Raw genomic sequence first — 144,179 nt, forward strand, 5'->3', positions numbered from 1 at the left:
CTGTCCTGTTAAAGCTTATAGACTTATCTCCTCGTTTTTCAAAAATATTTTTGGATTTTTAATTTTTAATTTTGTTTTTATATTTTTAAACAAAAAAATTTACTTTTTTTATAAAACAAATTTGGGAGATCCAAAATTGGGTTATGATATCAAGCATCAACCGAGTGTCAGATCTTTTCCTCGACACCGCAAGAACCCTATATAAATCCAAGTTAAACAGACCATCAAGTCTGATCCTAAAACAACCCAATTTAAGAGGAATAAAATGAAAGTAAAACTTGAGCAAAAATAATTTTATTACAATCCACAATATTATTGTGTCTCTAGCTCAACCCATTTATGAGAAAATGAAAAGAAAACTTCATATTTAAATACATAAACATCTATATCAAATCCAACTAGTGGTCGACCTATAAGGTTTTCTTATGAGAAAATGAAAATAAAACTTCATATTTAAATACATAAACATTCATATCAAATCCAACAAGTGCTTGACCCATTAGGTTGTCTTATGAGAAAATGAAATATAGGAAAAAAAGAAGTAACAAAATGGTTATCCAAAGACTTCATTGTTACCGTGCATCATAAAGACAACTTTTATTGCATACAACTTATACTAGTACAATTCAAGGTAGAATAGGAAGGGTTGAAGCAGCAGGTGCCGAGGCTACAATAGCAGCACAATGGTTCCAAATTTGGTCACCCTTTGCTGCAACAAAAGTTACCTTTTCCTTTGGAACTTTTGAAATGAATAGTTTTATGAAATCATCATGGCATGCTTTCCCGGTTGTTATATGCTTTTGGCAACAATATTCTGATGGAGTATTGTTGGTGTATATACTATTAGAGATTTCTATTGCACAACGTTTTGTGACCTTGGTGTGGCACTCTTCCAAATGTTGAGAAAGCTCAGGATTTTCTTCATTAGTACGAATCGCAAACCCTGGTGTAATGATCATAAGTATACCGATAAAAAGAAATAGTGTTGAGGAGATGTTTTTCCCAAAACTTCCCATGTTTTTTACACCAATATATTCTTGTACTTGGATAAAAATTTGATGGATGCAAATAAAATAATATCATGCATGTCAAATTTATAGGTAAGAAAACACTTCAAAACATTTTATTGATTTGATAGCATTGATTAATATTTATATGTTAAGAGTTGATGAAATCCGTTTCAGGAAGTTAGTTCTTGTTAAAAAGAAGTGTTCAAGTGGTTTTGATAGAAACATATTAAAGCATAATTAAGTAATTATGACTTACGTTTACATAAAGACTAATTCTAAGAAAAACAATTAATAAATTTAGAAAATTGCTCAATAAGTTCATTGTTTTAGTATAATAGCATAATCCAATTAAATGGTTTACAAATATAGATAACATACAAATTAACTCTACTTACGTTAATAGTATTATGTAACTCTTGTTCTTTAATGTGAACTTAACGAACATGTTTTTATTAGCTAATATTAATGCTAATGTTATTATTTGTATTCCACTATTAAACCTTCAAGTTACAAATGTCTCTCATCTAAGCTAACTTATTGATCATGTCATTTGATTCTTTTGCGTGTAACAATACATTTCCTTTTAAGATTATCCGCAAGAATCAATAGTGAAATTTAGAAATTGGATCGCTGACTCTTTCTTCTGACTTTTTTTCTTTTGAAATTTTTTATTTTTTTTATTTTGCTTTTTATATATCAAGATAAAAGAAAAATACAACAAAAAAAAAGAATAAATAATTAAATAAAAAGGTTTTAAACTCTCCCAATTAATTCCATTCTTTTTTACCCCTCATAGCGTTGAGGCTGATAGGAGGGATGATGTGAGGGAATTCAATATGTTTAACACAAAAAAAAAAACACTTTAAGAAAGATAGGAAAAAGAATAAGAAGAAGAAGAAGAAGAAGAAGAGATTGAGATTGAGATTGAGATTGAGATTGAGATTGAGACTGAGACTGAGACTGGAAAGAATAAAAGCGAACAAGAGAAGATGTAATTCTGCATCAAATGTAATTTCATCCTCCTACTACTTTTCCAACACAATTGTAATATATAGTAGTTGAACTATCCATGTAAGTAACAAACGAACAATTCCAACTAACTATACAGCTCCTTCATTAAATTTTGTAACTACCTTAATCCTACGCAGACATTATTATTTAGCACATGTTTTTATTACCTAATATTATTGCTAATGTTGTTCCTTGTATTCAACTGATAAACCTTCAAACTATAAATGTCTCTCCTCTACGCGTGTAAAAATACCTTTCCTTTTAAGATTATCCTTAAGAATCAATAGTGAAATTTAGAAATTAGATGGCCAACTCTTCTAAATTTTCCCCTGTGGAATCCTCCTTGTAAAGATCACATCATCGGATCAACCCCATTGTAACTGCTATGTTACCCTTTTTCATAACCATCTTGTCAAAAATAGCCATTGGACTAAACTGAACTCTTTCATACTCATCACATTGCCTTCTTTCACATTCAGGAATTCTTTCCTCACCTCTTTCACTTCTTCTATCATATATGTTGCTACCCAATTTTTGACCCATGTTTTGATAAATTTTCAGAAAATGTCCAAAAATAGCGAAAAACATTGAAAATCTAAAAAAAATACATTTTTAATACATTTGCATCGTTTTTAGTATTTTTAGCATCGTCTCAAAAGAATTTAAATTTTCAAAGACATTTGGAACGCGTTCAACCTTTAACGCGTTAATTTTAAAATCATTGATTTTCCTCATTGAGTCGACGTTGATATTGCTCGTTTTCAAAAATACAAAAAAATTAAGAAAAATCAAATTTACAAAAAAAAAAAGTTGAGGAATCAATTTTGAGGCCCAAACAATATTTTGCCTATGTATAGGGAATTTTGAATGTTGGAGGGAGAGACAACACAAAAAAAGAGGAAACCTAAAAAACTTTTTTCCTTCACCCGAAACCAGCCGCTCCCCCTGCCCAAGACCATCTGATTCCTCTCTTTCGGCTGAAAATCAGGAACTCAGCCCCCCCACTTTTTTTTCTTTTCTTTTCTTTCTTCTCCAGCCGACAATGGAGGCTCGGGGGAACCCCTATTTCTTCTCATCCCCAGCTACACCAGGAAGAGGGTTTTTTTTCATTTTGGCTTCTTCCCCACAGCAGTGGGCAGAGACCCACGAGCTCCTGTCTCTCATCCTTCCCCTGGCACACAAGCTTCACTTTTCCCCCTGCAGCCACCCAAAAGGTAAGAAACCCAAGCTTTCATCTTCTCTGCAGGGCCACCCTTTGAAACCAAGAGGCCGCCCCCTTTCTCCCCTTGGTCTTGGGAAAGAAAACGGGAGAAACCCTCCCTTTGAAAAAAACGAGAGCAGCTGGCCACCCTTCCTCTCTCGGGGAACCAAAACTAGAGAGACCCCTGGCTGAAGGGGGTTTTGATTTTCGGTTTCTTCTCCCTTCAGCCGGGCAAGTCTTGCTCTCCCTCACAAAAAAAAAAAGCCATAACCCCTCCCTTCCCTTGGCCAAAAGAGAACCAGAGAACAAAAGTCCCCCTCTTCCTCTGTTTTTTTCTCCCCTGAGGCCGGCCATTTCAGAGCCTCTCCCCGTCATCCCCCTCTCGGCCATTTCCACCTCCACCAAACAGACTCAGCCAGAGAACCCCCTGGCCATCGGCCATTTTCCTCTCTCCAGGTCACTCCTCTTCCTCAGCCGCTCACCACAGACCCACGGTCTTCACCGTCAGCCGCAACAGCGCCATCCCTCTCTCGGCTGCAGCCCCTTCGCCAGACCTACCCTCACTCCAGTCGCCCACCATTTGGGGAAACCAGCGGTGTCTCTACATCAGCGCCGCCCGAAGAAACAGATCCACCAGCCACCTGAAACAGGTCCAGCAGCGACGTCTCCTTCCCATCACAGCAACGCCGCCCGCTCACTCTCCTCTCGCCGGCCAGCATTCTACCGCAGCTGGGACACGGCAGCACCGCCCTATCTGCCAACCGAAGCAGAGGAGAAGCAGACGCCCTGACCTCAGAGCCGACCGCCACCTGAAGAAGGGAGAAAACAGAAGTGAAGCAGATTTGAAAAAGGAGAAGACCAAAACAGATCCGAAAAAGAAAGAAAAATTAAAATCAACTGCCTGTGGTGTGTTCGGTTGCTTTGCAGGTCACCGCCGGCGTAGGGAGACTGAGAAGAAGGAGACGATCCCGATCTACCAGCTTGCTGGTCTTCACCGGCGGTGGCGCGTGAGGCCCACGCGCCGCCACTGTTCCGGCACCCAGAAGCCTCCGACACTGTTCACCCGTGGCTACACTGTTCCTGATTCTGTTTTAGGGGTTGTTTTGTAATTTTAAATTGTTTGATGTAATTTTAATTTTTAGTATTGAATTTTTATAATTTGTAATGTTGATGTAACAAAAAAAAGAAAGAAAAAGAAAGAGAAAAGAAAAAATACAGTAAAGAAAAAGAAAAGAAAAAAATACAGTGAAGGTGTATGTGTTGTTTGTATTTTTTTTGTTATGGATGTTTTGTTATATTTTATTTAGGATAAAATTGCAAAGATTAAAGAAGAATTTAATATTTTGATTTGCTCAAGGATAAAGAATTATGAACTTACATGTAAGTCGTATTTCTAAATTCGATGAAAGAACAAAATTTTTAAAACTTCTTTAGCACATCAAGTCCACGAAGCAGCTTACCTCAGGTAGGGTGTGTTAGGGGTGCTAATATTTTCCCTAACCACAACCAGTCCCTTACCCGTGAATCTCTGATAAGACCAGTACCCGGGTTTCCTAGTAGCCTTCAATTAAATACTAGGTGGCGACTCCAACGAATCAAATCAAAGCAAAACGACAGAAAAAATCGCCAGCCGACGCCGCGCGGATTTTTCCGACGTGCGACAATATATATATATATTTTTTTCATGGTATATTGATGCTTAGGTGCACACTTCTCCAATATTGCTCCAGCCTCCTTCTCTCTACTCATGTAATGTTTTAGAGTTTTGTCTTGGGCTAGGAGGCAATTCTTTTTTAGAATGGTTAAATGTCTTTAGTGGTGGTTGACCTCGTTGTCGACCCATGCTATGTGAGTGAGCAGTTATTATATTGAATAAGCTTTTCTTTACAATTGCATTATTTTATTCCTCCTGCCACTTGACTTGTTCAAATGTTTGCATCAATGTTGTTGGCCTACGGATTTTGAGCATTGGATTGATATTTTAACTAAATCCACTGATAAAACTAGAAACATATTAGGATTCAGGTAGTGAAGGGTTTAAGGCATTCATTAAGGACTTAGTCTCCGCAAACCTCTCAACTTATTCTTCCTCGCCCCTATCTTATCTAGCACATGTGTTTATTAGCTAATACCAATGATGTTGTTTGTACATGTATTCCATTATTAAGCCCTAATATTTTGGATTCCTTGCAATCTCACCGTTCGCCTTCTTCAATTAGACCCTCGAATTTCAGGGCTTTTTACAAAGTTATGCCTGGTTTCGGATTTCTTCAATGTGATCCTTAATTGAATTTCATACTTTAATTTTATTTCAATTAAGCCCCTGATGGCACCAAATTAGCCTTTCAAAACTTCAATTGTGTCCCTAATCTTCCAATCTTAGCGAATTGATATGAATTAGGCATCCAAACTTTATTTTTTTTCAATTGAGTCCTTGATTGGATGCACGAAACCCATTAGAAGTATAATCAAGTCCGTACAATTAATTAATTCTTCCAATTTTTGCCCAATTGACTTACAAACTTTATTTTTACTTCAATTAAGTCCTTAATTGAGTCAATTAAACCTATTAGAAATTTAATTAAGTCCTTAAACTTAATTAGTTCTTTCAATTTTGGTCACGTTTGGATTTCAACCTCAACTTTCTTTTCGTTAAGTCTTTCTTTAGTTTGTCTTGTCAAAATATCACAATCTGACTATTCTTCTGCCTTTCTGTCCTGTTAAAGCTTATAGACTTATCTCCTCGTTTTTCAAAAATATTTTTGGATTTTTAATTTGTAATTTTGTTTTTATATTTTTAAACAAAAAAATGTACTTTTTTTGTAAAACAAATTTGGGAGATCCAAAATTGGGTTATGATATCAAGCATCAACTGAGTGTCAGATCTTTTCCTCGACACCGCAAGAACCCTATATAAACTTAAGTGAAACAGACCATCAAGTCTGATCCTAAAACAACCCAATTTAAGAGGAATAAAATGAAAGTAAAACTTGAGCAAAAATAATTTTATTACAATCCACAATATTATTGTGTCTCGAGCTCAACCCATTTATGAGAAAATGAAAAGAAAACTTCATATTTAAATACATAAACATCTATATCAAATCCAACAAGTGGTCGACCTATTAAGTTGTCTTATGAGAAAATGAAAACAAAACTTCATATTTAAATACATAAACATTTATATCAAATCCAACAAGTGCTCGACCCATTAGGTTGTCTTATGAGAAAATGAAAATAAATCTTCATATTTAAATACATAAACATTCATATCAAATCCAACAAGTACTCGACCCATTAGGTTGTCTTATGAGAAAATGAAATATAGTAAAAAAAGAAGTAACAAAATGGTTATCCAAAGACTTCATTGTTACCGTGTATCATAAAGACACCTATTATTGCATACAACTTATACTAGTACAATTCAAGGTAGAATAGGAAGGGTTGAAGCAGCAGGTGCCAAGGCTACAATAACAGCACAATGGTTCCAAATTTGGTCACCCTTTGCTGCAACAAAAGTTACCTTTTCCTTTGGAACTTTTGAAATGAATAGTTTTATGAAATCATCATGGCATGCTTTCCCGGTTGTTATATGCTTTTGGCAACAATATTCTGATGGAGTATTGTTGGTGTATATACTATTAGAGATTTCTATTGCACAACGTTTTGTCACCTTTGTGTGGCACTCTTCCAAATGTTGAGAAAGCTCATGATTTTCTTCATTAGTACGAATCGCAAACCCTGGTGTAATGATCATAAGTATACCGATAAAAAGAAATAGTGTTGAGGAGATGTTTTTCCCAAAACTTCCCATGTTTTACACCAATATATTCTTGTACTTGGATAAAAATTTGATGGATGCAAATAAAATAATATCATGCATGTCAAATTTATAGGTAAGAAAACACTTCAAAACATTTTATTGATTTGATAGCATTGATTAATATTTGTATGTTAAGAGTTGATGAAATCCGTTTCAGAAAGTTAGTTCTTGTTAAAAAGAAGTGTTCAAGTGGTTTTGATAGAAACGTATTAAACATAATTAAATAATTATGACTTGCATTTACATAAAGACTAATTCTAAGAAAAACAATTAATAAATTTAGAAAATTGCTCAATAAGTTCATTGTTTTAATATAATAACATAATCCAATTAAATGGTTTACAAATATAGATAACATACAAATTAACTCTACTTACGTTAATAGTATTATGTAGCTAACAAGTTTTGGAGTTCTCACGTCTAGCTTCTATATATTTCATGGCTCCCCAAGGTTATGTGAAAATACTGGATCTTTGCCAAGTTGCCCTAGCCTGCAACTCACCCGATTCAGTCAACGACTTCTCTCTCCCTCTCACCTTCCTAGACATTGCTTGGTTCAAATTTCCTCCAGCTCAGCAAATTATATTTTAGACAAGGGACAACCTTCTTCAATTTAGTAATCCTCCCCGGGCTCAAAAAATCACTCTCCTCAATTTGGAGATGGGACTTTTTGGAGCAAAGGTGAGACTACGTGGATTGGCTTCTATAGAACTAAGTGCAGAAATCATTGGGGTTACTGGATCCACCCGATGTAACTTGTTTGTGTAAAGTTACTACAACCTTAAAGCATGTAGTAGAATGATGCTATAAAGTTTTGCACTCTTAATCATAATCAGGCTCTGGTTTCCTTACCAACAGACCCATGCCTTGATGGTTAGATTACAAGAATCTAGTGGCCATATCTGGCCGTGTTCCAGCATCTGTGGCAAGTTAGGTTCATCATCCAATAGCAGGTGCTACTCTATAGGTCTTTATAATGCTTTCTTAGAACCTTAGAGTAACTCTTGTAGAAAATATTTGCAACTAAGTTTGTTTCTAGAATTTGAGATTTATAAGAACCCTAGTTTGTAAGTAATCTTAAATTGTTCTTGGAGGCTTCCATGAGGGAGAAAGTTTAGATTGCAACCCTAAAAGTGAGGTAACTGGCCTTGGTAAGTAATTATCTAGAGGTTAAGCTAAAATTCTAAATATGCAGAACAGTGGTTATGCCAGCCCATTGCTCCAAACAGAATGTCCAAAATTCCTAATTCATTTCAGATGCTGTTCACTAACCATCACTCTCAGCACCATCATATTGCTTATGCCATCATCAGCCTAAGCATTCTAACTTGCATTGCCATCTTCCCAAAAGCATCTTTTATAGTTCTCAATTAAAGAATAGTACCTTGCATATAGACCGACAATTTCCAGATCAACAATCTACTTACAGATTTTAATTTAAATGTCCAACAAACAGATAGAACAATGCCAAGTGACCTCCAAAGTCCACAAACCCATGTCTATTGCACAATTCTTATCTTTGGAGCAGTTAAGTTAAAACAAACAAGAAGAAAATTATTGGAGTAATAAAAAGTTGCACAAAAGATGTTTACGAGGGTCATAAGGATAGAGGAATCAAGATGTAACAAAACTAAATGAGAAAACTGCACATGATGGCATGATATATGAATTACTAAGGTTGGCCTTTATGCTATTTAGTTAAGCATGATATAGTGAGACTCGCCAAGTTTAGTCAAAAGGTTCTTGCATGAATCATAATTAAATCTTTGTCTACAAACACCTCCCTTCCTGCAACTAAATTGGGGGTATTACGCTAGAAAATTTGATTGCCTTGTTTTCAACAAAGGTTGTTATCAAATGTCAAAGTTTAACATATTTCAATAAGTTCAGATGTAAACACAGACGTTTTTAGACAAAGAACTAAGATAAGAGGAATTACAGTTAATATAGAAGTTATGTAACATGTCAAAATACTCATAGCACAATATGTGAATCGCTGGAGTTCGTCAAAAATATTTCATTCAAAAGAATCATTTATGCGTGTACAAAACCATTTTGGTTGAATACAGCACTTTGAAAGTGACACCTAATGATCGGATCCAAAATTTTGGTAAATGGAAGTAATCCAGTATGAACACTTACAGCTCATTGCTGTCTATGTTAAGCCACGACGTTCTGCACGAAGTCCTAAGCCAAATTCCAAATATTTGGGTTAAGCAGTGAACGTGGGAACATGCACATGTGCTGCAGAACGTGGAAGAGAAACTTGCATGGTGGGATCATGGTGCAGGACTACGTTATTTTAGTATTATGTTTTACTTATTATGTTGTTTTACTTTGTTAATTATGTAGTACGTGGGCAGAATATATTTGCTTACGGTTAGCTTGTCTTTGTAATTCAGTTTGTTTGTAATTTGCTTATTTAAGCAGCTAAAGCTTTCAAAGAAAAAGGAAAAGAAAAATTGCATTTAACTTGTGGTTCTTTCTCACCCGAAGAGAAAACAAATATCATTAACCCATTACATTTTGTAAGTGGGATCTATCATTGGTATCAGAGCCAGGTTTTCAATGGGAACCAACAAAGAACGAATTGAGCATTTGGAGTCTGAACTTGGTTTAGTTCAGGAAGGACTGCTGCGAATGGAGGAGACACTCAATCGACTGTCGACTGTGCTGATTCCCAATCACAATAATAACAACCACAACAATCATCCAAACAACGATGGAGGTCGCCAGATCATTTCCGCTAAAACAACAAAGTTAGAATTTCCACGATTCGCGGGGGATGACCCAACCGAATGGTTCAACCGTGTGCATCAGTTTTTTGAGTATCAAGGCACAACAGACGCCCAGAAGGTTTCCATGGCAGCATACCATTTAGAAGGGGAGGCTAATCAATGGTGGCAATGGATTCGAAGGACATTTAGGGACGAGGGACACGTGCTTTCTTGGGATAGATTTGAGGAAGAGCTCTGGGCTCGTTTTGGACCCTCGGAGTGTGAAGATTTTGACGAGGCTCTTTCGCGTATCAAACAACAAGGTAATTTGCGTGATTACCAGTGCGAGTTTGAAAAGCTGGGTAACAGGGTTCAAGGATGGACTCAGAAAGCGTTGGTGGGCACATTCATGGGCGGTTTGAAGACAGAAATAGCAGATGGTATCAGAATGTTCAAACCACAGTCACTCAAGGAGGCCATTAACTTAGCACGAATGAGAGACAACCAACTCACACGGCAAAAGAAGTTCATACGACCACCTCTACCTCCTCCGCAAATAACTCGTGCAGTTCCTGCTACACCTAAGGATCCTTTCAAACGTTTATCTTGGGAAGAAATGCAGAGGAAAAGATCACAAGGCCTCTGTTTCAACTGCAATGAGAGATTTACAGCAGGCCATAGGTGTCAAAAACCACAGCTGTTATTATTGGAGGGCTACACAGATAACTTGTTGTGTGAGAATATTATGGAACAACATATGTTGGAAGGTGGTCACAGGGGAGATACAGTTGTGGTGCAGGAACCTGAACTTGAACCAGAAATAACATTGCATGCGTTAACAGGATGGACAGCCCCTAAAACTATGCGTGTATCGGCAACAATGGGGTCACATGAAGTAACGGTTTTAATTGACAGCGGATCGACACATAATTTCATCAGCAATCATTTAGCAAGCATGCTCAGGTTACCAGTCATACCAACAGAATCTTTCCATGTCCGGGTGGCAAATGGGGAAAGGTTAACATGCCAAGGGCGTTATGACAAGGTGCAGGTGGAGTTACAAGGAACAACATTTTACCTCACTTTTTTTTCATTGCCCTTAACAGGTCTTGATCTTGTACTGGGAGTTCAATGGCTGGAAATGCTGGGATCTGTGGTCTGTAACTGGAAACAACTGACCATGGATTTCGTTTGGGAAAATCAAAACTGTAGACTGCAAGGGGTGGATGTGCAAACCATTCAGGCGGCGTCACCAACAGAAATGGCAAAGGAATTTCGCCGTGGACATGCACTCTTTGCTGTGTGTTTCCAGCCAACAGAGGAAACCGCACTGACTGCAATCTCAATGAACGATGATAGTCAGGATATGCACTGTTTGTTACAGGAATATGCAGATGTATTTCAACAGCCTTCAAGATTACCACCTGCACGTGAAGTGGATCACTGTATTACGTTGAAAGAAGGTACTGAGCCTATTAATGTGCGTCCGTACAGGTATGCTCACTTTCAAAAAACTGAAATTGAGAAACAGGTTCAGGAAATGCTAGATTCAGGACTTATCCATCCTAGCACTAGTCCATTCTCATCACCGGTGTTATTGGTAAAGAAAAAAGATGGCAGTTGGAGGTTTTGTACAGATTACCGTTCACTCAATGTTGTTACTGTCAAGGATCGTTTTCCTATACCGACAGTGGATGACATGTTGGAAGAATTATATGGTGCAGCTTACTTCACCAAATTAGATCTCAGAGCCGGCTATCATCAAGTAAGAGTCAATCCTTCTGATGTTAACAAAACTGCTTTTCGCACTCATAACGGTCATTACGAATATCTCGTAATGCCTTTTGGCCTCTGTAACGCACCTTCAACATTTCAAGCCATCATGAACTCAATATTTCGGACTTACCTCCGCAAGTTTATTTTGGTCTTTTTTGATGATATTTTAGTCTATAGTCCCACTTGGAATGAACATCTGTTGCATGTTAAACAAACATTGGACATCTTGCGACAACATCAATTCTTTGCCAAAGATAGCAAATGCGTGTTTGGTCAGCAGGAACTAGAATATTTGGGGCATATTGTCACAAATCGAGGAGTGAAGGTTGATAACAGTAAGATTGCAGCAATGGTTGCATGGCCACCGCCCACAACTATTTCTGAGCTACGTGGGTTTTTAGGTCTAACCGGATATTACAGAAAATTTGTGCAGAACTACGGTATCATTGCAAGACCCTTGACCAATCTCCTTAAGAAGGGAAAATTTGGCTGGAATGAAGATGCCGACACAGCTTTTCTAGCACTCAAGCAGGCGATGACAACTACACCTATATTGGCTATGCCTAATTTTAATGACTCCTTTACCATTGAAACCGATGCATCTGGGGACGGTATTGGAGCCATTTTATCTCAACAGGGCAGGCCAATAGCTTTCATGAGTCGAGGCTTGGGGGTTACTAAACAATCCTGGTCGACTTACGCCAAGGAAATGCTTGCCATTGTGGAGGCCATACGTTTATGGCGCCCTTATCTCCTGGGGAGGAAATTCTTCATTCTCACTGACCACTGCAGCTTAAAATATTTCCTCCAGCAACGGGTTGCTACACCTGAACAACAGAAGTGGGTGATCAAGCTTTTGGGTTATGATTATGAGATTGTTTACCGACCAGGTAGAGAGAATTCTGCGGCGGATGCCCTTTCACGCAGAGCTGATAGTCCAATTCTCCACCATTTACATATGCCAACAGTGAACATATGGGCTGACATTCGGAAGGCGTATGCAGGTGACTCTTACATTCAATATCTCCCTGACATGACAACTATGCCACAAGATGGTCCATATGCATGGCGCAATGAGTTGCTCTACTTTAAAGGCCGAGTGGTCATTCCTTCTCAGGCAGACCTGCGATCCCAGTTACTTCATGAAATGCACGATACAAAGATTGGAGGACATTCTGGGGTCTTACGCACGTTCAAGAAATTATCCCAACAGTTTTACTGGCCTAAGATGTATCAGGCGGTGCAAGATTATGTAAAGAAATGTGATACTTGTCAGCGGGTGAAATCTGAAACATTATCTCCAGCAGGCCTCCTACAGCCGTTACCTATTCCATTTCAAGTTTGGGATGACATCACCCTTGATTTCATTGAGGGCCTTCCAACATCTCACGTCAAAGACACCATTTTCGTGGTGGTTGATCGTTTGAGTAAGTCTGCTCATTTTATCTCATTGACCCATCCTTTTACTGCTAAAATTGTGGCCGAACGGTTTGTTGAAGGTGTCGTTAAACTGCATGGTTTACCTAAGACCATCATCAGCGATCGGGATCCTATATTTATAAGCAAATTCTGGCAGGAGTTCTTTCACATGTCTGGCACAAAGCTACAACTCAGTTCAGCTTACCATCCTCAAACGGATGGACAAACAGAAGTGGTTAATCGTTGTGTTGAACAGTACCTCAGGGGAATGGTTCATCAATGGCCACGACGATGGAGCACCTATCTTCCTTGGGCTGAGCTCTGGTACAATACGACATATCATGCATCCACTGGGATGACCCCTTTTCAAGCCTTGTATGGCCGTCTACCTCCTACAATTCCCCTCTACCATCAGGGCGGTTCTTTAGTTCAGGAGGTTGACATCAGTTTAACAGCTCGTGATGATTTGTTACGTCAACTCAAAAGTAATCTGGCGGGTTCCATTAATCGCATGAAAAAATTTGCGGATCAAAAACGTCGGGATGTTTCTTTCGCGGTGGGGGATTTAGTGTTTCTTCGGCTGCATCCTTACAGGCAACAGACCGTTTTCAAACGTGCCCACCAAAAGCTCGCCAGCCGCTTCTATGGTCCATATCCAGTGCTGCAAAAAATGGGGGCAGTAGCATACAAACTTCAGTTGCCAGACGATGCTCGAATTCATCCGGTGTTCCATGTATCGCTCTTAAAAAAATATGTGGGTGACTCTGCCATGCCTGCAACAGAGTTACCACCCGTTACCAATGAGGGGGTGGTTATCCTCGAGCCTCATCACATTTTAGATACTCGTTGGGTCAACCGCGGCAATAAATTTGAAGTAGACTGTCTAGTACAGTGGAAGCATCTTTCGGTTGATAATGCCACCTGGGAGCCATATCACTCTTTGCAGGAACGATTTCCTTCCATGGACCTTGCAGACAAGCGTCCACTTAATGTGGAGGGTATTGTTAAGCCACGACGTTCTGCACGAAGTCCTAAGCCAAATTCCAAATATTTGGGTTAAGCAGTGAACGTGGGAACATGCACATGTGCTGCAGAACGTGGAAGAGGAACTTGCATGGTGGGATCATGGTGCAGGACTACGTTATTTTAGTATTATGTTTTACTTATTATGTTGTTTTACTTTGTTAATTATGTAGTACGTGGGCAGAATATATTTGCTTACGGTTAGCTTGTCTTTGTAATTCAGTTTGTTTGTAATTTGCTTATTTAAGCAGCTAAAGCTTTCAAAGAAAAAGGAAAAGAAAAATTGCATTTAACTTGTGGTTCTTTCTCACCCGAAGAGAAAACAAATATCATTAACCCATTACATTTTGTAAGTGGGATCTATCAGTCTACCTGGCCGATGATGGAGCAGGACCGGTATTCGTCTAAAGGCCAAAATTGCATGTCTGAACAAATTCCATATCATTGTCTACATATTACTCTAGAGATTCTTGTATTGGTTCATTGCAATGTCAACCCAAGGTTTCATGTTTCCATTATAATGAATGACAGCTGCATTGCTGATCTCGTCCACAGCGTGTGCAATAAAAGTCAAAGGAAACTTGACAAGGAGCAAAGTCGCTGCCTCCTTTGCCTTTGGATGCTCAGGCATGTTTGGAAAGAGGGGTCCTTCCAACAGCTCCTCCTCGGCTGACTTCAGGATCCAGGGCAGCTCAGCTTCAACTCCATCCTTCTCCCTTTGATATATTATGTTCTTGCGGAATATTGGTCAAGGAATATCTCCTTGTGTCTATTTTGGGTTATTATAGTATTGTATTCTGGTGTTGCCTTTGTCGGCTTATTTTTTTAGTGCAGTCATATATTTCTGCCTGTTGCGGTGAAGTTTTATGTTTTGTTCTTGCCTGTTTTAATGGTGCAGGTGCAATTCTGGCACTGTATGTAGCCTTTTCATTTGGCTTCTTGTTTAATCCTGCTGGATTGATGTTAGTTCTCATTTGCTGATCCTGCATGCCGGCTCTTTATTGCTGGCTTGTTGCCCTTGGTTTTTGATGCTACATTTGTCTTGCATTGGCTTTGCGGGAGTCTGATCCTCTCGATTTTGTTTGGGGGTTGCCCCACTGTTGGTTGCAATTTCTTGCCCTGTTCTCCTGGGAGATACATTGTGTTCCCTATTTTGCTTGCTGTTTGGCTTGTTGCTGGATGTAGCTTGCTGGTTGCTGGCTGTTGCTTGCTCCTCTCTGCCTTGCTTGTCAGGCCTGTTGCTTGCTGTTTGGCTTGTAGCTGGATGTGGCTTGCTGGTTGCTGGCTTGCTGCTTGTTGCTTTTGCTGTAGAAGCCTGTTCCCCTTTTTTGGGATGTTTGGCTGGTCTGCTGGATCAGACCTTCTGTTTGTATAAGGGCGCATGTTCCCTAGTGATTTTCGGTGTGCTTGTCCTGGGGAGGCTGTTCCCCTGCACACGCCTTTGTGTTGTACTTGTTTTGCAAGCTAAGCTTGCTTTGGTTTCTTTGCTTTATGGTCTGGTTGCTTGTTCAGGGGAGGCTGTTCCCCAACATAAGCCTTTTGTTTTCTTATGTTCAGCAAGATCTTTTTGCTTTAGTTTTCCAAGGGCATATGTTCTCCTTGGCTGCTGCTGCTGTCTGTAATGTTCTGCTGGTTTTCAGCTTGTATTGCAAGCTTATCTTGCTATTTTTGATCTATATATTTTTTGCATTTGATAAAAAAAAAAGTCAAAGGAAACTTAACCATTATAATGAATGACAGCGCAACATTGCATCATTGCTGTCTTGCACACGTTGTCTCCAACATCTTATGTCTATCTCTTTCATTCCAACGTGGCTTTTATTGCACACGTTGTCTCCAAGATCATTTTGAGACAAAAAAAAAACCTACCAATGTCTAGAACCTGTCTATAGGTAAATGCTCCTCTATATTCTTGTTGCATTGAAGGCCAGCCTAACCATAAATATCATGTATTGCAGAATTTTGAGTTGAAACCATGGTTCCATAAAATACATATTTTTTAAAGAATTTAGGTAAGTATCTGAGTTGGCTCGACGAAGGGAAACTATTCAATAATTAATGCTAATGAATTACCACACATTACCATGATGAATCATATTGTGAATGACATGGAGAAATTATTATCCATCATGGGATATTTAGATGAGATCCTGTTTGAAAGACAATATAAAAGGATAACTCAATTAATAAGACTCTCAATACAAGCAACAACCATAAAAACACTACTGTGTTTTTTAAAGAATAATCTTGATTTGTTACGAGTGGTTGAAATTAAACTGGTGGTTATTGATGATGGTGTTATTAATTCCATTTGGGGTGTATTTCTAAATTATGGTTTGTTATTCATCATGAGGGCTTATCCAATAGTTTATCCAACAGTTTACTCTCTGTCTGGAATTCATCTACTTTTGATGTCCATAATGCTTTTCTGGCTATGAATGGTAGGATAATTCATATTAAATGTAATTTTGTTCGAACTATGCTTTCAATGACAATTTTATGAAAGAAGATTTATGGAATCCTTTTGAGGAATTGAAAGCCAGCATCTCAAAACCATGATGTCTTATGAAACTATTTTTCCTAATGATTGCAAACGTGGGACAACTACCATATGTCATATGAAAGCATTTTGTGACTGCAAAAATGCTTTTGAATTGCCAGAATTACTTTTACTAGGTAAAAAGTTCACCTGATCTAAGGGAAATTGGGCTAGTTGTATTGATATGACTTTTTTTTTTATCTACTAATTGGTTGAACAAACTTCTGTTTACCTCCTTGGGCCTCCTAAATTCACTTCTAATCATAGACCTGTTCATTGATGATAGATATAACTAACAGGGGTCCTAAGCCTTTTAGGATTTTAAATTGCTTGTGGTTGAGATATGATTTTAGGAAAGTTTTCCAAGTTTTTCAGGGATCTAGTTATGAAGGCTTTTGAAGTTTAGGGGTTTAAATTGAGGAGGAAATGGAGGAAATGGCTGAATTTGCAAATGCATCCTTAGTTTTGTACGGTTGTTTGATTTGAGTGAACAATTGTGATGAACTATTGACAAATTTTTTTTATTCTTGTCAAACACTAAAATCCTAATCTAGGAAGGACGATCATTGTGATGCAGCATAAATGCATCATTATATATAAAACTTAGATTTTTTATTTTTTTTATTTTTTTCCTTCGGTATCATAATAAACTTAATTATATATGGAAGAAGTAAAAGATACACAGTGGCCGAACAACACATCGCCTAGGCTAAATCCTACAAATTAGGGTTTTTTATTTCAAATTTGGCAAATTTCAATTTAATACCTACTCTTGCAATTTCTTTTAATTTCACTCATAATTGCCTCGTGAACTCTTTATTTTATGCGATTTCACCTTTGCTAAACTCAATTGTCATCCCTAAAGTTAAGTGCCTTTTACAATATGGTTCTTGGTTTTTGATTTGTTCAATTAGACCTCCAATTGATCATCAAACTTTAATTTGTTTTCAATTTGGCCTCTAATTTCACTGATTTTAAAATGTTTTGGATTCAATCAAAATAATTAAAGATACCCTCGAAAAGTTATAGTTGAAGGGGATCGTTGAGATTCAGGATTTTAGATCAACTAAGCTAAAAAAAAAAATAGTTGTGCAGGAGAATAGGTGTGAGAATATGATTCTCTTAGGAGCTAAAGATAAAGACCAAGGTTCTAGTTAAATGGGGTCTCTAGATTGGAATTTCAGGTTAACTCCACCAAAGGCACATTCATAGTTCTGGTTAAAAAGGATTGTCAAATTGGGATCTAAAGTTAGCCAAAATGTTTTTCAAATTTTGGATTTGGTTAAAGTGAATAATCGAATTGGAATTTCAGGTCAACCGAGTTGTAGATAGAGATTTTGGTTCTAGTTAAAGGGAATCGTTAAACACTACACAATTAAACAGTTTTACCGACAATAATTCTGTCGGTGTAAGGCATGAACTCCGTTTGTGAAATTATTACCGACGGTCTCACCGACGGCCTTCGTCCATCGGTATACTAATCGTCGGTAATTCTCCTTTCCGTCGCTAATTCTGTCGCAAATAAAAAAAACCACCCACCAACGGTCTTACAAACGAATACGATACGTGCGACAAAAAAAAAATTTCCCTCGAGAACATTACCGACGAACTACATCCGTCTGAATTTTCAACGGTAAGTACCGACGGATAGTTCGTCGGTAATGGTTATGGTAAACACTGACGGAAATATTCGGTTGGTAATTATGGCATGGTGGTAATTGTTTGGCAACTCTCTGTGAAATTCCGACGGAAATTATCCGTTGGTAAAGCTGTCGGTATATATTTAAAATATATATAAAAAATAATTTATTAATAGTAAAAAATCTTAATAAAAGAATAAAATTGGATTAAACATTAAAAATATAAAAATAATGTTAAATAATATTCATCCAAATATTCATTACAAATTGAATGTGTTTAAAAAACAAAATTAAACTAGAATAGCGGCGGAGCTGGAGGAGGAGGAGGAGGAGGAGGAGGAGGGGGCTGGTTGTTCCCGGGACCGTACGGCCAAAAAGGAGCTGCACATGTATCATCACCCATCTTTGATATCATCTCTATGACCATTTGACGGAGCTGATCATAATTCGTCGAGAGTTGTTGATATTGTTGTTTCAAGGCAATGAACCCCTCAGACTGGGTGCTCGATACTGATGGAGAGCTCCCAACGGTTGAGACACTACGGGCCGACCGCAAGTTTTTGGCCGTAGTGTTGAAGAGCCCGTAGACCCGATTTTTTTCCGGTCCACCAGACGATCCCACCTCCATCCACAAATCTGGATCGAAATCTGGATGGGTCGAAGGATTGTCCCCATATCTCTCCCTCAACCGGCTATTATAGGTCTCATGAATTTTTTTTTTAAAATCATCATATTCAATTCAAGAAAATAATAACTTACAAAATAAAATGAATGAACGAACATACCACGAAGTGCTGAGCACAATTGTCCACGAACTGTTGCACCCCCTTTTGGCGGTCTTGACTCCGCACATGCGTCTCTACAAACAGCTCCATTGGACTCCGCTCACGTCCAAGAGACGCAGCGTGTAAGGAAAAAATAAGTTGCAAGCTAAATATATTATAAGGAACGACAAATTAATTAATGATATATTTCATTAAAATTAATCTTACCATCCGCTTTGCATGTACGCTGAATGGGACGGATCCGCCAGTGTGCGTGGTCATCGAACCATGAATTTGCCGGTTCAGGTTGTTGGCGTCGGACTGTGAGCGCCGTGAGAACCGCTCTGAGGTCACGTGCTCAATATATGCCATCCATATTTCCCCCGAGATGAATGGCAGTTTGAATTCCCACCAAACCGCCACCTCATTCCATCCTTCAAGACCGTTATCCCTCGCATGTCTTTTTTATTTTTTTTGGGTGTGATACCAAAAATCATGCAACCTACTTTCATAGTAAAATATTAGAATTTAGAACATAAATTATAAAACAAAAATAAATATTATTTTCGATATTAACTAGTTGCCGCGTGATTCTCCCATACCCTCTTTACAACATTGTTGTTCGCTTTATCCCACTCAAATTTGTTCTGTGTATATAAATAATTCATATAAAATAAAAATGGTACAAGATATAGAATTATAAAAATAATTTATTAAAAATAAGCTGGAAATTAAAAGTTAACACCGACCTGAAATCGCTTAAACCATGCATCGATATTAGGTTTCCACTCAGGATGTCTGGAAACCTGGCTCCATTGAAACAACAGAATCTCCATCGACGATTTAAACGCCAATGTTATAGTTGTAGCCTCAATGTTTGTGAACCTGAAATTAAATAAAATTAATAATATTAATTAGTTGTTCATAAATTATGTTATAAGTATATATAAAAAAACTAAAACCTAAACAAACTTACATTGAGAGGTCATCATTCCATTGTGCCTGGTACTTGCGGGTGAATTGACCCCGGTGTGAAGGCACACTGCTTCTGCGCTGTGAAACCGCGCTAGAAGAGGCAGCATCACAAGTTGGCGCAGATTCCTCGCCCTGATCAGCACCTAAGGATACGTCCTCCTTGCTGCTAGAAGAACTAGCTGCAACCGTCTGCTGACGACGTGTTGTAGATTTCATTCTACGCATCTATACAAATTTATACGAATAATTACATAATTAACTTTGATTATTTAAAAAAAATTCGGCAGCACCTCTCCTATACTGAAGACTACCTACAGTTTTCAAACTTGCAAATCTTTACAATAACCACAAACCAATTGACTCCTGCAACATCATATATACAACCTAACATCTATAGAAATTCAATCATTTAAAAAAATTCGACAGCACCTCCCTTATATTAGAGACTACTCATAGTTTTCATACCTACAAATATTGCAAAATCAACTCTATACAACCTAACATCTATAGAAATTCAACATCTATATATTTTCAACTAAAATCAATACAAATTCATAAATAACAATTAAAATTAATAAAAATAATAAACAACATAACAAACAATAATATCCTAAAATTAAGATAAACTAATTAAATTTAATTCTATATTTCAATTAACATTTAAAACATAAATTCAACAATAACAATTATAGCAATACAAAAAATAATATCCTAAATTAAGATAAACTAATTAAATTTAATTCTATATATTAATTAACATTTAAAACATAAATTCAACAATAACAGTTATGGCAATACAAACAATAATATCATAAAATTAATAAATAAAATGAAAAAACTAAAAAATACTATACAAAACAACCTAAATACAAAACAAACAATACACAAAACTAAAAAACAATACATCAATTCAAACTAAATTTAGGAATAAAAAATGCTTACCTTAATAGTGTGTTGATTTTAAGATTTTATCTACAAACAATACACAAAACAAAAAACACCAAAAAAAATAATCATAATTAAAATAAAAAAATACAAAGATAAAGAAAAAAGAATACATACCTTTTAATATGTTTAAAACCACCACCAAAACAATAAAATCTCTTCCAAAAACTAAATAGAAACGGAGAGGAGAAGAGAAATGGAGATGAAGAGCCAATAGAAAAAATGAACCAAATGGGGGGAGGGGGTTTTTATATATCAATTTTTCCGACGGTATTACCGACGAACATTTATTGTTGTCGGTGGCATTAAATTCCATCGGTAATTAATTGATATTCGCACCAAAAAAATTCGAAAATCCCGCCAAACTTTTCGATCCGTCAGTAATTGTGCCTCTAACATGCGTGCGCTTCGGGATGTGCGTAAACCATCGGTGAATCTGTTGGTAATATACATCGGTGAAGCCGTTGGAGACTCTGTCGGTGATTGTGGCTCAATCCTGTAAATGTTTTTCAACTCTCTGTGAAATACCGACGGGTTAAAGTCCGTCGGTATGGCCGTCGGTGATTGTGGCACAATCCCATAAATTTTTTTCAACTCTCTGTGAAATACCGACGGGTTATAGGCCGTCGGTGTAGCCATCGGTGAAACCGTCAATATTTTTTTTTTGTGTATCCCCTTCACAAAATCTTGAATTGCAAACTTACAGCACACACAGCGCAATAACAAGAGCTGACAATTAAAGAAGAATAAATATTTCATGCTCCAAAATATTACATTATAAAAATAAGGCTTTACAACATGTTTAATTAGTCAGAATTTTCATCTTCGTCCTCAATTGAATTGTTATCATCAGCTTCATCGCACTCTTCAATGTGATTATCATCTTCTTCAACAACATTCTCTTTTCCACTAGTAGAGCTCAAAACAACATTCAACTTCTCTGCGTCAACATCAACAAGACTATCATTGAACATGAAAATTTGAATTTTCTTCCAAGTCAATCGAAGGAGCAACTCGGTATGGTTCAACCAAATCACTAGCTTGAAAGACTTCATCTATCACACTTTTGTCTTCGTTCTCATCCTGAACAACCTCGACACGACCCTTTGGTTTTGTTTTTAAAATGGATAACCAATCAACTCTTGATCGGTCCTTTCTAAAGAAAGGCGTATGTGTAATAAACTTGTTGGCATTGCTTTGCGAAAACAAAGACGTCGTTTATGTTGCGGTGTCTAGCTTTTGAGTTGATTTCAACGAGAGCATAGTGAGGATCTACTCTGATTCCTCTGTCAGTTGTGTCATACCAATAGCATTTGAATAAAAACACTCTATTTTGCTCGCTATGATATTGCAGTTCGATGACCTCTTCCAATCTACCGAAGTAGTCAACTTCAAACTCACTAGAAGTCGATCCCTTAATACAAACACCGTTGTTGTATGTCTTTCTTCCATACCCATATTCTTCAGTATGAAAGACATATCCATTGACAAAATACCCGTTGTAGCACTTGATTTTTCTTTCAGGGCCCAGGCCTAGTAAAGATAGTGAAATAGAAGCACTACCTCCCATTTGATAAACCTAGCTTGTAAATTAAATACAACAATAATCAATAAACGGATATTATGTAATATTGACTACAATTAATTACATTGCAAGAGATAATGAGTTTGTGATAGGACTTACATGTGTTCTAAACCATGTGGCAAATTGTTCATCTTGTAATTGAAAGATCTAGGATTCAGTCAACTGTGAGTTATTGGACAGTAAGTATCGTCGATGTTGCCTGCAAGGTTGTTCCAAATTATATGAGTTTATGGTACAACAAAACATAAATAGTACACTCTTGACAAAGTTTAAGTCGAACATCTACTTATTTAATAAAAGGTCTCAGCTCATCACAGTTAAATATGACATAATTGTGTGCTTGTCTGAACTCTATTTCAGACAAATATCTTCCCCTCATGGCATTTTTAGGTGTGGGTCGTCCAGGATTGGAGAATATTGACAAGTTCCCACTTGAAGGCACTTCACCACCATCATCATGCCGTGGAACACGGTTGATCCTCGTTCTCAAATGAGGTTCGAAATAGTATGAGATAAATGTTGAGATCTCCTTAACAATATAGGCCTCACATATTGACGCCTCAACATGCGCCTTGTTCTTAACTTTTTTTTTAAGATTGAACAAGTACCTGCATATATATATATATATAATTAATCAAAAATTATCAATTAAAAAAAACATTTAATTATGAATTACATAGCTCCTGTAATATCTAACCTCTCGAATGGATACATCCATCTGTACTGGACCGGTCCTCCAACTTTTACCTCAAACGGTAAATGTACGAGTAGATGCTCCATTGAGTCAAAAAATGATGGAGGGAATTTCATCTCAAGTTTGCATATTGTCTCGACGATATTCGTTTCAAGCTTTTAATGTGATCAACGTTGAATTTGCTAGAGCATATATCTCTAAAGAAATGACTGATCTCCGTTAGTGCATCCCATATCCCCTTTGACAACAAATCACAAAAAGCTAATGAGATGAGTGTTTGCATAAACACATGGCAGTCATGACTCTTCATTCCATATAATCTTCATTCCTCCATATTAACCAGCCTTGATATGTTCGAGGCATGTCCATTGGGGAAACACAGACTCTTAAGCCATTTGTAGACTAGTAGTTGTGCGTTTTTCTCTAACAGGAAATTTGCTCTTGGTTTTGCGACCCGTGACCCATCACAAACCAACTTCATATTTTTACGGTTACAGAACACCGCTACATCCAATCTAGCCTTGATGTTGTCCTTTGTCTTCCCCTTCACATCCATGACGGTGTTGAAAATGTTCTCAAACATGTTCTTTTCAATGTGCATGACGTCAAGGTTATGGCGGAGAAGATTGGTCTTCCAATAAGGAAGCTCCCAAAAGATACTTCGCTTCACCCAATTATGGATCAATCCAAAACTAGGAAACTTCTGCTTACCTGAATGGAGACTAAACACAATGTCACCGTACTTTGACACAACATCAAACAATTATTCACCGGAAAGACACGGGGGTATAACATCCTTTTCAACTCTGTCAACAAAGAAATCATTTTTGTTCTTTCTGTACCTGTGATTTAGTGGCAAGAAATGACGGTGACAGTAAAAAAAAGAAGCTTTACCCCCGTTTGTTAGCGTGAATGCCTTGTTGTTCTCCATACAGTATGGACATCTTAGCTTTCCATGCGTGTTCCAACCAGAAACCATTCCATAAGCTGGGAAATCATTGATAGTCCACATCAAAGCCGCTCTCATAACAAAATTTTGTTTCCTCGAGATGTCATAAGTCAAAGCTTTAGAGGACCACAACTGCGTCAACTCATCAATCAACGGACGAAGACAAACATCTATATATATTTCGCCCCGGACTGCTCGGACTTGGTATGACCATAGAAAAAAACATGAACTCCGGCCTCATACACATCCCCGGTGGCAAGTTATAAACCGTCAGTATGACCGGCCAACAAGAATAAGGAGCAGCAAATGACCTGAATGGGTTGAATCCGTCTGTACACAACCCAAGATGCACGTTCCTTGATTCAGCTAAAAAGTGAGGATGCACGCTGTTAAAGTGTTTCCAGGCTTCACCGTCAGAAGGATGCACCATCACTCCATCAACCACATGATGTGATTAGTGCCATGTCATGTGCTCAGCAGTCCTTGGTGACATGAATAACCTCTGCAGTCTAGGTGTGATTGGGAAGTATCTAAGTTTTTTATATGCCACGAGAGTCTTCCCTTTACCAGTTCTGGGTTTGTAACGGGAATGCCCACATGTCATGCACTCGGTCAGCTCAACATTTTTAAGGTAGTATAACATGCAGAAGTTAGGGCATATGTCAATTTTCTGGTATCCTAAATAGAGGGGTTTCATCATGGACTTGGCAGCATAGAAGTTCTCTTTCAGCCTGTTCCCTTCAGGTAAAATGCTTCTCGCCCATTCGATAATCTTGTCATAACCAACCTCACTTAACCCGTGATCTGACTTGATGGTGAACACCTGTGCTACGGCTGATAATTTACTGTGGTTTGTGCAGCCATCCCATAATGGTTCGTCAGAATCTTTCAACAGATCAAAAAACCTTGCTGCATCTGCATTAGGTTCTTCTTCTACGATTGGACATTCCCTGACATTACCTTCACTCATTCTCATTGCATCCATAACCATATTCCTGTAAGGATTACTGTTCTCATTTCCAACTTCATGCATGTTGCTAGCACTAGAAGTTGACCCAACCACCTGTTCTTCCATCCTCTCATCAGGAACAAATAGTTCTCTGTGTGCATACCAACACAGGTAATCATTTATGAACCCTTTGGTTAGAAGATGCATCGTTACAACATCTTGATGCAAAAACTTTAAATTTTTACACTTCCTGCATGGACACCTAATACCGCCATCAGTAAACTTCCTCGGAATAGATGTTGCGAAATTAATAAAACCCTGAACACCGTTACAATAATCCATCCTCCGCAATCCTTGGGGTGAGTCCCGATACATCCATGAACGATCATCTATGACTTCTATTGAACCTCTATAAAACATAACAAAAATATTGATTTTCCCCGACATTATCCAACAAACTAAAAAAATACTTATGTTAAATAGTCATTATCAACTATCAACGTTCATACATACAAATTTATACATATATAAATTTACAGAAATCACAACTTCGCAATAGAATTGATAACAATTAAAACAGACCTGTTAAACAAGCTATTATTTATTTCATCACAACACATTTAATTCGGTGTAATTCAAACAAAATTTCAACAATTTACAAACAAATATAATTTGACAAAATCTAAAACAAACTATAACAACTACAAAATTATACATTCATACGACAAGTTTCTTTGACAAATAACAATCAAACAAGTACATACGTTAACAAAATACATATACTAAAAAAACAATAAAATTCACATTTGAATGTTAAAACTAAAAAGGATAGATTTACTTACAAAAAATGATAAAATCTACAAGAACGGATATTGTGACCACGTACAAAAGTATAAGAAACTTGAGTGTTTGTGTTGAGAAGAGTGGAGAGTTGGGATGGGTGGTTGGCTGCAGTTTGGGAGGGGAGAGGTGGGATGGGAAAGAAGAAGGGGAAGAAGAAGGAGAAACAGAGGAAGATAGTGTTGGCAGAGTAGGTATATAATGGCTTTTACCGATGGAATCACCGACGGATACATTCCGTCGGTGATTCCATCGGTGATTCCGACGATGAAAGTGTCATGTCACTGTACAGCTATCTCGGTTTGAATCCGTCGGTCATTCTGTCGGTAAAATCGTTTGAAAAAAATCCACGTCACCACACCGTTGCAACTTTCCAAACAAACTGTATAGGCCGTCGGCGATACGGTCGGTATATACCGTCAGAGTTGGAGACAGAATTATTGCCATCGGTAATAATTACCGATGAAAAAATTCCGTCGGTAATTCCGTTGGTTTTCGCCGGTTTTCTGGTAGTGAAATTGGGATTTCATGTTAGCTGAGCTATTTTATATTTTTGTTCTGGTTACAAAGGATGATTGCCAGATTAGGATCTTAGGTTGACTGAACTTTTAGCAAAGATTTTGGTTCTGGTTAAAGGGGATCGCTAGACTGAGATCTCAAGTTAACTGAACTTTTGACAAAGAATTTCATTCTGGTTAAAGGAAATCGTCAGATTAGAATTTTAGGTTAGTAGAGCTATTTGAGATTTTTGTTTTGATTAAAAAGGATCGCTAGATTAGGATCTCTAGTTGACCAAGATGAAGATAAAAATTTCGGTTAAGATTAAAGAGAATCACTAGATAGCAGTGTTGTTGACATCATCCTCGAGCAACTAAAAAACCACCCTCTCATTGTCGACCACGATAACCATAGCTTGTTTCAGCCAACCATGCACGTTGTCCCTCACCAACACTAACCAACACCTATTTCCCTTTTTTCCTTTAGCTATAATCACTGCTAAAACGAGTAACCCACACTTTCAGCCGAAACCCCCTATCTTCTCCTCTCTGAGTCGTTTTCACCTTCACTATCACCACCACCTACAACCTAGTGATCAGATATTAGCCCTTCCACCAACAACAGCTCCTCATCTACCAGCCACTGTCAGCCAAGCCAAAAACAGACCCAAAAAAACCCTTTTTCTCTCATTAAGCCAGGATCAACCATGACCGACTACCATAACCAGAAACCATAGCCTCATCCCTTCCTTTAATTTATATACATTCCTTAATATATTATATGTGGATTCGATTGTGTAATATGTAACAGATTTACCATAAAACCCCTTACGTGCCAAAAAAGACTCTACATTACCAAATCTCATGTTTTACCTGCTTTTAATTTGGCTATGACCAAAGAGTATAAAAAACACATTCAATTGGGATGTGGCTGCTGGATTAAGTTGAAAGTAACCGACAAATCACAAGTACAAGAGGCTTGACTTGACTAATTCAGCAGAATTTAATTACGATGGAGGGTCTTTGTTTTAAAGTTATGTGATCGAATCTAGAGATGGGGCATTGAATTCAAGCTACGATAGCGATTCGTCTACCCTACAGGCCGCTGTCGAAAGTGGTCCTACGGATAATGTTAGAGCTTGAAAGTACGAAGAAATTACGAGGGAGCTGGTCCTACGGTGCCAATGGAGATATCCAAAGTCACCACTTTTGAATCACGCTTTATGCCTAGATTCAGTCTCAACTAGTTGAATGCTCGAAATCGATGACCAATGGAAAATTATACGATGGTTTTTTAACAAACACTATCTCAAGGCACTTTGCTTTGTAAATTAGAGTGTCATTAATTTTAAGATGACAATGCTTAATTAATTAATTAATTAAGTAAATAACTTAATAAATGAAAGAGATAGACATAAGATGTTGGAGACAACGTGTGCAATAAAAGTCAAAGAAAACTTATCCAGACAAGATTAACCTTAAAAGTATCTTTAAAGTATTTATGAAGTACGTTTCTCCACGTCAAAATACACTTCATTCTTCGTCAAAATACCTTAAGTTACCTCGCAGCTCATGGTTGCATTATTTAATATTTGAAAGCAAGCTGGTTTTCAGTAGTAAACGAATCAGTTTCCTCCCGCAAAAACAAAACAACTAAAAATTCTTTCTTTTAAAAATATAATTTTTATTTTAATTTGTATATAACCAATTCTCTCACAAATAAATTATATTTGAATATTTTTATTATATTAAAAAAATCACAAAAAATAGTCTTATATATTTGCATGCATTTTGGATTTAATAACTAGTTTATTAATATCATTAGAACTTGATCTATATTTCAAAAATATAAAAAAAAATTATCTTATTCCTTTTTAATACATGAGATTACGAACTTATATGTAAGATGCATTTTTGATATTAAATTCAAAATACAAAAAAATCTATTTTGTTTTCTGTTAGTATCTGGAATTATAAACTTATATGTAAGATATAATTCCGATATTAAATAAAAAGATGGTTCCTTTAATTTTTATATCAGTATTAGAATGGTTAGATTTTTTAACTGATAAGATAATAATTTTTTTATAAAAAAAAAAATTTTTCTTTGATCACAAACAGAACATCGATCACTTAAAATTTTTTTAATATAATTTTTATTGGGGGAACTAATCTATTGGCAAACGAGGAACGCACGCATGTAACGAAATTGTTTAATTTTTATTAGAGTATGTAAGAATATATATATATATATATATATATATATATATATATATATATATATATATATATATATATTTATTTTGATTATTTGAAACTTCTTGATGGAAACCGATATGAAACTTCTTAGAAATTATGAAGTTGTGCGTTCTCACCATGACAACAAAAAAATGGAGAAAAAGATAAGCATTATGAGATAAATTTGTCAAAGTCAAAGAAATTGATCCTTAATTTAAACTAATAAAAGAACAAAAAAAGTCAAGAAAATGCTGCTTGTACACGCTGGAAGTGCCCTATAAAATGGTCGTTCCATCCATGCCATCTTGCACCAAATTAATCTCTACATCTTCATACATTCTATAGCTCTGTAACTCACCATCTCTCCTATCGAGGAAAAGGAAAAGCACAGAATCTCTGCCTCATTTACAAACTTGCGTTACCTTCTTTTGTACCCAAACAAACCTCTATTTCACACACTAAGCCCAAGCCTTATTTATCTAAGTGCCAGCTTAATTCAATACTTAGACTGCCATGGGAAGCATTGATGACTTCAGCCGTAATTCTTTCCCAGATGATTTTGTTTTCGGAACATCCTCATCAGCTTACCAGGTACATACTCTAAATTTTGCAGTAATTAGGAGGGGACAACAGAACATTATTTAAAATAATACTAGTTATGTTAATTAATTTTTCGTTATTATTTTATTATGATATGCAGTATGAAGGTGAAACAAACAAACATGGTAGAGGACCAGCTATATGGGACACTTTCACTGTGGAACATACAGGTACCAATCTCTCTCATTAAAATTTGTACTTCCCTCGCTAAAAAGTTGAAGAGAACTATGTTAATGTCCTAAGAAAACCACCATTATTAACTTTTAAAAAAATATTATTTTCAATGTTTGCAGAGAGAATAAATGATCATAGCAACGGAAATGTAGCTGTTGATTTCTATCATCGCTATAAGGTATGGGAGTTCTTCATCATATTTTCGTTGTGGTTAACTATATGATGTATGTAAGTGTAATTGTTCTTAAAACAAATTGATAAATGTTACAGGAAGACGTGCAAAGAATGAAAGAAATGGGAATGGATGCTTTCAGATTCTCCATTTCTTGGTCTAGAGTATTACCACGTAAGTTTTTATATTTTTTGAAATTTGTTCTTAACATAGTAATAGTAATGACACTAGCAGGATGTGACTTTGACATCTGTTGTGAATTTCCATTTGATATATAGCTTTCCATTGGATTTTTTTTTGGAAAATGCAGATGGCAGGTTAAGTGCTGGAGTAAACGAAGAAGGCATCAAATTTTATAACGATCTCATTGATGACCTCCTTAAGAATGGTTATAACCTTTCCCTTCCCTTCAATTAATCATAATATTTTGCCAAAAATTGTTGCGAAAATTCTTATACAACAAAAGGTTTATCTTGTGCGCTCCATCTGATTATATGATGTTTTGTAATATATAGGTTTGCAGCCTTACGTTACTCTCTTTCACTGGGATACTCCACAAGCTTTGGAAGATAAATATGGTGGTTTCTTAAGTCCTAACATTGTGTAAGTAGCGACCTTTCGTTAATTATGCTTCAAATATCCAAACTTGTTGTAGCTTCGAAATATTATAATCTAATCTGTCATTCTGGAGACTTTGTGGACCTATGCTTCTCTAAAATTTAAAACATTCCTATAAATTTTCTCACATAAAACATTGATTTCCAGAAATGATTTCCGAGACTTTGCCGACCTTTGTTTCCAAAATTTTGGAGATCGGGTGAAGAAGTGGATTACTTTGAACGAGCCATGGATGTTCAGTGTTCAAGGTTATGACATGGGCACGATGGCACCCGGTAGGATTTCTGTCGTTGTAAATGATCCACACCGATCCTTAAACACTGGTGCCACTGAAGTGTATACGGTTAGCCATCATTTGTTGCTTGCTCATGCTGCGGCAGTGAAACTATACAAGGAAAAATATCAGTCATGTCAAGGTGGACAGATTGGGATAACGCTTGTTTCTCATTGGTTTGAACCTTACTCAAACAGTGAAGCTGATCAAAATGCAACCAAAAGAAGCCTCGACTTCATGCTTGGTTGGTTCATGGATCCTTTAACTAATGGTGACTATCCACGTAACATGCATGATTTTGTTGGTGGAAGATTGCCCGAGTTCACTGCCGAGGAATCTAAGATGTTGAAGGGATCGTATGATTTTATTGGAATTAATTACTACACAACATATTATGCTCAAAATATCGATGCAAATTATCAGAGTGTTGGATTCATGTCAGATGCTCGTGCTAATTGGACAGGTAACTAATGATTGATTTCTTTTCTTTATTATTCATCTTTTTTTTTTCAATTACATAACATCAATTAGATGATGTTTTATCAATTATGAATTCATTAATTTACTTTGTTATTTCTTAATTTTGCAGGAGAGAGAAATGGAATCCCAATAGGTCCACAGGCTGGTGTAAAATGGCTTTATATTTATCCCGAAGGCATCAGCAGGCTTTTGAATTACACCAAAGATCTATACGGGAGCCCAACAATTTACATTACTGAGAATGGTATGGTTGAAATGAACGATCATACATTATGCTACATTGAAGTTTCTTAGTACTTCTCTAACACTAAGTATGTTCTTAATGCTTTATTTTACTGATTTGTTCTCAGGGGTTGATGACGTAAATAACAATGCTTCATCACTAAAGGAAGCTCTTAATGATCCCATAAGAGAAAAATCTTACAAAGACCACCTCAAGAATGTTTTGAGATCCATCAAGTGAGTTAATTTTTTTCATTTATTAACTAAAGATCATTGATAATAAGTTTTTTAATCTATAGCAACAATTATATTATTAAGTTACCACATCCGTCTAACTGGGATTCAATATCTATTTATTGCAGTGAGCATGGTGTTGATGTTAAGGGATTTTTTGCTTGGTCTTTAATGGACAATTTCGAATGGGGAAGTGGTTATGCTGTGAGGTTCGGCCTCTACTATGTTGATTACAAAAATGATTTGAAACGATATCCTAAACAATCAGTCAAGTGGTTCAAGCAGTTTCTTAGAAGAGACTCCCACAGTCCTATTCCACATACGTATCCTCTGATTACTTCTAATGAAACGTCGAAAATTGAAGATAGTTTGGTTCGGGATGCTAAAAGGCCAAGAAATGCCTGAATGCCTTCGCCAGGATCTGAAGTCAAAGTTGTTAGCATCTGCAAAGTGGGATTTCACGGATGAAAGATAGAGCTCTCAGCAATATTAATTCAACAGAATTTGGTCACCACTTCATTCATTCAAGGCTGTGGTTAAGAATAAAAATTCATGGTTCTAGTTTTCCTTTGTTTTGTTTAATTATCGTTTCAGAATTTAATTTGATTATTTTACTGTTGTATCATTTTTTCATTCGATTATTGATTATGATTCGTTTAATAATAATACAATTCTTTTGCACCATCATTGTTTATGATTTGTTTACTATTTTTTTTTTTTCAGAAAGAAAAATGTAATATTTGACCCTAAAAGAAGAAAAAGAAATGGATGATCAGTGAAAACGAATACAAATGAAATGGACAAACCAAAAATCAAACCCAGATATGAAGAAAGTATAGATTAAAAGTTTACGAAATCTCCATGATGACATATTAAATGGCTTATTTATACAATTTATCACAACAACATAATCATATTAAAAAATAAATTTACTCCAACAAAATCATTTGGCTAAGAAGATAGTTTAAGAACTTTAATCAAGGCTAGCAACCAAGCTTCATTTGAATCTTTAATTCCAATATGAGTGGAGGAAAAATCAAGCCCCAAACCTTTATGATTGCGAAGAACCCCTTTAATATCAACCAATTCAGGTTTGCCAATAAAAGAACCATCAACATTAGATTTCAGCATATGACATTCATGGGGAGACCATTAAATGGGAGATTTAGCAAGAAATTTAGCAATCCTTTTCCATACATCATAAAAAGAATTACATGAATTAGGTTGTCCAGGATATTATAAAATACTACACCTATATTTGCCTAAATAAACACAATTACAATTGGGTTTCCAAATTAGTTTATCATCAACTTCACTCAATAACAATATAACAGACAACTTATCGAATAAAGAATCAAATGAGTCAATCTATCTTCCTCTAAGAGCCATTCTCCATCAGAAATTTCGTAACCATGAATATTCATCCCACATACCCATATTAAATAACAAGGAAACCTAATCTTCTTATACACTAAAAATTCTATGAAACTGGACAACGAGACAATTATCCCCAACCACACATCGCTCCGAAAGCTAGAATCATGATCATTACCAACCAAAACATAAACATTAACAATTAAACTGAGCGAAGACATATTTAAAGTTGATTCCTTACTATGAATATTGTAGATAATATACTTCCATAATCATGAATTAGAGCTCCCAAACCTCCAAAGTCGTTTAAAAAAGCAAGGCTTTGTTTTTCACTAGTAAAATAACCTATACCCAGCCCTCCTGTTTTCTTAGAAGAACAATAAAAGAACAATAAAGTTCCATTTAACGTTGCATAATTTTTACCTCCCTCCTCACCAAACTAAAGAAAAGGTTTGATTTGTTTCTCAATATTGGCATCAATAGTGATTGGAATAAGGAATAAAAAGAGATAGTAGATAGCGACAATATTATTCAATATTGTATAAAAGAAATTTAAGGGATCATGGGGTTTCTTAGTTGGTTTTTAATTCTTTAAGTCTCATTGCTTTAGCTTTGTATATATAAACATTTATATCAAATTTTAGATTTTTCAGTAGTAGGTTGTCTTATGAGAAAATGAAATATAGTAAAAAAAGTTATCGCACGTATGCGGCGTCGCGAAGATCATCCACCCTTAAAGAAAATGTAAAGGTCTACTTGGAAAATATGGAGAGACAATGAATTCTTGTCTCTTATCAGTAAAATATGGACTGAGAGTCGCCACCTACTATTCTGGTCACTAGGAACCCTAACTGGTCTCACAGATGGGGTATGAAGACTGGTTGCGTAAAGAAAAGATATTAGCACCCCAACTACGCCCTATCTAAAGTAAGCTGCATTGTTTTATTGTCTGATAAAATCTAAGGTTTTGGTTGCCTTTCTAATTGTTGGTCCGTCTAAAGGGTCAAGAAAAGCCCTCCTTAATAAGGAGGTTATTTATCTTAATAGGGTAAAACCTAATTGTTCTAGCGTCCGCAAAAAAAATAGAATTTAATATCCATAATACGTATTAAGTATAATGTCGTACCCCGGATACTAAAAGACAAAAAAATAAAATTTTTGTTGTTTTTGAAATTTTGGCCAATGTTCTCTTGATTTTAATAAACTGGTTATTAAAGCCAAAATGCATGCTAAAACATTGTTTTTTTTTTATGTATGAAAAAAACACAATATGATTTTTTAGCTTTGAGACACTTGGCCGTATGCACAAAAATATTTTTTTTCTTTTTTTAAATGTTTTTGTATTTTTGGAAGTTTTGACAAAAACCGGGTATTGTCGTATCGGATTTTGTATTTTTAGTAACATAAAAATACTGCCCGATATTAATCAAAATGACTTAAAAAATACGCGGGAAAATTGTAAAATCCGAAAAATATTTTTTAAACGTTTTTTTTATTCCAGAAGCGGGTCGAACCCGACCCAAAACTAAAGGGGCTGGTTACTGTGCTTATGCACAGTAACCAGCCCCTACCTCATTTGCTGCAGAACGTGAATTATTCACGTTCTATATGCAAATGGAGGCAAGGGAGAAGCAAGAAGGAAATAAACAGGGCAGCAGGAGGTTACCTAGGGGTGGTGCAGCCTAAGCGTGGCTGTTAGTGGCGGCGACGATGGCGGTGACAGTGGTTCGTAGTGGCTGCAACCTCTTCTCTCTCTCTTTGTTTTCCTTTGTTTTTTTTCTTTCTCTCTGTTTTTCTCTTCTTTCTTCCTCTTCGGGTCTTCTTTTCTTTCTTTCTTTCGGTATTTTCCCTCTCTTCTCTTTTTTTCCCCGTTTCTCTTCTCGTTTCTCGCTCCCTCCTTGTGCTCTCCTTCTCCCCTGTATTTATAGGAAAACAGGGGAGAGACATGGCTGGGGCGACCACTGTGCTGCCCCCTCGAACCGCCCAAGGGGTACGTCCCCTCCATTCTTCCACCACGTGGCAAGTAAGTGGGTTGTGTCGACATCTTTTTGAGGTTTAGGAGAGAGAGGGAGTCGGTGAAAATAGAGTAAGAAAATCTTCTTCCCCTGCTTCGCGCATCCAGGGAAGAAGAAGACCCACAGTGTCGTCCAAAACGGCATCGTTTCGGGCTTCTTCTTCTTCTTTTTTAATGAACAGTGTATGAAACGGCGCCGTTTTGGACAAAACGCACCATTCTATTTAAAAGGAAATGGCGGCAAAATCATGTCAAATTCCAAATCAGTCCTTAATTTGTGATTTGTTCAATCAAGTCCTCAATTGTAATTTTGATTTAACAATCAATGCAATTGCATCCCTGCCAAAAATCAAACAGCGGCCTTCTGATTTTTGCAATTTAACCCTCAATTGATCAATAAACTTCTACTTTCTTCAATTTGGCCCCCTGATTCGGTTTTAATTACAACCCCTCTATTTACTCGCCTTTTCCAGTTTGGTCCTTGGTTTCGGATTTCTTCAATTAAGTCCCTAATTAGCCTTCAAACTTCAATACTTATGCAATTAAGCCCCTGCTTTGACCAAATTCACTCTCAAAAATTATAATTTGACCCCATAACTTTATTTTCTTCCAATTAAAGCCTACATTGACTTCAAAATCAATTTTTCTTGCAATCAAACCCTCTATAAATTCAATTAAACCTTCAATTGAGTCCATAAACATCTGATTTTGGACTTTTCTTCCTCAAATTAAATTTTCTTTGTCAACAAGGCTCTCATTAGTCAGCAAAATACTATCAAATTTTAATCTTTGAATTTTTTAACCTCCTCAACCAATTTTTGACCATTTTTAGAGTGCTCTGGCATCCATTTTTCATTGTTATATTTTTTTGATACTATTTTTATTTTTTTGTATTTTTTGAAGAGAGAAAAAATATGAATTTGAGGAATAACCCAAAAATAGGTTATGACAAAAGTAACAAAATGGTTATCCAAAGACTTAAATGTTATCATGCAACATAAAGATATTTATTATAGCATACAATTTATACTACTACGATTTAAGGTAGAATAGAAAGAGTTGATGCAATAAGTGCCACAACTACAATAGCAACACAATGGTTCCAAATTTGGTCACCCGTAGCTACAACAAAAGTTACTTTTTCCTTAGGCAATCTTGACATGAATAGTTTTATGAAATCATTATTGCAAGCTTTCCCAGTTGTTATATGCTTTTGGCAACAATATTCTGATGGAGTATTGTTGTTGTATATACTATTAGAGATTTCAATTGCACAACGTTTTGTCACCTTTGCATGGCATTGTTCCAAATGTTGAGAAAGCTTTGGATTTTCTTCATAAGTACGAATTGCAAACCTCGGTTTAATGATAAGTATACCGATACAGAAAAATAGTGTTGAGGAGATGCTTTTGCCAAAACTTCCCATGTTTTTTAAAGCAATATATTCTAGTACTTGGATAAAAATTTGATGGATGCAAATAAAATAATATCATGCAAGTCCAATTTATATATTTATAAGCCAAAATTGGACCGGAAGTTAGTTAATATCTGTATGTTAAGAGTTGATGAAATCCGTTTCAGGAAGTTAGTTATTGTTAAAAAAGAGTGTTTAAGTGGTTTTGATAGCAAAGTATTCAAGCGGTTTTTATAGTAAAGTATTGAAGCATAATTAAGTAATTATGAGTTACATTTATCACTACCATAATCTTTAGATTGACTGACGGAATTTTCTGTCGGTATTTGCATTACCATTCCGTTGGTAAAGAAATCACCGACGGAAAGTCTCCGTCGGTGAATCTTTCATCGGTAATTTTTTATCCGTCGGTAAGTCCGTTGGTAATAAAAAAAATTATTAGCGATGAATTTACTGACAGAAAAGGCAAGAAATATTTTTTTTCATTACGTCGGTAATTCCCTCGGAAACAAACCGTATGTAATTATGTCGGTAATTATTTAAAAATATTTAAATATATATATATATTTTACAAAACTAAAAAAATATAATATTAATCAACACTCTATAATACTCAAAATGATTGGAAAAAAGAAGAAGAAAATCAACTCAAAACAATTTGCAACAAATAAATAACGAAAAAATAAATTCAACTAAAAAAATTCATATGAAAAAAATTTAAAAATCTTATAAATAAATCAACTAAAAATTGATCGCATATGAAAAAAAAATCCTATAACAACATTCATACAATTATTAAGAACAAAAACAATTAAAAATAAAATAAAAAACAAATATAGTGAAAAAAACACGAAAAAAGAAGAATTGTTTTTTTTACCTTAATGTAGTTGCAAGTGAAGCTAAGAAGAGAAAAAAAAAACAAATTCGTAAAGTATACTAATTAAAAAAAATGAGAAGAAAAAATAAAAAAAGAGAAGAAGACATGCCTAAGCATGGAGGAGAAGAGAAGGAGTTGAGGAGAGAAGAGAAGAAAAAGAAAGACGAAGAAGACATTCCTAAGCATGGAGGAGAAGAGAAGGAGTTGAGGAGAGAAGAGAAGAAAACGAAGAAAAAGAAGAAGAAGAAAGGAGACGAGACTGTTGTGAAATTAGGGCGTTTTACCGCCGGTTTTACCAATGGATAATTAAATACTAATATTTTTAATCATTCCATCGGGGATTCTGTCTATAATTTTTAATTTAAATTTTGAATTTAATAAAAAAATTTCAGAAACCGCCAAATATCACTGACGACTTTTCAATCCATTGGTGATTTCGTATGTAATATTTAATTTAATTTAAATTTTTCAGAAAACCACCAAATAACACCGATGACTTTTCAATTTGTCGGTTATTTTGTCTGTAAAGAACAGTAATTAACAGTGCAATTGGGAAGTGAATAGTTCTAGAGCTCTCTGTAAAATACCGACGAAATGTTCCGACGGTGATTCTCTTTGTAATTAACATGATGAATAGTGTTGACAGTTTACCAATGATTTTACTAACGGAATTACCGACGGAAGTTTAATCATTCCGTCGGTAATTCCGTTGGAAAAAATGGCACATCATCTTTCTTTTTGCTTTGTTTTAATTATTTTTTTCCCACTGTAATTCCCTCGGTAAATACTGAGAGAATATTTCCGCCGGTAAAATCCGTCGGCAATTTACCAACGAAAATATTCCCTCAATATTTCCGTTTGTATTTATCGATTTTATGGTAGTGTATAGAAAGACTAATTATAAGAAAAAAGATTAGTAAATTTAGAAAATTGTTCAATAATTTCATTGTCTTAGTATAATAACATAATCCAATTAAAGTGTTTACAAATTTGTTAAAATTACATTGTTTGGTGATCGATTAAATGTCTGGGGACATTAGAAAATCGGTGACGAGAATTCATATCTCTGGACATCAAAAAAAAAATCGGTAACGAAAAGTCATGTCTTTTGGACATTGAAAATCATCGATGAAGTATTGAGTTAATTGGACATTTAATGTTAGCGTAAATAATTTCTAATGTAAATGAGAAGCAAGAAAATAAAATACATCCATGGAAATTGTTTACGAAAGTATTTGATTTTGTGAATTTATGAATATTACGAATAAATTGGAAAGATTTGAATATTGATTCAGGATGTTATATAGAAATGTAAGAGAAGCATTCGAAAGGGGACCCAACTTCTAAGGAGCTTGTATAGTAAGAGCTTAAGGTAAAGGTCATCTCCCTTCCCTAGCTTGTAAACTATTAAACTATTTTTATAATGTTTTGGATTTATATCTATATGTGATGTGAATTATCTATTGATCATGAAAACTTGTGCCTATAAGGCAAGAAATTGGATATAATGTAAAAGCGACTACAATGGTGGAATTATAAAAAGATGTGTCGAAATACTTGTTTATGATTTTATTAATCAACCCTAATAACGATAACACATGTACGTGCTTGAAACCGTTACATAACTAGTTACTTGGTAATGAGACTAGTGCCCGGTAATGGGTTAGGGAACTAGTTACCCGATAATGGGGCTAATGCTCGGTAATGAACGGATGAACTAGTTACCCGGTAATGGGACTAGTGTCCGGTAAAGGGTTGTGGAATTAGTTACCCGGTAATAGGACTAGTGCCCGATAATGGGTTGTGAAACTAGTTATCTGATAATAGGGCTAGTGCCCGGTAATGGACGGTGAACCTAGTGCCCAGTACTGGGCGGTGGACTCAATTACTGGTAATGGGCAGAGGAACTAGTTACCCGATAATGGGCTAGTGGCATCACTTTTTCTAATGACCGGGATATGTAATTTAAGTTAAATTGACATGTGTGGTGTTAATATTATCACGATGACTGATTTGCCGAACTATAAATGGAATGTTGGATGAAACCTAACTGTTAAACAAAAGTAGTAAATTGTGTTTATGTTATGGATTATTGAAGAAATAAAAAATAAAATTGATGAAGATTTATCCTTGTGAACGATAGAGACAAAGACCGTATCATTTGGAAAGTAAGAATAGAAGTTCATTGATCATAGTAGGTGTTGTACAATTGAGGAATTCAACAGTATAGATGTGATGTATTTTAAATTATTTGATGAATTGTAATTAATACAATTTAACAATCGTGTACTATGCACATGGAGGATGTCAAAGAAATTATGACTAATAATGTAAATATGTTGTATTGAGGTTTTTGTGTTGTTGATGACATGATAAAAATTTAGTGATAATTATAACATTGTAATAAAATGCTAATAGCAGTGATGAAACGACGTACGACAATAACCACCAATTGTTCTACCTAATGTACGAGATCATAGAGGGCTTGGATCAAACATTGAAGACGCACAAAAACAATTTGTTATAATATTTAAAATCTAAAGAAAATGAATTACTAGGGTTAAAATTTTTGTATTCTAGATACGCGGTATTCAACAACAAGTAAGTTGGTTACTATTTAGAATGATGTGAGAAAGTAAATGAAGAATTGTATAATTAGTCGGCCATATGAGTGATGGATAATGTAATTTGGCCTTCATAATCGTGGCCGAATGAGATTAGGTTGTTGAATTAAATAGATTGATTAATTGATGTATGTATGGTATTCATATTATTTGAAGATGAAACTGATATGAATATTGTGAAAATGATGGTAGGTTCCATGATAAGGAGAGATTTTACTGAAAATCTAAAAGAAACATTGGAATGTGCCAAAATTGGCACAAGAAATATGTAAGTTGAATATATTTATAAGCCAAAATTGGACCGGAAACATAACTAGTTTGACGATTTATATGGATGAGCCACAATGGGTATAATAGATTTAGAATTGGCATAGAGATAGATAGTATCAAAATAAAATAATATTAAATCTAATAAAAAACTCAACTAAAAGTTCAAATAATTTGAACCCAAAAACATAAATTTGAACCCAAAAACATAAATTAGAGCCCAATCTCTCAAACAATGAACAATGGTTGAGCAGTCCTCCATCATCAATGATCATACACATGTGTGATGTGTCTCAGATCTGGTGTCCCCACTATCTTTTATTAAGTTCATGATTTGTCAAAATAAAGGTATGAACATCTGTTTCAAATTATCAAAAAAAAAATCAATTTAGTTCATCATTTATCAAAAAAATCAACTTTTATTTTTCCAAATCAAGCATCAACTCAAATGTTTTCCACGACACCGAAAGAACCCTATAAAAATAATAAAAACCCCATCAAGTTCGATCCTAAAACAACCCATTCTAAAAGGAATAAAATGAAAATAAAACTTGAGCCAAAAAAAAAAAAAACAAAGCATTATTACAATCCACAATAGTATTATGTCTTAAGCTCCAATCAAAGCTTAAAAACTTTAAGTTTCTTCGTGAGATAATGAATAGTGAAATTATAGTCCTTTTTTATTTGGTCCCTGAATTGAAACTTTGCAATGGAGTCCCAATCAGCCTTAGTTTTTTAGATTTTTTGCAATTTCACCATTAGCTTTCTTCAATTGAACCCTTAAATTTCAGCGCTTTTTACAAAGTTGTCATTGTTTTATATTTCCTCAATGTGATCCTTAATTGAACTTTATATTTTAAATTTCTATCAATGAAGCCCTTGATTACACCAAATTAGTCTTTCAAAGCTTCAAATGTGTTCCTAATCTTTCAATCTTTGCGAATTGATATGAATTAAGCCTTTAAACTTGATTTCTCTTCAATTGAGTCATTGATTAAATCCACAAAACCCATTAGAAGTTTAATTATGTCCTGAAATTTAATTAATTCTTCTAATTTTTGCTCAATTGACTTTCAAACATAATTTTTACTTTAAAATTGGGTTATGATATCAAGCATCAACGGAGTGTCACATTTTTTTCCTTGACACCGCAAGAACCCTATATAAACTAAAACAAAACATCAAAGGCGACCTTAAAACACCAATTTAACAGGAATAAAATAAAAATAAAACTTGAGAAATTTTTTTTATTACAATCCGCAATATTATTGTGTCTTGAGTTCGAATGAAAGCTCAAGCCCTTTAAGTTTCTTTGTAATAATTTTTTTATCCACTCAATCGTTTTCTAAATATAGTCATGATATGAGCATAAGTATGATTATTAATTAATAATTTGTTTGATTACATTCTAACCCAAATACTTGTCGCACCCGACATCGCGGCGGCCCTAAAAATAATTCTTGATTTATGGAAAAAGAACAGATTTCTGGCATCTTGTTCTTTTAGGAAAAAGGCCTTGTTTAAGGAGTCGCCACCTAGTATTATGGTTACTAGGAACCCTAACTGGTCAACAAAGATTCTATGGTACGGGATTGGTTACGTAAAAGGGAAGATATTATCACCCCTTAAACGTTCTGCCTGAGGCAGACTGCATTGTTGGTTTTGTCTTAAATTGCTAAACATTTATTGGTTTACATTCTGATGATTTATTCACGATATTCCTGACTCTGGCGTCAGTGAATATTCGACTACGGATAATTCCAACTCTGGCGTTGGTAATTATTACGTAGCTATAAAATAAATTTAGATTAATATTTTTTTATTCCTAACTCTAACGCTAGTGAATAAACAAATAAACTAAATTCATTTTATTACGCATTCACATATTTTTCTATTTTTTCTTATGTAGTTAAAAAAAAAATTAAATCAATGTTTTTATTCCTGACTCTGGCGTCAGTGAATAAATAAATAAATAAATAAATTTATTTTTCATACATGCACATATATTTTTTCTTGCTAAATAAAATAAAATATAACGAATAAAAATAATATAAACTTAAACCACTATTTTACTCCCGACTCTGGCGTTGGTGAATAAACCGGTAAATTTATATTATTTTTATTCATGCATACATATATTTTTCTATTTTTCTATTTCTCCTATTTTTTTATTTTTTATTATTTTGGGGGCTGGGCCCAGCTCAGCCCACATGGGTTGGGCTGGACCCAGCCAGCCCGGCCCGATCACTGGCCCAAGCCAGTGATCCGGCTGGGCAAAAATCAAAGAAAACACGCGTGAAGTGATTTCACGCGTGCATGAGCAGAATAGAGGAAATGAGTTAGAATGTGTGAATTAAAATTCAAAGTAAACAGTAGCCGGTGAATTAAAATGAAAAGCAGGGAAAGAGAAGTTTACTTACCTGGTCTGCTGCTCCTGAAGATGAAGACGCTGCTCCTGAAGATGAAGACAAAGCCGGTTCTCTCGGGTGGTTCTTCTTTTTCTGGTCACTGTTCGTCCTTCATTTTTCTGTGGTTCTTGGTCTGTTCCTCCATTTTTTCAGTTCTTCCTCTGTTTCTGTTTTCCCCGTTTTTTAGTCTCCCCTGCCCTTCGTGGCTTTTTCTTCTCCCTGGTTCTGGGTCTCCTCTTCTCTCAGTTTTCCCCAGGTTTTTTCAGTCTCTCGGTTCTGTTTTTCTCTCCGTTTCTCTCTGCCTCCGTTCTCAAAGAAAGAAAGAAACGCTGTGGTTCCTGTTCCTGGTAGTTGCAGAAGACGATGAAAGTGTAGAAGGGCTATCCCACCAACACTGCCCCTTGGTTCTGTCCCTCCCCGGTTTTCCTTTGGTTTTAGTCTCTCTCCCTGCCGTGCATGGCTTTCTTTCTTTTCTCCCCCCTCTGTTTCTTTCTCTATCCCTCTCTCCAACCCCCTGTTCTTCGGTGCTGCTCGGTTTATATAGGGCTCGGCGGGTTGATAACGGACGGTAGGCCAACGGTCGGCCACCATTAAGGCGCCCATAACTGAAGCTAACGGACGACGATTACTGCTGCAACGTTCGGCCTCTTTCACTGTAGAAAACGGTCATAGGCTTAAAGGAGAAGAAGATGAACAGCGTCTTCAAAACGACGTCGTTCAGCCATTTTTGGTTTCGATCCATGCAGTTTTGAAAGTCTTGTAATTAAACCCCTGGTTTGAACTGTAATTGGCCCCCTGCATTTGCGCGCCTTTTTCAATGTAGTCCTTGGATTTTAATTTCGCAATTTAGACCCCCAATTAACCCTAAAACTTTGCTATTTCTTCAATTAAGTCCCTGATTTCATTAATTCAATTAATTCCAAACTCAATTAAGTCTCAAAACTTATTAATCCTTCAATTAAACTCTTAATTTGATTAATTAAATTAATTCCAAGCTCAATTAAGTCTCAAAACTTATCAATTCTCCAATTAAACCCCTAATTGGATTAATTAAATTAATTTCAAAACCCCAAAACTTCCAATCATGTTGCCTTTAACCCAAAATTTAATTCATTCTTCATTTATTTCATTTTACTTGTTTTTTCATCATTATCATCATTTTTTTATCATTTTCAGTAAATAAAATAATAATAATAATAATTAAAATAAAATGGTCAAAAATTGGGTTATGACAATACTTATAAAACTTATCCAAGCAATAATTAATAATCTGCAATCAATAATTATCACCTTCGTCAAAAAGAATTAAACAAATGAGATAATTTTAGGATATTTATATTTTTTTTCTAAACAAAAGAAATAATATGACATCTATGTTATTACATAGGTAAAAACAAAAGATCATAAAACTTGTTTTTATCTTTTTGTTATTGAGGACTTGTTTTCTTCACACATTTTTTATTCTACTATGTTATATTAGTTTTTAAAAATTTCTAAAGGAATGTTTTGAGTTATTTATTAAAAAAATGAATATTTGTCAAATTAACATGTTTGTTTTTAAATATAAATTATTGTATATGAAGCTTGATGATTTTGATTATATTAGTATGTTTGGTTCTTAAAGTGTATAAAAGAAATTTAAAGGATCATGGGGTTCTCAGTTGGTTCTATATACATGAACATTTGTATTCTTGTGTTGAGTAGATGTTTTTGCCAAAACTTCCTTTGTTTCTTACACAAATATATTTTTTACTTGGATAAAAAATTGGTGGATGCAAATAAAATAATATCATGCAAGTCCAATTTATAAATAGAAAACAACTTCAAAACATTTTATTGATTTGATAGCATTGATTAATATTTGTATGTTAAGAGTTGATGAAATCCGTTTCAAGAAGTTAGTTCTTGTTAAAAGGAGTGTTCAAGTAGTTTTGATAGTAATGTATTCAAGTATAATTAAGTAATTATAAGTTATATTTATAGAAAGACTAATTCTAAGAAAAATATTAATGAATTTAGAAAATTACTTAATAAGTTAACTGTTTTAGCATAATAGCATAATCCAATTAAAGTGTTTACAAATTTTGAAACATTCTTACATCCATTGCTTGCTAATTAAATGGTTTAGAGGTATAGATAATATACAAACTCTAGTTATGTTAATCTTCCTATTTAATGTGAACTTAACTGTAACTCATTATAGTAATAAAATGCTACAATATAAGAGATTGTGAAAAAGTTTTGGAGTTCTCAACTGATCGTATCTAGCTTCTATTTCATGGCTCCCCAAGATTCTATGAAAATACTAGAGCTCTGCCAAGTTGCCCCAGCCTACAACTCACCCGAGTCAATCACCGACTTCTCTCTCCCTCTCACCTTCCTAGACATTGCTTGGTTCAAATTTCCTCCAGCTCAACAAATTTTATTTTATGAGCTCACCGAGTCAAGTCCAACCTTCTTCAATCTAGTAATCCTCCCCAGGCTCAAAAAATCACTCTCCCAAACACTATTCCACTTTCTCCCACTTGCTGGCCATCTAGTGTGGCCAGAAAACTCCCCAAAACCCATCCTCTTATACACTCCAAATGATGCAATTTCACTCACCATAGCCGAGTCAAATGCAGACCTGAGTCATCTCTCAGGGAATGAAACTCGGCAAGCCATCGAATCGTTTCCATATATCCCTGAGCTGCCTACATCTGACGCTAAAGCTTCAGTGATCGCTTTGCAAATAACAGTGTTTCCTAACAAAGGGTTTTCTATTAGCATCGTTTGTCATCATGGAATTCTTGATGGGAAATCTGCTACAACATTCCTCAAGGCATGGGTCTATATATGCAAACACCTAGAATATGATCAACAACCTTCGTTACCTAGTGAGCTAACCCCTTTTTTGGACAGGGGAGTTATCAAGGATGCATATGGACTTGAAATGATCTTCTTGAACCAATGGTTAGCACTGACCAGGCCGGATACAAAGTCCGACTCTCGAAGCTTGAAGTTGGTGTCAAACATGGCAGTGTCACCGGACGTAGTTCGAGCCACATTTCAGTTGACTCGTGAAGACATAGAGATCTTAAGGGAAACAATATCGTCCCAGTTGGAAAAGGTCCTTCAAGAAGAGCTAAACCCAACAAAACAAATGGACTACATGTCAACTTTTGTACTTACATGTGCTTATACAGTAGTTTGCATGGTGAAAGCCAGAGGAGGGGATAGTAATAGAAAGATTTACTTTATATTCTCAGCAGATTGTAGGGGCAGATTAGACCCTCCGATTCCACAAAATTATATTGGTAACTGTATTAGCAGCCAACACATTGTTATCAAGGCAGGAGTTTCCATGGAGGAATGTGGGGTTGCAATGATAGCACAGAGGATTAGTGGCATGATAAAAGGGCTAGAGAAGGGACTTTTTGAAGGAGCCAAGGAGAGACTACTTGAACTGGCTTCTATAGAACCGGGTACGGAAATCATTGGGGTTACTGGATCCACCCGATTTGAGGATTACAGCTGGGATTTTGGATGGGGAAGACCCAACAAAGTGGAGTTTACAGGAAATGCTAGGGGAGGAGTAATTTCTTTGGCAAGGAGTAGAGAGGGAACTGGTGGTGTTGAGATTGGTTTGGCTTTGAAGATGCATGAAATGGAAAATTTTGTTTCGTTCTTTGTTAACAACCTAAAGAACTTTAGGCAAATCTCAAAATAGTTCTTCAAATTATAATTCAATTCTCAATAAAGCTTCAAAGATTTTCTTTTTAATTGGGCCTCTACAGATTCAGTAAGTCAAAATCGAGTCCCCTCATTGACATCAATTACCATAAAGTAATCTGTTGCAAAAGTTTGATTGTGTATTTTCTTATGATTATATTTTTCAAAAAACTAAGGGGGTAGGGTTAGGATAGGGCTCCCCTCAAAAGTTTCATTGTTTTGAGTCAAAACAAAACCCAATGTCAACCCTTACCCACTAGTATAATAAAAAGTGGATTTCTGAAGTCTTTATTGTGCAAATGAATGTAATGTAACTTGTTTGTGTAAAGTTACTACAACCTTAAAGCATTTTAGTCGAATGATGCTATAAAGTTTTACACTCTTAATCATAATTCAGGCTCTGGTTTCCTTACCAACAGACCCATGCCTTGATGATTAGCTTACAAGAATCCAGGGGCCATATCTGGCCATGTTCCAGCATCTATAGCAAGATAGGCCTAGTATAGCTCTTCATAATGCTTTCTTAGAACCTCATAGCAACTCATGTAGAAAAAAAAAATTGAGATAAATATTTTCATATATCCACATATGATGACATGGTTAAATGTCTAAAACATGATTTTTTTTTGTTTTTTAATAATATAGAAGTATGAAAGTACTTTTGTGTTTGGTATTGTGGTAGTTGTTGTGGTTGTAGTTTGAAAAAAGTATTTTTTATAAAAGTACTTTTAGTTAAGGTTGGTTTGAAAAAATATATGTTTGGTTAAAAGGTTTCACTAATAGTGTTAAAATAGGTCTAATATAAACTCAACATGGATTTCAATGTTTATATCCAAGAAAGTTTGTTATTAGCATGTCTTATCTTTTTATCTTACTAATTCCTATACCTTGCTTGTTAAATGATTAATCTAGATTTGTGTTGTACAACCCTTGGTACAACAAATACTTGACACTTTCATAGCCTACTGTATGGTATAACCGACACCTATGCTATGAAAGGAACTTGATTTGTTGTTAACACAAGTTAACATCATGAATTCCTGACAATATTTAAAAGTATGATGTTACTAAAATAAGATAATTAATATGATCATGTTAAAAATTTATAATGAACTATTAAGGATAAATCATCCGATTGGAACCTCCTTTGTGTGTGATTTCCAGTTGATTAATAAAAAGAGTTTATACTATACTTATTTTTAATACTATTAGTAGATCCTCTAACCTTGACAATTGCTTTTATCTTTGATTAATACTCACATCAATATCACATCTCAAAAGTTCTCTTCAACTCCTTTTTCATTTGTTGTTTATAATTTTATATAGTTCACCTCCCTGTGTTCGACCCCGGTCTTGCCGAGTTATTTATTACTTCGACACTCCTATACTTGAGATAAGACATCAATCTTTTGATCATGTCACATGCCAACGAATCTTCTCATCTCTAACATTCACTAGTTACACCACCACCACCTGCATTATAAGCCATCAGCAACCACCAGCTACTTTAGCAACCCAAGCCAGCAACGAAAACTCCCTCAAGCCAGGTATCCCTGTTTCGACTTCTTCCTTTTTTTTCAAATTGTATTATGTTCTTAGAGGAGCATGCAGAACATCAAATAAAGGTGGACCTTGGTTTTAGCCCAACCTGTGTGGAGGGGTTGGTCTAGCCCACACATATAAGATAGGGCTTGTTGGGCCATCTGTCAGCCCAACTAAATATGGGTAGGCTGGGCTTGAGCCCAACCCTTGTGAGGGCTTGGGCATCGGGCCCAATAGGCAAAGCCCAACCTAGACCTAAGGGTGTTTTTGGCAAATTATAAGAGGAATTAAAAACCTAGAGATATAGAAGAGAAGTAAGAAAGGAGAAATAAAAAGTCAAGAATTGGAAGAAAAGAAGGTGAAGAATAGAGAAAAATTGAAGGTTGACAAATCAAAAGTCTATAACCTTTTATCAAATCATCATAATTGACAACAATAAAAAAAACTTGCAAAACCTTTAAACAACCAACTATTTAGCCAGAGGCTCACTAAAGCTAAATTGAAGCCCAAAATCAAAATAATATCACATCTAATAACAAAACTCAACTAAAAATTCAAATAATTTGAACCTAAAAACACAAGTTAAAGCCCAATCTTTTAACCAATGAACAATGATTGGGTTATCCTTCATCATCAACGATCATACACTTGTGTGTGAGGTGTCTAGAATTCAGTGTCCCCACCACCCATTTCATTCAATTTAGTCCATGATTTGTCAAAATAAAGGTATGAACATTCATTTCAGTTCAATTCTTGTAAAACCCAAACTCAAGCCTAAGTCAGCCCAAACTCAACAAAACTAACCTTAGTATTTAAAGAAAAGGTTGCAAGAGAAATTTATTTTCCTCTCTCTTTTCTTTCCTTTTTTTCATGACCTCCTCTTTAAAAACACAAAGGGATTTTGGTTTTTAAGCTTTAGTTTAATTCAAGAATTATTGAAGAAACAAGTGTTTCTCTCTTTGTTATTTTTTATTATGCTTTATTTATGGAATGATTAGACAAGATATTAAGGTTTTGTTATGATTTTGATGATTTCATGATCTAGGAAATATTAGGGTGTTATTTGGCTTAAATAATTATATTGTGATTTTATTATGTTTTTTTTGTGAGTGGAATAATCTTTAATATGCCTGGAGTATAAATAATTATGTTTGTTGATTATATGATGAGTACAACTAGTTAATTTCTTGAATATTTATATGTGTTACTTTATTTTTCGAGTACTCATCTATTCTTAACTTTACACTCAAATTCTGTTAAATTTAATTTTATTTGATATGATATTTGTTTACTTTGATAATTATGTGAATATCTATTATGTCTTGATAGAGGACTTTTCAAAAACTTCATGCTAACGAAGAGTAGTTAGTCTATGTGCACATAGTATTTTGTATATCTAGCTGATGAGAGAAGCACCAACCTGTGGCAATTCATCCTCCCACAACGGTAATCTTTGGGTTTTAATTGAGTTTGGTTTTTGACAATGTAATAAATATTATGGATTATTTGTTTTGCTTTATCCGATGATGAGAATTTTTGAAGAGTTATTTGATTTTATTGGTTTTGAAGAATATAATATTATGAAAAATATTAAAACGCTGCAAAATCTTTATATAATTTATTTTGATATGTAAGTTTTGAGACTTAATATAGATGGGGTATCCTTACAACACCAGTCCTGTGTTGCCAATCATATACTCGGGATTCGGGTCGTGACAATTTTGATCCCAAAAGCTTCAATTATTAAATAAAAATCAATAATCTTTTTTCCAAATCAAGCATCGATAGTGTCATTTTTTTTCCTTAACACTGCAAGCACCCTATATAAACCCAACTGATACAAACCATCAAGATCAATCCTAAAACAACCCAATTTAAAAGAAATAAAATGAAAAAAACTTGAGCAAAAAAACAAAGTATTATTACAATTCACAATATTATTGTGTCTTGAGCTTGGACGAAAGCTCAAGAACTTTAAGTTTATTCATAATATTTTTTTATCCATTATATGAGCATAAGTATCATTATTAATTAACAATTTGTTTGCTTACTTTCTAACCCAAGTAATTATAAAACCTATAGAAGATATAATTAATACTTTGCATTCAATAATTATCACCTTCGTAAAAAACAATTAAACAAATGAGATAATTTTAGGCTACTTATATAGTTTTTTTCTAAATAAAAGAAATCATATGACATCTCTGTTATTAAATACGTAAAAAAAAAAATCTCATAAAACTCATTTTTATCTTCTTGTTTTTATTTCTACTATGTTATATTAGTTCTTTAAATGTTATAAAGGAATGTTTTGAGTTATTTGTTAAAAATAAATAAATTTGAATATTTATCAAATAAACATGCTTGTTTTTAAATATAAATGATTGTGTATGAAGTTTGATGATTTTGATTATATTAGCATGTTTGGTTCTTAAAGTGTATAAAAGAAATTTAAGGGATCATGGGGTTTATTAGTTCGTTCTTAATGTTTTAGTTTCATTGCTTCAATTATGTATACATAAATATTTATATCAAATTTTAGAATTTTCAGTTGTTGGTTGTCTTATGAAAAAATGAAATATAGTAAAAAAAAAAATAAAAAAATGGTTATTCAAAGACTTCAATGTTATCGTGCATCATAAAGACACTTATTATTGAATACAACTTATACTAGTACGATTCAAGGTAGGATAGAAAGGGTTGAAGCAACAGGCGCCAAGGCTATAATAGCAGCACAATGATTCCAAATTTGGTCACCCTTAGCTATAACAAAAGTTACTTTTTCCTTAGGCATTTTTGAAATGAATAGTTTTATGAAATCATCATGGCAAGCTTTCCCGGTTGTTATATGCTTTTGACAACAATATTCTGATGGAGTATTGTTGGTGTATATGCTATTAGAGATTTCTATTGCATAATGTTTTGTCACCTTTGTGTGGCACTCTTCCAAATGTTGAGAAAGCTATGGATTTTCTTCATTGGTATGACTCGCAAACCCTGGTATAATGATAAGTATACCGATAAAAAGAAACAGTGTTGAGGAGATGTTTTTGCCAAAACTTCCCATGTTTGTTACAACAATATATTCTTGTACTTGGATAAAAATTTGATGGATGCAAATAAAATAATATCATGCAAGTCAAATTTATAAGTAAAAAAAACATTTAATTGATTTGATAGCATTGATTAATATTTGTATGTTAAGAGTTGATGAAATCTGTCTCAGGAAGTTAGTTCTTGTTAAGAAAGAGTGTTCAAGTGGTTTTGATAGAAACATATTCAAGCATAATTAAGTATGAGTTACAATTACATCAAGACTAATTGTAAGAAAAAAATCAATAAATTTAGAAAATTGCTCAATAAGTTCATTGTTTTAGTATAATAGAATAATCCAATTAAATGGTTTACAAATATAGATAATATACAAACTCTAGTTACGTTAAAAGTATTATGTAACTCTCTTTTTTTAATGTGAACTTAACCTATGTATTTATCTTACCTTAACTGTAACTTATACTAGTAATAAAATGCTACAGCTCAATACAAGAGATTGTGAACAAGTTTTGAAGTTCTCAATTGATCGCGTCTAGCTTCTATATATTTCATGGCTTCCTAAGGTTCTGTGAAAATACTGGAGCTCTTCCAAGCTGCCCCAGCCTCCAACTCACCCGACTCAGTTAGCGACTTCTCTCTCCCTTTGACATTTCTAGACATTTCTGGGTTTAAATTTCCTCCATCTCAGCAAATTATATTTTAGAAAAGGGACAACCTTCTTCAATTTAGTGATCCTCCCTAGACATAAAAAATCACTCCTTAATTTAGAGAAGGGACTTTTTGAAGGAGCTAAGGTGAGACTACATGGATTGGCTTCTATCGAACTGGGTGCAGAAATCATTTGGGTTACTAGATTATCATAACACAAATGGATGCAAAGTAAAATCATAATACAAAAAAAAATTAAATCCAATTTTTTTTATTATGTAGATTAATCATTAATAGAATATATCAGGATAATTATAAACATGCAATACTGGATCTTTTAAGTGTAAAAGATTAACCAAACATAATATCACAACATTCCACTTTTCTTGCCAAGCTTTGCAATGAATAAAGAGGACTAGATGCTATAAATCAATAAAACAAAAGGAGGTTATTTAGAAAAAAATAATATATATAAATGCAAGGTGATATATTTCTTTCAGGTACAGAAGTAATATTAATTAAAACCTTAAATGACAAGTGAAAAACTGAAAGGTAAAATTCAACAAGTCAAAAGGTTATGTTATTTACCGACCAATGTGTTGTACAATGATGATAGACCACTTGGAGCACACATGCTATTGTTTATATAGGTACGAATGATCTCCTTTGCGATTGTCACTTTTTTCTCTCACTTTTTTTTGTCTTTTTTCTCCTCTCTCTCTCTTTCTTTTGACTTTTTTTCTTTTGATTTTTTTTGTTTTTTCTTTTTATAAATCAATATAAAAGAGAATCACAACAAAAAAAATAATTAAATAAAAAGGTTTTAAACTCTCCCAATTAATTCTATTCTTTTTGGCGCCTGTCTCTATCAAAGTTTGAATACTAGAATAATAGATTGTTAGAGAAACAACAATGAGGCCGATAGGAGAAATTATGTGAGGGAATTCAATATGGTGGTGAAAATAGTGTGAAGGTGCCCTTTGACCAAAAAGAAAGAAAAAGATACTTTCAGAAAGAGAGAAAGAAGAATAAGAATAATAGATAAAGAGAATAAGAATGAGAATGAGATTGAGATTGAGATTGAGATTGAAAAGTATTAAAAAGAACAAGAGAAAATAAAATTTTGCATCAATTGTAATTTCTTTCTCTTGCCACTTTTCCAACACAATTGTTATATATAGTACTTTAACTATCCATGTAACTAACTAACTAACAATTCCAAAGTAATTTTCCAACACAATTGTAATATATACTAGTTTAACTATCCATGTAACTAACAAACTAACAATTCCAACTAACTATACAGCTACTTCATTAAATTTTGTAACTAACAACTAACTTAATCCTACATAGGTATTATTATTTAGCACATGTTTTTATTAGCTAATATTAATGCTAATGTTGTTACTTGTATTCAACCGATAAACCTTCAAGCTATAAATGTTTCTCCTCTAAGCTAACTTATTGATTATGCCATGTTGATTCTTCTGCGTGTAACAATACCTTTCCTTTTAAGATTATCATTAAGAATCACTAGTTAAATTTAAAAATTAGATGGCTAACTCTTCTAAATTTTTCCATGTGGAATCCTCTTTATAAAGATCACATCAATGGATTAACCCCATTGTAAAGTCTATGTTACCTTTTTTCATAACCATATTGTTAAAAATAGCTATTGGACTAAACTTAACTCTTTCAAACTCATCATATTGTCTTCTTTCACATTCAGGAATTCTTTCTTGACCTCTTTCACTTCTTCTATCATATGTATTTTTTTCATGGTATATTGATGCCTAGGTGCACACTTCTCCAACATTGCTCCAACCTCCTTCTCTACTCATCAAATGTTTTAGGGTTTTGCCTTGGGCTAGGAGGCAATTCTTTTTTAAAATGGTTAAAAGTCTTTGGTGGTGGTTGACCTGGTTCTCAATCCATGCTATATGAGTGAGCAGTTATTATATTGAACAAGCTTTTCTTTACTATCGCATTATTTTATTCCTCCTACCACTTGACTTATTCAAATGTTTGCATTAATGTTGTTAGCCTACATATTTTGAGCATTTCCTTGATATTTTCACTAAATCCACTGATAAAACTAGAAAAATATTGGGATTCAGGTAGTGAAGGGTTTAACGTATTCATTAAGGACTTAATCTCCTCAAACCTATAAACATATTCTTCCTCACCCCTATCTTATTTAGCACATGTGTTTATTAGCTAATACTAATGTGTTGTTGGTACATGTATTTCATTATCAAGCCCTAATATTTTGGATTCTTTGCAATTTCACCCCTCACCCTCTTCAATTAGACCTTCGAATTTCAGCGCTTTTTACAAAGATGTTCTTGCTTTTGGATTTCTTCAATGTGATCCTCAATTCAATCTCATACTTTAAATTCCTTTCAATTAAGCCCCTGATGGCACCAAATTAGCCTTTCAAAACTTTAATTGTGTCCCTAATCTTCCAATCTTTGCGAATTGATCTGAATTAGGCATCCAAACTTTATTTTTTCTTCAATTGAGTCCATGATTGAAACCACGAAACCCATTAGAAGCATAATTAAGTCCATATAATTAATTAATTCTTCAAAATTTTGCCAAATTGGCTTTCAAACATAATTTTTACTTCAATTAAGTCCTTAATTAAGTCAATTAAACCTATTGGAAATTTAATAAAGTCCTTGAACTTAATGAATTTTTTCAATTACGATCAAGTCTGGATTTCAACCTCAACTTTCTTTTCGTTAAGTCTTTCTTCAGTTTGTCTTGTCAAAATATCGCATTGTGACTATTCTTCTGGTTTTTTGACCTGTTGTAGCTTAAAGACTTATCTCCCCATTTCCCAAAAATATTCTTGGATTTTTAAATTCTGATTTTTTTAGATTTTTTAGTAAAAAAAAATGTATTTTTTTGTAAAACAATTTTGGGAGATCCGAAACTTGGTCATGACATCAACCATCAACCGAGTGTTAGATTTTTTCCTCGACGCCGCAAGAACCCTATATAAACTCAACTGAAACAGACCATCAAGTTTGATCCTAAAACAACCCAATTTAAAAGGAATAACGTGAAAATAAAACTTGAGCAAAAAAAATATTACTACAATCCACAATATTATGGTGTCTTCAGCTCAACCAATTAGGCTGTCTTGTGAGAAAATGAAAATAAAACATCATATTTAAATACATAAAAATTTATATCAAATCCTACCGGTGCTCAACCCATTAGGTTGTTTTTTGAGAAAATGAAATATAGTAAAAAAAAAAATGGTGGTTATCCAAAGACTTAAATGTTATCGTGCATCATGTCCATCATAAAAACACTTTTATTGCAAACAATTTAAACTAGTACAATTCAACGTAGAATAGAACGGGTTTACGCAACAGGTGCCAAGGCTATTATAGCAGCACAGTGGTTCCAAATTTGGTCACCCTTGGCTGCAACAAAAGTTACTTTCTCCTTTGGCACTTTTGAAATGAATAGTTTTATGAAATCATCATGGCAAGCTTTCCCGGTTGTTATATGCTTTTGGCAACAATATTCTGACGGAGTCTTGTTGGTGTATATACTATTAGAGATTTCTATCGCACAACGTTTTGTCACCTTCTTGTGGCACTCTTCCAAATGTTGAGAAAGCTCTGGATTTTCTTCATTGGTACGAATCGCAAACCCTGGTGTAATGATAAGTATACCGATAAAAAGAAACAGTGTTGAGGAGATGTTTTTGCCAAAACTTCCCATGTTTGTTATTCTTGTACTTGGATAAAAGTTTGATGGATGCAAATAAAATAATATCATTCAAGTCTAATTTATAGGTACGAAAATACTTCAAAACATTTAATTGATTTGATAGCATTGATTAATATTTGTGTGTTAAGAGTTGATGAAATCCGTTTCAGAAAGTTAGTTCTTGTTAAAAGGGAGTGTTCGAGTGGTTTTGATAGCAACTAACGTATTCAAGCATAATTAAGTAATTATGAGTTACATTTACGTGAAGACTGATTGTACGAAAAAGATTGATACATTTAGAAAATTGCTCAATAAGATCATTGTTTTGGTATAATAGCATAATCCAATTAAATGGTTTACAAATATAGATAACATACAAACTCTAGTTACGTTAATATTATCATGTAACTCTTGTTCTTTAATGTGAACTTAACCTGTGCATTTATCTTACCTTAATTGTAACTCGTACCAGTAATAAAATGCTACAGCACAATACAAGAGATTGTGAACAAGTTTTGGAGTTCTCAACTTATCGGGTTTAGCTTCTATATATTTCATGGCTCCACGAAGGTTCTGTGAAAATACTAGAGTTCTGCCAAGTTGCCCCAGGCTGCAACTCCCCCGACTTAGCAAGTCTAGATATGGTATAAATGAAGTTCAATCCTAAAAACACCATCAATTTCGATCCTAAAACAACCCAATTTAAAAGGAGAAAATGAAGATAAAACTTAAAGGAAAAAAAAAAAAAAAAACAGAGCATTACCACAATCCATAATATTATTGCGTCTTGAGCTCCAATGAAAGCTTAATAATTTTAAGGTTCTTCGTGAGACAATGAATAGTGGAATTATAGTCCTTTTCGATTGGCCCCCTAAACCATTGGAACTTTGCAATGAAGCCCCCAATCACCCTAATATTTTGGATTCCTTGCAATTTCACCCCTCACCCTCTTCAATTAGACCTTCGAATTTCAGCGCTTTTTACAAAGCTGTTCTTGCTTTTGGATTTCTTCAATGTGATCCTCAATTGAATCTCATACTTTAAATTCCTTTCAATTAAGCCCCTGATGGCACCAAATTAGCATTTCAAAACTTTAATTGTGTCCCTAATCTTTCAATCTTTGCGAATTGATCAGAAATAGGCATCCAAACTTTATTTTTTCTTCAATTGAGTCCATGATTGAATCCACGAAACCCATTAGAAGTATAATTAAGTCCATAGAATTAATTAATTCTTCAAAATTTTGCCCAATTGACTTTCAAACTTAATTTTTACTTCAATTAAGTCAATTAAACCTATTGGAAATTTAATTAAGTCCTTGAACTTAATGAATTCTTTCAATTACGGTCAAGTCTGGATTTCAACCTCAACTTTCTTTTCGTTAAGTCTTTCTTCAGTTTGCCTTGTCAAAATATCGCATTGTGACTATTCTTCTGGCTTTTTGACCTGTTGTAGCTTAAAGACTTATCTCCCCATTTCCCAAACATATTCTTGGATTTTTAATTTCTGATTTTTTTAGATTTTTTAGTAAAAAAAAATGTTTTTTTTTGTATAACAATTTTGGGAGATCCGAAACTGGGTCATGACATCAACCATCAACCGAGTGCTAGATTTTTTTCCTCGACGCCGCAAGAACCCTATATAAACTCAACTGAAACAGACCATCAAGTTTGATCCTAAAACAACCCAATTTAAAAGGAATAACGTGAAAATAAAACTTGAGCAAAAAAAATATTACTACAATCCACAATATTATGGTGTCTTCAGCTCAACCAATTAGGCTGTCTTGTGAGAAAATGAAAATAAAACATCATATTTAGATACATAAAAATTTATATCAAATCCTACCGGTGCTCAACCCATTAGGTTGTTTTTTGAGAAAATGAAATATAGTAAAAAAAAAATGGTGGTTATCCAAAGACTTAAATGTTATCGTGCATCATGTCCATCATAAAGACACTTCTTATTGCAAACAATTTAAACTAGTACAATTCAACGTAGAATAGAACGGGTTTACGCAACAGGTGCCAAGGCTATTATAGCAGCACAGTGGTTCCAAATTTGGTCACCCTTGGCTGCAACAAAAGTTACTTTCTCCTTTGGCACTTTTGAAATGAATAGTTTTATGAAATCATCATGGCAAGCTTTCCCGGTTGTTATATGCTTTTGGCAACAATATTCTGACGGAGTCTTGTTGGTGTATATACTATTAGAGATTTCTATCGCACAACGTTTTGTCACCTTCTTGTGGCACTCTTCCAAATGTTGAGAAAGCTCTGGATTTTCTTCATTGGTACGAATCGCAAACCCTGGTGTAATGATAAGTATACCGATAAAAAGAAACAGTGTTGAGGAGATGTTTTTGCCAAAACTTCCCATGTTTGTTATTCTTGTACTTGGATAAAAGTTTGATGGATGCAAATAAAATAATATCATTCAAGTCTAATTTATAGGTACGAAAATACTTCAAAACATTTAATTGATTTGATAGCATTGATTAATATTTGTGTGTTAAGAGTTGATGAAATCCGTTTCAGAAAGTTAGTTCTTGTTAAAAGGGAGTGTTCGAGTGGTTTTGATAGCAACTAACGTATTCAAGCATAATTAAGTAATTATGAGTTACATTTACGTGAAGACTGATTGTACGAAAAAGATTGATACATTTAGAAAATTGCTCAATAAGATCATTGTTTTGGTATAATAGCATAATCCAATTAAATGGTTTACAAATATAGATAACATACAAACTCTAGTTACGTTAATATTATCATGTAACTCTTGTTCTTTAATGTGAACTTAACCTGTGCATTTATCTTACCTTAATTGTAACTCGTACCAGTAATAAAATGCTACAGCACAATACAAGAGATTGTGAACAAGTTTTGGAGTTCTCAACTTATCGGGTTTAGCTTCTATATATTTCATGGCTCCACGAAGGTTCTGTGAAAATACTAGAGTTCTGCCAAGTTGCCCCAGGCTGCAACTCCCCCGACTTAGCAAGTCTAGATATGGTATAAATGAAGTTCAATCCTAAAAACACCATCAATTTCGATCCTAAAACAACCCAATTTAAAAGGAGAAAATGAAGATAAAACTTAAAGGAAAAAAAAAAAAAAAAACAGAGCATTACCACAATCCATAATATTATTGCGTCTTGAGCTCCAATGAAAGCTTAATAATTTTAAGGTTCTTCGTGAGACAATGAATAGTGGAATTATAGTCCTTTTCGATTGGCCCCCTAAACCATTGGAACTTTGCAATGAAGCCCCCAATCACCCTAATATTTTGGATTCCTTGCAATTTCACCCCTCACCCTCTTCAATTAGACCTTCGAATTTCAGCGCTTTTTACAAAGCTGTTCTTGCTTTTGGATTTCTTCAATGTGATCCTCAATTGAATCTCATACTTTAAATTCCTTTCAATTAAGCCCCTGATGGCACCAAATTAGCATTTCAAAACTTTAATTGTGTCCCTAATCTTTCAATCTTTGCGAATTGATCAGAAATAGGCATCCAAACTTTATTTTTTCTTCAATTGAGTCCATGATTGAATCCACGAAACCCATTAGAAGTATAATTAAGTCCATAGAATTAATTAATTCTTCAAAATTTTGCCCAATTGACTTTCAAACTTAATTTTTACTTCAATTAAGTCAATTAAACCTATTGGAAATTTAATTAAGTCCTTGAACTTAATGAATTCTTTCAATTACGGTCAAGTCTGGATTTCAACCTCAACTTTCTTTTCGTTAAGTCTTTCTTCAGTTTGCCTTGTCAAAATATCGCATTGTGACTATTCTTCTGGCTTTTTGACCTGTTGTAGCTTAAAGACTTATCTCCCCATTTCCCAAACATATTCTTGGATTTTTAATTTCTGATTTTTTTAGATTTTTTAGTAAAAAAAAAATGTTTTTTTTTGTATAACAATTTTGGGAGATCCGAAACTGGGTCATGACATCAACCATCAACCGAGTGCTAGATTTTTTTCCTCGACGCCGCAAGAACCCTATATAAACTCAACTGAAACAGACCATCAAGTTTGATCCTAAAACAACCCAATTTAAAAGGAATAACGTGAAAATAAAACTTGAGCAAAAAAAATATTACTACAATCCACAATATTATGGTGTCTTCAGCTCAACCAATTAGGCTGTCTTGTGAGAAAATGAAAATAAAACATCATATTTAGATACATAAAAATTTATATCAAATCCTACCGGTGCTCAACCCATTAGGTTGTTTTTTGAGAAAATGAAATATAGTAAAAAAAAAATGGTGGTTATCCAAAGACTTAAATGTTATCGTGCATCATGTCCATCATAAAGACACTTCTTATTGCAAACAATTTAAACTAGTACAATTCAACGTAGAATAGAACGGGTTTACGCAACAGGTGCCAAGGCTATTATAGCAGCACAGTGGTTCCAAATTTGGTCACCCTTGGCTGCAACAAAAGTTACTTTCTCCTTTGGCACTTTTGAAATGAATAGTTTTATGAAATCATCATGGCAAGCTTTCCCGGTTGTTATATGCTTTTGGCAACAATATTCTGACGGAGTCTTGTTGGTGTATATACTATTAGAGATTTCTATCGCACAACGTTTTGTCACCTTCTTGTGGCACTCTTCCAAATGTTGAGAAAGCTCTGGATTTTCTTCATTGGTACGAATCGCAAACCCTGGTGTAATGATAAGTATACCGATAAAAAGAAACAGTGTTGAGGAGATGTTTTTGCCAAAACTTCCCATGTTTGTTATTCTTGTACTTGGATAAAAGTTTGATGGATGCAAATAAAATAATATCATTCAAGTCTAATTTATAGGTACGAAAATACTTCAAAACATTTAATTGATTTGATAGCATTGATTAATATTTGTGTGTTAAGAGTTGATGAAATCCGTTTCAGAAAGTTAGTTCTTGTTAAAAGGGAGTGTTCGAGTGGTTTTGATAGCAACTAACGTATTCAAGCATAATTAAGTAATTATGAGTTACATTTACGTGAAGACTGATTGTACGAAAAAGATTGATACATTTAGAAAATTGCTCAATAAGATCATTGTTTTGGTATAATAGCATAATCCAATTAAATGGTTTACAAATATAGATAACATACAAACTCTAGTTACGTTAATATTATCATGTAACTCTTGTTCTTTAATGTGAACTTAACCTGTGCATTTATCTTACCTTAATTGTAACTCGTACCAGTAATAAAATGCTACAGCACAATACAAGAGATTGTGAACAAGTTTTGGAGTTCTCAACTTATCGGGTTTAGCTTCTATATATTTCATGGCTCCACGAAGGTTCTGTGAAAATACTAGAGTTCTGCCAAGTTGCCCCAGGCTGCAACTCCCCCGACTTAGCAAGTCTAGATATGGTATAAATGAAGTTCAATCCTAAAAACACCATCAATTTCGATCCTAAAACAACCCAATTTAAAAGGAGAAAATGAAGATAAAACTTAAAGGAAAAAAAAAAAAAAAAACAGAGCATTACCACAATCCATAATATTATTGCGTCTTGAGCTCCAATGAAAGCTTAATAATTTTAAGGTTCTTCGTGAGACAATGAATAGTGGAATTATAGTCCTTTTCGATTGGCCCCCTAAACCATTGGAACTTTGCAATGAAGCCCCCAATCACCCTAATATTTTGGATTCCTTGCAATTTCACCCCTCACCCTCTTCAATTAGACCTTCGAATTTCAGCGCTTTTTACAAAGCTGTTCTTGCTTTTGGATTTCTTCAATGTGATCCTCAATTGAATCTCATACTTTAAATTCCTTTCAATTAAGCCCCTGATGGCACCAAATTAGCATTTCAAAACTTTAATTGTGTCCCTAATCTTTCAATCTTTGCGAATTGATCAGAAATAGGCATCCAAACTTTATTTTTTCTTCAATTGAGTCCATGATTGAATCCACGAAACCCATTAGAAGTATAATTAAGTCCATAGAATTAATTAATTCTTCAAAATTTTGCCCAATTGACTTTCAAACTTAATTTTTACTTCAATTAAGTCAATTAAACCTATTGGAAATTTAATTAAGTCCTTGAACTTAATGAATTCTTTCAATTACGGTCAAGTCTGGATTTCAACCTCAACTTTCTTTTCGTTAAGTCTTTCTTCAGTTTGCCTTGTCAAAATATCGCATTGTGACTATTCTTCTGGCTTTTTGACCTGTTGTAGCTTAAAGACTTATCTCCCCATTTCCCAAACATATTCTTGGATTTTTAATTTCTGATTTTTTTAGATTTTTTAGTAAAAAAAAAATGTTTTTTTTTGTATAACAATTTTGGGAGATCCGAAACTGGGTCATGACATCAACCATCAACCGAGTGCTAGATTTTTTTCCTCGACGCCGCAAGAACCCTATATAAACTCAACTGAAACAGACCATCAAGTTTGATCCTAAAACAACCCAATTTAAAAGGAATAACGTGAAAATAAAACTTGAGCAAAAAAAATATTACTACAATCCACAATATTATGGTGTCTTCAGCTCAACCAATTAGGCTGTCTTGTGAGAAAATGAAAATAAAACATCATATTTAGATACATAAAAATTTATATCAAATCCTACCGGTGCTCAACCCATTAGGTTGTTTTTTGAGAAAATGAAATATAGTAAAAAAAAAATGGTGGTTATCCAAAGACTTAAATGTTATCGTGCATCATGTCCATCATAAAGACACTTCTTATTGCAAACAATTTAAACTAGTACAATTCAACGTAGAATAGAACGGGTTTACGCAACAGGTGCCAAGGCTATTATAGCAGCACAGTGGTTCCAAATTTGGTCACCCTTGGCTGCAACAAAAGTTACTTTCTCCTTTGGCACTTTTGAAATGAATAGTTTTATGAAATCATCATGGCAAGCTTTCCCGGTTGTTATATGCTTTTGGCAACAATATTCTGACGGAGTCTTGTTGGTGTATATACTATTAGAGATTTCTATCGCACAACGTTTTGTCACCTTCTTGTGGCACTCTTCCAAATGTTGAGAAAGCTCTGGATTTTCTTCATTGGTACGAATCGCAAACCCTGGTGTAATGATAAGTATACCGATAAAAAGAAACAGTGTTGAGGAGATGTTTTTGCCAAAACTTCCCATGTTTGTTATTCTTGTACTTGGATAAAAGTTTGATGGATGCAAATAAAATAATATCATTCAAGTCTAATTTATAGGTACGAAAATACTTCAAAACATTTAATTGATTTGATAGCATTGATTAATATTTGTGTGTTAAGAGTTGATGAAATCCGTTTCAGAAAGTTAGTTCTTGTTAAAAGGGAGTGTTCGAGTGGTTTTGATAGCAACTAACGTATTCAAGCATAATTAAGTAATTATGAGTTACATTTACGTGAAGACTGATTGTACGAAAAAGATTGATACATTTAGAAAATTGCTCAATAAGATCATTGTTTTGGTATAATAGCATAATCCAATTAAATGGTTTACAAATATAGATAACATACAAACTCTAGTTACGTTAATATTATCATGTAACTCTTGTTCTTTAATGTGAACTTAACCTGTGCATTTATCTTACCTTAATTGTAACTCGTACCAGTAATAAAATGCTACATCACAATATATATAAGAGATGGTGAACAAGTTTTCAATTTAGAGATGGGACTTCTTGTAGGAGCAAAAGTGAGACCACGTGGATTGGCTTCTATACAACCGGGTGCAGAAATCATTGGGGTTAATGGATCTACCCATTTTGAGGATTACAGCTGGGATTTTAGATGGGGAAGACCCAACAATGTGGAATTTACAGGAAATGCTAGGGGAGAAGTTATTTCTTTGGCAAGGAGTAGAGAGGGAACTGGTAGTGTTGAGATTGGTTTGGCTTTGAAGAGGCATGAAATGGAAAATTTTGCTTGGTTCATTTTTTTAAAACCTAAAGAATTTTCGACAAATCTCAAAATAGTTTCTTGAAATTATAATTCAATTCTCAATAAAGCATCAAAGATTTTCTTCTCAACAGATTTCGTAAGTCAAAATTGAGTCCCTCATTCATATCAATTACCAACTGGGCCTTGATGGTTAGATTACAAGAATCTAGTGGCCATATCTGGCCGTGTTCCAAGAATAGAAGGGCTTAATGCCAAACACAAGCAAATTGACCAATAACAAATGCCGTGATCAGTTGTTACCATAACCATGCTCAAGCTCGACGAACAAGAATAGAAACATCAGTAAAGCATGTGGCCACAACAGCAACATCAAACATATAAGAAAAGAAGAGAGAAAATACATAACCTCAAACATATAAGAAAAAAGTATGAGAGAAAATACATAACCTGATAGTTCTTGCTTGTATATTTACGGTTTTGTTCTTATGACAAAAGTTACTGTCTTTATAATTGAAACCCTAAACAAGAACCAATAGCAACAACAAATCTCAAGTGTTTTATGTCTTGTTTTGTGTAAGAGAGAGAGTGAGAACGTGTGTTTTGCGTGTGGGACTGGGGGAGAGAGGGCAGTAGAAATTAAAGAGCCAACTTGAGGTGCAAGAAAAATTTGCGAGTAGTTATTAAAATAGTGAAGAAACAGAATTCGAGGAAGCAATCAAAGCAAAAACACGTTTCTGTATATTCGTATTTTGTACACTGTATGAGTTGGCAATGAGCAGAGAAAAGAAAATGGAGATTGTAAGAGAAAATTGTTGCAAAACAGGAAAGACAGCCCTTTAATTCTTGGTATGTCGTCATGGGACTTTTTGAAGGAGCTAAGGTGAGACTACTTGGATTGGCTTCTATAGAACCGGGTGCAGAAATCATTGAGGTTACTGGATCCACCCGATGTAACTTGTTGGTGTAAAGTTACTACAACCTTAAAGCATTTAGTCGATGTTAGGATTGTTGTCATTAATGTGCAGCAATCATCAATGGACTGCACCGTCCATTGACAATGAAGCATTTGCAGTCTATTGCTATTGTCAAAGGCTACAATAGTAGGTGGGTATTGTCAAACAAGTTGCACCAACCATTGACAAAATAATGCAACCTATGTGCTACCACCATTAGTGCCATAATTTATGGCCAAGTTGTCTTACCATTTATGCCTATAAATAGATGCATAAGTTAGAGAGCAAAATGAGAGAGAGAGAGAGAGAGAGAGAGAGAGAGAGAGAGAGAGAGAGAGAGAGAGAGAGAGAGAGAGAGAGAGAGAGAGAGAGAGAGTGCAGAGCCAAAGATGTGAGAAATATAGGAGAGAGTGGGCTGCCAAAGGCAGCCAGCAGTAGCTGCCATTGCAGCACTGCAAAGAGAGAAAAGAGTGAGGTTGAGAATTGCAAAGAGTGGATGATTCCTCCTCCTCTATTGTTGTAAATCTTGTTCTCTCCCTTTATAATCAAATGGCTTCTCCCGTGGATGTAGGTGATTGATGCAACCATATTATTCGATAGTTTCACCCACATTTAACTAGTGTTTTGCCTATGTTATTTATATAAAATGCCTTAATATTCTTTGTTTTATGTTTTGAAGGCACTTTTGGATGAAAGATGCAAAAAGGAGTAAATTGGAGGTAATTGGCAGATTTGATCCTCAGTCGATGTTTTGTGCAGAGCGTGAGTTCTAGAAGTTGAAATGAAGTGATTCCAGTGGCATTAGAAAGATAACATCCATACCTTTCTGGAAATCTAAGTCAAGAAAAATAAAATAAGGAAGAGCATGGAAATATCAGTGTTCAAAGTCAAATCTCGCATTCTGCTAGTGTTGACCTTTGGTCATTAAAAATTCAATATCTGGACTTGCAGAAGTCCAATTGATGCAAACTCAATTGTTTTGGATTCCTGACTCAAAGGCCTACAAACGCTCCAAATTGCAGCCAAAAAAGATTTCATATGAGGGAGATATGATTTTTCAAAGATGAAAACTGAATTCTGCCAGCAAACAGGTTTCGTGAAGAAACGAATCCATATTACATCCCGAAGCATCCAAACCGACATCCAAGTTTTTATTTCAGCAATTTAGCTCCTCTAGTAAATCAATCCAGAATGTCAAGGAAGGCAGCCACCAACCTCAAACCACCACCCACAAACCAGCGGTCAGGCGCCAGCCGCCTTCGCACTACCACCATCTATTGATGTTCACACTTGAACTTTGATTTTTCTTACTTACAATTTGTGTATAAATAGGCAGCTAAGTTTATGCTATTAAGAGAGCCAAGAGAGAGGGAGAGAGAGTGCAGTAGAATAAAAGAAAGGAGGCAGCAGCCAAAAGTGAAGAAACACAAACTCTCCTCTCTATAAACCAGAAATAATGCTTTCTTCTATCTTTAAGAGTAGTTGTTCCATAGATATGCAAGGCTAAGCTCGTTTTCTTGGTTGCAAGGACACAACAAACCTTCGGATTTCAAGAACCGTGAGATTTATTCTTCCTTTTATTTTCAGTTTATATTATGAATAAGTATGATTGTTTTCCTATGCATATTTTCTATGATTGTTGTTGATAATTGCTAGAGCGGACTCTAAGTTATTATTGTGAACAATCTATTGCTAAGTTTGATATCAAAACCGGAGTTGTGATATATGAACTTGTGAAGCAACTAAGCTTGATAATTGTGGCGGAACTACGTTATTAAACTTAGGGAGAACACTCAAACAAAGGAAACACAAGCTGCGGACAGCTTGGTTGTCAAGAGATCAATCAATTTATCTAGTTCTTAGGGCTGCCATTGAACTAAATCATTAATGCGGACATTGTGATTGTTTGTTGGTTAGGGTTAGTTATACGGCGGATCCGTTAATTAACCAATGTTAAGAAAAGATAAAAATTCAGAATATAAATTTCGTTGGTGAATGTGTGCTTGCGACCAAGGTTTGTTTTCTTGATAAATTTCGGTTTCAATTGATTTTGTTTGCTAGTTTAATTTCTTCCATAGTTTAGATCATCACAAATCAAAACCCCCCAATTGCATAACGTATAGCATATAAATCTGAACTAAATCTTCCTTGTGGAATCGACCCCTTGCTTGCTCTATACTATCTTGTGTGCTGTGTTTTAAGCTAGGGTAATTAATTTGTGCGACCGCGACATCGCAACAGTGATTTGCCGAACCACGTTAAATATTGTGTCAGTGTGCTTAGCCTCTAATGGGCAACTATTAGAACATCACCGGTCGGAATTCCCAACAATTGGTATCAGAGCATATGGTTTAAAGTGGTGTTTGATTTTTGCCCAAAAATGAAAGTTGTCAAAATGATGTTTTGACCATACCACCGTGTAGAGGAGGACGAGATGAGCACACTGGTGAAAACGACAAAAAAATTTAGACGTCGGACATGGTTGCATGCGCCGGCGAGGCGTCAGCCCACGAGCGCAAACCCACCCCCACGCGTGCCACGTGTCTTCTTCGCCTGGATGGGCTGACCCGACCCGAATACCAGACGACTCGACCCATGTGACTAACCCGGATAAGGATGACGTCATCATGATGTAATCATGGCGTCAGCATACACAGTTGGCATGCCATGTCAGCGACCAATCAGCTTACATATCAGTGACCAATCAGCTTACACGTCAGCACAGTGGGACCCACCTGCCATATCATCAACCGCGAGCCGAACTGAGTTGAGCCGAGCCGAGCTGCGAGCCGAGGGATAGGATCTAGTGTTGCTGATCCTAGGTGCAACCAGAGTTGAGATTGAATATGGGTCGTTAATCAGACCAAAATTGTTTTGATCAAATCTTAGCCGTCTGAAATGCGATTGGATGATTTCAGACTTGTTTCCAGCTAATTTGATCGTTCCGGATGCAATGGTATGGTCTGATCGTTGAGATTGAGACCAAAAGTGGTGGTGGTGAATTATTAAAAGAGATTGCCCGATTAGGAGGCATCTAAAGGTCATTATGGTGGTCGATGGAAAGCCGCAACAAAGCTAGCAAATGGTTGTATATACAGAAAGACAGTACGGTGGATAGATACGTTCTAAGAAGTTCTGTCTAGGAGATTGGGTTTTAAGCGAGACCGATGTGACCCCTCAAAATCTTTCATGGGAACTTGCTTAGTTGAAGGATCATCCACACAGTACTATTTTTGTATATGTAACAGTTTGTAATGAAACTGTTGAAGATTAGCAAGATGACGGCATAAAGGGAACAATTGGGTTCCGTATGTTCAAGGATCTGATGGAGTGATGATTTCTCCAAAGAAGTTAGATTCGGTGACTGTGATTTCTCAAGGGTAGAATTGATGAAGACCCTGATAATGGAAGAGAAATACAGCAAGGGGATAAAGGTTGGCACCCTATTTTGACTTAGATAGGTGTTGTGACAGGATGAGTTGCTGTCAAACATAAAAGCAAAGAATTGGGAGAAATCTAGAGAACAGAAATTGCATGAGGGCACATGGAGATTGTGCAGGAGTACCCGTAGGATCCAACGAGGTACTGTAATGAGACAATAGGTGCAAGGAGAAGAAGAGTTCCCAGATGAAGCTTAGAGCAAAGACTGTGTGAAAAGTTGTACAACAGGAAGTCTCTTGTGCTCTTGATGAAGACAACATGCGAGGACCTTTCCAATGCATGCAATGATGGAAAGATGAGCTATTGCAGAGGCACCTAATTAAGGGGGTGCAAATGCCTGTGATAAAAGGCAACCGCCTATGATGAAAGGCGAAGACACCAAAAAAGAGTTGGTGTAGGTGGAGTTGTTAAGTGCGATGATGAAAGGCGCATAAGCTCCAAACATAGAAAATAAGATGGAAGATTGTGATGAGTGTACTGCAACTTTCTCTTTCTATGTGATCAGTGGCAATGATTTCTCCCATAGTCCACATGGTGGTAGAGAATCTTAAAGCCATTGGAGTCATCCCCGATGAAGGAGGATGAAACCGCTCTACGACGAGCGGAGACACCTCAGACAGAAGGTGTGTGGGCCATGATATGAGCCCAAGTACAAACCGTCTCAAGATGACAGGTGGAGACACCTCAGATAGAGGGTGTGAGGGCCACAATATGAGCCCAGGTTCAAACCGCCCCATGACAGGCAGAGACACCTCAAACAGAAGATGTGAGGGCCATGAAATGAGCCCAAGTACAGACCACCTCATGACGGGCGGAGACACCTTAGGAGAAGGTGTGAGGGCCATGATAGGAGCCTAATTACAGAACGCCCCAGAGCCAATGTGATGGCTGGATATGAGTGGACATGTGTATGGATAGCCAATGTGATGGCTGGATATGAGTGGACAGGTGTATGGATAGCCAATGAAGTGGCTATGATGAATATGAAGATAAATGCAAGATTGACTTTCATGGATATTGCCCCCATGCTAAAGATCAATGAGCTAGAAGACATTTGCCTTGGACAATAAGTGGATGACTTGTGGAGCATTAAGATGCGACTGCTATGTAGGAGTAGAGGGCATGCGCAGGTTCCGGGAAGAAGTTGACTCTTATCAAGGTGGTGAGCTCAGTGATGGCATTGTAATACTCAGAGTATGAAGACAGATATGGATCAACCTTTAATGGGTTGTCCCCATGGTTAAAGGTGGAGAGCTACCTGGACTCTTGGGACTAAGAGCGGGAGACTCACGGAGAAGTAAGGCGTGGTTCCTAGAGTGGAACAGAGGGCAGACACAACTCCGGGATGAGTAGACTCTTGAAAAAGTGGTGAGCTCATGATCATATTGAAATACTCAATGACTATCGCACTTTGGAATATCCGTTTGAGGGGGTGTTGTAAGCCTTGGTGTAAGGCTTGATAAATTATTCCGGATCGAGCATGGTTGATACGCTCAAAGGGGAATGTTGTGTGTCTCAGAGACAAGCGTTAACACTCTTCAGATGAGATATGGTAGATCATCTGGTTGAAGTGATCCTTTGGAGTGAGCAAAGGGGTGCTTGGGTGACTCTGGTGATTGAAAGGTTTGGCAAGTACCAGTAAACTTTGCCAAAGACGCTCTCGGAATGGTAAGCTTGGAAGAGCTGTAGAATGCAAGCATGTGCTGAAGAAGCAAGAGGACAATTGCCCCATATAAATGACAAAGGGGGTGATTGTTAGGATTGTTGCCATTAATGTGCAGCAATCATCAATGGACTGCACCATCCATTGACAATGAAGCATCTACAGCCTATTGCCATTGTCAAAGGCTATAATGGTAGGTTGGTATTGTCAAACAAGTTGCACCAACCATTAACAAAATGGTGCAACCCATGTGCTGCCACCATTAGTGCCATAATTTATGGCCAAGTTGTCTTACCATTTATGCCTATAAATAGAGGCATAAGTTAGAGAGAAAAATGAGAGAGAGAGAGAGTGCAGAGCCAAAGATGTGAGAAATATAGGAGAGAGTGGGTTGCCAGAGGCAGCCAACAGTAGTTGTCATTGCAGCACTGCAAAGAGAGAAAAGAGTGAGGTTGAGATTTGCAAAGAGTGGATGATTCCTCCTCCTCTATTGTTGTAAATCTTGTTCTCTCTCTATATAATCAAATGACTTCTCTCGTGGATGTAGGTGATTTATCGAACCACGTTAAATATTGTGTCATTGTGCTTAGCCTCTAATTATGGGCAACTATCAGAACATCACCAGTCGGAATTCCCAACATTCGAATGATGCTATAAAGTTTTGCACTCTTGATCATAATCAGGCTCTGGTTTCCTTACCAACAGACCCACGCCTTGATGGTTAGATTACAAGAATCTAGTGGCCATATCTGGCCGTGTTCCAGCATCTGCAGCAAGATAGGTTTATCATCCAATAGAAGGTGCTACTCTATAGCTCTTCATAATGCTTTCTTAGAACCTCACAGTAACTCATATAGAAAATATTTGCAACTAAGTTTGTTTCTAGAATTTGAGATTTATAAGAACCCTAGTTTGTAAGTAATCTTAAATTGTTCTCGGATGCTTCCATGAGGGAGAAAGTTTAGATTGCAACCCTAAAAGTGAGGTAACTGGCCTTGGTAAGTAATTATCTAGAGGTTAAGCTAAAATTCCAAGTATGCAGAACAATGGTTATGCCATTGGGTGTATCAACAATGTATTGAGACCTCTAATTCCTAAGCTGGATAAGCAAAAGGCTCAAATGAAATGTCATTAAGAAATCAAAATAACAACCAGAAGAAGGAACCTGAATGAGATTTCCTTCAAACTAGATCACTGAAGGTTCACACGTCAAAGTTTTAGAGACTGTACAAGTTGCTAATTTCAAACAAAGTTCAGTATTCTATTATTCAGCGAGTGAGTGAAATAGTAACTTAATCTTCACAGATACAAAAACAGTTTAGTCAAACTACCAATGTCATAAAGGAAACTCTGTATATCTGCATAATATTGTGCAAGTTGTGAGCCTGTGCTATAAATTAAATTAAATCAAATAAATTACAATAAATTTATTTGATAACAACTCCCTTTCTGCAACTAAATTGGGGGTATTACTCTAGAAAATTTGATTGCCTTGTTTTCAACAAAGTTTGTTATCAAATGTCAAAGTTTAACATATTTCAATAAGTTCAGATGTAAACACAGACGTTTTTAGACAAAGAACTAAGATAAGAGGAATTACAGTTAATATAGAAGTTATGTAACATGTCAAAATACTCATAGCACAATATGTGAATCGCTGGAGTTCGTCAAAAATATTTCATTCAAAAGAATCATTTCTGCGTGTACAAAACCATTTTGGTTGAATACAGCACTTTGAAAGTGACACCTAATGATCGAATCCAAAATTTTGGTAAATGGAAGTAATCCAGTATGAACACTTACAACTCATTGCTGTCTACCTGGCCAATGATGGAGCAGGACCGGTATTCGTCTAAAGGCCAAAATTGCATGTCTGAACAAATTCCATATCATTGTCTACATATTACTCCAGAGATTCTTGTATTGGTTCATTGCAATGTCAAGCCAAGGTTTCATGTTTCCATTATAATGAATGACAGCAGCATTGCTGATCTCGTCCACAACGTGTGCAATAAAAGTCAAAGGAAACTTAACCATTATAATGAATGACAGCAGCACTGCATCATTGTTGTCTTGCACACGTTGTCTCCAACATCTTATGTCTATCTCTTTCATTCCAACGTGGCTTTTATTGGACACGTTGTCTCCAAGATCATTTTGAGACCAAAAAAAAACCTACCAATGTCTAGAACCTGTCTATAGGTAAATGCTCCTCTATATTCTTGTTGCATTGAAGGCCAGCCTAACCATAAATATCATGTATTGCAGAATTTTGAGTTGAAACCATGGTTCCATAAAATACATATTTTTTAAAGAATTTAGGTAAGTATCTGAGTTGGCTCGACGAAGGGAAACTATTCAATAATTAATGCTAATGAATTACCATGATGAATCATATTGTGAATGACATGGAGAAATTGTTGTCCATTACAGGATATTTAGATGAGATCCTGTTTGAAAGACAATATAGAAGGATAGACTCGCAGTACAAGCAACAACCATAAAAACACTACTGTATTTTTTAAAGAATAATCTTGATTTGTTATGTGTGGTTGAAATTAAACTGGTGGTTATTGATGATGGTGTTATTAATTCCATTTGGGGTTTATTTCTAAATTATGGTTTGTTATTCATCATGAGGGCTTATCCAATAGTTTATCCAACAGTTTACTCTCTGTCTGGAATTCATCTACTTTTGATGTCCATAATGCTTTTCTGGCTATGAATGGTGGGATAATTCATATTAAATGTAATTTTGTTCAAACTGTGCTTTCAATGACAATTTTATGAAAGAAGATTTATGGAATCCTTTTGAGGAATTGAAAGCCAGCATCTCAAAACCATGATGTCTTATGAAACTATTTTTCCTAATGATTGCAAACGTGGGACAACTACCATATGTCATATGAAAGCATTTTGTGACTGCAAAAATGCTTTTGAATTGCCAGAATTACTTTTACTAGGTAAAAAGTTCACCTGATCTAAGGGAAATTGGGCTAATTGTATTGATATGACTTTTTTTTTTATCTACTAATTGGTTGAACAAACTTCTGTTTACCTCCTTGGGCCTCCTAAATTCACTTCTAATCATAGACCTGTTCATTGATGATAGATATAACTAACAGGGGTCCTAAGCCTTTTAGGATTTTAAATTGCTGGTGGTTGAGATATGATTTTAGAAAAGTTTTCCAAGTTTTTCAGAGATCTAGTTATGAAGGCTTTTGAAGTTTAGGGGTTTAAATTGAGGAGGAAATGAAGGAAATGGCTTAATTTGTAAATGCATCCTTAGTTTAATACGGTTGTTTGATTTGACTGAATAATTGTGATGAACTATTGACAAAAATTCTTTATTCTTGTCAAACATTGAAATCCTAAATCCAATAAGGGTGATTATTGTGATACTGCATAAATGCGTCATTATATATAAAACTTAAGAGTTTTTTTTTTTTTTTTTCCTTCGGTATCATAATAAATTTAATTATATATGGAAGAAGAAAAAGATACACAGTGGATAAACAACACATCGTCTAGGCTAAATCCTACAAATTAGGGTTTTTAATTTTAAATTTGGCAAATTTCAATTTAATACCTACTCTTGCAATTTCTTTTAATTTCACTCATAATTGCCTCATGAACTTTTTATTTTATGCAATTTCACCATTGCTAAACTCAATTGTCATCACTAAAGTTAAGTGTCTTTTACAATATGGTTCTTGGTTTTTGATTTGTTCAATTAGACCTCCAATTGACCATCAAACTTTTATTTTTTTTCAATTTGGCCTCAGATTTCACTGATTTCAAAATGTTTTGGATTCAATCAAAATAATTAAAGATACCCTCGAAAAGTTATAGTTAAAGGGGATCGTTGAGATTCAGGATTTTAAATCAACTAAGCTAAAAAGAAAAATAATTGTGCAGGAGAATAGGTGTGAGAATATGATTCTCTTAGGAGCTAAAGATAAAGACCAAGGTTCTAGTTAAATGGGGTCTTTAGATTGAGATTTCAGGTTAACCCCACCAAAGGCACATTCATAGTTCTGGTTAAAAAGGATTGTCAGATTGGGATCTCAAGTTAGCCAAAAAAAAATTCAGATTTTGGTTCTGGTTAAAGTGAATCATCGAATTAGAATTTCAGGTCAACCGAGTTGCAGATAGAGATTTTGGTTCTAGTTAAAAGGAATCGTCAAATTGGGATTTCATGTTAGCTGAACTGTTTTATATTTTTATTCTGGTTACAGAGGATCATCGCTAGATTGGGATCTTAGGTTGACCGAACTTTTAGCAAAGATTTTGGTTCTGGTTAAAGGAGATCGCTAGACTAAGATCTTAAGTTGACTGAACTTTTGACAAAGAATTTTGTTCTGGTTAAAGGAAATCGTCAGATTAGAATTTCAGGTTAGTAGAGCTATTTGAGATTTTTGTTTTGATTAAAAAGGATCGCTAGATTTGGATCTCAGGTTGACCGAGATGAAGATAAAAATTTCGGTTAAGATTAAAGAGAATCACTACATAGCAGTGCTGTCGACATCATCCTCGCGCAACTTAAAAACCACCCTCTCATTGTCGACCATGATAACCATAGCTTGTTTCAGCCAACCACGTTGTCCCTCACCAACACCTAACCAACACCTATTTACCCTTTTTCCTGAGCAAAATGGTGTGGCTGAAAGAAAACATAGGCACATTGTCGAAACGGCTCGTTCTCTCTTGTTGTCTGCTTTTGTTCCTAGTGAGTTTTGGGGAGAAGTTGTTCTTACTGCTGTAAGTTTGATTAATACGATTCCATCTTCTCATAGTTTGAGTCTATCTCCTTTTGAAAAGTTATATGGGTATGTCCGTGATTAATCATCATTTAGAGTCTTTGGTTGTACTTGTTTCGTTCTTCATCCTTATGTAGAACACAGTAAGTTATCCTCTCGATCCGCTATTTGTGTCTTTCTAGATTATGATGAAGGTAAAAAGGGGTATCGTTGTTTTGATCCAATAACTCATAAACTTTATGTGTCTCGTCATGTTGTCTTCCTTGAGCATATACCTTTCTTTTCTATTCCATCCAGTACTCATAGCCTGACTAAAACTGATCTTATTCATATAGATCCTTTTTCTGAGGATTCTAGTAATGATACCTCTCCCCATGTTCGATCAATTTGTACTCATAACTCTGCAGGTACTGGTACTTTACTCTCTAGCACACCTGAAGCTCCATTCTCATCTACAGCCCCTCAAGCTTCATCTGAGATTGTGGATCCACCTCCACGTCAGTCCATCCGCATTTGTAAGTCCACAAAACTACCAGATTTTGCTTATTCTTGTTATTCTTCATCATTTACTTCCTTTTTAGCTTCTATTCATTGTCTCTTTGAGCTCTCTTCCAATAAAGAGGCAATTCTTGATCCGCTTTGGCAGCAAGCTATGGATGAGGAACTTTCTGCTTTGCATAAGACATATACTTGGGATCTGGTTCCTCTACCTCCTGGTAAGAGTGTTGTTGGTTGTCGTTGGGTGTATAAGATTAAGACTAATTCTGATGGGTCTATTGAGCGATACAAAGCTAGGCTGGTTGCAAAAGGATACTCTCAATAGTATGGTATGGACTATGAGGAGACATTTGCCCCGGTTGCAAAAATGACTACTATTCGTACTCTTATTGCCGTAGCTTCTATTCGTCAGTGGCATATTTCTCAGATTGATGTTAAAAATGCCTTCTTGAATGGAGATCTTCAAGAAGAAGTTTATATGACACTCCCTCCTGATATTTCACATGAGTCTGGATATGTTTGTAAGCTTAAGAAAGCATTATATGGTCTCAAACAAGCACCCCGTGCTTGGTTTGAGAAATTCTCTATTGTGATCTCGTCTCTTGGCTTTGTTTCTAGCAGTCATGATTCTGCTCTTTTTATTAAGTGCACTGATGCAGGTCGTATCATTCTGTCTTTATATGTTGATGACATGATTATTACTGGTGATGACATTGATGGTATTTCAATCTTGAAGACAGAGTTGGCTAGATGATTTGAAATGAAGGATTTGGGTTATCTTCGATATTTCCTAGATATTGAGGTAGCATACTCACCTAGAGGTTACCTTCTTTCTCAGTCGAAATATGTTGCAGATATTCTTGAGCGGGCTAGACAAACTGATAACAAGACTATAGATACTCCTATTTAGGTCAACGCGAGATACTCTTCTTCTGATGGTTTACCTTTGATAGATCTTACTTTATACCGCACTATTATTAGGAGTTTAATATATCTCACCATTACTCATCCAGATATTTCATATGCTATTCATGTTGTTAGTCAGTTTGTTGCTTCTCCTACTACTGTTCACTGGACAGCTGTTCTTCGTATTTTGCGATATCTTTGGGGTACAGTTTTGCAGAGTCTTTTACTTTCGTCCACCTCTTCCTTGGAGTTGCGTGCATACTTTGATGCTGATCATGGTAGTGATCCCACATATCGCAAGTCTGTTACCGGGTTCTGTATCTTTTTAGGTGATTCTCTTATTTCTTGAAAGAGCAAGAAACAATCTATTGTTTCTCAATCATCCACCGAAGCAGAATATCGTGCCATGACATCTACTACCAAAGAGATTGTTTGGTTATGTTGGTTACTTGCTGATATGAGAGTTTCCTTTTCTCATCCTACTCCTATGTATTGTGACAACCAGAGTTCTATTCAGATTGCTCACAATTCGGTTTTTCATGAGCGAACTAAGCACATTGAGATCGATTGTCATCTTACTCGTCATCATCTCAAGCATGGCACCATTTCTTTACCTTTTGTTCCTTCTTCCTTGCAGATTGCAGATTTCTTTACCAAGGCGCATTCCATCTCTCGGTTTCGTTTTCTGGTTGGCAAACTCTCGATACTTGTAGCTGCCGCATCGTGAGTTTGAGGGGAGATGTTAAATAATATTTATGTAGTCTTATTTAGCAAGGGTAGAATAATACTTTCAGTTTAACCTATATATACTTTATTTATATTTAGGTTAAGATTAAGCACTCATAATATACGGATCATTTAGAATTTTAGCCCTCTTTTTGTGTTTCATCTTAATTATTTTAACATTTATGTATTCACGGTAACATAAAGACTGTAATTTGTACTTTTTATTGATATTGAAAATAATTAATCTTTTATATGTGGATTCACACTAGCAATAATGACACTAACACGACCTTTAATTTATATACATTCCTTAATATATTATATGTGGATTCGATTGTGTAATATTTAACAGATTTACCATAAAACCCCTTACGTGCCAAAAAAGACTCTACATTACCAAATCTCATGTTTTACCTGCTTTTAATTTGGCTATGACCAAAGAGTATAAAAAACACATTCAATTGGGATGTGGCTGCTGGATTAAGTTGAAAGTAACCGACAAATCACAAGTACAAGAGGCTTGACTTGACTAATTCAGCAGAATTTAATTACGATGGAGGGTCTTTGTTTTAAAGTTATGTGATCGAATCTAGAGATGGGGCATTGAATTCAAGCTACGATAGCGATTCGTCTACCCTACAGGCCGCTGTCGAAAGTGGTCCTACGGATAATGTTAGAGCTTGAAAGTACGAAGAAATTACGAGGGAGGTCCTACGGTGCCAATGGAGATATCCAAAGTCACCCCTTTTGAATCACGCTTTATGCCTAGATTCAGTCTCAACTAGTTGAATGCTCGAAATCGATGACCAATGGAAAATTATACGATGGTTTTTTAACAAACAATATCTCAAGGCACTTTGCTTTGTAAATTAGAGTGTCATTAATTTTAAGATGACAATGCTTAATTAATTAATTAATTAAGTAAATAACTTAATAAATGAAAGAGATAGACATAAGATGTTGGAGACAACGTGTGCAATAAAAGTCAAAGAAAACTTATCCAGACAAGATTAACCTTAAAAGTATCTTTAAAGTATTTATGAAGTACGTTTCTCCACGTCAAAATACACTTCATTCTTCGTCAAAATACCTTAAGTTACCTCGCAGCTCATGGTTGCATTATTTAATATTTGAAAGCAAGCTGGTTTTTCAGTAGTCAACGTACGAATCAGTTTCCTCCCGCAAAAACAAAACAACAAAAAATTCTTTCTTTTAAAAATATAATTTTTATTTTAATTTGTATATGACCAATTCTCTCAAAAATAAATTATATTTACATATTTTTATTATATTAAAAAAATCATAAAAAATAGTCTTATATATTTGCATGCATTTTGGATTTAATAACTAGTTTATTAATATCATTAAAACTTTGTCTATATTTCAAAAATATAAAAAAAAATTATCTTGTTCCTTTTTAATATATGAGATTACGAACTTATACGTAAGATATATTTTTGATATTAAATTTAAAATACAAAAAAATCTATTTTGTTTTCTGTTAGTATCTGAAATTATGAACTTATACGTAAGATGTAATCCCTATATTAAATAAGAAGATGGTTCCTTTAATTTTTATATCCGTATTAGAATGGTTAGGTTTTTTATTAATTTTTTTTTATTAAAAAAAGACTTTTCTTTGATCACAAACAGAACATCGATCAGTTAAAAAATTTTGAATATAATTTTTATTGGGGGAACTAATCTATTGTCTTCGTGGAAAAGTTGAAAAGGAAAGATTTTAGGAAGCCACCACCAAGTGGATGGGTGAAAACAAAGAGTCTATTGTTATGGGACCCGGCAGAGGCAGCTTGATTTTGTATATTAAACAACATGTAACGAAATTGTTTAATTTTTATTAGAGTATGTAAGAATATATATATATATTGATTATTTGAAACTTCTTAGAAAATGCAGATGGCAGGTTAAGTGCTGGAGTAAACGAAGAAGGCATCAAATTTTATAACGATCTCATTGATGACCTCCTTAAGAATGGTTATAACCTTTCCCTTCCCTTCAATTAATCATAATATTTTGCCAAAAATTGTTGCGAAAATTCTTATACAACAAAAGGTTTATCTTGTGCGCTCCATCTGATTATATGATGTTTTGTAATATATAGGTTTGCAGCCTTACGTTACTCTCTTTCACTGGGATACTCCACAAGCTTTGGAAGATAAATATGGTGGTTTCTTAAGTCCTAACATTGTGTAAGTAGCGACCTTTCGTTAATTATGCTTCAAATATCCAAACTTGTTGTAGCTTCGAAATATTATAATCTAATCTGTCATTCTGGAGACTTTGTGGACCTATGCTTCTCTAAAATTTAAAACATTCCTATAAATTTTCTCACATAAAACATTGATTTCCAGAAATGATTTCCGAGACTTTGTCGACCTTTGTTTCCAAAATTTTGGAGACCGGGTGAAGAAGTGGATTACTTTGAACGAGCCATGGATGTTCAGTGTTCAAGGTTATGACATGGGCACGATGGCACCCGGTAGGATTTCTGTCGTTGTAAATGATCCACACCGATCCTTAAACACTGGTGCCACTGAAGTGTATACGGTTAGCCATCATTTGTTGCTTGCTCATGCTGCGGCAGTGAAACTATACAAGGAAAAATATCAGTCATGTCAAGGTGGACAGATTGGGATAACACTTGTTTCTCATTGGTTTGAACCTTACTCAAACAGTGAAGCAGATCAAAATGCAACCAAAAGAAGCCTCGACTTCATGCTTGGTTGGTTCATGGATCCTTTAACTAATGGTGACTATCCACGTAACATGCATGATTTTGTTGGTGGAAGATTGCCCGAGTTCACTGCCGAGGAATCTAAGATGTTGAAGGGATCGTATGATTTTATTGGAATTAATTACTACACAACATATTATGCTCAAAATATCGATGCAAATTATCAGAGTGTTGGATTCATGTCAGATGCTCGTGCTAATTGGACAGGTAACTAATGATTGATATCTTTTCTTTATTATTCATCTTATTTTTTTTTTCAATTACATAACATCAATTAGATGATGTTTTATGAATTATTAATTCAATAATTTACTTTGTTATTTCTTAATTTTGCAGGAGAGAGAAATGGAATCCCAATAGGTCCACAGGCTGGTGTAAAATGGCTTTATATTTATCCCGAAGGCATCAGCAGGCTTTTGAATTACACCAAAGATCTATACGGGAGCCCAACAATTTACATTACTGAGAATGGTATGGTTGAAATGAACGATCATACATTATGCTACATTGAAGTTTCTTAGTACTTCTCTAACACTAAGTATGTTCTTAATGCTTTATTTTACTGATTTGTTCTCAGGGGTTGATGACGTAAATAACAATGCTTCATCACTAAAGGAAGCTCTTAATGATCCCATAAGAGAAAAATCTTACAAAGACCACCTCAAGAATGTTTTGAGATCCATCAAGTGAGTTAATTTTTTTCATTTATTAACTAAAGATCATTGATAATAAGTTTTTTAATCTATAGCAACAATTATATTATTAAGTTACCACATCCGTCTAACTGGGATTCAATATCTATTTATTGCAGTGAGCATGGTGTTGATGTTAAGGGATTTTTTGCTTGGTCTTTAATGGACAATTTCGAATGGGGAAGTGGTTATGCTGTGAGGTTCGGCCTCTACTATGTTGATTACAAAAATGATTTGAAACGATATCCTAAACAATCAGTCAAGTGGTTCAAGCAGTTTCTTAGAAGAGACTCCCACAGTCCTATTCCACATACGTATCCTCTGATTACTTCTAATGAAACGTCGAAAATTGAAGATAGTTTGGTTCGGGATGCTAAAAGGCCAAGAAATGCCTGAATGCCTTCGCCAGGATCTGAAGTCAAAGTTGTTAGCATCTGCAAAGTGGGATTTCACGGATGAAAGATAGAGCTCTCAGCAATATTAATTCAACAGAATTTGGTCACCACTTCATTCATTCAAGGCTGTGGTTAAGAATAAAAATTCATGGTTCTAGTTTTCCTTTGTTTTGTTTAATTATGGTTTCAGAATTTAATTTGATTATTTTACTGTTGTATCATTTTTTCATTCGATTATTGATTATGATTCGTTTAATAATAATACAATTCTTTTGCACCATCATTGTTTATGATTTGTTTACTATTTTTTTTTTCAGAAAGAAAAATGTAATATTTGACCCTAAAAGAAGAAAAAGAAATGGATGATCAGTGAAAACGAATACAAATGAAATGGACAAACCAAAAATCAAACCCAGATATGAAGAAAGTATAGATTAAAAGTTTACGAAATCTCCATGATGACATATTAAATGGCTTATTTATACAATTTATCACAACAACATAATCATATTAAAAAATAAATTTACTCCAACAAAATCATTTGGCTAAGAAGATAGTTTAAGAACTTTAATCAAGGCTAGCAACCAAGCTTCATTTGAATCTTTAATTCCAATATGAGTGGAGGAAAAATCAAGCCCCAAACCTTTATGATTGCGAAGAACCCCTTTAATATCAACCAATTCAGGTTTGCCAATAAAAGAACCATCAACATTAGATTTTAGCATATGACATTCATGGGGAGACCATTAAATGGGAGATTTAATACTCTTATTATTTGATTATTGAACCATGTTGGAGAATAATATAAATCATATCTTGTAACCTCACCTAATAGCTTAAGTTATTGGTTTGAGATGGTTCTTTGACATGGTATCAGAGCCTTGATGATCAAGCGGTCACGAGTTCGAATCTCATCATCTTCATTTATTTGATAAAAATTAAGCACAAGATAATGTGAATCTGTGCAAGTTCAAGCCCAAAGGGTTTTTACTTAAGGGAGCTTAAGTTATTGGGTTGAGATGGTTTTTTGACAAACCAAACTATTAAGAGAGATTAACAAATCAAGAGCACAATAAGAATAGACATTTAGCAAGAAATTCCAATCTTTGGAGGAACCAATCCTTTTCCATACACCATAAAAAGAATTACATGAATTAGGTTGTCCAGGATATTATATTTGCCTGAATAAACACAATTACAATTGGGTTTCCAAATTAGTTTATCATCAACTTCACTCAATAACAATATATCAGACAACTTATCGAATAAAGAATCAAATGAGTCAATCTATCTTCCTCTAGGAGCCATTCTCCATCTGAAATTTCATAAACACATATCCATATTAGATAACAAGGAAACCTAATCTTCTTATACACTAAATATTCTAGGAAACCAAAGAAAAGGTTTGATTTGTTTCTCAATATTCGCATCAATAGTGATTGGAATAAGGAATAAAAAGACATAGTAGATAGGGACATTATTCAATATTGTATAAAAGAAATTTAAGGGATCATGGGGTTTCTTAGTTGGTTTTTAATTCTTTAAGTCTTATTGCGTTAGATTTGTATATATAAACATTTATATCAAATTTTAGATTTTGCAGTAGTAGGTTGTCTTATGAGAAAATGAAATATAGTAAAAAAAGTAACAAAATGATTATCCAAAGACTTAAATGTTATCATGCAACATATAGATATTTATTATAGCATACAATTTATAATACTACAATTTAAGGTAGAATAGAAAGAGTTGATGCAATAGGTGCCAAATCTACAATAGCAACACAATGGTTCCAAATTTGGTCACCCATACCTACAACAAAAGTTACTTTTTCATTAGACAATTTTGACATGAATAGTTTTTTGAAATCATCATGGCAAGCTTTCCCAATTGTTATATGCTTTTGACAACAATATTCTGAAAGAGTATTGTTGTTGTATATACTATTAGAGATTTTGATTGCACAACATTTTGTCACCTTTGCATGGCATTGTTCCAAATGTTGAGAAAGCTCTGGATTTTTCTTCATAAGTATAAATTGCAAACCCTGCTGTAATGATAAATATACCGATACAAAATAAAAGTGTTAAGGAGATGCTTTTGCCAAAACTTCCCATGTTTTTTACAACAATATATTCTGGTACTTGGATAAAAATTTGATGGATGCAAATAAAATAATATCACGCAAATCCAATTTATAGGTAAGAAAATACTTCAAAACATTTTATTGATTTTATAGCATTGATTAATATTTGTATGTTAAGAGTTGATGAAATCCGTTTCAGGAAGTTAGTTCTTGTTAAAAAGGAGTGTTGAAGTGGTTTTGGTAACAAAGTATTCAAGCGGTTTTTATAGCAAAGTATTCAAGCATAATTAAGTAATTATTAGTTACATTTATCACTACCACAATCTTTAGATTTACCGATGAAATTTTCTGTCGGTATTTGCACTACCATTCCGTTGGTAAAGAAATCACCAACAGAAAGTCTCTGTCGGTGAATCTTTCACCGGTAATTTTTTGTCCGTCGGTAATAAAAAAATATTATTACCGATGGATTTACTGACGGAAAAAGCAAGAAAAAAAATATTTCATTCCGTTAGTAATTCCCTCAGAAACAAACCGTATGTAATTCCGTCGGTTATTATTTAAAAATATTTTAAAAAATATATATTTTACAAAACTATAAAATAATTAAATTAATATTAATCAACACTTTATAATACTCAAAATGCTTGGAAAAAAGAAGAAAACCAACGCAAAAATTTTTGCAACAAATATATAACAAGAAAAAATAAATTCAACTAAAAAAATTCATACGAAATTTTTTTAAAAATCTTATAAATAAATCAACTAAAAATTGATCTCATATGAAAAAAAAAAATCCTACAACAACATTCATACAATTATTAAGAACAAAAACAATTAAAAATAAAATAAAAAACAAATATAGTGAAAAAAACACGAAAAAAGAAGAAATTTTTTTTTACCTTAATGTATTTGCAAGTGAAGCTAAGAAGAGAAAAAAAAAACAAATTCGTAAAGTATACTAATTAAAAACAAATGAGAAGAAACATAAGAAAGGAGAAGAAGACAAACCTGAGCATAGAGGAGAAGAAAAAGAGTTGAGGAGAGAAGAAGAAGAAGAAGAAGAAGAAGAAGAAGAAATGAGATGGGTCTGTTGTGAAATTAGGGATTCTAGACTTTTTATTAGGGCGTTTTACCGACGGATAATTAAATATCAATATTTTTAATCATTTCATCGGTGATTACATCTGTAATATTTAATTTAAATTTTGAATGTAATCAAAACTTTTCAGAAACCGCTAAATATCACCGACGACTTTTCAATCCATTGGTGATTCTGTCTGTAATATTTAATTTAAATTTTTCAGGAAACCGCCAAATAACACCGAAAACTTTTCAATCTATTGGTGATTTTGTCTATAAAGAACAGTAATTAACAGTGCAATTGGAAAGTGAATAGTTCTAGAGCTCTTTGCAAAATACCGACGGAATGTTCCGTCGGTGATTCCCTTTGTAATTAACATGATGAATAGTGTTGACAATTTACCAACGATTTTACCAACGGAATTATCGACGAGAGTTTAATCATTCTGTCGGTAATTCCGTTGGTAAAAATGGCACGTCATCATTTTTTTTTCTTTGTTTTAATTATTTTTTTCGCACTGTAATTCCCTCAGTAAATACTGAGGAAATCTTTCCGTCGGCAATTTACCAACGAAAATATTCCCTCGGTATTTTCATTTGTATTTATCGATTTTCTGGTAGTGTATAAAAAGACTAATTATAAGAAAAAAGATTAATAAATTTATAAAATTGTTCAATAAGTTCATTGTCTTAGTATAATAGCGTAATCCAATTAAAGTGTTTACAAATTTGTAGTTAAAATTACATTGTTTGGTGATAGATTAAATGTGTTGTACATTGTTTGGTGATAGATTAAATGTGTTGGGACATTAGAAAATCGGTGACGAGAATTCATGTCTCTGGACGTCAAAAAAAAAATCAGTAACGAAAAGTCATGTCTTTTGGACATTGAAAATCATCGATGAAGTATTGAGTTAATTGGACATTTAATGTTAGTGTAAATAAATTCTAATGTAAATGACAAGCAAGAAAATAAAATACATCCATGGAAATTATTTACGGAAGTATTTGATTTTGTGAATTTATGAATATTATGAATAAATTGAAAAGATTTGAATATTGATTTAGGATGTTATATAGGAACGTAAGAGAAGCATTCGAAAGGGGACCCAACTTCTGAGGAGCTTGTATAGTAGAAGCTTAAGGTAAAGGTCATCTCCCTTACCTAGCTTGTAAACTATTAAACTATTTTTATAATGTTAGTTGGATTTATATCTATATGTGATGTGAATTATCTATTGATCATGAGAACTAGCGCCTATAAGGCAAGAAATTGGATATAATATAAAATCGACTGTAATGGTGGAATTATAAAAAGATGTGTTGAAATACTAGTTTATGATTTTATTAATCGACCCTTATAACGGTAACACATGTAGGTGCTTGAAACCGTTACATGACTAGTTACCTGGTAATGGGACTAGTGCCCAGTAATGAACGGATGAACTAGTTACCCGGTAATGTGACTAGTGTCTAGTAAAGAGTTGTGGAACTAGTTACCTAGTAATAGGACTAGTGCCCGATAATGGGTTGTGAAACTAGTTACCCGATAATAGATCGAGCTAGTGCCCGGTAATGGACGGTGGACCCAGTGCCCGGTATTGGGCGGTGGACTCAATTACTGGTAATGGGCAGAGGAATTAGTTACCCGATAATGGGCTAGTGACATCACTTTTTCTAATGACCGGGATATGTAATTTAAGTTAAATTGACGTGTGTGGTGTTAATATTATCGGGATGACTGATTTGTTGAACTATAAATGGAATGTTGGATGAAACGTAAATGTTAAACAAAAGTAGTAAATCGTGTTTATGTTATGGATTATTGAAGAAATAAAAAATTATAATGATGAAGATTTAATCCTTGTGAATGATAGAGACAAAGACCGTATCATTTGGAAAGTAAGAATAGAAGTTCATTGATTATAATAGGTGTTGTACAATTGAGGAATTCAATGGTATGGATGTGATGTATTTTATATTATTTGATGAATTGTAATTGATACAATTTAACAATCGTGTACTATGCACATGGAGGATGTCAAAGAAATTATGACTAATAATGTAAATATGTTGTATTGAGGTTTTGTGTTGTTGATGACATGATAAAAATTTAGTGGTAATTATGATAGTGTAATAAAATGCTAATAGTAGTGATGAAACGACGTACGACAATAACTACCAATTGTTCTACCTAGTGTACAATATCATAGAGTGCTTGGATCAAACATTGAAGACGCACATATACAATTTGTTATAATATTTAAAATCTAAAGAAAATGAATTACTAGGGTTAAAATTTTTGTATTCTAGATACGCGGTATTCAACAACAAGTAAGTTGGTTACTATTTAGAATGATGTGAGAAAGTAAATGAATAATTGTATAATTAGTCAGCCATATGAGTGATGGATAATGTAATTTGGCCTTAATGATGGTGGCTAAATGAGATTAGGTTGTTGAATTAAATAGATTGATTAATTGATGTATGTATTGTATTCATATTATTTAAAGATGAAACTGATATGAATATTGTGAAAATGATGGTAGGTTCCATGATAAGGGGAGATTTTACTGAAAATCTAAAAGAAACATTAAAATGTGCCAAAATTGGCACAAGAAATATGTAAGTTGAATATATTTATAAGCCAAAAATGGACCGGAAACATAACTAGTTTGACGATTTATATGGATGAGCCATAATGGGTATAATAGATGTTGGGATTAGAATTGACATAGAAATAGAGAGAGAGAGAGAGAGAGAGAGAGAGAGAGAGAGAGAGAGAGAAATCACATGATAGATATTATAACAAATTAAATGTGCTCGTGACGTGAGGTGAAACGAGACGCAAAATGAATATGAGGTGTAGGGGAACACAATATGGAAACATTAAAATGAATCCGATAAATTAATAAGATGAAACAAATGCATCATATTGAGCGAAGCTAAGCTAGATTGTAAATGTATAACTCACTACAAGGTGACTATGATAGATTGATGTGTATAATGATGAAAAGATAATTCAACTTTAGTTAAGGAGAATATACCAAGTCTGAGAATTGATACAAGTTTGAGAAGTTCACAAAACAATTTAAAGAAATGGGTTTTTGTTTGTATTGTTAGTAATCTTTAGCAATTACATTGATGAAAATGCTTATTATGATTTTTATGGTTATGTGTGTGTTTTAAATATTTTTTCCATTGAAAGCCTCAATACCTCTTAAGTGTCATTGGGCAATCTAACCTTCCATTGGGGAGGGACTCTTGTATTTTAAATGAATACTTCTAGAATAATTTATATATACATATGTATGTATGTATGTATGCATGCATGGAAACCTTATTAATGTGTAAAGATAAATTGTGTATTATTGTATTGATTGATAGAATTATTAGATGGTGAATAGAAACTATCATAATGTTATATTCTAAAAAAAAATGCCTTTTTTCTTAAGTTAAGGCTTAAAGTTTCTTATGATTGTATTAAATTACAGGGTATTGCATTATTGTTCCTTATTTGTACAACTAGGATATTTGCAATGATTCTCTCAAGATTCCAACAACACTACCTTGGTTTAGATCTGCTTCTAGAAAAGGTCTTTGAACCAAAGATTATATAACTCAAATATCTCTCAACAAGATGAACCTAAGCTCTAGATTTTAGAGGAAAATTAAAGCATAAAAAAAACACTAAAAATGAGATGAGGAATGCGTAAAATCTAAAAAATTCAAGTTAAAAGCTCTTCCTTCACCCCTCTTTTATAGTGAGTTTTGGAACCTAAAAGGTTGAAGAATTAATTCCTACTATTATCAACATTTAATTAGCCACCATAAATCAAGAATTAAATCTAGAAAAATCAAGTGTTCTTTAAAAGAAAAACCAAAATTTTTTCTAGATTAATTTCTCATTCACCTATAATATATATAATTAAAATAAATTTCTATAAATATTTATATTCTCACTAGGATTAGGGGTGGTGGTGTGTGTGTTGCTTGACAAAATTATTATTGTAGCAGTCTCAAGGTAATAGTGAAATCTCTACAACTCTACGTACATAGGATAAATTGCCGAAACATGTAAATTCTTGTGTCATGTGCGCTTTCTTTTTCTTCCTTCTTGTTCTCTTTTGTTTCATCTCTCTACGGAAACACGTCCTTAACAAGAGAAGCTAGATTGACGACTTCAGCAGCAGTACAACACAAGGGCAATAATATTCAACTGATGGCTGTCAGAATACTTGAAACCCATAATATATTGAATAACAATTATGTAACATAGAAAAGTGATCATCATCTCACTTACAGCGCCTACTAATCTATACAACTATCCTCTTTATTAATGTTCTTTTAGTTGTCTTTTATTGTCTACTATCCATACTCAGAATTTCAGACTCCATCAGAATTTTTCTCCCTTGCTCAGCTCCGCGTGAAAGAATAATTCCAAAATAGCCTAATTAGCATCAGATTTATATTCTTGTAAAAAAACCACCTGCATTCTTCATAAGACCGGTTTGCAACTTCTAATAAAATTAAGGTTTAAACTTTAATCTCCTCTAACATTTTCTTGAGAAGTCCATATTGCAGCTAATGTTTAATTAAATAGAAAAGAACTAATAGAAAGAAAGTCCAGAAAAGAAGCTAATTAAAAGATGATATTCCTAGACCATGAGAACCAAAACTCGGCGATCATCATCTTCATCAGGCATGAACCTCCTCCAATACCAATGTTGCTTCCACACTCTAGACATCTCTTCAATGGGGATGTTCGTCGTCTCAGGCAAAAAGAAAAAGATGAAGGTACTCATGATTGCCACAAAGATTGCAAAGAAGATGAACAAACCAAATTTAAAGTGGCAAAGCATTGCGAGGAAAAGCTGAGCTATGAAGAAAGTGAATAACATGTTGACTGCCACGGTGATGCTTTGCCCGGCTGATCGAATTTCTAGCGGAAATATTTCACTTGGAACTAGCCATCCCAATGGCCCCCATGACCACGCAAAGGCAGAAACAAATAAGCAGATACACGCTACAACTATTCCGGCATACCACTTTGGCAATTCAATCACATCTCCAGATGTTCCAAACTTGGATCCGATTAAAACTGCTAGCGCAACCTGCACGTGTAACATTAATTTACATAAGATATCAAATTAGTAGTAGTAGTAGTTGTAAGGACTATGGACACCACCTATCTCCACATTGGTATGATATTGTCCACTTTGGGCCTAAGCCCTCATGGATTTGCTCTTGGGCTATACCCAAAAGGCCTCATACCAATGGAGATATTTGTCCATCCTTATATACCCATGATCCTCCCCATTTCTAGCCAATGTGGGACTTTGGTCGTATACCCAACAATCCTCCCCTCGAACAAAGGACCACCGAGCCTCCCCTCAAACCGATCATTCATCCGTCCACTCTCTACCAACCAGGATTCTTCATTCTCTACTTCACCGTGTTGGGGGTCAGAACACGTCCATGAAGCATCCGGAGAGCACTACCTGACTTGAGAGTTTTTGCTCTTTCTAGGTCAACTCCTCTTCACCGTGTTGGGATCAGGACACGTCCATGAAGCATCGGGAGCACACCGCCTATCCAATAGAGCTGATCCATGGATTACATCGTGATTGGGGGCCCACCACCTTTTGTTCGGCATTCCGAGGATTCATCCATCATGGCTAACTCTGGGGCCTGGCTCTGATACCACTTGTAAGGACTATGGACACCACCTATCTCCACATTGGTATGATATTGTCCACTTTGGGCCTAAGCCCTCATGGATTTGCTCTTGGGCTATACCCAAAAGGCCTCATACCAATGGAGATATTTGTCCATCCTTATATACCCATGATCCTCCCCATTTCTAGCCAATGTGGGACTTTGGTCGTATACCCAACAGTAGTAGTATATGTAAACCAAACTACAAGCGAACAATTTTATCTCCAGGCTACAGATAATTCTTAATTACCTGAAATACAAACATTACAGCTCCACCTGAAAGAAACAGAGATCTTCTTCCAGACTTATCACTGCCATAGATTGAAACACCGGTGGCAAGAATGTTAACAGCGCCAGTGATAACTGTGGATAAGAGGGAAGCATTATTTTCAAAACCAATACTTTGGAGGAGAACAGGAGCATAGAACATGACCACATTCATCCCAGTAAGTTGTTGGAAAAATGGAATAGCAACAGCCATGGTCAGTTGCGGCCGATACTGTCTCTTAAGGATTCTAGTCCAGGGATGCTCCACTTGCTTGGCTGCCTCACTGGCCGTGACTAAATCTTGAAACTCAGCCTCAATTTCCTTGTCATTAAGGCCACGTATCTTTCTAAGTATTTCTCGAGCTTTTTCAGCTTTCCCTTGCTCTAACAACGTGTTTGGAGTGTCATCCAGTTTAAGTGCTGAAAGACAGATGAGGGCAGCAGGAATGGTCGCTCCGCCTAAGCTGTAACGCCATGCTTGGTTTCCAGCAATCTTAGGTGTCAAGTAATTGACAAGATTAGCTATGAAAATGCCAATAGTGATTGCTAGTTGGAACACAATGTTGAAAGCACCACGATGTTTTTGTGGAGCCATCTCGGAGACATAGAGCGGCACAGACTGATCGATATCAAAACAAAAATTTACAGTTAATTTAGCATATAGAATGCATGATATATAGAGCTCCGATGAAAAACATGATGCCACCAAAGAGCATTGATCTTTTTTTTATTATAGATAGAAGGGCTAATTACCTGAGTTGAAAAACCAACTCCAACACCTAAGAGAATGCGACCGGCGATGAGCATTGAGAGGTCCACAGCACCGGCATTGAGAGCAGCTCCGATGAAAAATATGATGCCACCAAGGAGCATTGTTCTTTTCCGACCCCACGTCCTTGTGATATAAGAAGCTCCAAAAGATGCAATTAATGCAGCCAGGTATAATGAAGATGTGAACAAGGTTAGCCCCATATCGTTAAACTTGCAATATTGATTAGTGGATGTATCTAATGCTTCCTTACGATAAACATCTGGGAAAAATTTATTCAAAAAGGGAGCCATAGACGTCACACCACCCGAGATACCAAGGTCGTATCCGAAAATTAATCCTCCCATGGCTCCTAGCACACAAGCATTTACCACATGCCGAGTGACCTTTCCGGGATAGTTTTTAACATCACCGGCAACAAAACCACCAGCACCCATTATTTGAGAGCAAAGTAAGCAGTAAGCAAAAGCGAGAAACGAATATTGTGCTAGTAGTGATAATGAATGTTGAGAAGGTCGTAGCTATTACCTTGTATTTATAGTGGTTAGAATCTACCATTACATTACAAGGAATTAAACGATCTCTTTTTGGATTAGGATTTGGATTATCTAATCCAGTCCGGTTTTGGCTTTGAACAACCGCCCATGTTTGCAATAAAACCTTAACTTACGAATATTCTATTCACGATCATGTGAAAAAGATTGAACGAATAAAATAATTAGAGGAGTAATATGAAATTAATATTACAACTACTTGTCCTAATTAATAGGAAGGACGTAGTACAGTATTATTTGGACAAGGACTTCGACTCCATATTAATTGACTCCATTTTCTCGTAGGAAGTATACCGAACTTGAAATTGAACATGTGATGTTATGCAACTCATCTAATCCCAAACCTTACTATCTCGTAGGAAGTTTAAAATTGTTTTTCAATTGGATCCCCAATGTATGGTAAATCTTCATCCAGGTCCCATCTAAATCAGTCAAGGTTTTCCTCTTAATAAGAAATTATAATCCAATATATTTTTCCATTTAAAGTTCTAAGAAAAGTTAAAAAATACCTAATTTATTAAAAATTTACACTAATGAGTTTTTGAAAGGGTACTAGGATAATAATCCAATTGACAATTAGCTTATAGATAGGGGACTTATGTAAGTAATTGGTATCATTTCAAAAAAACAAAAAAAGAATTATAAAATTTATTGTCTTACTTTTTAAATTAAAATTATGAGGAATGATTTGGACCGTGATCTCTTCACAAAACTTATTATTAATGGGCCAAAGACCTTATGATATGAAATCGACCGTCAATATATATATATATATATAGTCTTTGACATCTTTAACAAGCATAGGTATTGTTATATGATCTTACAGTTATCAAAATCAATTTTGATCGGTTATAATAAAAGATTAATTTGTCAAAAAAATATCTCAATTTAATAGTTTAAGATGTTAGGTGATGTCTTAAGAATAATATTATATTATTCTCTAACACATCTACACAAGTAAAAATCTTTTGATCTTGAAACTTGCATATGTCCACATTACGTTGTCCTTAATTTTTCTTAATTAGAATAGGGACGATGAGATTTGAACTTGTGACTACTTGGTCAACCAGATTCTGATACTATGTCAAAAAACTATCTAAACCTAAAAGTTTATGCAATGTAATCAAGTTTTGATTATAAATCTAAATACATGAATTGAAAAGCTAGTGAATTTAGTAATGTAGATGTAGACTACGAGTGTTTGGTATTGTATTGCTGAATGTTTTTCAAAAGTACTTTTTACTTGAAAAAGCATTAAGATGATTTTTTTATTTTTTTATTTTTAACATTAGTACATCAAAATCATCATAAAATATTAAAAAAATATATCGATTTGATATTTTTTCAAGCCTAACATACTTTTGAAATGCACCTAAACATAGTTCCAAACACAAAAACAGTTGAGAATAATAGGAGGCTTAACTTATTAGTTAGGCAACCTATCCTATTTATATATGTAGGGTAATGTACAATAGTCCATTTAAAGATTACAACACAAGAATAATAAACCTTTCCTAAATATATACAAGTCTATAATACATAATATACTATAATACGCCCCCTCAAGCTGAGGGTGGGGGTTTAACCTGAAACTTGAACCTAAAAACAGTAAAAGAAAAGGTGAAGAGAGGTTTTGGGAAAACGTCTGCAACTTGAACCTCAACATAGTTAGTATGAGCATGTAAGATACGTTTAGCAGATAAATAAGTAGCACCCACATTATCACACCAAATCATAGGCATAGAAAAAGGAGTGATCTACAGATCTGACAACAAATATTGAAGCAATATAACCTCAGAAATGCCATTGACTAAGGCTTTATACCCAGCCTTGATAGAAGAATTATGAGCCATGTTGTGTTGTTTCCCCGACTTTCAAGATATTAGTGTGTGTCTAAAAAAACAAGATATTCACTTGTAGATTTACGATCATCACACACTACGAGCCCAATCAGCATCTGTAAAACCATGCAAGGAAAAGAAAGAGCTACATGTGATATGAAGACCAAAGGAAACTATACCCTTAAAATAATGTATAATGCGTTTAACGACAGCCCAATGTGCATCTGTAGGAGCATGCATATACTGACAGACTTTGTTAACAATAAAAAAAATATTTAGTCTCATAAAAGTAAAATATTGAAGAGCACCAATAATTTTTTGAAAATATATAGGGTCAGAAAACAAGCAATCAGACACTTTAGCAAACTTTGATGTAGAAATAGGTGTATCAATAGGCCTGCAATAAGACATACATGCTCATGAAAGATGCCAAGAATATGCTTATCTTGTCATAGCATGATACCCATAGTAGTAGGATGAACCTTAATTCCAAAAAAATAATGAACAACTCTTAAATCCCGAAGCTTAAAATTTGAGTGCAACAACTGAATCAATCAGTGAAGCAAGACTTAATTGCTTCTAGTTAACCACTATCATCAACGTAAACTAAAAGATAAAAAATATCACCACTCACAAACAAAATGAATAATGATGTGTCAACTTTAGAAGCATGAAAGCCAATAGAGAAAAGATAATCATTAAGCTGAGTGTACCATGCCCGAGGAGCTTGTCTCAAGCCATATAAGGATTTATGCAACCGTCACATATAAGAAGAGTGATTAGAATCAACAAAACCTGGAGGTTGCTGCATGAAGACCTCTTTATTAAGTGTCTTGTTGAGAAAGTCATTATGAATGTCAAATTGATTAATTTTCCAACCACACAACACTACAACTGTGAAAATTAACTTAACAGTGGCTTGCTTAACAACTCGACTCAAAGTATCAATACCTTCCTGCTAACTAAAACCTTTTGCAACCAACTAAGCCTCATAGCGTTCAATGCTACCATCAGCACAACGCTTGATCTTGTACACCCAATGACAACCAACAACATTCGTTGAATGATGAAAACAAACCACAAACCAAGTACCGTTAGAACACAACACCTGAATTTCAGCCTTTATAGCATCTCGTCAATCCTCATACCTGTCAGCATTAGAAATAATAAGTGGTTCATGGACAAGATTAAAGACTACCCGAGATTTATGACTATCAAAGGAGGATAAAGAAGCTGTCAGAGTAGCTGTCTTTGGCAGTCGAGGATGAAGAACTATATGATGTCAACAAACCATAGATAATGAGGTAGGGAGAGCTCTGATGATGCTGCAACAGATAAAAGGAGAGGTTAACAACCAAATTTAATCCAACAACATAACTAGACTGGGAGGTAGAGCTTGTAGTAGAGGCATCACTGTTAGACATTGAAGAATCAACAGCAGGAGACCTGGGAGAAACAACATCAGGCCTGTCATGTTTCAATTCAGAAGGGGTTGAACTTGTACCTACAACATGATTATTAGAGGAACATGCATGTGGTGACGTAAGAGCAGGATTGGTGGGTTGTTATGAGTAGGAAGAAACAGGAGGAAGGAACTAATTAATTTTGTAACTATCAATTAATTGAATCCAATAAATGCATTATTATTTACCACATGGTTTTATTAGCTAATATTAATGCTAATGTTGTTACTTGTATTCCACTATTAAACCTTTAAGTTAGCTAATATAAATGTCTCTCATCTAAACTAACTTATTGATCATGCCATATTGATTCATCTATGTGGAACAATACCTTTCCTTTTAAGATTATCCTCAAGAATCAATAGTGAAATTTAGAAATTGGATGACTAACTCTTCTAAATTTTTCCAAGTGGAATCCTCCTTGTAAAAATAACATCAATGGATCAACCACATTATAACTGCTCAGTTACCATTTTTCATAACCATCTTGTCAAAAATAGCTATTGGATTAAACTTAACTCTTCCATAATCATCACTTTATCTTTTTCCACATTAATGAATGCTTTCCTAACCTCTTTCACTTTATCTATCTCATGTATTTCTTTCATGCTTCTCCAATATTGCTCCAACCTCCTTCTCTATTCATATAAAATTTTAGAGTTTTGTCTTGGGTTATGAGGCAGTTTTTTTTTAGAATGGTTAAAAGTCTTTGGTGGTGGTTGACCTAGTTGTTGATCCATGATATAAGGTTTTCTTAGCTATGGCATTATTTGATTCCTCCTGCCACTTGACTTGTTCAAATATTTATGTTAATGTTATTGGCCTATGTATTTTGAGCATTGGCTTGATATCTTCCCTAAACCCACTGATAAAATTAGAAACATAATACAATTCCGGCAATGAAGGGTTTAAGGCATTCATTAGGGACTTAATTTCATCAAACCTTTCAACATATTCTTTCTTGCCTCTATCTTACACAAGTTTATTAATTTTTTTCACAATATCCTCTTTACTACCAACTCTTTTGCAAATGCCCTTGGAAACTCCTTCTAATTACCTAAGTACTCTTTTTCACACATATATATTTCACTATCAAGATATAGTGAAGCCAACTCCACCCATTAATGTATAGCAATGAAGTTTATCTTATAGACCTTCTTGCACTTCCTTACCTAACCCTTAAGATTATCTTCCTATAAAGTCGGTCGATCAACTCTTGGCAATGTTGGATTATATCGACTATTATGATTATATATTTTGACTTCCCATGTTATCTCCATTACTATGGCTTTTGAATCCGGGTAATATTCCTTCTTGGGTGCAATTAACTCCAACTTATCTTTGTGTTGCTAGATTAGTTAAGTTTCCCCTAAAATTAGCTCCAACTTCTTTCTCTACCATTTGATTAGCCAAGAAATATTGGATTTGGTTTTGATTTGTCAATGCTTCAATCTTTAATTTTTTTTTAATTAGTCCTTTTATCCTGTTCCATCCATCTTTCCTTATTTTATGAACTTCTTGCATTTGTTCATCAAGTTTCCTATAGTGCTCCTTTATATCAGTCATAGTGTTCTCCACCATTTTCTTAAGTTTTAAACAAGAATTGTTAATGGCTTTGGATCAGCTATGATACAGGTTATTGAGGTTTCCATTAATAAAACAAAGAAACTTTAAGGAAGGATAAAAATAATAATAGAAATAAGAGAGAATGAGATGAAAAGGGATAAAGATTGAGAAGCATTAAAAAGAAAGAAAAAAAATGCAATTATGCATCAAATGTAATTTCTTCCTCCTTTATTTCTAATACATCTGTTATATATAGCAATTTTAACTATCCATGTAAGTAAGTAACTAACAATTCCAACTAACTATATAGCTCCCTAACTAATTTTGAAATTAACAACTAACTGAATTCTGCATATGCATTATTATTTAGCACATATGTATATTAGCTAATACTAATGATGTTGTTGGTACATGTATTCCATTATTAAGCCATGAGACTATAAATGCCTCTCATCCAAGGTAACCTATTGACCATTCCATAGAAGAACTAGTGGCTAAGGCTACTGGTTTTGCTGGCTTTACTGGTGTGATGTTGTTGTGCTGGGTGGATTGTTTGGTAATTGTGTGGTTGTTAGACTAACTTGATCTAATCCATTGTGTTCTGTTGAGCATGTCTAGATAGGGTGTTCTTGGGCTGCAAGGTGTGCCGTGATGTTTTTTATGATGGGGGAGAGCTAGTGTGGTTGAGTTGTTGGTTTGGTGGTTAAATATCGAGTGGTTGTTTTGGTCATGAAGTGATATGGTTGTTGGGTTTGTGGTGGTTCGGCACTAGTTAAGTACTATTTGGTGGTTGGGATGACAATTGATGGCTGATGTGAGTGAGTTGGTGGTTGGGTCACTAGTGATGTGGTTGTCTCTAGAGTGGTGGTTGGTTTATTAGTGAAGATAATGAATAGTAGCTATGGTTTTTTTGAGGGGGAAAATCGATTTGAGGGTATGTTTGGATGAGAGTGATATATATATATATATATATATATATATATATATATATATAGAAACTTTTACTCTGCCCTGTAACCCATCTCCGTTCTCCTCTGTAACCAATATCTCCTGTATTAAGTTTCGTTACAAATTTAAGTAAGCTAATCTTATTTTTATCTACATTTTTGTTATATCTGTTCTTATTTTTTTGGATATCAGAGCCTACTGGGATCTGGGTAGGAATAGTAACATAAAAGTCAGTATTCTTAGAAAGATAAACTAGGAAACAGGCTGCAGGTTATATGGATTTATTGCCCTAAAACTCAGACAGGACTTACACCATTCAGTTGCATACCTATAGTCTAATGGTCTCTTGTTCTTTCCACCGACACTCTACAAGTTCCAGATTCTCATAAGCCTCTTCTTCTTCCAGTACAATAGATCTGGGAAGAATTTCCAAAATCCCTTCTGTTATCAATATCCCTTATCACGAAAACCTTCCAAGAAAATCTACATCCGATATCCCTTCTTCTAGTTTCCAAAATGCAGACTATACTACAAATATACCAAAACATGTCTATACAAACCTTAAGCAACCATCTCCTCCAACTTCACCAACCTTTTTAGCTATTACTGAAAATATCCAAAACGAGCTGAATGTTTTGACTTCAGAGAAACATTTTGTTCTTGAAAAAACTCTCTTCAAAAAGGATTTTTATTCGGCCTGTAACTCTACAAAAGGAATTTGGTTCTTTCAAAACTTTCTCGAACACAGAAGTGAAATACAAAAACAATTTTATAATTTCATTGAGTTACACAAAATACAGATTCTATTTTTTGATTGGTTCGAATTATATTATGCATCTGACCATCACATTCCATATCCTTTTGCATCCATTAAACATGCATGCCCGGTCACATCAAGGTCAAAAACCCCTGTATGGAACCTCACCAGTGGACCTATAGTTGAGTCTGAACATCCACCTTTGAGAAATATCCAAATAACCCACAATAACCAGACTGTCGAGGCAGCTCCTTAAAAATTATCCACTGATGACACCCTTTTCAATACAAAACACATCATTAACCAAAACAACTTTACAAACACCAACCTTAATACCTTGGGAAAGCAGCTTACACGACTAGAGAAACAAATACAAAGAACTACTACAAGTTCAGTTGGCATTAAAACCTCAACTGACTTAAAACTAAAAAACCCAGTCTTCAAACCTTACCAAATTACAAAAACAAGCCAAACACAAATCCAAGAAAACCAAACAGATTTTCTTAAAGCTATTAAAACACATCTACAGCACCTTGACAGTTCGTCTTTAACTGTCCCAAACACACCACAAATAACCAACCCTTCTACCTCCACAAATCAAGTCAATACTTTACAAAATGGCCCCGGGGAGTCTTCTGATGAAGGTACTTCTTCAAACCAACCTCTTACCCTAAACAGACTTACCTGGCAAACTCCCAAAACAACCATTGCCCCAGACATTTCCATGACTACTGAACCAACTATCCTTACTCAACACAAATATAATGCCTCTTCCCTCTATGAATGGAATATAGATGGAATGTCTGAATATAATATCCTCAACACCCTCCAACAAATGACTATGGCAGCCAATGCCTACAAAACCCAGACAGGAACCCCAGATAAAGCTATTGCTGAGCTCCTTATTGCTGAGCTCCTTATTGCTGGTTTCTCTAGCCAATTAAAAGGATGGTGGGATTACCATCTCACTGAAACCGATCACCTACATATCCCAAACTCTTTCCAAACATATAAAGACCAAACACCCATCCTTGACCCATCCGGAAACACTATCCAAGACGCTGTGTCAACCCTTATTCTTACAATTTCCTTACATTTTGTTGGAGACCCTTCCCATTTGAAAGACAAAAATGCTGAACTCCTTTCCAACCTTAGATGTAAGAAGCTAAGTGACTTTTAATGGTACAAAAACATCTTCCTTACCCGTGTCATGCTTAGGGAAGATTCAAACCAACCCTTTTAGAAAGAAAAATTCCTTGTAGGACTACCTATTCTCTTAGGAGAAAAGGTTAGAAACAAAATCAAAGATACATTTACAACAAAAACAATACCATATGACCAGCTCACATATGGTGAACTTGTAAGCTTTACTAAAAAAGAAGGTCTGAAGATCTGTCAGGATCTTAAACTCCAGAAGCACCTAAAGTGGGAAATGAAACGTACCAGACAAGAACTTGGTAGTTTCTGTCACCAGTTCGACCTTTCTACCAAAAAACCCTCCTGCAGTGGAAACTGTTCACAACCCAAAAAATATTCAAGCCAGAGACCTCCTTATAGACGATCAGTACATAAAAACCGACAACAATTCTATTCTAAACCAGATCAACCTTACTACAAAAAGCCCTACAAATTTACCAAGCCCCACAAACCTTTCTAGTTGAAACCCAAAACAAAATTTGACCCCAAAAACATTACGTGTTATAAATGTAACCAGAAAGGACATACATCCCGTTTCTGCAAGGTCAATACTAAACTTCATGAACTCCAAATAGATAAAGATACCATCAACCAAATACAAAATCTCTACATTGAGGCTACATACACTGACCACTCTCCTTCAAACACTTTTGAAGAAGAATTTCAAATCGATGAAATAGCAACCACCAGTGCTACTTCAGATGCCTCTACAAATTCCAAACAAATCAACGTCTTGACCCAAGATCAGGAATTCATTCTTGAGGCTATCAAACTACTTGATGATCCTCAACTTCAAAAAACCTATTTGGATAAATTATTGAAAGGCTTCAGCCAACCGGAGCACCCCCCGTCTAACCGCTCGATATTACCTTCTACCAGCACCAATACCTATGACCTTACAAAGATCCTTGGCAAAAAGAAATCTAAAACCACAATCACCATTCCAGAATTACATTCTGAGATAAAAACCCTCAAATCCGAATTGCAAACCCTCAAACAGGCCCAACAGAAAGACTCTGCCATACTACAACACCTTCTGTCCAAAATTAAAAGCCAGTCTGATACAGAAGATCAAACCATTGAATCTCATGCATTACCACATACACTTACAAATATTGAGCATATTCCAGATGATTTCTTAAACATACTAACCCAAATATCTTCCAAGAAATATTTAATTAGAATTACTCTTGTTTTCTCAGAAGATTTCAAGCTTGACACTATTGCCTTATTTGACACAGGTGCAGATTTAAACTGCATCAAAGAAAGCGTGGTTCCAAAATGATTTTTACAAAATACCTCCGAAAAACTCTCTGCTGCTAATAATTCCAAATTATATATTGCAGGAAAAACCCAAGCCTCTGTTTTCAACAAAGGCATTTCTCTTAAAATATTTTTTGTTGTTACAAAAGACATCAATCATACCATCATTCTTGGCACTCCATTTATTGACATGATTACTCCATATCAAGCACATCATAATTGTATTACTTTCAAAATCAATAACACCAAACTTGTTTTTCCATTCTTAGAAAAATCTAAGACTAGAAATTTAAATTTGATTAAAGCATGTTCCATACATACCTATCATATCAATGCACTGATTCATGAAAAACAATTCCATCTACATGATTTACAAAACCATGTTTCTTTTTGTCGTATCAATAAACAATTACAAAGTTCTGATTTACAAAAGAAAATCATTGATTTCCAAAATAAGATTGAACAACAGATATGTTCAGACTTACCTAATGCTTTCTGGAAGCGAAAACAACACATCGTTGATCTTCCTTATGAAGATACATTTTCAGAAAAACTCATACCTACAAAAGTAAGACCTATACAAATGAATGCTGATTTAGAGCAGCATTGCAGACTTGAAATCCGCGATCTCGAGTCTAAAGGTCTTATCCAAAAGTCTTGATCACCCTGGTCGTGTGCGGCCTTTTATGTCAATAAAAATTCTGAAATCGAAAGGGGCACACCAAGACTTGTGATCAACTACAAGCCTCTAAATTCTACTTTAAAATGGATCAGGTATCCAATCCCCAACAAAAAAGATTTATTATAAAAATTGCACTCCACATTCATATTTTCTAAGTTTGACATGAAATCTGGATTTTGGCAAGTCTAGATTGATCCCAAAGATAGATACAAAATTGCTTTTACAGTTCCTTTTGGCCAATAGGAATGGAATGTAAAGCCCTTTGGCTTAAAAAATGCACCCTCCGAATTTCAACAAAATTTCTCTTAAAACATTTTTTGTTGTTACAAAAGGCATCAATCATACCATCATTCTTGGCACTCCATTTATTGACATGATTACTCCATATCAAGCACATCATAATTGTATTACTTCCAAAATCAATAACACCAAACTTGTTTTTCCATTCTTAGAAAAATCTAAGACTAGAAATTTAAATTTGATTAAAGCATGTTCCATACATACCTTCTTCCATACTGCCAAACAAAATGGTTTAGTTGTTTCTAAAACAAAAATTTCTCTTTTTCAAACCCGTGTCCGTTTCCTAGGTCATTACATCTGCCAAGGTACTGTAACACCAATAGAGAGATCTTTAAACTTTACAAATAAGTTTCCTGACAAAATCACTAATAAAACCCAATTGCAAAGATTTTTAGGCAGTCTTAATTATGTTTTAGACTACTATCCCAATATTAGTCGTCTATCCAAACCCTTACATGACAGGTTAAAAACCAACCCCATTCCTTGGTCTGACCTCCATACCAACCTGGTTAAACAGATTAAGAAACAGGTCCAAACTATTCCTCTCCTCCATTTAGCTAACCCTTTAGCTACTAAGATTGTAGAGACTGACGCCTCTGACCTAGGGTATGGTGGGATTCTTAAACAGCTACAAGATAACAAAGAACAAATACTCCAATACACATCTGCCCACTGGAATGACTGCCAGAAAAATTACTCTACTATAAAAAAGGAGATCCTTTCAATTGTTCTTTGTATTACAAAATTTCAAAGTGATTTATTAAATCAAAAATTTCTCTTACGTGTTGACTGCAAATCTACAAAACAAGTTCTCCAAAAAGATGTCCAAAATCTTGCTTCCAAACAGATTTTTGCCCAATGGCAAGCCATTTTAAGTATTTTTGATTTCGATATTGTTAACATTAAAGCCATTTTAAGTATTTTTGATTTCGATATTGTTTACATTAAAGGAGAATCAAATTCCATCCCTGATTTCCTAACCCGAGAATTCCTTCAAAACACGTCTTGATGCCTCCTAAAGTAAAAGCCAAAGACAAGGGAAAAGCCCCTCAAACACAGCCTACAAAACCAGAGAGCCCCAAGCCTTCTACAAAACTCATGTCTTCAGCCATCCTAGCTGCCAACCCTATCAAATCTTGGTATGAGGCAGTTATTGAAGACGAAGAAACTACAAAACAACCACAGGTACAAACAGACGCAGTTCAACATTGGGTTGACATTATATCCAAATCGCCAGAATTACTCCTGGCATTGCAAAAAGTGTCCCAACAAGCCTCTAGTGACTCCGTATCTCAAACAGGTAGTATTTCCAAATCACTTTCAAAACCCCAAGGAGGCATTTCATCTTCAAAACCCCTCCTTTCCTTACAACAAACCAGTTTTGCAAAAATCAAATCCAAATATATTTTCAAAACTGCTTTCCAAAATATTTTAACTATGGAAGAAGGATTTTACCATGAAAACCCTTCCATTGCTGCTTCAAAAAATTTTCCCTCCAAAATGGTACTACAAACCTTGGAATCTAGCTCAACCACAATCCTATTATGCAACCATCCTTGAGATTACCGATTCTGTCAAATTCAAACACTTCAAACTACATTCTGATCACACTGAACCGACATACTCTACATGCATTATTCACAAAGTCATCCACCCTAAAGATTGGGGGCAACCCTTGCATCAACCTCTCTCCTTCCCCATACACTACCGAACAAGCCCCCAAGACTTCAATATTACCTACACATATTGGGATTACCAACAGGCATAGTTTAATGCCTTCCTCATACAAAATCAAAATCATAGCCATTCTTGGCTTTTCTACTTCCACAGTACCATGAATACTACAAATCTCCCCCTCTGGTTCCTTCAATGGTGGGACTTTTACGGTTGTCATGTTGACTACCTTAAAGAACATCTTTTAGTTGAAAATGGTTATTTACATTTCAAAAATAATTTCCAACCAGCTCCTTTTGAAAGAAAGTTTTCTTCCCTCCTTATCTTCTGTACAAAATGTTTTGTTCCGTGGGTATGTTCATGGTTCTATGATTATAATCTACAAAACGGACATCCAGTACTTGTTCGCAAATTCAAAATCAAGTGGTGGGATTCCTTTGCAGCTGAGTCCAAAAGTTCAAAATTAGCTGTTACGGAATGGTTACAAAAACATCAAACAGCTCCCATCATTGATCCTCATCCTCAATCAAAGTTTTTAGCCCGAAAGGCTCAAACGACAGCTCTCCTTGCCTCTGCTAGAACTGAGGAAGAATACCTACAAATAGTAAAAGGAATTATACAAAGCCAAGACCCGGAAACGGTCTTGTCCCAATCCAGCTCATCTGGCTCGACATCTCCTGCCATTTCCCTTGGCAATGATAATGAAGATGACTGTTTTGGTATCCTGCCACCAATCACGCGACGTTAAAAAAGAAGAAGAGTATTTCAGGCTTTTTTAGGCTCATCTATTTAGAGCCCATTTCTTTTAGACTCATATGTTTTGAGTCCTTTTCGTCTTTAGGCCCATCTGTTTTAGGCCTTTTTCTGCAAATGTTACCTGCTATTACAAACCAACAAATCAAGTGTCGGTGGTAAGACGACAACAAAGGAAGCTTCACAAAAAACATGGACAATTTCTATTTTGTCGTCATCCAATCAAGGCAGACAATACCTCATGGGTTCACATGGGTGCTGAAGAGCTTTTTCAACAGGACATTTTGGCCCCTTCCATGCCAATTCGTCTATAAAGGGCCACTTCAAAATCCTTAGAAGGCAGACTAATTTTTTCCCAGAAAATTTTACTCTCCCCTGTACCTCATATATGTAACCCATCTCCGTTCTCCTCTGTAACCAATATCTCCTGTATTAATTTTCATTACAAATTTAAGTAAGCTAATCTTATTTTTGTCTACATTTTTGTTATATCTGTTCTTATTCTTTTTATTCCTGTTATATTTGAGTATGCTCTGTGTTTGATCAAGGATCCTGACATTGTTGGTCTTGCCTTGTTCATTCGCATCAGAAATCTGTTTATATTCCTCTTTTCTTTGTTCTTGTTCTTTTATAAAATCAGTATATAGGCTGGAAACCTGTGACCCAATCTTTTAGATCATTCTCAGGTATAACAACGCCACGTACTAAACTCTTTTAGATCATAAAAGTCAGTATTCATGTTGGCCTTGTCCAGGTCCGATTTTCGTTGTGTATATATATATATATATATATATATATATATATATATATATATATATATGGAAAAAGGCATTGTTTTTTTAAATCATATGTTGGTGAGACCTCCCATTAATTTAGGATTTATGAACTCGATTGAATGTTAAGAATTTGAACAAGCCATTGATAATTTAATTATGAGAACAATTAAAAACCTTAGCTTTGACACCAAAGTTGATGCAGGATAAAAGAGAGATATAAGAGAAGTAAAAAATGAGAAATAAAAAGCCAAGAATTAGTGAAGGAGCTAAAGAATAGAGAAAGATTGGAGGTTGAAAAATAAAAAGTCTATAACTTTTTATCAAATCATCATAATCTAACTACATTTTTATAAAAAAAAACTCTAAAACAACCAGCTATTTGGACAAAGGACTGAACTAAATTGAAGTTCAAAATAAAATAATATTAAATCTAATAAAAAACTCAACTAAAAGTCCAAATAATTTGAACAAAAAAACCTAAGTTAGAGCCCAATCTCTCAAACAATGAACAATGGTTGAGTAGTCCTCCATCATCAATGATCATACACATGTGTGACATGTCTCAGATCCGGTGTCCCCACTATCTTTTTCATTCAATTTAGTTCATGATTTGTCAAAATAAAGGTATGAACATTTGTTTCAGTTTATAAAAAAAAAATCAATTTAGTTCATCATTTATCAAAAAAATCAAATTTTATTTTTCCAAATCAAGCATCAACTTAGATTTTTTCCACGACACCGAAAGAACCTTATAAAAATAATAAAAAAAAAACCATAAAGTTTGATCCTAAAACAACCCAGTTTAAAAGGAATAAAACATGAGTAAAAAAAAAATAAAAACAAAGCATTATTACAATTCACAATATTATTATGTCTTAAGCTCCAATCAAAGCTTAAAAACTTTAAGTTTCTTCGTAAGATAATGAATAGAGAAATTATAGTCCTTTTTTATTTGGTCCCTGAATTGAAACTTTGCAATAGAGTCCCAATCAGCCTTAGTTTTTTAGATTCCTTGCAATTTCACCCTTAGCTTTCTTCAATCGAACCCTTAAATTTCAGCGTTTTTTACAAAGTTGTCATTGTTTCATATTTCTTCAATGTGATGCTTAATTGAACTTTATATTTTAAATTTCTATCAATTAAGCCCTTGATTACACCAAATTAATCTTTCAAAGATTGAAATGTGTTCCTAATCTTCCAATCTTTGCGAATTGATTTGAATTAAGCCTCTAAACTTGATTTCTCTTCAATTGAGTCCTTGATTAAATCCACAAAACCCATTACAAGTTTAATTATGTCCTCAAACTTAATTAATTCTTCTAATTTTTACGCAATTGACTTTCAAACATAATTTTTACTTTAAAATTGGGTTATGATATCAAGCATCAACGGAGTGTCATATTTTTTCCTTGACACCGCTAGAACCCTATATAAACCTAACTAAAACAAACCATCAAGTACGATCCTAAAACACCAATTTAACATGAATAAAATGAAAATAAAAATTGAGAAATTTTTTTATTACAATCCGCAATATTATTGTGTCATGAGTTCGAATGAAAGCTCAAGCCCTTTAAGTTTCTTTGTAAATTTTTTTTTATCCACTCAATCGCTTTCTAAATATATTCATGATATGAGCATAAGTATGATTATTAATTAATAATTTGTTTGATTACATTCTAACCCAAATACTTATAAAACTTATCCAAGCAATAATTAATAATCTGCAATCAATAATTATCACCTTTGTCAAAAAGAATTAAACAAATGAGATAATTTTAGGATATTTATATAGTATTTTTTTCTAAATAAAAAAAATAATATGACATCTCTGTTATTACATAGGTAAAAACAAAAGATCATAAAACTTGTTTTTATCTTTTTGTTATTGCGGATTTGTTTTCTTCGCACATTTTTTATTCTACTATGCTATATTAGTTTTTAAAAATTTCTAAAGGAATGTTTTGAGTTATTTATTAAATTAACATGTTTGTTTTTAAATATAAATTATTGTATACGAAGCTTGATGATTTTGATTATATTAGTATGTTTAGTTTTTAAAGTGTATAAAAGAAATTTAAAGGATCATGGGGTTTCTTAGTTGGTTCTGTATACATAAACATTTATATTCTTGTGTTGAGTAGATGTTTTTGCCAAAACTTCTTCTTACACAAATATATTTTTTACTTGGATAAAAAATTGATGGATGCAAATAAAATAATATCACGCAAGTCCAATTTATAAGTAGGAAACAACTTCAATTTGATAGCATTGATAAATATTTGTATGCTAAGAGTGGATGAAATCCGTTTCAAGAAGTTAGTTATTGTTAAAAGGAGTGTTCAAGTAGTTTTGATAGTAATGTATTCAAGTATAATTAAGTAATTATAAGTTATATTTACAGAAAGATTAATTCTAAGAAAAAGATTAATAAATTTAGAAAATTACTTAATAAGTTAACTGTTTTAGCATAATAGCATAATCCAATTAAAGTGTTTACAAATTTTGAAACATTCTTACATCTGTTGCTTGCTAATTAAATGGTTTAGAGGTATAGATAACATACAAACTCTAGTTATGTTAATATTATTATGTAACTCTTGCTATTTAATGTGAAGTTAACTGTAACTCATTATAGTAATAAAATGCTACAATATAAGACATTGTGAAAAAGTTTTGGAGTTCTCAACTGATCGTATCTGGCTTCTATTTCATGGCTCCCCAAGATTCTGTGAAAATACTAGAGCTCTGCCAAGTTGCCCCAGCCTACAACTCACCCGAGTCAATCACCGACTTCTCTCTCCCTCTCACCTTCCTAGACATTGCTTGGTTCAAATTTCCTCCAGCTCAACAAATTATATTTTATGAGCTCACCGAGTCAAGTCCAACCTTCTTCAATCTAGTAATCCTCCCCAGGCTCAAAAAATCACTCTCCCAAACACTATTCCACTTTCTCCCAATTGCTGGCCATCTAGTGTGGCCAGAAAACTCCCCAAAACCCATCCTCTTATACACTCCAAATGATGCAATTTCACTCACCATAGCCGAGTCAAATGCAGACCTGAGTCATCTCTCAGGGAATGAAACTCGGCAAGCCATCGAATCGTTTCCATATATCCCTGAGCTGCCTACATCTGACGCTAAGGCTTCAGTGATCGCTTTGCAAATAACAGTGTTTCCTAACAAAGGGTTTTCTATTAGCATCGTTTGTCATCATGGAATTCTTGATGGGAAATCTGCTACAACTTTCATCAAGGCATGGGCCTATATATGCAAACACCTAGAATATGATCAACAACCTTCGTTACCTAGTGAGCTAACCCCTTTTTTGGACAGGGGAGTTATCAAGGATGCATATGGACTTGAAGTGATCTTCTTGAACCAATGGTTAGCACTGACCAGGCCGGATACAAAGTCCGACTCTCGAAGCTTGAAGTTGGTGTCAAACATGGCAGTGTCACCTGACGTAGTTCGAGCCACATTTCAGTTGACTCGTGAAGACATAGAGATCTTAAGGGAAACAATGGAAAAGGTCCATCAAGAAGAGCTAAACCCAACAAAACAAATGGACTACATGTCAACTTTTGTACTTACATGTGCTTATACAGTAGTTTGCATGGTGAAAGCCAGAGGAGGGGATAGTAATAGAAAGATTTACTTTATATTCTCAGCAGATTGTAGGGGCAGATTAGACCCTCCGATTCCACAAAATTATATTGGTAACTGTATTAGCAGCCAACACATTGTTATCAAGGCAGGAGTTTCCATGGAGGAATGTGGGGTTGCAATGATAGCACAGAGGATTAGTGGCATGATAAAAGGGCTAGAGAAGGGACTTTTTCAAGGAGCTAAGGAGAGACTACTTGAACTGGCTTCTATAGAACCGGGTGCAGAAATCATTGGGGTTACTGGATCCACCCGATTTGAGGATTACAGCTGGGATTTTGGATGGGGAAGACCCAACAAAGTGGAGTTTACAGGAAATGCTAGGGGAGGAGTAATTTCTTTGGCAAGGAGTAGAGAGGGAAATGGTGGTGTTGAGATTGGTTTGGCTTTGAAGAGGCATGAAATGGAAAATTTTGTTTCGTTCTTTGTTAACAACCTAAAGAATTTTAGGCAAATCTCAAAATAGTTCTTCAAATTATAATTCAATTCTCAATAAAGCTTCAAAGATTTTCTTTTTAATTGGGCCCCTACAAAATACGTTTTCAAATATAGTAGTTTAACAACTTATAAAATTTTTACCTCTATCAACATGCAATAAGACTTTGAAAAGATCTCGGCATTAAATGAAAGACCTCAAATAATTCTATTTCCACCACATTCCTTAGATAGCTAAGACAAAGACAATACAGAAATTTATACACAGTCTCTCGGCTCGACTTTTATGAAAAAATATTATGTTTGTATTTATACACTTATTCTATTGGCTCGATTTTTACCAACAGCATTAAATGTATTTTACTACTAGATTTTTTTAATTTTTAGATAGAATATTTTGTTGGTATTTATATACTCAGTTTGTCAGCTCAACTTTTAATGACGAGCTCACATACAGAAATCTATACATCGTTAGAAAACAACATTAAATGTATTTTACTACTAGATTTTTTTAATTTTTAGATGAAATATTTTGTTGGTATTTATTCACTCAGTTTGTCAGCTCAACTTTTAATGACAAGCTTACCAACACATAAAAAACAAAGACAATAGAGAAATTTATACACTTAGTCTCTCGGCTCGACTTTTATCAAAAAAAATAATATTATGTTCGTATTTATACACTTAGTCCATTGGCTCGATTTTTACCAACAACATTAAATTGACTTGATTGCTTAAAATTGATTGCAAGCATTTCATGGTTGAAATACTCTGGATCATCCGTAAGTTTTCAGTTGTAGCGTTTGATGTCCCAGTCATCCATTCGGATGCCATTAGCCGAAGCTAATCAATTGTTTGTCCCGGTCATCTATTCGGATACTATTAGCCGAAGCTAATCAATCGTTTGTCAACATTTAAGCATTTGGCTATCTGATATCTGAATTAACACAATACGACAACGTTCATGATAAGGTATTTCATTGTTCAAGGTCATCTCTTCAGATGCTTTTAGCCAAAGCTAATCAACCATTTGTTAACATTTAACCATTTGACAGTCTGGTATCTGAATTAACACAATACAGTAACATTCATGATAAAGTTTTTTCATTATTCAACATTATTTAAAAGGAAGGTGAAAGTCACCTACCTGCAGTAGAAGCTCTACTCGTGCTCCCCTGTTGCTGCTGTTGCACTACACCGGTGGTCCCTCCTGCAGTCACAGACTCATCTCTTAAATTTTTCTCATTCAAGGATATGTTTTATAATAATCATATCAATAGCTAATAAATCTTTCTTTTAATCATTTCTTTCTTTATATCTTATGTTTTTCTCATTACACCCATTAATGTTGTTATCCTTTATCCAACCATAGTTATCATTCCTTTAGGCCGATATTATAGAGAATCCATATTCATCCATTACTCATATGTTACTTTCTTATGCATGTTCATTTCCTCATAATAACATACATACATATATCATGTATATTTTCAGAGTTAGTATCTAAATGTGCAAGTGTTCATATGACTCAATTCTTTTATATACTATTCACGTGAAAGTCTATTATTACTGTCTAACTTTGAACTGTTACTGTCCAATTTCCAACTGTTATTGTCTGACTTTGAACTGTTACTGTTTGACTTTGAACCGTTACTGTTTGACTTTTCCAACTGTTACTGTTTGACTTTGAACTGTTACTGTCTAGACATTTGAACTGTTACTGTTTACACTTTGAACTGTTACTGTCTAGACATTTGAACTGTTACTATCCAACTGTTATTGTCTAGACATTGAACTGTTACTATCCAACTGTTACTGTCTAGACATTGAATTGTTACTGTCTGAACACTTATCAGATTTTTAACTATATCTAGACTTATAGAACTCTGTTTCAAGCGAGATTAGTCTCGTTAGAAAGCTAATACACGAGGCTACAAGTTCTTTGAAGGAAGGAGAACGCAGTTCTGCCTTTGAGATAGTCAAAATTGCTCATCAACAAACACTACCCTACATGGTCTATCAAGACCCAATCTCAGTTGATGACCCATAGCTGGGGTTCTACAGGTCCATATTGAGCAAGACCAATTTCTTAGTTAGCTAACATCCAAAACTACAATTATTATGAAGAAACTTGATCCTAATTCTCTCATCCTTCTACTCGAATTCTCTCTAAAAGTTAGGAGACGAATCTATCTAGATTCATCAACCTTTTCATTTACACACAACATCCACAATTTAACTTTTTTCTCTATCATCTCAACCCCTGGCCATATCACATATCGTTTAAGACTGTAAAAAAAGAATATCTTTATAAGATCCAATTTATCTTATTTATTTCAATCTTCCCTCTTAACGTCAAAATAAAGCATTCTTGTCGATTTTACAAACTTTCCGAACAATATTCTTCTAAACACAATCCTTGACATAGTTTCTATCAACCATAAATAACAAACGAATAATATTCCAAACAATCTATACTGTCAAGTTATAATGCATTATTATGAGTATACCATATTCAAATATTAACTTCATCAAATGGTGAAATTTCCAGAAATATGGGTTTAACCAAACTGACCTCAAACTTGCAGACCTACTGTGCGAGATACACAACTTCTATACCGAATGTTTGTTTCAAATCTCCACCGTTCAGAATCTAGACGAAATCAGGAAGAACAACATATCCAAGTTATAGCCTAATCCAACGGTGGCCGAAGGAGAAAACAGACAGCAAAGAAGACTGTTCAAAAGTGTATTTTCCTAGATATTTTCCTCCCTCAGTATCTCTCAAACGGGGACTGATATAGTAAATCCCTACGGTGAAAATGTACATGACATAGATGAGAACAACATACCTGAATATCGTGCTGATCCAATGGTGGAAGGTGGAGTTATAGCTGTCGGTTGATTTACCATCAATATATCTTCTCTCCAGCCTCTCTCTAAACTCTCTCTTACTCTTGCCAGTTCCTCCAAGAGAGAAAATAGAATGATATTTATAGTTCTAACATCTTGTTAATTGCACATTTATCCCCACCCCTTTTTATCATTTATACATAAACTCCCAACCTTCTATTATTTGAATATTCACCTCTCTTGATCTTACGTATTCATTTTGTCCTCACAAATGTTTTTCTTTTCAATGATTTAGTACTATATTCACTTTTCATTTCATTAATTTCACTATTTTTATCTTGATTTAGGTTTCTTTAATTTAATTTAACCCATTTTACTATTGGTTAAATTTCTCATCTTTTAAATACCCAGAAAAATTATAACCGAGGGTTTACATTTGATATATCAAAAATCTAAGTTTTCTCGGGTCCACCAGACGATCCTGCTTTCATATTCATCAAAAGCAACAAATTAAGAAAAAATTGATGTAATAAAAAAAAATCTTACCATTCGCTTCCTATGTGAAACAATCAGAATTGATCTGCTAGTTTGTGTGGTAATGGAACATTGAATCTGCTGGATATTTATCAACCTGAAATTGCATTTGTTAATTGAGATTAATTTTTCAAAAATTATTAACATGTTTTTTATTTTTTAGTAGTGCATGAAAGGAAAACAAACTTACATTGAGTGGTCAAGATTCCACTTGGTATGGTATTTCCTAATAAATGGATCCCGTTTTGAAGGGATACCCCTCAACTTGGTGGCATCGCATTAGAAGGGCCCGCGTCGAGAATGGGTGCATGTTACCTAAGTGCTAGTTCTTCTAATAGTGATCCTGTCTATATGATGCATTATTGACTTTCCCCTAAGTATCTATACAAATTAAAATATTAAGATACCATAAACCATTTCTATTTTGAAAAAACATTTGGCAACACCTTTCTATACGGGAGACTACCCAAAAAAATTTTACACCCACAAATACACATGAATTTAAATTTGATTGCCACTAACCAATTGATTGTATTCAATTTCTTGAAGTGTTGAATTTGAAGAAAATGAAAAATATAAAACATTGTTACAATACATGCATGAACATTATATTTTGCTACACCAAGTTAAGCAATTGCTAGGAATTTTTTCATTTAAAGAATTGCTATTAGATTCTATTATGATCATTTTAATTATTTTTATATTATTATTTTTTCAATTTTTGTGTGTGTGTGTGTGTATATATATATATATATATATATATATATATGATAGAGCAAACCTAATTATTGAATCTTTAGTCTACATGACAATTATTAAACATGTAAGCATGAGAACTCTTCAAACAAAAACCAGAAATCTCAAAACTACTTTTATCAGCGAGCATGATTTTTGTGATTATGAGGACAAGTAACCTAAACTTGAGTATAGTCAATCAATTACATGCCTTCATAAATGGGGAAGGCAGTTGTTAATACAAACATCATCTTCTAGAAAAACTCTTAGACTGTTTCCTAAACCATAAATGAGTTTAAACATCCAAAATCGATGCTTACAGCTCAACTGCAGTTCTGTTGTATTTGAGATTTCTCAACCATTTTTGTCTTTGATAATTTCACATATGATTGGAAGAATAAGCTAGAAAACATCAATCAAGTTTGAAATCATTTTTTCTTGCTCTTAAATGAGCTTCTTGTTCTAATACATCATCAAAATACAACAAAATTGTTCTCAGATGAAAAACATTCCAACAATTATTAAAAACAAAAAAATTCAAAAACAAAAAAAAAATATAATGGAAAAAAACACAAAAAAGAGAATAAATAAGAAAAATCTTACCTTAATTTTGTTGAGATTAAAGATGAGAAGAGAAAAAAAAACAAATAAAAAAAAAGAGAAGAGAGAGACGTTAATTAACCAAAAAAAAAGGTAAAAATAAGAATAGAAAAGAAGAATAGAAGAGAAGGACATATCTGACATGCATGGCAGAGAACAAAATAGCAGAAAGAGAGTTAAGGAGGAGAGAAGGAGAGACAGAAGAGAAAGAAAAATTGAGATGTTTTCGTATTTTGCATTAAAGGAAGAGAGAAGAAGAAGAAGAAATGCTCGCCTGTTATGAAATTAAGGATTTTTGCCTTTTAATTTGGGCTTTTTTTACTGAAAAATAATTAAATATTAATATTTTTAACATTTACTTTGGTGTTTCCATCTATAACATTTAATTGAAATTTTCAATTTAATAAAAAATTTTAGAAACCTCTCAAATATCACAATGACTTTTCAGTCTATCGGTGATTCTATCTGTAAGGAATAATAATTAACAGTGTCATTGAGAAGTGAACAGTTCCAAAGCTCTCAAGAAAATACTGACGGACTTAATTCATCAATGATGTCGTATGGAATGAACATAGTGAACAGTGCCATTGAGAAGTGAATAGTTCCAAAACGCTTGGGAAAATACAGAAAGACTTAATCCGTCGGTGATGCCATATGTAAATACAATATATTGACAGATGCAATCCTTTGGTGATGTGGTGTGTGAAGAATACAATGAACAGTGCCATTGAGAAGTGAATAGTTCCAAAACTCTCTGGAATATACCGACATACTTAATTTGTCAGTGTATCTATTGGTATTTTACGGTTTGTTAGTAATTCCATCAATATCAAATAGTTTATATGGCCAAATTATATATGTATTCCTTATCTATCTATCTTGTAAATACTTAAAATCTCAACAGCACACACAATACAATAACATAGGTTTTGTGTATAATAATAAAATCATAAAAAGTAAATGTTTCCTTGTCTTGTAATAATAAATTCACGTTATTGTCATTACATCAAAGTTAATTTCATCCAGAAATATTACATTATAGTTAATTTCATTACAAATCCATGTTGTGCATATTAATCATAATTGTCTTCTTCTTCTTCAATTTTATCTTTGTCATCACAATCTTCTATTTTGATTTCGTCATTATCATTATCTTCATCAACTTATGTATGTCTGCTAGTTCTGAAAACATCATTTAACTCCTCAAAATTAACATCAATAAAAGTATTCTCAGTGATCCAAAAGGTTAAATTTTCTTTTAATTAAGTCGGTAGATGAAGCAACTTGATATGGATCAACTAAGTCATCAAACTGAAAGACATCATCTCCCATAGTTACTTCATCGTTACAATCCTAAACAACTTGGACACGACATGTGGGTTTGGTTTTCACTATAGATAACCAATCAACTCTTGAACAATCCTTTCTAAAAGAAAGAGTTTGTGTGTAATAAACTTGCTGGCATTGTTTGGAGAAAACAAAGACATCATTGACGTTGTGGGGTCTAGCCTTTGTATTAATTTTGATGAAACCATGATAGGGATCTACTTTGATTTTTCTATCAGTGGTATCCTACCAATAACATTTGAATAAGAAAACTCTATTATGGTCACTATGAAATTGCAATTCAATGACCTTTTCTAACTTTTCATAGTAGTCAACCTCAAACTCATTAGAAACCGATCCCTAAACACATACTCTATTGTTATATGTCTTTCTACCCTGACCATACTCTTCAGTATGAAAAACATGTTCATTGACAAAATACCTATTGTGGCACTTCACCTATCTTGTAGGAGACAGACTTAGTAAATTCAAAGTAACACTAGCATTCTCACCCAATTGATGAACCTGGTACATGAATTACAACCATTAACAGTTAACAAGAAATGTGTAATGAAATTAAGCATATCGAGAGACAAGAATAATGAAATAGTCCCTACATGTGTTCTGAACCACATGGAAAATTATTCATCTTGTAATCAAAATATTTAGAATTCAATCAACTGTGAGTTTTGAGATAGTAAAAATTGATGATGTTAGCTAGGAGGAACTTAACAATCTATTAATTTATGATATTCTAAGAGATATGTTATTTGAAAGTAACAACATGTTAATTATTATACTTACTGAATAAAAGGTTTCAATTCATCGCAGTTAAATAGTATATAATTATGTGCATGTTTGAATTTGATTTTTGTCAAGTATCTTCCACTCACAATATTGTTTGGTACAAGTCATCCAGGATTGAAGAATATTGCAAGTTCCTACTCGAAGGCATTTCCCCACCATCGTCATGCCTTGGAACGCAGTTTAATCTTATTCTCAAGTAAAGCTCGAAATAATATGAGATAAATGTTAAGATCTCTTAAAAAATATAAGCCTCGCATATCAAAGCCTCGCATATCTTTTAAAAAATAAAACTAAAAAATAAAACAAAATGAAATGAAAAAAAACAAAAAAAATGAAAAAAAGATTGGCAACTTGGCAAGACCGGGCAGAGAAGGGTTTCAAATGCATGTTGAAACAAATTGAGATTTTGGACAAAATCAGGAACCTAATTGTACCTTAGATTGAACGACAATACAGATTCAATGTCAAATTAAATGATTATTGGACGAATCTGCATAAAAATTAAGTATGTGGACTTAATTAGAGTTTTAATAGGCCAATTTGATTTAATTATAGGCCCAATTAAAGGTTTAAGTAAGTTTGAGAATTAATTTGGGTCAAATAAAAAAAATTATTGAAAATATCTAAATTCAAGGACCAAGATGAAAAAGGCGCTAAACTCAAGGGGTCATTTTAAAACTTGGCAGGGGTAAAATTGAATTAATTTAGAGAATCAAAATTCAATTAAGGACTTAATTAAATAAATTAAAAGATTAGGGGTTAAATTAAAACGGGGTTAATGACCTAATTTATGTCAAAAACCCAAAAACAACATTATTTTATTCAAATAAAACAATATGTTTTGACCAAAACAACTTGCTTTTTTAAGGCCATTTCATACTACATTTCTCCTGCAAAAAAGACACCATCCTCACCCCTGACTTTTGTACTACACCCTTAGTCCTTTCTCCGCAGGTTTGCAGCCCTACAACCAATACAATAAACGCCTAAAACCATTGACCTAACCACCTTTGACAATTTTGTTTTGTAGTACCAGGTTATTGGTTTATAGCCAATGGTTGGGATCATTCCCAAGTAAATCAATGGCCACAAACCATGCCCAAGAAACACCTCATGTTCTTTTTTCATCCTTTCTAAATAGAGGTGAGTTTCGTGCAAAGACGAGGAGAAAATAATAAGTCAAAAGAGACCCTTGCACCAGCCTAAACAAAAGAAAACCAACACTATTCAACTCAAACCAGCCACCATTTTTGTACCGAACCAAGGATAAACTGAAATCAAGCCCTCTTTGGCATAATACCACTCCTTTTTACAGCCAATAAAACCAAAAACCTTACCAACAACCACCTCTACCACCATTATCATCACCCTTCAATAGCCACACTAACGAGTTTTCTTATCTCCCAAAGGCACTAAATGCACCACCACCAGCTGCACTGTAATCCATCAGAAACCATCAGTTACTCTAGCAACCCAAGCCAACAACAAAAACCCACTAGGCCAAGTATCCTTCCATCATCTTCTTCCTTTTGTTTTTCAAGTTGTTTTATGTTCTTAGAAAAATCATGTAGAACATGAAATAATTCACGTTCTGCTACTAAAGAAAAAAATAAAGTTAGACCTTGGTTTTAGCCCAACCCATGTAAAAGGGTTGGGTCCAGCCTATACATATAAAATGGGGTCTATTGGGTCATCTATAGGCCTAATCGAATTTGGTTGAGTTGGGCCTCATCCCAACAATTGCGTGGGCTTAGGCCTCGAGCCCAATAGGCTCAGCCTATGTGTCTAGGCCAACCCCAACCCAAACCTAATGGCATGTTTCGCACACCCCATTTTTGTTCAAGGAATGGTGACTTGTTGAGGTCCTTAAGGCATGTTTTCCAAACTTCAATTGTGTTCCTAATCTTCCAATCTTAGCGAATTGATCTGAATTAGGCATCCAAACTTTATTTTCTTCAATTGAGTCCTTGATTGAATCCACGAAACCCATAGAATTAATTAATTCTTCCAATATTTGCCCAATTGACTTTCAAACTTTTTATTTTTATACCTCTTACATAGACATCTAATACCATCTCCACTGACATTTCTTGGATTAGATAGTATATAATTAATAAAACCCTCAACTCCATTACAATAATCCATCCTATACAACATTTTGAGTGAATCTCGATACATCCATGAATGATCATCCATTACTTATATCAAACCTGATAGAATATTGATGACAACATGTATTAATTAATTATGTAAACTAAATAAATTAGCTAACATTGGTTTAATTCAAATTTATTCAATCTATTTTAATAGTACTCTTAATGCAGTATCACATAAATTCAAATTTCTATACATTTACTGAAATTTTCAACTTAACAAAAAAATTGACAAAATATAAAACAAACTTGTTAAATAAGACATTATTTATTTCATTACAAAACACCTAAGTCAAAAATTCAAAATAAATTTCATCAATTTAAAAAATATATATAATTTTTCAAAATCTCAAACAAACTCTAACATGTACAAATCATACATTCATACAATAAATTTCTATGGAAAAAAGCTATAAAACAAGTAAACACCCAAACAAAATACATATATTACAAAATATGCAATAAAAATTAACATTTTAAAATTGAGTTCAAAGAAAATATGGGTAACTTCTTTACATGATGTGGGGAATCCTCAATAAAATTTGAATCAGAACAGAGATGCTGACAAACTGAGTGTTGGGTTTGCTGAATTTGTGGTTCGAGGTTAATTTGTGCTAAAATTATGGGGGATATGTTGTTTGTTGCAGAGTTAGGATGAAGAAGATGAAATGGGGGAGGGGGTTGCTTACCAGGTCATAAATTAAATATTAATGATGACATCATATGGATTTCATCAACGGGTTAATTTTGTAGGTTATTCTGTCTGTATAAATGACATGTTATTATATATTTTGGCTTTGTTTTAATACCTTTTTTTCCCACTATAATTACCTTGGTATATACTGAGAAAATATTTTTGTCGATGTTTACCAATGGATACAGTGAGGGACTATTCTGTTAGTAAAGTTCACCATAATCTACCGACAGACTATTTCATTTGTATTTGCCAATTATCTGGCAATGCTTGGTTGAAGATATAGAAATAGAGACATAAAAATAAATATATGTCTAGGAAAATTTTAGAGTATATGATAATTTTAGAGTGAATTTCTAAACTTTCAAAATAGGAGGTACGTACAAGATATGTCTCTAAAGACAATATTTTTTATTTTTTATTTCTAAAATATGCTTGTAAAAACCTTTTAATTCCAAAATTTTCCAATGAAGACAAGTAAGGATAAAAAAGTTTCTTATCATAGTTTTAAAACCCAACTCGAAGGTCGATCTAAGGTAAAGCCCGAGTCAGCGTAAGAATAAAAGTAGTTATTATTGTCAGAACCCAATTTTAGATTTCCCCCAAAATTATTCTTTTCTTTTAAAATTAAACTAAAAAATAAAACAAAATGAAATGAAATGAAGAAAAAAAAATGAAAAAAGATTGGCAACTTGGCAAGACCGAGCAGAGAAGGGTTTCAAATGTATGTTGGAATAAATTGAGATTTTGGATAAAATCAGGAACCTAATTGTATCTTAGATTGAAAGACAATACAGATTCAATGTCAAATTAAATTATTATTAGACGAATCTCTATAAAAATTAAGTATGTGGACTTAATTAGAGTTTTAATAGGCCAATTTAATTTAATCATAGACCCAAATATTTAAGTAAGTTTAAGAATTAATTTAGGTCAAATTAAAAAAAAAAACATTATTGAAAATATCTAAAATCAAGAACCAAGATGAAAAAGGCGCTAAACTCAGGGGTTCATTTAAAACTTGGTAGGGGTAAAATTGATTAATTCAGAGAATTAAAATTCAATTAAGGACTTAATTAAATAAATTAAAAGATTAGGGGTGAAATTAAAACGTTGTTAATGACCTAATTTAGGTCAAAAACCTAAAAAACAACATTATTTTATTTAAATGAAACAATATGTTTTGGTCTTGTTTTGACCAAAACAACTTGCTTTTTTAAGGCCATTTAATACTACATTTCTCCTCCAAAAAAGACACCATCCTCACCCCTTACTTTTGTACTACATGACATGACCAAAGAGTTGATGTCTTCTTCCAAGTGTAGGAGTGTCGAAGTAATAAATAACCTGGAAAGACCAGGGTCGAACCACAGTGAGGTTAACTGTATAAACTACAAATAAAGAAATAGATAATAAGAGAAAAGGAGTTGAAGAGAGCTTTGAGATGTGATATTGATATAAGGATTAAACAAGGATAAAATAATTATCAAGGTTAGAGGATCCACTAATGGTATTTCAAACAAGTATAGTATAAACTCTTTTTATTACTCAACTGGAAACCACACACAAAGGAGGTTCCAATTGGATTATAAATTGTTAACATGATTGCATTAGTTATCTTATTTGAATAATGCTAATACTTGTAAATGTTGTCAGGTATTCATGATTATAACTTATGTTAACAACAAATTAAGTTCCTTTCATAGCACAAGTGTCGGTTATACCATACGGTTCGGCTATGAAAGTGCCAAGTATTTGTTGTACCAAGGGTTATACAACACAAATCTAGATTAACCATTTAACAAGCAAAGTACTAAAAGTGAACAAGATAACAACTACAAAACATGTTAGTATCAAACATTAAAGTCCATGTTGAGTTTATACTATACCTATTTTTACACCATTAGTGTAACCTTTTCACCTTGACATAATAAACTTTCTTTTCCTTGAGTCAATTAAACCTATTGGAAATTTAATTAAGTCCTTAAACTTATAGACTTAATTAATTCTTCAAATTTTTTCCCAATTGACTTTCAAACCTTATTTTTACTTCAATTAAGTCCTTAATTGAGTCAATTAAACCTATTGGAAATTTAATTAAGTCCTTAAACTTAATTAATTCTTTCAATTTTGGTCACGTTTGGATTTCAACCTCAACTTTCTTTTCGTTAAGTCTTTCTTCAGTTTGTCTTGTCAAAATATCACAATGTGACTATTCTTCTGCCTTTTTGTCCTGTTAAAGCTTATAGACTTATCTCATCGTTTTTCAAAAATATTTTTGGATTTTTAATTGGTAATTTTGTTTTTAGATTTTTAAATAAAAAATGTACTTTGTTATAAAACTATTTTGGGAGATCCGAAATTGGGTTATGATATAAAGCATCAACCGAGTGTCAGATTTCTTCCTCGACACCGCAAGAACCCTAATATAAACCCAAGTGAAACAGACCATCAAGTTTGATCCTAAAACAACCCAAATTAAAAGGAATAAAATGAAAGTAAAACTTGAGCAAAAATAATTTTATTACAATACGCAATATTATTGTGTCTTGAGCTCAACCCATTTATGAGAAAATGAAAATAAAACTACATATTAAAATACATAAACATTTATATCAAATCCAACAACTGCTCGACGCATTAGGTTGTCTTATGAGAAAATGAAAATAAAGCTTCATATTTAAATACATAAACATTTATATCAAATCCAACAAGTGCTCGACCCATTAGGTTGTCTTATGAGAAATGAAATATAGTAAAAAAAGAAGTAATCAAATGGTTATCCAAAGTCTTCAATGTTACCGTGCATCATACAGACACCTATTATAGCATACAACTTATACTAGTACAATTCAAGGTAGAATAGGAAGGGTAGAAGCAGCAGGTGCCAAGGCTATAATAGCAGCACAATGGTTCCAAATTTGGTCACCCTTAGCTGCAACAAAAGTTACTTTTTCCTTCGGAACTTTTGAAATGAATAGTTTTATGAAATCATCATGGCATGCTTTCCCGGTTGTTACATGCTTTTGGCAACAATATTCTGATGGAGTATTGTTGGTGTATATACTATTAGAGATTTCTATTGCACAACGTTTTGTCACCTTTGTGTGGCACTCTTCCAAATGTTGAGAAAGCTCAGGATTTTCTTCATTAGTACGAATCGCAAACCCTGGTGTAATGATCATAAGTATACCGATAAAAAGAAATAGTGTTGAGGAGATGTTTTTCCCAAAACTTCCCATGTTTTTTACACCAATATATTCTTGTACTTGGATAAAAATTTGATGGATGCAAATAAAATAATATCATGCAAGTCAAATTTATAGGTAAGAAAACACTTCAAAACATTTTATTGATATGATAGCATTGATTAATATTTGTATGTTAAGAGTTGATGAAATCCGTTTCAGGAAGTTAGTTCTTGTTAAAAAGAAGTGTTCAAGTGGTTTTGATAGAAACGTATTCAAGCATAATTAAGTAATTATGAGTTACATTTACATAAAGACTAATTCTAAGAAAAACAATTAATAAATTTAGAAAATTGCTCAATAAACTCATTGTTTTAGTATAATAGCATAATCCAATTTAGTGGTATACAAATATAGATAACATACAAACTCTACTTACGTTAATAGTATTATGTAACTCTTGTTCTTTAATGTGAACTTAACGAACATGTTTTTATTAGCTAATATTAATGCTAATGTTGTTATTTGTATTCCACTATTAAACCTTCAAGTTACAAATGTCTCTGATCTAAGCTAACTTATTGATCATGTCATTTGATTCTTTTGCATGTAACACTGCATTTCCTTTTAAGATTATGTGCAAGAATCAATAGTGAAATTTAGAAATTGGATCGCTGACTCTTTCTTGTGATTTTTTTTTGTTTTTTGTTTTTTAATTTTGCTTTTTATAAATCAATATAAAAGAAAAATAGAACTAAAAAAGAATAGTAATTAAATAAAAAGGTTTTAAACTCTCCCAATTTATTCCATTCTTTTTTACCCTCACACCGTTGAGGCTGATAGGAGAGATGATGTGAGGGAATTCAATATGGTGGAGAAAGTAGTGTTAAGCTCTCCTTTAACAAAAAACAAAAACCTTTAAGAAAGATAGAAAAAAGAATAAGAAAAAGAAGAGATTGAGATTGAGATTGAGATTGAGACTGGAAAGAATTAAAGCGAACAAGAGAAGATGTAATTCTGCATCAAATGTAATTTCATCCTCCTACTACTTTTCCAACACAATTATAATATATAGTAGTTTAACTATCCATGTAAGTAACAAAGGAACAATTCCAACTAACTATACAGCTCCATTAAATTTTGTAACTACCTTAATCCTAAATAGCCATTATTATTTAGCACATGTTTTTATGAGCTAATATTATTGCTAATGTTGTTAATTGTATTCAAATTATAAACCTTCAAACTATAAATGTCTCTCCTCTAAGCGTGTAAAAATACCTTTCCTTTTAAGATTATCGTTAAGAATCAATAGTGAAATTTAGAAATTAGATGGTTAACTCTTCTAAATTTTTCCCTGTGAAATCCTCCTTGTATAGATCACATCAACGGATTAACCACATTGTAACTGCTTTGTTACCCTTTTTCGTAACCATCTTGTCAAAAATAGCTATTGGACTAAACTTAACTCTTTCATACTCATCACATTGCCTTCTTTCATATTCAGGAATTCTTTCCTCACCTCCTTCACTTCTTCTATCATATGTATTTCTTTCATGGTATATTGATGCCTAGGTGCACACATCTCCAACATTGCTCCAGCCTCCTTCTCTTTACTCATGTAATGTTTTAGAGTTTTGTCTTGGGCTAGGAGGCAATTCCTTTTTAGAATGTTTAAAATTATTTGGTGGTGGTTGACCTCGTTGTCGATCCATGCTATGTGAGTGAGCAGTTATTATATTGCATTATTTTATTCCTCCTGCAACTTGGCTTGTTCAAATGTTTGCATCAATGTTGTTGGCCCAACGAATTTTGAGCATTGGCTTGATATTTTAACTAAATCCACTCATAAAACTAGAAACATATTAGGATTCAGGTAGTGAAGGGTTTAAGACATTCATTAAGGACTTAGTCTCCGCAAACCTCTCAACCTATTCTTCCTCGCCCCTATCTTATTTAGCACATGTGATTATTAGCTAATACTAATGATGTTGTTTGTACATGTATTCCATTATTAAGCCCTAATATTTTGGATTTCTTGCAATTTCACCGTTCGCCTTCTTCAATTAGACCCTCTAATTTCAGGGTTGTTTACAAAGTTATGCCTGGTTTTGGATTTCTTCAATGTGATCCTCAATTGAATTTCATACTTTAAATTTATTTCAATTAAGCCCATGATGGCACCAAATTAGCCTTTCAAAACTTCAATCGTGTCCCTAATCTTCCAATCTTAGCGAATTGACTTGAATTAGGCATCCAAACTTTATTTTTCTTCAATTGAGTCCTTGACTGGATGCACGAAACCCATTGGCAGTATAATTAAGTCCATAGAACAAAATATTATTTCTTGCTTGATGTTGGGGTTTTAAAAATAGCATGGAAAGAAGAATGCCAATCATTGTAATAAAAAGCTTGGAGGAATAGTTATTTACAGCCTATATTACCATTTAATTCCATATTAATTTTAAAAAATGGAGTGATTATATAAGTTCCCCTTGCTTAATTTGGCCTTCATTGCTGAGGTTCATTATTATTTTAGGGTGATTAATAGAAATACAAGTTATTATTTTTTATTTGGTTTGGTTTTCACAAAAAAACAACCAAACTAATTCTCCTTGTATAGATCACATCAACGGATTAACCCCATTGTAACTGCTATGTTACCCTTTTTCGTAACTATCTTGTCAAAAATAGCTATTGGACTAAACTTAACTCTTTTATACTCATCACATTGCCTTCTTTCATATTCAGGAATTCTTTCCTCACCTCCTTCACTTCTTCTATCATATGTATTTCTTTCATGGTATATTGATGCCTAGGTGCACACTTCTCCAACATTGCTCTAGCCTCCTTCTCTCTACTCATGTAATGTTTTAGAGTTTTGTCTTGGGCTAGGAGGCAATTCTTTTTTAGAATGTTTAAAATTCTTTAGTGGTGGTTGACCTCGTTGTCGATCCATGCTATGTGGGTGAGCAGTTATTATATTGCATTATTTTATTCCTCCTGCCACTTGACTTGTTCAAATGTTTGCATCAATGTTGTTGGCCTACGGATTTTGAGCATTGGCTTGATATTTTAACTAAATCCACTCATAAAACTAGAAACATATTAGGATACTGTTTAAAGCATGGACTTGTTCATGGAGGCATTCCTTGAAAGAACGCAAAGTTGGACAGTTTTTGGTTGAGTGTTCATTGGTTTCACAGATTTGACACCCAATGTCTTGAACAGATTTTAATTGACCACTCTTTTTCAATTCTAGTGCCTCGACTTTTCTAGCTGAAGATGCAAACTTGGTTTGGAGATCATCATCTTCCCTAAGGTTGTACATTCCTCAACTAGATATACAAGGTTGAGTTTTACTTTGTGCCTCATAAGTGCCTGTAATGTCCCAATTTTGAGCATTTTCAGCTAGCAAGTCTAGGTACTCCATTGCTTCATTAGGGTCTTTATCTTCAAAAGTTCCATTGCACATCAATTCCACCATTTGTCTATCTTTAGGTGTTAACCCTTCATAAAAATGTGAAACCAATCTCCATGTTTCAAAACCATGATGAGGGCAAGTATTGGGCAAGTATTAAGCAAGTCTCGATACCTATCCCAATATTGGTAAAATGTTTCTCCTGGTTTTTTAGTGAAAGTGGTGATTTGTCTTTTGAAAGAGTTTGTTCTGTGAGACGGAAAAAACTTCTTTAAAAATTGTTGTTGCATTTCATCCCAAGCACGAATGGATCCTGACCTAAGATTTTGTAACCATGTTTTAGCTTTATCTTTTAATGAAAAAGGAAAAGGCTTTAATCTGATGGTGTTCATGCTATTATAGGTGTTACAGACCTCCTTAAATGCAAGTACAGATTTTCTAGATCTAAGCCATGAAAAGAAGGTAAAAGTTGAATAATGCTTGGCTTAAAATTAAAATGAGATGCATCAGGGGGGAAAACTATGCATGAGGGTGCACTTGTTCTTGTGGGATTCATGTGGTCTCTGAGTGTTTTAACATGGTTATTCTCATTCTTCTCATTATGAAACGACGTTTCTTTGCAAAAGTGCTTTTACTTGTTCCAGGCATGTATGAAATGAAAGAATTGGAGGACTCACCTGATAATCAGACCTTTGCTTCAATTAGCCAATGAATATCTTCAGGAATTCCATGATTCATTAACAACCTCAATCTTTCACACCTAGCTCGATAAATATTTGTAATCGCATTTTGAGGCAAAGAGGGAAAATATTTTTTCAATTTTTCAAGAGTGGTGTCCATTTTTTAGATGAGAAGTGGAAAAGAGATGCAAAGAAAGGAGAAAGAGCAAAGAATTGCACAAATATATACACAGATATCAATTATTATGGGAAACTGAAAGAACCGACTTAAGAGTCATGAAGTACCATTATCTACCACTTGACCGGGGTGAGAGAGACTAGCAAAACATAAGTCACACCAAAAAGAAACACAAAAACAATGTGAGAAAAAAAAATCAACCTTTATATATAGGATCATTCAAACCAATGGATTCATTTTCACTAAGAAAATTATCAAAGTAAGCTTTCAAACGATGTCCATTTACCTTAAAAACATTGTCATTCTTTGGATTCTCAATATCAAGGCCCTATAAGGATACACATGTTTCACAATAAATGGACCGCTCCATCTTGATCTTAGCTTTCCAGGAAATAAATGGAGTCGAGAATGCATGCATGTTTTTGAACATGGTGGGCCAATAGAATCCATATTGTAAGATTTTTGCAGTCATCGTTTTTGACGAGAAATGACTCTCATATGCCTCAGAATGACAAAGTTTAATGACACTACTTACTTCATTGTCGGGAATGCATCTTCAAAATATTTTATCAGGACAATATTTGAATAAATAAGGGTCATCCCAATAAAAGTCCTTCACTTCGTTCAAAAACGTTTCTTTGTCTTCGGTACTCCAGTGAGCTGGCAAATCTCCCATTGCAAGAAAATTTATATGATTAGCAAACCAAGGCATTGGACTAAGAGAAAGTAAGGATTTGTCAAGAAAGTAATCATCGATTGTTGTGATGTCAGATGTTGAATCTATTGTCAATCTTGACAAAAGATCCGTATCAACATTTTTGGTGCCTTTCTTGTCCTCGATTTCTTCTTCAGAATAAATCATTTGCAAATCTGCATATTCATCAAACTCTGTTTTACTCACAGTGGATTCAAATTGATCATAAACTAATTCTCCAATAACATCTACTTCCTGTGAATCATTATCATCTCTAGGTTGCTTGCAAATATTAAGAATATTCATCTCCAATGTCATGTTTCCAAATGATAGCTTCATCAGTCCATTCCTACAATTAATTAATACATTAGAAGTTGCAAGAAACGGACGTCCTAAAATAACATGAAATGAATTACATGCTTCAACAAGTTGTGTATCCAAGACAATAAAATCCACATGATAAATGAATTTATCAACTTGTACTAACACATCTTCAACAATTCCTCTAGGCACTTTTACAGATCTATCAGCAAGTAAAAGAGTTATAGAAGTTGGTTTTAACTCATCTAGATTGAGACTTTGAAAAACTTAATATGGAAGTAAATTCACACTAGCTCCAAGATCAAGTAAAGCTCTTTCAATTTAATGTTCTCCAATAAAGCATGAAATTATAGGACAACCAGGGTCTTTATATTTCAAAGCATTATTATTCTAAAGAATGACACTTATTTGTTCGGCTAAAAAGGCTTTCTTTTTCACATTCAGTTTTCTCTTCACAATGCACAAATCTTTTAAAAATTTAGCATAAAAAAGTACCTGTTTAATAGCATCCAACAAAGGTATATTTATCCTTACCTGCTTGAAAGTTTCAAAGATTTCAAAGTTGTGATTGACTTTTCTTTGTTTGGTCATGGCATGAGGAAATGGAAGTGCTGGCGGGAAATCAGTCTTTTCTTTGCAATGTTCAGATTCAACCCCTTCCTTACCCTCAGAGATTAACTCATCATCTTTCTCACAAGGTTCAAGAATGGGTTTTTCAATAACCTTACCACTGCGAAGAGTGATGACTAATTTGACTTAATCTATGTGTTGGCTTCCAGAACTACTTGCATTCACATTGTATTGCCCCTTGGGATTTTGTTGTGGTTGAGATGGAAACTTGCCTTTCTCTTGAAAACTGAGAGTTGATGTGAACTTTGCAAGAATATCTTTAAAATCTGTAATTCTTTGAGCAAGTTGAGTGTTGATTGTCTCTTGCTTTTCAATGAATGCATGCAATGTTTCCTCAAGATTTGTTCTAGGAGGTGGAGCATAAGGAGGTGCATATCCATTAGAATTTTGAAAATTATGGTGTGCTTGAAATGGTGGCTGTGAAGTTTGTGCATCACTCTTCCAACTGAAATTTGGGTGATTTCTCCAACCAGGGTTGTATGTTTGCGAGTGTGGGTTATGATTGGGCCTTTGGAAACTGTTTAAAGCATGAACTTGTTCATGCATGCATTCCTTGAAAAGAAGGCAAAGTTAGATAGTTATTGCTTGAGTGTTCATTGTTTTTTGACAGATTTGACACATAATGTCTTAAACATATTTTAATTGACCACTCTTTTTCAATTCTAGTGCCTCGACTTTTCTAGCTAAAGATGCAAACTTGGCTTGGAGGTCATGATCTTCCCTAAGGTTATACATTTCTCCACTAGATGTATGAGGTTGAGTTTTACTTGGTGCCTCATAAGTGCCTGTAATGTCCCAATTTTGAGCATTTTCAAATAGCAAGTCTAGGTACTCCATTGCTTCATTAGGGTCTTTATCTTTAAAAGTTCCATTGCACATCAATTCCACCATTTGTCTATCTTTAGGTGTTAACCCTTCATAAAAATATGAAACCAATCTCCATGTTTCGAAACCAACCATGATGAGGGCAAGTATTAAGCAAGTCTCGATACCTATCCCAACATTGGTAAAATGTTTCTCCAGATTTTTTAGTGAAAGTAGTGATTTATCTTTTGGAAAAGTTTGTTCTGTGAGACGGAAAAAACTTCTATAAAAATTGTTGTTGCATTTCATCCCAAGCACGAATGGATAATGACCTAAGATTTTGTAACCATGTTTTAGCTTTATCTTTTAATGAAAAAGGAAAAGGCTTTAATCTAATGGTGTTCATGCTACAATTTAAGTTATTATAGGTGTTACCGACCTCCTCAAATGCAAGTACGGATTTTCTAGATTTAAGCCATGAAAAGAAGGTAAAAGTTGAATAATGCTTGGTTTAAAATTAAAATGAGATGCATCAGGGGGGGAAATTATGCATGAGGGTGCACTTATTCTTGTGGGATTCATGTGGTCTCTGAGTGTTCTAACACGGTTATTCTCATTCTTCTCATTATGAAGCGACTAGTTATCTTCTTCGGCCATATTTTCTAAAAATAATGAGGATACCCTACAAAGTCTACCACTTAATGTACATGACCAAACTCTCATGCACGTGTAAGAAGAGAATCAAAGGAAGAAAAGAAAAGGAAAGAAAAGAAACAAAAGTTAGATAAAATGAAAAGAGAAAAGAGAAAATAAAATAAATATTATAATTTATACAAGAATTTACCTCCCCGGCAACGGCGCCAAAAACTTTACACGACCAAAGAGTTGATGTCTTCTCCCAAGTGTAGGAGTGTCGAAGTAATAAATAACCCGGCAAGACCGGGGTCGAACCACAGGGAGGTTAACTGTATAAACTACAAATAAAGAAATAGATAGTAACAGAAAAGGAGTTGAAGAGAGCTTTGAGATGTGATATTGATATAAGGATTAAACAAGGATAAAATAATTGTCAAGGTTAGAGGATCCACTAATGGTATTTCAAGCAAGTATAGTATAAACTCTTTTTTATTACTCAACTGGAAACCACACACAAAGGAGGTTCCAATCGGATTATAAATTGTTAACATGATTACATTAGTTATCTTATTTGAATAATGCTAATACTTGTAAATGTTGTCAGGTATTCATGATTATAACTTATGTTAACAACAAATCAAGTTCTTTTCATAGCACAAGTGTCGGTTATACCATACGGTTGGGCTATGAAAGTGCCAAGCATTTGTTGTACCAAGGGTTATACAACATAAATCTAGATTAACCATTTAACAAGCAAAGTATTAAAAGTGAACAAGATAACAAATACAAAACATGTTAGTATCAAACATTAAAGTCCATGTTGAGTTTATACTATACTTATTCTTACACCATTAATGTAACCTTTTCACCTTGACATAATAAACTTGGCTAAACATAATGAAAGAGAGAAACATAAATAAACAAGATAAGAACACAAATAAGATATAACTTAACTAAGTAAAGGAAAGGAAATGAAAAGCATAAACAAGAGATTAATATAAACAAAACTTAAGAATTACAAAAATATAAAGCAAGAACATGATCTTGATTTGAAAACCAAGATGCCTAAATGCATGGAAAATGCCTCCTTTTATAGGCGAAAATTTAGAACTATTGATTTGATGACTAATTGTTGAGTGGGTGGCCACATCTTGACTTGGTGACAATCCTTATCTTCTTGTCTGAACAAAACGTCATTGCTAACGTCAGAATTTGAACATATTAAAAGTTCTAGGAAATTGTCTCAGCTTTCCAACAAAAAACGAATCGGTGCATTTGGACTTCTAGAACTCGAGATATTGGTTGAACATTGAACAGTGTCTAGGCTGCAGGACAGATTCTGACATCTCCATTATTGCTAAGATTTGGACTTCCAAATAGTAGAATTGAGTCTTGGACTCCCATGAATGTTTTTGGCCCATGTCTTAGCTTTCTAGTCATATAAACCAAATTGAAATACAAGATCTACAAGTGCTCGACCCGTTAGGTTGTCTTATGAGAAAATAAAAATAAAGCTTCATATTTAAATACATAAACATTTATATAAAATCCAACAAGTGCTCGACCCATTAGGTTGTCTTATGATAAAATGAAATATAGTAAAAAAAGAAGTAACAAAATGGTTATCCAAAGACTTCAATGTTACCGTTCATCATAAAAACACCTATTATTGCATACAACTTATACTAGTACAATTCAAGGTAGAATAGGAAAGGTTAAAGCAGCAGGTGCCAAGGCTTCAATAGCAGCACAATGGTTCCAAATTTGGTCACCCTTAGCTGCAACAAAAGTTACTTTTTCCTTTGGAACTTTTGAAATGAATAGTTTTATGAAATCATCATGGCATGCTTTCCCGGTTGTTATATGCTTTTGGCAACAATATTCTGATGGAGTATTGTCGGTGTATATACTATCAGAGATTTCTATTGCACAACGTTTTGTCACCTTTGTGTGACACTCTTCCAAATGTTGAGAAAGCTCAGGATTTTCTTCATTAGTACGAATCGCAAACCCTGGTGTAATGATCATAAGTATACCGATAAAAAGAAATAGTGTTGAGGAGATGTTTTTCCCAAAACTTCCCATGTTTTTTACACCAATATATTCTTGTACTTGGATAAAAATTTGATGGATGCAAATAAAATAATATCATGCAAGTCAAATTTATAGGTAAGAAAACACTTCAAAACATTTTATTGATTTGATAGCATTGATTAATATTTGTATGTTAAGAGTTGATGAAATCCATTTCAGGAAGTTAGTTCTTGTTAAAAAGAAGTGTTCAAGTGGTTTTGATAGAAACGTATTCAAGCATAATTAAGTAATTATGACTTACATTTACATAAAGACTAATTCTAAGAAAAACAATTAATAAATTTAGAAAATTGCTCAATAAGTTCATTGTTTTAGTATAATAGCATAATCCAATTTAATGGTTTACAAATATAGATAACATACAAACTCTACTTACATTAATAGTATTATGTAACTCTTGTTCTTTAATGTGAACTTAAAGAACATGTTTTTATTAGCTAATATTAATGCTAATGCTGTTATTTGTATTCCACTATTAAACCTTCAAGTTACAAATGTCTCTCATCTAAGCTAACTTATTGATCATGTCATTTTATTCTTTTGCCTGTAACACTGCATTTCCTTTTAAGATTATCCGCAAGAATCAATAGTGAAATTTAGAAATTCGATCGCTGACTTTTTCTTTTGATTTTTTTTGTTTTTTGTTTTTTAATTTTGCTTTTTATAAATCATTATAAAAGAAAAATACAACAAAAAAAAGAATAGTAATTAAATAAAAAGGTTTTAAACTCTCCGAATTTACTCTATTCTTTGACCCCTCACACCGTTGAGGCTGATAGAAGAGATGATGTGAGGGAATTCAATATGGTGGAGAAAGTAGTGTTAAGCTCTCCTTTAACAAAAAACAAAAACCTTTAAGAAAGATAGAAAAAAGAATAAGAAAAAGAAGAGATTGAGATTGAGATTGAGACTGGAAAGAATTAAAGCGAACAAGAGAAGATGTAATTCTGCATCAAATGTAATTTCATCCTCCTACTACTTTTCCAACACAATTATAATATATAGTAGTTTAACTATCCATGTAAGTAACAAAGGAACAATTCCAACTAACTATACAGCTCCTTCATTAAATTTTGTAACTACCTTAATCCTAAATAGCCATTATTATTTAGCACATGTTTTTATGAGCTAATATTATTGCTAATGTTGTTAATTGTATTCAAATTATAAACCTTCAAACTATAAATGTCTTTCCTCTAAGCGTGTAAAAATGCCTTTCCTTTTAAGATTATCGTTATGAATCAATAGTGAAATTTAGAAATTAGATGGCTAACTCTTCTAAATTTTCCCTTGCGGAATCCTCCTTGTATAGATCACATCAACGGATTAACCCCATTGTAACTGCTATGTTACCCTTTTTCGTAACCATCTTGTCAAAAATAGCTATTGGACTAAATTTAACTCTTTCATACTCATCACATTGCCTTCTTTCACATTCAGGAATTCTTTCCTCACCGCTTTCATTTTTTCTATCATATGTATTTCTTTCATGGTATATTGATGCCTAGGTGCACACTTCTCCAACATTGCTCCAACCTCCTTCTCTCTACTCATGTAATGTTTTAGAGTTTTGTCTCGAGCTAGGAGGCAATTCTTTTTTAGAATGGTTAAAAGTCTTAGGTGGTGGTTGACCTCGTTGTCAATCCATGCTATGTGAGTGAGCAGTTATTATATTGAATAATCTTTTCTTTACTATTGCATTATTTTATTCCTCCTGCCACTTGACTTGTTCAAATGTTTGCATCAATGTTGTTGGCCTACGGATTTTGAGCATTGGCTTGATATTTTAACTAAATCCACTAATAAAACTAGAAACATATTAGGATTCAGGTAGTGAAGGGTTTAAAGCATTCATTAAGGACTTAGTCTCCGCAAACCTCTCAACATATTCTTCCTCGCCCCTATCTTATTTAGCACACGTGTTTATCAGCTAATACTAATGATGATGTTTGTACATGTATTCCATTATTACGCCCTAATATTTTGGATTCCTTGCAATTTCATTATTCGTCTTTTTCAATTAGACCCTCGAATTTCAGGGTTGTTTACAAAGTTATGCCTGGTTTCGGATTTCTTCAATGTGATCCTTAATTGAATTTCATACTTTAAATTTATTTCAATTAAGCCCCTGATGGCACCAAATTAGCCTTTCAAAACTTCAATTGTGTACCTAATCTTCCAATCTTAGCGAATTGATCTGAATTAGGCATCCAAACTTTATTTTTCTTCAATTGAGTCCTTGATTGGATGCACGAAACCCATTAAAAGTATAATTAAGTCCATAGAATTAATTAATTCTTCCAATTTTTGCCCAATTGACTTTCAAACTTTATTTTTACTTTAATTAAGTCCTTAATTGAGTCAATTAAACCTATTGGAAATTTAATTAAGTCCTTAAACTTAATTAATTCTTTCAATTTTGGTCACGATTGGATTTCAACCTCAACTTTCTTTTCGTTAAGTCTTTCTTCAGTTTGTCTTGTCAAAATATCACAATGTGACTACTCTTCAGCCTTTCTATCTTGTTAAAGCTTATAGACTTATCTCCTCGTTTTTCAAAAATATTTTTGGATTTTTAATTTTTAATTTTGTTTTTAGATTTTTAAATTAAAAAAATGTACTTTTCTATAAAACAATTTTGGGAGATCCAAAATTGGGTTATGATATCAAGCATCAACCGAGTGTCAGATTTTTTTCCTCGACACCGCAAGAACCCTATATAAACCCAAGTGAAACAGACCATCAAGTTTGATCCTAAAAGAACCCAATTTAAGAGGAATAAAATGAAAGTAAAACCTGAGCAGAAATAATTTTATTACAATCCACAATATTATTGTGTCTTGAGCTCAACCCATTTATGAGAAAATGAAAATAAAACTTCATATTTAAATACATGAACATTTATATCAAATCCAACAAGTGCTCGACCTATTGTCTTATGAGAAAATGAAAATAGAACTTCATATTTAAATGCATAAACATTTATATCAAATCCAACAAATGCTCGACCCATTAGGTTGTCTTATGAGAAAATGAAAATAAAACTTCATATTTAAATACATAAACATTTAGATCAAATCCAACAAGTGCTCGACCCATTAGGTTGTCTTATGAGAAAATGAAACATAGTAAAAAAAGAAGTAACAAAATGGTTATCCAAAGACTTCAATGTTACCGTTCATCATAAAAACACCTATTATTGCATACAACTTATACTAGTACAATTCAAGGTAGAATAGGAAAGGTTAAAGCAGCAGGTGCCAAGGCTTCAATAGCAGCACAATGGTTCCAAATTTGGTCACCCTTAGCTGCAACAAAAGTTACTTTTTCCTTTGGAACTTTTGAAATGAATAGTTTTATGAAATCATCATGGCATGCTTTCCCGGTTGTTATATGCTTTTGGCAACAATATTCTGATGGAGTATTGTTGTTACTCAATTTTGGACCCTACGTGCTGGAGACGGTGTATACCTCTTTTGAACAGTGTAGGAGTTTAGCTCATATTCGCCAGAAGATTGACAAAAGCACAGAAAGAAATATTTTGTTTTTTTAACCTTGTTTGAGCTGTTTTCTGTTTTTTTTTTTATCCTTCCCCTTTACCACCAAAATCATCAGGTTTTTTTTAGGTTGATCAGGAGTCTTCATAATGCTAAATTCATTCTTTTTTATCTGGTCTTTAAGGTTGAATAAATTCCTCAGAATTTGCACTAAAAAATAGTTCTGCTGCTGTCTCAATTTTTTGTTTCAACTTAGGCTCTGATTCTAACTCAGTTTCGAACGATATCTGACCATCCTAGATATATTCTGTCACTCATTACCTGTTGAAAAATTGACGTGTACCTTTATTAGGTCCTAGGGATCATTGTTCTTAGAGCAGATTCTCAGTCAGATTTGGATGCTCAGTATTGTCAGATCAAGAACCTTTTTGACCAACTAGATTACTACCAGTTTCTGTTATGTAAAACGATTTTATCTCACTTCGACTTCTTCATCAAAGTTTTATTCCTAGACGCGTAGATGAATTTGGGCTTTTGAATCACTTGATTTCGATATCAGAAGCTCAAGATATTCCCATTTGAATATCTAACGTGAGGGCAGAAAATTCTGCCGCGGGAAGGATATAGCCCAAGTTCGCGGGACTGATTCGAAGGATTTCTTTTGGACCAAGGACTGAATCGAAAAGTGTTAAAATGAGGGATTTGAATTGAAGAATGATATTGAAAGCTGGAGAGGGGGGCTGGATCATCATAAATGACTGGATTTTTTCCACGCCGAATAAGGAAAATGAGACTTTGCAGCTGCACCCTCCATCTGATTTCTTTCCTTTTTTCGCTGCAAATTCCTGCTGTTTTTCCTTTATCATCATGCCTGATTTTTGGAGCCGCAACCACGTTTTTTCTTGCCTCATTTCAAAGGGAGCAGCTGGCCCTATGGAAGGAAAGAAAAGAGCCACACCCTCCTCTAAAACTGGAAAGAAATCAGATGTAAAGCACCAACACAAAATCAGAATATTGCAGTTTCCTTTTGCGTTTTTTTTACTGCAAATCAGTAGGGATTTGCGTCCTAGGATTAATGCATTGAATCCTTCCTAAATTGAGACATATTTAGACTATATATAAGCCCTTCTAATGACCTAACGGGGGAGGAGAAAGAGAGCAGAAAAATAGGAAAAAGAGAGCAGAAAAATAGGAAAAAGAGAGGAGAGAATAGAGAACGGGAGAGAGACAGCAAAAGAAAAACAAGAAAGACGCCTTTGCTCCATTTGTTTTCTACAAATAAAAACTGCAGAAACGGGAAAAGAAAGTTAGGAATCAGCAGAGAAAGTGACGGAGGCGCAGAGTAAAGAAGGAGGCAATAGGCAGACCCAAACACAGAACATAAGAAGAAGGACAGACGCAAACCCAGCAACCATCACTCTTCCAACGCCACTGCAGTTTCTTCGTCTCCAGGTTGGTTTTCTATTCACCTGTTGCATGCTTTCTTTTGCTTTGTATTTGCACTTTAGTGTGGTCTTTTTCTTTGTAATGTATGTGTCTGTACTGTTCAAGTGAATTAATTCACTTGAACAGTAGCTCTCCATTCACAAAAGAGAGCTGCACCCCTTTTGTGTCCAGCCGGGTCACTTGCTTGGGCAAGTGACCCGGCCAGAACCCCCCCTTTTTTTTCTTCAAAAAAATAAAAGAAAGAGAAAGTGATTTATGATTTTTTTGGTATATTTATTTTAAGGTCTGAATTTTTTTTGTTGTAAAAAATATTAGTCTTGTGTTTAGAATACCCGTTTTTGTTTTTTTAAGCAATGTGACAAATATACATATATATCAAATTTGTTTTCTTGTGTGTTGCATACGGCCAATACCCTAACATATTTTGAATGTTTTTTTATATATAAAAAATATTGGAAGTTTTGAAAATGTGTTTTCGCATGGATTTCTTAAACACAACAAAAAAATTGTTTTCTTGCATTTCTGGATTTTACAACATGTTTGTAAAACTCCAAAGGGTATTGGCCAATATTCCAAAAAATATAAAAATCTTATTTTGGGGGGAATTCATCTATTATTCACCGCTAATGTTTGGATAAAGAAATCCTTAAAGGACGAATATCCAAAATATTATTGGGAATAATTTGTTATTATTCACTGTTAATATTTGGATAAAGAAACCCGGAGTGGTAAATATCCAAAATAATTTTCTAGGAATAATAAATCCGCACACATCCTTGAAAGAAGTCTTGATTATAATCGAGGATATTTCAATTTTTTACTCCACGGTTTACGAGCCGTGAGAGTATAAAACACTAAGGTAAAAATAGGCTTTTAAAGTGCCCTAGATTTCTAAATTTTTGTCCCTCCTCCTTGCGATTTACGAGTCGCAAACTCTTGAAATACCAAGGGAAAAATGAGCTTTTAAAGCACATGGAATCTTCTTGGATTTCTATCTTAATAAATTTAGTTAGAATCAAACTTAGAAAAACTGATGGAATTAGAAAACACCAACACCATAGCAATTTTAAGACAAACCAAACACCAAGCAGCTTACCTTAGGTAGGGCGTACTAGGGGTGCTAATACCTTCCCTTTACGCAACCAGTCCCTTGCTTTAGAATCTCTGAAAGACCAGTTAGGGTTTCTAGTGACCTTAATACTAGGTGGCGACTCCCTTTTACACAAAAAAACAAATAAACCGAAATCAATCGAGGGTCGCCGCGACGCCGCAACCCACCGCGAGGGTGCGACAAGTATTATCGGTGTATATACTATCAAAGATTTCTATTGCACAACGTTTTGTCACCTTTGTGTGGCACTCTTCCAAATGTTGAGAAAGCTCAGGATTTTCTTCATTAGTACGAATCGCAAACCCTGGTGTAATGATCATAAGTATTCCGATAAAAAGAATTAGTGTTGAGGAGATGTTTTTCCCAAAACTTCCCATGTTTTTTACACCAATGTATTCTTGTACTTGGATAAAAATTTTATGGATGCAAATAAAATAATATCATGCAAGTCAAATTTATAGGTAAGAAAACACTTCAAAACATTTTATTGATTTGATAGCATTGATTAATATTTGTATGTTAAGAGTTGATGAAATCCATTTCAGGAAGTTAGTTCTTGTTAAAAAGAAGTGTTCAAGTGGTTTTGATAGAAACGTATTCAAGCATAATTAAGTAATTATGAGTTACATTTACATAAAGACTAATTCTAAGAAAAAAAATTAATAAATTTAGAAAATTGCTCAATAAGTTCATTGTTTTAGTATAATAGCATAATCCAATTTAATGGTTTACAAATATAGATAACATACAAACTCTAGTTATGTTAATATTATTATGCAACTCTTATTCTTTAATGTGAACTTAACCTATGCATTTATGTTACCTTAATTATAACTCATACTAGTAATAAAATGCCACAGTACAATATAAGAAAATGTGAACAAGTTTTGGAGTTCTCAACTTATCATGTCTAGCTTCTATATATTTAATGGCTCCCCAAGGTTCTGTGAAAAGACTGGAGCTCTTCCAAGTTGCCCTAGCCCGCAACTCACCCGACTCAGTCACGGACTTCTCTCTCCCTCTCACCTTCCTAGACATTGCTTGGTTCAAATTTCCTCCAGCTCAGAAAATTATATTTTAGAGAAGGGACAACCTTCTTCAATTTAGTAATCCTCCCCGGGCTCAAAAAATCACTCTCCTCAATTTAGAGATGGGACTTTTTGATGGAGCAAAGGTGAGACTACGTGGATTGGCTTCTATAGAACTAGGTGCAGAAATCATTGGGGTTACTGGATCCACCCGATGTAACTTGTTTGTGTAAAGTTACTACAACCTTAAAGCATGTAGTAGAATGATGCTATAAAGTTTTGCACTCTTAATCATAATCAGGCTCGGGTTTCCTGACCAACAGACCCATGCCTTGATGGTTAGATTACAAGAATCTAGTGGCCATATCTGGCCGTGTTCCAGCATCTGTGGCAAGTTAGGTTTATCATCCAATAGCAGGTGCTACTCTATAGGTCTTCATAATGCTTTCTTAGAACCTCAGAGTAACTCATGTAGAAAATATTTGCAACTAAGTTTGTTTCTAGAATTTGAGATTTATAAGAACCCTAGTTTGTAAGTAATCTTAAATTGTTCTTGGAGGCTTCCATGAGGGAGAAAGTTTAGATTGCAACCCTAAAAGTGAGGTAACTGGCCTTGGTAAGTAATTATCTAGAGGTTAAGCTAAAATTCTAAATATGCAGAACAGTGGTTATGCCAGCCCATTGCTCCAAACAGAATGTCCAGAATTCCTAATTCATTTCAGATGCTGTTCACTAACCATCACTCTCAGCACCATCATATTGCTTATGCCATCATCAGCCTAAGCATTCTAACTTGCATTGCCATCTTCCCAAAAGCATCTTTTATAGTTCTCAATTAAAGAATAGTACCTTGCATATAGACCGACAATTTCCAGATCAACAATCTACTTCACAGATTTCAATTTAAATGTCTAACAAACAGATAGAACAATGCCAAGTGACCTCCAAAGTCCACAAACCCATGTCTACTGCACAATTCTTATCTTTGGAGCAGTTAAGTTAAAACAAACAAGAAGAAAATTATTGGAGTAATAAAAAGTTGCACAAAAGATGTTTACGAGGGTCATAAGGATAGAGGAATCAAGATGTAACAAAACTAAATGAGAAAAATGCACATGATGGCATGATAGATGAATTACTAAGGTTGGCCTTTATGCTATTTAGTTAAGCATGATATAGTGAGACTCGCCAAGTTTAGTCAAAAGGTTCTTGCATGAATCATAATTAAATCTTTGTCTACAAACAACTCCCTTCCTGCAACTAAATTGGGGATATTACTCTAGAAAATTTGATTGCCTTGTTTTCAATAAAGTTTGTTATCAAATGTCAAAGTTTAACATATTTCAATAAGTTCAGATGTAAACACAGACGTTTTTAGACAAAGAACTAAGATAAGAGGAATTACAGTTAATGTAGAAGTTATGTAACATGTCAAAATACTCATAGCACAATATGTGAATCGCTGGAGTTCGTCAAAAATATTTCATTCAAAAGAATCATTTCTGCGTGTACAAAACCATTTTGGTTGAATACAGCACTTTGAAAGTGACAGCTAATGATCGGATCCAAAATTTTGGTAAATGGAAGTAATCCAGTATGAACACTTACAGCTCATTGCTGTCTACCTGGCCGATGATGGACCGGTATTCGTCTAAAGGCCAAAATTGCATGTCTGAACAAATTCCATATCATTGTCTACATATTACTCCAGAGATTCTTGTATTGTTCATTGCAATGTCAAGCCAAGGTTTCATGTTTCCATTATAATCAATGACAGCTGCATTGCTGATCTCGTCCACAACGTGTGCAATAAAAGTCAAAGGAAACTTAACCATTATAATGAATGACAGCGCAGCATTGCATCATTGCTGTCTTGCACACGTTGTCTCCAACATCTTATGTCTATCTCTTTCATTCCAACGTGGCTTTTATTGCACACGTTGTCCCCAAGATCATTTTGAGACCAAAAAAAAACCTACCATTGTCTAGAACCTGTCTATAGGTAAATGCTCCTCTATATTCTTGTTGCATTGAAGGCCAGCCTAACCATAAATATCATGTATTGCAGAATTTTGAGTTGAAACCATGGTTCCATAAAATACATATTTTTTAAAGAATTTAGGTAAATACATATTTTTTAAAGAATTTAGGTAAGTATCTGGGTTGGCTCTCCATGGAGGAAACTATTCAATAATCAATGCTAATGAATTACCACACATTACCATGATGAATCATATTGTGAATGACATGGAGAAATTATTATCCATCATGGGATATTTAGATGAGATCCTGTTTGAAAGACAATATAAAAGGATAACTCAATTAATAAGACTCATACAAGCAACAACCATAAAAACACTACTGTGTTTTTTAAAGAATAATCTTGATTTGTTACGAGTGGTTGAAATTAAACTGGTGGTTATTGATGATGGTGTTATTAATTCCATTTGGGGTGTAGTTCTAAATTATGGTTTGTTAGTCATCATGAGGGTTTATCCAATAGTTTATCCAACAGTTTACTCTCTGTCTGGAATTCATCTACTTTTGATGTCCATAATGCTTTTCTGGCTATGAATGGTAGGATAATTCATATTAAATGTAATTTTGTTCGAACTATGCTTTCAATGACAATTTTATGAAAGAAGATTTATGGAATCCTTTTGAGGAATTGAAAGCCAGCATCTCAAAACCATGATGTCTTATGAAACTATTTTTCCTAATGATTGCAAACGTGGGACAACTACCAGATGTCATATGAAAGCATTTTGTGACTGCAAAAATGCTTTTGAATTGCCAGAATTACTTTTACTAGGTAAAAAGTTCACCTGATCTAAGGGAAATTGGGCTAATTGTATTGATATGACTTTTTTTTTTATCTACTAATTGGTTGAACAAACTTCTTTTTACCTCCTTGGGCCTCCTAACACTACCAGAAAGCAGGAGAAAAGCAACGAAATTACCGACGGAATTTTTCCGTCGATAATTTATACCGACGGAAAAAATTCCGTCTCCAAATCTGTCGGTATATACCGACGGATTTATTCCGTCGGTAATTCCATCAGTATATACCGACAGAATATTTCCGTCGGTATATACCGACGGTTTCGCCGACGAGGTACACAGTTCGTCTGAAAATATGCAACGGCATGGTGACGTCAGGCGATTTTACCGACGGAAATTACCGAGGGATTCAAACTGAGATAGCCGTACAGTGACGTGGCGCTGTCACCGACGGAATCTCCGATGGAATCACCGACGGATTACTTCCGTCGGTGATTCCGTCGGAAAAAACCATTATATGCACCCATCTGCCGACACTCTCTTCCTCTGTTTCTCCTTCTTCTTCTTTCCCATCCCACCTCTCCCCTCCCAAACTGCAGTCAAACACCCATCCCAAACTCTCCACTATTCTCAACACGAGCACTCAAGTTTCTTATATCTTGTACGTGGTCACAATATCCGTTTCTTGTAGATTTTATCATTTTTTTGTAAGTAAATCTATCCTTTTTAGTTTTAATATTTAATTGTGAATTTTATTGTTTTAGTATATGTATTTTGTTAACGTTTGTACTTGTTTAATTGTTATTTGTCAAAGAAAATTGTAGTATGAATGTATAATTTTATAGTTGTTATAGTTTGTTTTAGATTTTGTCAAATTATATTTGTTTGTAAATTGTTGAAATTTTGTTTGAATTACACCGAATTAAATGTGTCGTTGTGATGAAATAAATAATTAATAGCTTGTTTAAGTGTCTTGTTTAATTGTTATCAATTATATTTCGAAGTTGTGATTTCTATAAATTTATATATGTATAAATTTGTATGTATGAACGTTGATAGTTGATAATTGATAATGAATATTTAACATAAGTGTTGTTTTACTTTGTTGGATAATGTCGGGGAAAACCAATATTTTTGTTATGTTTTATAGAGGTTCAATAGAAGTCATGGATGATCGTTCATGGATGTTGTAACACCCCCCATTTCTGGGATAAAACCACAATCTCATGTCAATAGAAAAACAGAGTAGTTAATTTTTTTTTTTTATATATACATATTCATGGTCTTCGTATTAACATCTACCAGAATTTCGACAGAGTCCCCCCTATACCGGAAGGTCCCAAGTTATCGACATGTAACCTGTTTACACTTCTAACAGTTCGCATCTCATAACTTAATTCCCGACCCAATCATCCTGGGTTTCAATTCCACAATTATACTCACACCTATCAACCATAATATTTATGATATGCATTATATAACAAAAATATCATTATGGATGGATAATTTAAATAAATATAAATGCATAGACATGAAATATGGTTATATAAACTACAACGTTAAATTCATCCAATCAAGTTTAAACATTTATTATACAAATTAAGTTATACAACCATTTTCATGTTTACAAAATACAAGGGTATACTCCCTAGAACCTAGACTTCAAAAAGGAAACATAAGCTAGGATCTACTCCTGTCGTGCATGCGATGATCCTGAAACAAAATACATATTATTGCAAGGTGAATATTTCCATGAATATAACAATATGAATATCTAATAATTTCAACAGGGTAACATGCATTCATATTTCATTTACTTCTCCCTTCTAGTTTTTTTTTTTTTTTTTTTTTTTAAAAATCTCTTCCTTATTCAAACCATTAATAACCGTTCCCTCTGCCACTATCAACCTTCATTCCAGACTTTATAAGATCAACGTGATTACTTTTGCTTATCACATTACCGATACCAATTTCACTGGTATTGTCATCACCACCCCATAGGAGTCGATATAAGGCGATCCCTTTACCCGGAATCCTAACATACACTAAATGTATGCTGGCCATTCCATGGTGATCCCCTTACCCGGGATCCTAACATACACTGAATGTATGTTAGCCAATACGTGGAGATCCCCTTACCCGGGATCCTAACATACACTAAATGTATGTTAGTCCATTCGTGACGATCCCATTACCCGGGATCCTAACATACACTACATGTATGCTAGACAATACATGGTGATCCCCTTACCTGGGATCCTAACATACACTCAATGTATGCTAGACAAAACATGGTGATCCCCTTACCCGGGATCCTAACATACACTCAATGTATGCTAGTTTATGCCTCAAATCACACTTCTAATATTTTCCTTTTTCAGTGATAATTTCATCACTTGACAATTCACATAACAACTTTTCACCTTGAATACACATACATTTAGTAATTTCACATTTCACATCAAAATATATTAAATCATGGAATTTAACTAGGAAGCATAGGTGTGAAACACCTACCTGCAATAGAAGCTCTACTCGTGCTCCCCTGCTGCTGCTGTTGCACCACGTCTGTGGTCCCTCCTGCAAATCACAGGTTTATCTCATAAATTTTCTTACTCAAGGATATGTTTTATAATAACCATATCAACAACCAATAAGTCTTTCTTTCAGTCATTTCTTAGTACTTTATGTTTTTCTCATCTCACTCATGATTACTGTCGTTCTTTGTCCAATCTTAGTTATCATTCCTTTCTTTATATTTGGACTTTCACTGTCCAACTGTTACTGTCCATTTTCGAACTGTTACTGTCTGACCTCTCCTCAGATGTTTAACTATATCTGGAGTTATAGAACTCCGATTCAAGCGAAATTTGTGGCGTTGGAAAGGTAAGACATGAGGGCTACAAGTTCTATGTTTTGGGAAGAACCTAGTTCTGTCTCTAAGGTAGTCAAAATCGCTCATTAACAAACGCTTGGACTGTTACTGTCCAACTGTTACTGTCCATTTTCGAACTGTTACTGTCTGACCTCTCCTCAGATTTTTAACTATATCTGGAGTTATAGAACTCCGATTCAAGCGAAATTTATGGCGTTGGAAAGGTAAGACATGAGGGCTACAAGTTCTATGTTTTGGGAAGAACCTAGTTCTGCCTCTAAGGTAGTCAAAATCGCTCATTAACAAACGCTTGGACTGTTACTGTCCAACTGTTACTGTCCATTTTTGAACTATTACTGTCCATTTTTGAACTGTTACTGTCTGACCTCTCCTCAGATTTTTAACTATATCTGGAGTTATAGAACTCCGATTCAAGCAAAATTTATGGCGTTGGAAAGGTAAGACATGAGGCTACAAGTTCTATGTTTTGGAAAGAACCCAGTTCTTCCTCTAAGGTAGTCAAAATCGCTCATTAACAAACACTTGGACTGTTACTGTCCAACTGTTACTGTCCATTTTTGAACTGTTACTGTCCATTTTTGAACTGTTACTGTCTGACCTCTCCTCAGATTTTTAACTATATCTGGAGTTATAGAACTCCGATTCAAGCAAAATTTATGGCGTTGGAAAGGTAAGACATGAGGCTACAAGTTCTATGTTTTGGGAAGAACCCAGTTCTTCCTCTAAGGTAGTCAAAATCACTCATTAATAAACATCCAAAACTACAATTTCTATGAAGGAACTTGATCCTAATTCCTTCATTCTCCTACCCAAAATCTCTTTGAAGGTCAAGAGACGAAACTGTCCAGATTCATCAACCTTTCCATTTACACACAACACATGAAGTTCTTTACTTTAACAACTCTTACTTTTTCCTCAATTCAAGTCTAAGAACTCAATATATATAAAGTAACATCCAGGCATCAATTCATAATCGACTTGAAATGACTCATAAGACTAGGTTTAGAATATCTTACCTGATGCGAATCAAGGCTTCAAACCCTCCTTTTCTTTCTAATGACAGCCGACCCTCCCCTCTTCTCTTCTTATTCAATTTTTTCTTGTTAATCCCTTTCCCACCAGGGTTTATTTTACCTATAACCCTCAATCTGGGATGGGTTCTTGAAATTTTGGTGTTTCTCTCTTAATTTCTAAAAATAGATATAAAAACTCCCTCTTTTCTTTCTTTACGTAGCTGCAGATCTGTTTTTGGTGAGAATAGGAGTATTTATGCTCTATAATTATTCTTATTTGCATTTAGGCCCCATTTTCTTTAAGTGTATTGGTTCTTACCCCCACTTCTTTTTAGTTTAGTTTATTTTCTTTAATTTAATCCAGCCTTGGTTTTTCTCGGGATTTACAATCTCCCCTCCTAATAAAAATTTCGTCCTCGAAATTCAAGTTACGTACCTATGTCGGAGAATAAGTGCGGAAACTTTCCCTTCATCTCGGATTCTCTTTCCCATGTTTCTTCTTCTATTTGAGAGCTTCTCCACAATACTCTCACCAAGGGAACTCTTTTATTCCTCAACAATTTCTCATCTCGATCTA

The 144,179-nt window shown here is 34.3% G+C and overlaps 3 protein-coding genes across 9 annotated transcripts; 2 read left to right on the forward strand and 1 right to left on the reverse strand.

Moving 5' to 3' along the window:
* Positions 1-28,908: 28,908 nt before the first annotated feature.
* LOC112327281 (beta-glucosidase 12) lies at positions 28,909-79,964 on the forward strand. Of its 7 annotated transcripts, none has more exons than XM_052452331.1 (10): positions 28,909-29,186; positions 29,296-29,365; positions 29,489-29,547; positions 29,640-29,715; positions 29,852-29,929; positions 30,057-30,144; positions 30,307-30,896; positions 31,023-31,157; positions 31,264-31,372; positions 79,409-79,964. In XM_052452331.1, the coding sequence occupies exons 1-10, from the start codon at positions 29,109-29,111 to the stop codon at positions 79,683-79,685; spliced, it is 1,560 nt and encodes a 519-aa protein (XP_052308291.1). In that variant the 5' UTR covers positions 28,909-29,108; the 3' UTR covers positions 79,686-79,964. The 7 variants fall into 7 exon arrangements, with proteins under 7 accessions (XP_052308291.1, XP_052308289.1, XP_052308292.1 ...); XM_052452329.1 differs by lacking the exon at positions 31,264-31,372 and adding an exon at positions 79,175-79,283; XM_052452332.1 differs by having other exon boundaries at positions 79,285-79,529.
* A 7,446-nt stretch (positions 79,965-87,410) lies between these two features.
* Positions 87,411-90,083, reverse strand: LOC112327282 (sugar transport protein 1). Its single transcript, XM_024599652.2, has 3 exons — positions 89,592-90,083; positions 88,822-89,457; positions 87,411-87,967 (listed from the first exon to the last, which is right to left on the reverse strand). The coding sequence occupies exons 1-3, from the start codon at positions 90,042-90,044 to the stop codon at positions 87,512-87,514; spliced, it is 1,545 nt and encodes a 514-aa protein (XP_024455420.2). The 5' UTR covers positions 90,045-90,083; the 3' UTR covers positions 87,411-87,511.
* A 15,990-nt stretch (positions 90,084-106,073) lies between these two features.
* LOC112327283 (phenolic glucoside malonyltransferase 1) lies at positions 106,074-107,566 on the forward strand. The gene has a single exon (XM_024599653.2). The coding sequence runs from the start codon at positions 106,095-106,097 to the stop codon at positions 107,511-107,513; it is 1,419 nt and encodes a 472-aa protein (XP_024455421.1). The 5' UTR covers positions 106,074-106,094; the 3' UTR covers positions 107,514-107,566.
* Positions 107,567-144,179: the final 36,613 nt, after the last annotated feature.

This window comes from Populus trichocarpa, chromosome 4, assembly GCF_000002775.5.
Source record: "Populus trichocarpa isolate Nisqually-1 chromosome 4, P.trichocarpa_v4.1, whole genome shotgun sequence".
Classification (NCBI taxonomy): domain Eukaryota; kingdom Viridiplantae; phylum Streptophyta; class Magnoliopsida; order Malpighiales; family Salicaceae; genus Populus; species Populus trichocarpa.

Bases quoted from the DNA above. Each gene is read 5' to 3' on its own strand.
- LOC112327281 (XM_052452331.1), top strand. From the start codon at position 29,109: ATGGGAAGCATTGATGACTTCAGCCGTAATTCTTTCCCAGATGATTTT. The intron at 29,187-29,295 runs GTACATACTCTA...TATGATATGCAG, and splicing joins CATCCTCATCAGCTTACCAG to TATGAAGGTGAAACAAACAA. The intron at 29,548-29,639 runs GTATGGGAGTTC...TAAATGTTACAG, and splicing joins ATTTCTATCATCGCTATAAG to GAAGACGTGCAAAGAATGAA.
- LOC112327282 (XM_024599652.2), bottom strand. From the start codon at position 90,044: ATGGGTGCTGGTGGTTTTGTTGCCGGTGATGTTAAAAACTATCCCGGA. The intron at 89,458-89,591 runs GTAATTAGCCCT...GATATCGATCAG, and splicing joins GAGTTGGTTTTTCAACTCAG to TCTGTGCCGCTCTATGTCTC. The intron at 87,968-88,821 runs GTAATTAAGAAT...TTACACGTGCAG, and splicing joins CTGTAATGTTTGTATTTCAG to GTTGCGCTAGCAGTTTTAAT.
- LOC112327283 (XM_024599653.2), top strand. From the start codon at position 106,095: ATGGCTCCCCAAGATTCTGTGAAAATACTAGAGCTCTGCCAAGTTGCC.